General features: G+C 43.8%; 2 protein-coding genes across 2 annotated transcripts; both read right to left on the bottom strand.

The window, feature by feature from the left end:
- Positions 1-36,767: 36,767 nt before the first annotated feature.
- Positions 36,768-105,335, bottom strand: CDK5RAP2 (CDK5 regulatory subunit associated protein 2). Its single transcript, XM_065737608.1, is given in 41 exon segments — positions 36,768-37,261; positions 38,128-38,174; positions 40,185-40,323; positions 41,785-41,933; positions 43,999-44,244; positions 44,345-44,428; positions 45,317-45,565; positions 46,633-46,754; positions 46,970-47,159; positions 48,551-48,667; positions 52,881-53,006; positions 54,155-54,333; positions 55,011-55,059; positions 56,619-56,851; positions 58,695-59,292; positions 61,382-61,498; positions 62,893-63,160; positions 66,075-66,540; positions 68,528-68,718; positions 69,338-69,385; positions 69,766-69,861; positions 73,286-73,414; positions 74,920-75,035; positions 76,577-76,707; positions 78,918-79,015; positions 85,308-85,481; positions 86,355-86,525; positions 90,955-91,173; positions 91,246-91,338; positions 91,959-92,078; positions 92,475-92,528; positions 93,238-93,400; positions 95,344-95,495; positions 97,518-97,641; positions 98,639-98,715; positions 99,744-99,854; positions 103,975-104,042; positions 104,897-104,958; positions 105,058-105,117; positions 105,119-105,267; positions 105,270-105,335. Coding segments are annotated over 41 exon segments (6,096 nt in total). The 5' UTR covers positions 105,321-105,335; the 3' UTR covers positions 36,768-37,201.
- A 5,746-nt stretch (positions 105,336-111,081) lies between these two features.
- Positions 111,082-143,496, bottom strand: MEGF9 (multiple EGF like domains 9). The gene is made up of 6 exons (XM_065737607.1): positions 143,170-143,496; positions 126,838-127,030; positions 120,450-120,586; positions 117,060-117,194; positions 116,289-116,561; positions 111,082-112,646 (listed from the first exon to the last, which is right to left on the bottom strand). The coding sequence occupies exons 1-6, from the start codon at positions 143,438-143,440 to the stop codon at positions 112,192-112,194; spliced, it is 1,464 nt and encodes a 487-aa protein (XP_065593679.1). The 5' UTR covers positions 143,441-143,496; the 3' UTR covers positions 111,082-112,191.
- Between the last annotated feature and the right edge of the window lie 683 nt (positions 143,497-144,179).

Below are 144,179 nucleotides of genomic sequence, written 5' to 3'. Positions count from 1 at the left end.
ATGGGGCATCAACCACATCTCTGAGCAACCTGTGCCAGTGCCTCACCACCCTCACTGTAATAGACCTTTTCCTTATATCCGACCTAAATCTCCCCTCTTTATGATTGAAACCATTTCCCCTTGTTCTATCACCACATACCCTGCTAAAGAGTCTGTCCCCTTCTTTCCTGTAGCTCCTCTTCAGTTACTGACAGGATGCTCTCAGGTCTCCTTGCAGCCTTCTCTTCTCCAGGCTGCACAGCCCCAGCTCTCACCTTGTCCTCGTAGGAGAGGTGTTCCATCCCCTGGACCATCTCTGTTGCTCTCCAACACGTCCATGACTCTCCTGTACTGAGGAGTCCACGTCTGGATGCAGTACTCCAGGTGAGGCTGCACCAGTGCAGAGCAGAGGGGCAGATCCCCTCCATCCCTGCTGGCCATACTGTTTTTGATGCAGCCCAGGGTACAGCTGGCTTTCTGGGCTGTGAAGGCATACTGCTGGCTCATGCCCAGCTTCCCATCCACCAGTACCCCCAGATCTTTTGTGGCAGGGCTGTGCTCAATCCTTTCATCCCCCAGCTTGCATTGGTTAAGTGAGGTGCTGGATAGGTACTATATTTGGTTCTGTAATTGCAAAAAAAAAATGGGCTGAGCAGAGCAGACTGGGAGCAAAGGGGCTCACACTTGGAGCAGAAGAGTATTCCTGAAGGAACCAAGCAGGAAAATAAGTCAGGGGTGCAAGGGCACAAGGCAGTAGAACTTGTTGCTCCACTGATTGAACACTAGCTCCTTTTCCTAATAAGCTTTCTGATCAATATAGCTGAAAATAGAAATTGGTGAGCAGGAGCAAGGGACCTGCTCTCCATCTGCACAGCAGAGGCTTCAAATTCACCTTGCTGACCACTGCATGGCTCTGTGCATGGCCCTGCAGCGACTGTGGGCATCATTCAGCTAAACCTGGAGCAGAAACAGTAAGGTGTTGGACTGAAGACCTCCCTGATAACCTCAAGGGCAGATCAAGAACATGAAGTATCTTTACTGGACTTTATACCATGATGGTTATTGCTTGGTTCTGGTTGTACCGGTGGGACTTGATAGCCTTTGGCTAGGATCCTCTCAATCAGTCAAGTCCCAGGACCTGAGAAGAGAGAAGGGTAAAGGAAGGAAAGGGAGGAAAAGCACTGATTTGGGCAAATTCAATTTGAAGTGTCTATAAAAACTGTAGTGGTCCAGAGCTCCCGAGTCTGTATGGAATGTGCTGGGCTGCACCTACCTCTGCTGATCTGATGGGAAGACAGTGCTGTGCTCTGGAGCTATGAAAACACGTCACAGAATGTTCTCCTTTTGTATTCCAAGTAATTTTACTCTGCCAGAAAAAACACCCTAAGCTGTTGAAAAACAGCCGCCACAACAACAACAGAAAAAAAAAGAATAACACCCAAACGAGTTTAGATTCTCATATCCCTGCTAGGATGTTCCTAATATAACCACCAGACTCAGTTCTTAAGCCCATATTTATTACTATACAAATCTAGTTTAAAAACAGCTCTACAGGGGTTTGTGCTGAGCTGTAGCACTAGATCAGAGTAAAAAGGACATCTTATTCCAGGCAGAACTGCAATGCTGCACTGACCTCCAGTGGAATTTGAGGAGATTTCCCATTTGAGGCTTCTCTGCAGTCCTCTGGAGCCAGAACTTGCCTTGTTTTAGGGCTTCGTGAGGGCTTAAGATTCCCATGGGATCAGCGGACTCAGAGCAAATTGCTGTATGTTTTAGGGCAGTTATAGTGAAATACAATAATATTGTTTATTTGGAAAATATATTTCCAGCCTAAGCCAAATTTAAATATGCATGTATGAAATGAAGTTTCTCTACATCAATCAGCTTGAGGGGATTTTAATTGATTCAAGGCCACGCATGGAATTTTCCTCCATTTTTCTATTGCCAGTTAAAAAAAAAAGTAATTACAATTTAGCCATCAGAAAACCTTATGTTTCTGTTTGGCCACTTAACCACGGCGCTCCAGTGGCAGTCACTTCGTGCCATGTCCTACCAGTCGGAGATTTTCAAGATCAGACCAAGGTGACCAAATGGCAAAGTGGCACTTCCCAACCCACACATGAGTGATGGATTGCCCTGATCACATCATAGAGCAGCTCCACGTGACAGTGCCTCCTCCCATGTCCTTCTGAAAGAAGAAGAGCTCAACCTGCCCAGATATCCTCTGGAACTGAGCAGTCCCAAGGTCAGCTAAAGGTTGGTACTTAATGTATGGCCATCTTCAGGCCTGACTTCCATCGTGCTGGGAGCTGGGTCTATACCAAAGGAAACAGCTTTCACCAACACAAATATCTCCTGGTCTGAACATTAGAAAATCAGTTCAGCTTCCATTTTAAAGATAACCTTTACTGAAAATGATCCCTTTCCCTTGAAACAGCTAGAGGGCCCTTCCAGGTTGTTCAGGAGTTTTCTCTGAAGAGCAATTAGAGAACTATTGTTCAAAGTGTGCTCAACGAGGAGGCAATGAGGACTTCAGAGGAAGGAGGCAGAGACTGATAAAGGCACTCCAGAAGGAAGCAGGGGGGAGTCAGACGGACAAGGGGACCTGAAGGGAGAACGAGAGAAAGGAAGGCACTTTTATTCTAATTTTTTTTATTATTTTTCTTTAAAGCAAGATAAAAATATTCACGTTGATGTGAAACAAGATATTTTGGGTTTTGGTTATTTTTAACTTTTTTTCTCAGCCGTTCCTGCTAACCATCCTTTAATCATCGAACACACATTAAATCAAAATCACAGCTGGAGAAGCTGACGGGTTTGGTTCAGTGCGGCGGTGTTTGGTTACTTGGAAATGTAGTTCTGATGTTTTACATCAAAGCATTCAGACACAAACATGTCTCAGGAAGATTGACATCAAGGAAAACGCCAGCCTAAATGGTTAAGTTTTGGCAAAATGATCCTTAACTGACGGCAGTGTTTTAATAATGAGAGGTGTCAGGCAACTTTAATAACTGCAGATGCCACTCTTCTGCATCATGTGTTGGGAGAATGATTTAGAATATATGCTGAACCGTTTAACTACACAGTGACTGTGGATCTGCTAGAGATTGGTCCACCTGAGGTGGAACCTTCAGCAGATTTTTTTCCCATTAGTATTATGAGCTTGCTCCGAAAGTAATGCCTTCCATTTAATGTTGTTGGCCCGGCATCAGAGGCAGATGGTGGTGGTATGGCAGTAGAGATGCAACCTTCCCATCAATATTCCATTACATGTTGTTGCTGTGTGGCAACAGATGGCAGCAGAGGGAAGTGTGACAGAAGGGTGTCTGGCATGGAAGTGCAGATGGAGCACTTATGGAATTGAATTCTTCCATACAAAAACCATGGCACCCATTGACATTCATTGACACTTGCTGAATGTTTATGGAGATCAAACAATGCTTGTGCAGTGGAAATGCTAAGTCACAGCTTGAAGCAGTGATGGAGCACCTGGCAGGGTCAACCCAGGGAAGCTCATGTGCATGCAGTGTACCTGAGTGACTGGAAAAGGTGGAGCCAGGATCCACCCCTTCCCAGAACTCATTTAAGGGTTGGCAGTAGAGGCAAGGGTATCCCCCTGGAGGTCTCTGTGCCTTTCTGAAGGTAAACAGTTTCTTTCCTTTATCTCTGTGCTTGTTGAATTTGAGCAAATCCTCACTTGCTGCAGCTCAGGACCTTGGTGTTCTGCTGTCATTGGTGTGCTTTCTATTGCAATATGGGATGTGAGCACGGAGAGGCAGTAGGTGGTATGTTCCAGCAGTGGTGACAGTGGGTGTGTGGTCTCTTGGTTGCTGCTAGTGAAAATGTGCAGTTAATGCTGGTGACTATGATGAAAAAACATGCAGCTGAGAATTCGCTCAATCAAATAGTTTGCTCTCTGTAGCTGTTGTGATTTCCATACAAGTGAATGGGAGGCATTACTACCAGAGCAAGCCACGTACAAAAGCAATATGGAACTTTGTATCTGACTTCTTGATGCTAATACCATCATGGAGCAAGAGAGTAATGCCTAGAGAGTGGAGAGACTCTGTGTGTGTAATATGCTTTGTGCTAACTCTTTTTGATCAATGGGCATTGGGCAGTTTTTGTTTCTGCAGTGGGGTCAGCCCACTGTGGCTTCTCACAGAGATTACATATGACTGAAGCAGAGCCCTCAGAGTGGGAAACGTTCTGTTCCCGATCTGCTGCCACTCTTCTAGCTGCTGCTTGCAGGCTCATTGTAATGCACTGAGCGTAGCAGGTTTATGTAATCTATCATATCTTAATTAAAAGGTCTGCAGCTTTCATTTGGACTTTGCTCATTTTGTTTTTGTATTACCAAACTAAAGCGATTGGACATTATTGAAAAAACATGTCTTGATGGCATTGAACCAAGACTCCTGACAAAAATGTTGGCAGAGAACTTCACAAGTATGACTGTTCATCATGCTTCGCAGAAGTTAGTTATTTCAAAATGTCAGAATTTTCCACAGACCAGAAATTCCTGTTCCTTTCTGTCTCTATTAAAAAGTGCCTTGGCCCACACCCCCCACATCCAAATGCTCCGGCACAGAGTCTACAGGAATGCATGCATCAGCAAGATGTGCCAAAAGCTACTGGAAGGATAAACAAAGTTACTCAAATTATTCTTACATAGCATAAAAATATGGATGTAATCTTGTAAAATCATTTGCTGACTGTTGAACAACGAGACAAGCCCTCCAGCCCAAGTATATAGCATCCCAGTTATGCAAACCCCAGATTGTTATCCCCACTTTGATGTCATCCTGCATACGGGTGTGTTGCTGCTATTCTTCCTACCCCATGCATCATGTGGCACTGCTCTTCATTTCACTACGGAAATCTGCCTTTTTAGGGTAGAAATCAAACAAATAAATAAATGGGACACAGAAGTTAGTATTTATCACTCTTGAGAAACATGAATTTTTGATGTTAATAGGTTTCAATTTGCTTTAATACATTATAATCCAAACTGTATTTCCTTCCAGTGAGTCAGTTATCACTGGGCTGGAAAATATTCTGTGTTGTCCATAGAATCACAGAACCATTGAAGTTGGAAGGGACATTTGGCCATGTGGTCTCACACCCCTCAGTGCAAAGGGACACCCACAGCTCCATCAGTGCCTGGGGCCTGGTCCAGCTCTGATCTTGGGGCTCTCATTGATGTCCCATCCATTCACCACCTTCACATCCAAGAGTGGACAACTCTAGGAAGTCTCTGGCCCTCAGACAGCCTTCTGCAGCCCCATGAGCACTTCTGGCAACAGCAGAAGCACCCGTGGCTGTGGTGACCTACAGGCAAAGGCTGTTTGTAGAAACTAAACTTCAGGTGCAGTCACATCAGGAGTCAGATCAAAAGGATTAGATCACCCCATCATCAAAGAGCTAAAACAATATCCTGCCTCATACACCCAATCAGGAGCAATCAGAAGAGCTCTAAATTTTGTGACTGCTTATAGCAAACTGCCCATAAACAAGCTGCAGACCTAGGCAGGAACTTCAGATAACAAATGAATTTGAGCAAATCTCAGCAGCAGCTCCTGGACAACCTGCAAACGGGGAGGAAACTAAATTAATCAGATAAATGATTTGCTCAGCTCTGGTGGAAAATGTCAAACACTTCAAAACTAACCTTTTGGCAGCGGGATTGCTCTTCCCGGATCTGTTTAAGATTTCTGCCTTTTGCATTTGTCAACAGAGCGAGGAAGCAAGTGTGTTTCAGTAAGGGCGATGTGTCACTCGCAGCACATGGCAGCTGGCCCTGTACTGACCAAATCCCTTCCTTGCTGTGAGCATGTGTTATGCCCGTCACCAAAGCGAGTGCTTTGCTGAATGGGAGCATGGGTTCCTTGCTTGGCACACAGCTCCTTGCTGCTGTCTATGCAGAGATGGTTTCACCACGAGCACAGGTGGGAGACCCTGGCACCTTGTTACACAGCATGCCAGGCTTGCTGTGCCATGTATTGATCAGGAAGGGGTGCATTTGGTGCAGGGATGTCTTTTTGCTGCTTGAAGTACAGGGTGTTCGATGTTTATTGTGTTCTCAACAAAGTCTGTTATCAGCAGGTTTGAAGTTTGCTGCTATCTCCCAGCGTCTTAGACTAATCACTGTAATGAAGGCATTGAACAGAGCCCTTCTCAGGTGGCATTTACCATTGTTTGCTGCAGATAACATAAAGCTTTCTGATTACAGTCGGCTTTTATCACTTCAGAGCAAATCTACTCTACTGAAATGTGCTAATAAAACCCACGGAAGCAACAAACTGGAAAGAAGTGTTACAGCAATAAAGGAACATGAGGGAAAATGTACGGCTTCTGCCGCTGTTATCATTTTCAATTTATTAAGATCTAACCATTTTTGTAATACGGAGCTATTGCTGGGGGTTAATTTAATCTTCTCTAATACCAGGTTCGGGTCAGTTTTCAGTGTTAATTTAGATGCAATGCATATTTTTGTGTTAGAATCAGAGAAACACCCTCCACGGCCCTATGACCATATGCTTTCAACAATCCAAGTGTAAATGCCCAGCACTTCACACGTCTGTTTTATGAGATTAGCTCCAGCCTTTAAACACACAAGTCCCATCAAAAGCATCTGACGTCACGGCTCCAAGGACGAGCAGCTCCTCGTTGCGATGCAGTGGCACTGAGTTATGAGCTGGAGCCATCCATTGCTGCCCTCAGCCAACCACCACGTATTTATCTGCTGCCTTTTTCTCTAAATGGTCCCAGAAGCAGATTAGAAAACTGCTGGGCTAAATCTTGAGTTCTTCATTCTGCCTGTGCAGAAGACAGAGGTTGTTTTGTGTGTAGAAGGGCAATGTAAAATCCAGTAAGGGTTTTATTCTGCCACTAGGGAGGCTAAGGACAGCAGCCCTGCAACGTACATATAGCACAGAGGGGAAAACTGGATCCAGGTATTTGGGCTGAAAGAGAAGCGGGGTAATCAGCGTCCTCCGTGTCTGCATATAAGAGATGGGATATGAATTGCTGAGAACTCTTTGCCATAATCCCACTGTGCAAATAACAGCAAACCATGTGCTGCATGAGGATGCTGAAGGGTTAGGATTTCAGCATGCCTTTCTGTTCAGGTCAGCTACTGCAAATTAAGGACATCAAACACTTCTGCATCCCACCTCCCTGGTGGGTACCTGGTTCGGTCCAGCTGCCCCATAATTTCTTTTGTGGGAGTGTTTCCTGCTTTTTCCTTTTTGATGTGTTTCTGTGCTGCTAAAGCAATAACCTCACCGCCAGGAGCATGTCAGCAGAGCATTCTTCCCTTCCTTGAGAACTCATGTTCTTCTGCTGCTCTCTCTGGACTCTGATGAGGGCCTGAAACGTGGTGCCAAGGACATCAGAGCTATGAAATGGAAAGACAATGTATCATCAGCATTTTTGTTAAAACCAACGCACAGAGATCATAGGAGGTTCTGGGATTGCAGAGAGGCCATGCAACATCAAGAGGGAATTAATGAAACTTTCAGGTCACTGGCTAATTAGGTGTCATAGCTCTATAGAGGACTTAGGATGAGCGAGGTTGGGTGCAGAACTGCAGCAGGGCAGAGGGGGCTTAAGGTGTGCGGCCACCTCCCTCCCCACCAGAGCTTGTGTACTTGGCACAGGCATCCATGGCCCTGTTCTATTTAATCCCAGGAAATTCTGCAGGATGTCATTCGTGTGGTTGGTGTGATAAGGGATAATGTACTGTGCAGGGCTGAACCAAGTTACATTGGATTGCATTACACTGAAGTACAGTCAGGAAAATACCAATCATCTGTGAATCACAGTGATTGAGGCTGGGAGAGACTCTGAAACAGCAGAATGCCTTTGAATGCTCTGCCTGTGAGGTTTGGTGTCTTGTTTAGAGCATGCTGAAAGGTATTGCTTGCTGCTGAATCAAGATTTCCTCTTAAACTCACTCCAGCAGCTTCACTGTGTTTGCCTCGAGCCACCACTCGATAGCAGGGATTGTTCCCAGTGTAACACCGTGCTGCAAGAGCTCCAGCACTGCAGCTGCACGTGGTTGGGATGGGCAGCAGCTGAGGAGCCCTGGGTACAGACAGAGAATGAGCAACGGGGCAGGGATGGCCAGGGTTCCCTCATCCTCAGCCCTGTGCTGCAGCAAGGCACGTGGGGAGGGATGGGGCAGGGCAGTGGGACAGGTGTGTCCCCTCTCTTCCCAGCATGGACTCACACTGTGAGCAACTGAGACCAATGCAGATGGGAGTAGCAAGTTATACAATATATATTTGCCCTTCACCCAATGACGGACACCTTCTGCTACAGTTTATTCTTCTAGCAATCATCAGTTGCACTAATAATAATTAAATCTCAGAAGCTGTAATGAATAATACATAGCAGCATTCTGTTAGCAAAACAAAAACACTTTAAAAGATTTTCTCCTAAGCTCACATCAGTGCTTTTTTTTTTTTTTTTTGCAATTATCTTTTTTTTTTTTCTTTAATATATTAAGCACCTTTAAAGTTTGCTGTATTGAAACATAGTACTGAGTCAGTGATGCACAAAAATCTTGGAAGTGATTTAAAGGAACAGGGCACTGCTATGGCGGTTGATTTTATTTGCATGCAGCCAGCAGAGGAGCAGCAGTCACAGCTCAAGCTCCCCCAATGGACAGGAGAGAAGGGATGGGGGAGGGACCCAGGAATTTCTGCCTGACCTTGGGCACACAGATCAGGGATGAAGTTCACCTCTTCCCAAAGTTAGGCATCCAGGTGAGGACAGTGAGTCAAAGCCAAAGAGAGGGCAGCAGTGCAGAGAGCAGCTCCTGCCAGCATGCGTAGAAACCCAGGACTGCTTCAGTGGCCTAAGGGTAGAAGTGATTTAAGCTTTGATTCTCCTGGGCTAGAGTTAGATAAAGGCATCTTCCAAGCACAGATATCTGCTGCATGGCACAAACCCTGCTTCTGTCTCACAAGAAAATAAAAGTTCTTCTGGTTTAAAGGCGTTCCCTGCTCCTGGAACTGCAGATGACATGCTCTTCCCTTTTCCTGCTGTGTTTGCAGAGCTGGAGAGGGGAAAATAACCATGTCAAATGCCCCTACTCACACCAGTTGTAATGATTTGGTCACTCTCAGGAACACGACTTAAAAGAGAATGTGTAATGCCATCATTACTCAAAGGCTAGAGGGGCTGAAGATGTTGGATATGGTAGATCTGGCACTGAAAGCAGATGAGCACCCATTCCCTCAGCTGCGCTGAACAATCAGGCAATACAAAGTTATGTGATGGTGTGCATGTTACAGCTGAACTCACTCGGGTTAAAATATTGTATTGTCTCCACTATGCAATACAAGTAGTCATTATGCAGTCTAAGATAGCTAACTGTATTTTCTTCTCGGGCACTAAAGGGGTCAGTGCATCACATACCTCTGTTGCACGAGGATGTCCTACCATTTTATGAGTTGAAATTCTCCCTCTTCTCAGCAGTCCCTGGAGTCAGATGCTACAAGGGTGACAAGCCTTGTTCTATGTGCGATGTCAGTCACCCAAAGGTCAAGCAGCAAATTCCAGGAGCAACAGGTTTGCCTGCTGGGCTCTGCCTGCAAACTGCAGAAGACAGGAATGCCACTCAGCAGGGATGGTTTGGGAGCAAAGGGAACCGAGGGAAGGATATGAAGCTGCATCAGGGGGGAATCAGGTGTGGGATGGGGAAAGGCTCTGCTCCAGAGGGCAGTGGGCATGGCACAGGCTCGAGGTGCTGTGCTCAATGAGCCCTGTAGGTCCCTTCCAACTCAAGATAATCTGAGATTCTATGGAGCTGGCAAAAAATGAATTTCAGAGCTAGATGACCTTACAGAGCATGCTAGGAAAGTTCTAGCAGTGGAAAGGTTCAGCTTCCTGGAGACCCTAAATCTGAGCTGCATGCTGGAGCTGTGCTAGCAGTGTTTCACAGAAAGCCAGCCAAAAGAAAAGCATACTGTGAAACTGATCTAAAGTGCAGAGACACTTTTTCTCTCTGATACTGGATCAGACAATGGAATCACCTACCAAAAGGAGCAACTTGTTTAATCAGTATAATCAGATATCACAGGGATAAGCACAAGATAAATAGCTCGATACCTCAGCTACGAGTGCTGCATAAATAACACAATACCTTAGCAATGAGCTCAACATAAATAACCCAATACTACAGCAGTGTGCTCAGTATAAATAATCCAATACCACGGTGATTAGCTTAGCATGAACGCTGCGATACCACAGCAATTAGCCTGGCATAAATAACCCAAAATCCCAGCAATCTGCATGGCATGAATAATCAAATCCCATACCAACAAGCATGGCATTGCTAACAGAGAGAGGAGACAGGTGGAAAAGCACTGGGATGTGGTTATTAATGAAGATGGAGGTTTGTGTGGGAATAGCAGCTTTGGAGCACTCCCAGTTCTTCCCTATGCCTCCAGATGGGTTAAGCCCTGCAGCTACCCAGAAACCAGATCTGTGGGCTGAGCAGAGTAGGTCTGGATGGGAGGAAAACTGGTGGGAGAAATGTGTTGACTTCTGGGTCTCCATTCTTGCTTCCCAGGGTCCTCACTGTGATGCCACCATGAACCTGGCCCCATGGCTCTCTCACACCCTCCCACACCGAGGATCTTGGCAGCGTTACCAGGAGTCCATTTAGTGCCTGAGTGCTGAATTTATATGTGAGTCACAAATACATCTTTTATGCACTCTTAAAAAGCAGAAGCATAATTACTAAGGTCAATATATAATGTTTATTTCCTTTATAATAGACATTATAATTTCACTTTAGGGAAAAGGAACTGTATGCATAAAAATAATGACAAATATTAAAGTCACCAAAATAATGGAACCAGATCACTCTACTAATCCTAAATTTAAATGCATTAACGATCCCTGTAACATTAAAGGTCTGATAAGCCAAATTAGGTTTCTTGTAAGCATAATTAATCTTCTTTTTTCAATGAAGATATTACAAGGGAGTTAATTTGAATCCCAAAGGCATTTCTAAAATTGAATTATATAGATAAAGCAAATATTTGACCTTTTACTGATAATTACTACAAAAAAATCAACATGCAAATGAGGCTTATGAAAACCACTGCTGCAAATGATATTGGGACACTGAAATCCATATAATCAAAAAATAATAACTTGAGGATTTGAAGCACAGGTAGCCCCTGCACATCTACAACCTGGGACTAAAATACAATAGTGAGGCCTGTGTTTATGAACAAATAATTGAATGGAATATAGTCTAGCTGATAACATCAAATGCACAGATTATCTGGTTTCATTTGTAGGTCAATAATTTTAAATGTTTTGGTCCACCTTCTCTTCTGAAAGGTTCTGTAATGTCGTCTGGTGATGGCAATATTTATTGATTTCAGTTACTCTCTGGCTGGGAAATGCTATTTTGTAGTACTGGTCAGGGTATTTTCTAGAAAATCTTCATTCAGTTCAATAGAAACAGCACGAAATCCTCTCAGACTCCTTGTTGGATGAGTTGAGGCTGTACTGAGGTGCCAAAGGATCGCTGGTGGTGAGTATGGTTCCCAGGCTGGGGAGGGAATGCAGGATCAAACAATAAGATGCCAAACAAGTGACAAGATCACCTAAGGAAAGCCTTCTTTGGACAGGGTTTTGCACTAAAACAGAAGTTGCTCATGACAAGGGCAACACTTCCATGCGTTCCACAGCACCTTGTTAGGGCCACCAGTTTCAAGATAGGGCAGTTTGATACTCAGGTGTAGCTCTCTGAAATGTGACACTGAGATGAAGACACTCTTTGTCATTTAGATGCATTCTTGTCCCACTTTGCCAATTTTTGAGCCTAGCTGCTGTGTGCCAGGAGGAAAGCTTTTGTGCAATGGCCAAATTCTCATCACATGACACACCTTAACGCTTTGGCTTGACCGCTGTCACACAGATGCCTGGCTTTGTCCTTTTGTCTTTGTGACTGTTGGAGCAAGACGGCTTCTGCTAAGGCTCCCAAGTCTTGGTGGTTGGTGAGCAAGCTGCTGTGAGCAAGGCTGGGCTGAGAGGAGTAATATGTGGGCTTTGTTGTGCAGAGATAAAGCACTGAGCTGATCACAGCTGGGTCATTATCATCAACCAGGGTTTTTATTATTTGAAAAAAGGGAGTAAAATAATAGATGTCTGTAGCTGAAGGCTCAGCTGATAACAATTGGGTTGAAATCAAACCTCAGTATCACCAGCAAAAACAGCAAGCTTCCTATTAGCCAACCTTCTGGCACTTGGATAGGCCCAGAAAGAAAGTGAAAAATTTCCCCATGCTTTGCATTGCTCCGTTCAGCACAAATTTGAGGACAACAGAAGTCTAGAATGGAACTAAATCTTGTCTTATAACTATTCTGCCCCTGTTTTGCTTCTAAATAAAGGATTTCAACCTCCAGACCTGTCAATCCAGATCCTCTCACAAGCACACACAAAAAAAAAAAGCAAAAAAAAAAACCCAACTTTAAAATGTATAAAGAAAAAGAAATGCTCTGCTCTGCTGACTCTGGCTGCACACCAGCTCAAGACAATGCATATAGTTATTTGCAGTTGATGCCAAGGTGCATTGTGATGAGGCCGCTCTGAAGCGATGCAGGACCATTTGGGCTGAATGTGCTATAACTAAATGAGCTGCTGCTTCTGAGGCCAGCAAAAGGAATTTCACAGCTCTAACAATAACTGGTGTCACATCAAGGGAAGAGTGGTTGTACAGCCAAGACTCCTGGAGTTTATTTCCAGCAGTGCCGACAATTTATCAGCTGCCTCTGAGCCACTTGTATGCTGAGTTTCTCAAACACGTTCTTGTAGTTTGGTCCCTCCTTGATTTTTATTGTTGTTGAGTCAAGCACAAGTGGCTGGTGAGGCACTCCACGAGCTCTCAGCGTAGATGCTGCTCTGCTGACATGGCATTTGGGAGGAATTTCTTTGTGCTTCCCAGAGCAGCTAGACCGTGAGGATTGCTTTTGCAAAATCCTGCCTCCAGATAAGCATTCTCCTTACGCTTGTGTGGCCCTGATCCCTGCTCAGACACTCCAGGCACTGCTGTAGTAACAACAGTAACATTTTCAAGATGCTCAGCATGCTTTGAACATCCAGCTTCAAAGTTTTCAAACCGCTCAGTGTTAGGACTGAGTAATCATGAAAAAGAAAGGAGCAAGCTGAAGATCATGTAGATTGAGCTAAACTCAGCTCAAGCTGGCTCAGATGGCTGCAGTAGTCCGTCATCATGAACTGATCTCCTTGCCAACGATAAAACCCCCATGACCTTGTAGCGCTATTGTGTTGCCTCTGTCAGTACCAAGCAGGCCAGCCAAGTGCATGCCCAGAGGTGATGTAGGCACTATGGGGCTGCAGGTTGGCCAGCAAGGTTCCTCTGTCCCTTAGGCTCTTTTGAAACACACCCTTAGAAATATATAATAACTTCTTTTTATTCAGATCTGGCTTTAACTTAAACAGTGCTGACGGACAGTGCTTCCCACTACCAGTTTTAATCTGTTCAAGGTCATTGGAAGCCTGCAGAGGAGCACAGCTCCTTTATTGAAAGACTTTTCCAAGACAACATTAGCCAGTCTATTCTATCCCAGGCCTCTAGCCTTTAGATATAATTGCTTTATTAAATGTCACAAATGCTCATTTGACTTAGATGGTCTCTCTCTCTCTCTCTATCTCAAAAAGAATGTTAATTTAGACACAGAAAATGGCCCATTTGCTGTTGAATTCAGAGCAAATACCCTTCTCTGACTCTAAACACAGCCTCTTCTTCTGGAGTGTTTGCAGTAAGGGACATTTAAATGGCCTGAAACAAAGTCATTTTCTTTGTCATTATTACACTGGAGTTTTCTATCTCTCTGATTAGATTAGAATTGAATCTGGTTGAAAGAAATTGAATTTGTACATTTCCCTAATCATACAATCTTCAAACACTGAACTTTCTAGTACCAATTAGACTGTCCTGATCGGAACGAACCTTCCAAGATGTCCCTATTGATGGGAACTAGGAATGAAAAGCTGTTGATGAAAGTGATGATCGATTGATAAACTGCCACCTGCATAAAAGCCCTCATGCTCTTTTAAGATGATTGAGTTTATGGCATCTTCAGAGCCTCTCTGAAGCTGGTGAGTGATGAAAAAATTGCACTGTTCCATTCTGCATTTGTAGAAATTTGCATCCTTGATCATCTTGTGATCAGGGTGGGCACACTGTGTCTGGATATCCCTTACTTGCTCTTGGCTGAGTTTTGGTGTTCTCAGTTGACCAGTCTGGGCAGTCGGAAGCTTGTTTAGCCTGCTGGCTCTTGTAAATGCCCTCTGCAAGCAGCTGATTGTCCCTGTGCTTCATGTACCTCCAGAAACTCCATCCAGGATTGTCTTGGACAAAACAATGCACAACTGTAACCCACATTCATTTTTTTTCTGGACATAGAAATCCATTTCCATCTGTCCCCACTTCCAATCTGAAAAAACTTTTTGGTACCCTCGTATGCCAATTTCCTGTCCCTGTGCAATAGGAACCACCTCTTAAAAAACAAAACAAAACAGCTAAAGATGACAAATGATAATACAGTGACAAATCCTCCAGCAAGAAGCAGTGGTCATGTGTGCAGCGATCATGTGTGCACACACATGGGCACGTCAGCAGCAGATAATCCCAATTATTTTGGAAGATCAGTGCCCGTTCTCAGTCTTCAGAGACTGTAGTTACAGTGCTACCACTGTGGGCATCACACGTAATAACGGAAAGGACTGGGGATGGCTGCTGAAAGGAGCAGGGTGAAAAAGCAAAGGTTGTTATAGATGAAGGAATTATTGATAGGAATATAAGAGCAAGTATTCAAGGCAAAGGAGATGACTTCTGACAGACAACAAGAGATCTATGACTGCTGAAGTGACATTAAATTAAGCTGGTTTTGGCACAGATGTATTTACCTCTGTGTGAGCAGAGAACCACCTTGCTGGGATCGGGGACCGGAGACATGAAGACAGGTTTAGTGACTGCTCAAACAGAATGTGTTTTTACATTGAGAAAGGTTGTCTCAAGGAAACATCTATCAAAAGGAAAGAAAGATTCTGGCAAGCAGAGACAGCGTTAGATCAGAACCCAAGAGATGAAGCATGGGATCATCGTTAGTGGAAGAGGGGAAAACAAAATAGAAGTCCAACTTCGAAACATTCAGCTTTGTTCCTCTTCAATTCCCAAACAGTCAGGATTGCCTCAGGTCATCTTTGCCAGGTTTTTTTGAGCACTATTCCACAGGGACACTCTCTGCATCTGCTCAGATTGTGCTTCCTTGTAAACCACTCTGCAGCCGTGGCAGCCAGACCTCAGCTCTGTGTATCACCTGCATCATGTAGACAGAACGCTGCTGGGACAAACTGTGAGAAAATCTGCTCTGGGATCTCCTTTCCCCAGAAATGAGACACAGCCCTGGCAGGCCTGGATCCCTGCCTGTGTGCAGTGCAACAAGAGGATTAAAAACTTAATATTAAAAAATTGTAGCTATCCCACATAAAATGTGGACTTAGAATCCATCTATCGTTAATGGAATGAATGAGAAAGGCACTTCAAAGAGGAACTCGTCATGATTTTTGATTAAGAGCTCTCAGTGTCCCCATCTCCACAGATAATAGAGGAGCACAGATCAGAGCCATAGTGGTAGATGGCAAAAATCAGATTAAACAGATCCATGCAAGTGGATCCTTTCTAGGTGGCTGAGGGACTGTCCACAGAAGTTCACAAAACTGTAGTTTCCGCAGGAAACCAATGAGATTTGTGAACACCCCTGAGCATTATGATCACGAATGAATGGGGACACCTCTAGCAAAGCAAGAGCAGGGCCTCCAGCACAAGAGGCAGTGACCACTGGCTGCTCAAGGAAGCTCTTATTTCCCAGATGTTGGCAGTATTTATTTTGTCTGAGGTTGTGAGCTCACGTGCCTGGGTCTGACAGCAATGGCTGCAGTGGAAAATTGCAAAGTTTCAGGAAAAACAAATGATTCCTTTAAATGAAAAAATAAAACACATTTTGTTCCAGCTCCCACAAACCCTCTGATTGACTGTTGTCAGCTTTGTAAACCCAGGAATTCACCAACACAAGTGAGCATCCTCTCGAATAATGATAATTCATCTGTGTTCACTTTGCTAAACTATCATATTTTATGGAAGAAGTTAATTAAATGGTGATTTGCACTTCCGCCGAACATTAAGCATTTAATGCAGATGCTCCAGTCATTGCCTGAGCTCTAAAGTGGGAAATGGCTTCCAAACTCCATATTTCCTTAAGAGGTTTAATGATGCTAGATCAGGCTATTTGCATACATACATACACTGGCATATTTTATACTAGCATTTATTGCAAACAAACTCAGCTTTCTTCTTACCTCATTCTCAAGAATATAAGGTGGGGCATGCAGATTGCAACTGAAGTGTTCTCTCTGGATGATTTGCCCCAGCCGCCATTAAATTAATGGGCTCATTAACGAGAGATTTTCTAGGAAGGCATTAGAAAGGAACTGTTATCTACAGCAGGTCGCCTCTCCTATAATTTAGAAGAAATTAATTGGTAATAAATTAAGAATTCTAATAATTAATTCCCGTACAGCAGGAGTGGGGTTTATGCACGTTGCCTTCCGCTGAAGTGTCACAGTAAATCCTCTGCAAAGTAAATAATTGTTGAGATGAGGGAGGAAGAAGAAATTAATATTAATGTGCATTGGAGGGGATGCCACGGAGGTGAAATGTAAGGCAGCCTTTGGATGGTGCACGATGGATGTTCCTCCTCTCTGAAATATGAATCCTTGCAGGAGGTGGTAACATCAAACACGAGATGCTGCTGGGTGTCTCCCATCCTTCATGCTCTGGGTGGCCCTGATACATTACATCACTCTCATCCGAGCAGTCCTGGCTGTGTAATGGGTCACACTGAGGGACAGGCTTTCATTTCCCAAGCACGTGGATGGCAGTGAGACCTTATCTGTGTCTGCTTCTGCACAGGGCAGTGCTCGTTTCTGCGCAGAAGCAGTGTAGAAGCTGGCTCTTAGTTTTAAATAATTCAGCCCTTCTTTTTCCCCATTACTCCTACAAAAACATTGGTTTTCCTTCAATTTTGCAATGCGGTGAGTAAAAGTGGAATAGCTTTGTTTGTTTGTTTTTAATGAAATGTCACGCTTCCGTGTAAGGGAGAGATGGGGATAGAGCAGAGGTTTCGATGCATCTTCAAAAGCAAAGAAATCTCCCTCTCTCCACTCGCAGTAATCACTTAAAGGAAGAAAAAGCCATACTTTTTCTTCAGGTTTTTCTATTAACTCAGCTGCATCTTCTAAATACCAAATTGCTTGGGTCTTTCCCTCCTCCTAAATTCGCACATCAGTCTGAAATATAGGGAGCTCCGATCTCCCTTGTTCTACCCCAGGATTTTCAGAGCAAGATTTCTTTTTTGCTATTACACAATAATCTCTTTCTTAAAAATAATAATAATAATAATAGAAAAAGGAGGGGTGGGGGAGCTTAAAGTAGTTATTGTTGCATATAACAAACGCACTTAGAGTGCTGGATATGCTTTAATGTACATTAATTTTAGATCTGCTGGCCCTTTTCCAGCTAAGCCTCTGTCTAGAATTTTTCAGAATATGAAAAATTATTCACAGATATGCCATGCATTACGTTAGTAAATGAATATAGGTTTGAATTCAATTTGTTTTAGCAAACTACTGATATAAAGAGTCTAGTGTAGCGTGAATTATTATCCAGATTTATGCTCAGCATCCGACAAAACGTTAAGCTACTATTTCAAGTATCCATTAATTCTAAATAAAGGCAGAATTGTGCCATTCCTGCATGGTAGATCCCAACACCAGCTTCACACTCCATCACCTTGTTAGCTTGATGCTGTTCCTATCATTGATATCTTTCATTTCCAAGCGCTTCAGCACAGGCAGGATTTACTCTGTGCAGACTGGAGAAGGCTCTGGGAGAGCTGAGAGCGACCTGTCAGCACCCAAAGGGGCTGTAAGGAAGAATGGGACAGACTCTTTAGCAGGGTCTGCTGTGAGAGCACAAGGGGAAGTGCTTCATACCAAAGGAGGAGCGTGTAGACTGAATATAAGAAAGGAGGTTTTGATGATAAGGGTAATGAAGCGGTTTGCCCTGAGATGAGGTGGGTGCCCCATCCCTGCAGACAGCCAAGGTCAGGCTGCTGGGGCTCTGAGCACTGATGGAGCTGCACGTGTCCCTGCTCAGTTCTGGGGGTGGGACCAGATGATCTTCAAAGGCTCCTTCCAATGCAAACCATTCTATGATTCTATTCAGAGCTAGCTAATTTGGACAACAGTATGAGATTTCTCAGTATCATACTCAAAACCATGTTCTTTACCCTTCCTCCCCTGTCCTACGCCCATTTCAGCACAAAGATCCTGATCCTGGCTGATTCTGAGCAGGTAACAGAACGAAAATATGGAAGGTGGATGCTTTGGGCTCAGTTATTAAAGCCCAGGTTGTTATTAACGCAAACCCAGGGGGTATAAGTGAGCTTTGCTTGCAATGTAGATTTTTTATCCCAACATATGGTGTGTCTGCAGAATAAACTTCAGCCTGGATGTGAGCCTTAGGCTCTGCAAAGTTGGAATGGGATGTGTCAGATGCAGAGCTAGAAGAGGGAACAGAGTCACTCTCCAACTTTGGGAGGGGTGACACAGCTCTGACACAGCACTGTCCTCACCATGGGTCTGGAGGTTTGATCAGACATTGCCAGGCTGAGCTCCAGCCTCACCCTGGAAAGAAGCCACCAGCACATCACACCCGCACAGCAAGATTTACAAGGAGCAGATGAAGTCAAGTTCTACAATAGTTCATTATAATTAACAAAGCTGGAATTGCACTGGGCTTCAAGCTGTATATCAATGCTAAATATCTCATTACCAACGTAAAATATTTATGTCTCACGGTCTTTATCACAAATGCAGGCTCACCTTTAGTGAGTCCTGGTCCAGAAGATGAATTCCAAGGGGAAAATGAACTGCTTGGCTTCAGAGGCTGGCAGCCCCACAGGACAAAACTCCTTACTGCACATGATGGAGTGAGAAAAGGCAGTAATGAATGCACAACCAGGGGCTGCAGATTTATGGTCCTGGCAGGAGAACACTCTCCACTTTTTCCTTTTGCTGCTGCCTTAAAGCCAGAGCTATCCCTGGCCTGCTGCAACTGACAGACACTTCTGGGTGCAGATTCATGGCAAACCCACAGGGATTTGTGTGCTGGGTGGGAGGGGGCACATGCTGAGAACGGGTACACAGATCGCTCTGACCACACCAGAAATGAGCTGCAATACCTTTCTCCTCAGCACCACTTGACTTTCCAAACGCTGCCACAGCCACTGCCAACGTACTCCAAAGAATGGGGCCATCCTGAACATTCCAATCAGATGGTGAACAGGCTTTGGCAGAGGGAGGCTGGGAGCACAGAGGCATGTTTGGTATATTTGCAACGTTTATTTGAGAGATTAGCACCTTCTAGTAAATAGGTATTAACTAAAATCTGTCTGAATTATGTTCCTAATTACTATTTCATTTGCGCTGGTGTTGTATTTATTACAATAAGCTTCTTGTGTATTTATTACATTACATATTGGTGTGAGACTCTAGATGCTGAATCTGTGTGTTAAATACAAAGGCTAATGAGCATTAAAGTCAGAGAAAGTGCAAAACCCTCGATAGGAATCAAGCCACTGTATTCAAGCCTTGGAACTCTTCTCTCAAATTAAATACAAGAAATATTCCACGTGCCTTCCTCCATTCCCATCTCCTCATATGTTGCTTGGTTTTTCCTTATTGCTTCTCATATTTTTATTTTATTTTGTTTTTTGCATTTTGCCCTAATTCCAGTCCTACCTATTTCCTCTCTCTGTTGGGGTTACGCTTAGTAGGTGGATTGCCCCATGCTTCTGCTGCAAGCTTTGCTTTGTGATGGTTCACAGCAGTTGCTGCTCTGTTTTGAAGCTGACATTCCCCACTATCTTCTAGAAGCTGTCTCTGGGTTTGGCTGCTGCTTTTTTACTGCGATGAGCTCCTCCAAGAGACCTAAGGCACAGCTGTGGATGGAGACCTACATCTAAGGAGCCCATCCCAGACTTCATGCCACAGCACTCTGAGCCTTTATGCAAACTTCACAGAGTCAGGACGGCTATAAATCGTGGTTAGATGGCAGTGCATTTAATGTTTCCCATAAACTTATAAAGTTTGTCTTCAGAAAGCTGTAATGAAGAAAAGCAGATTGAAGCCAGAAGTGTCTCGTTAGCATGTGATGGAAATGTTAATCAGGGCCTCTTTAAGGAGGATGTGATTAATTCAATCCCTACTCACTGCTGTAGGAGGGTCTGAGGACAAATCAGGAAGCAAAGGGCAAATGAGTTGGAGGGAGCAGTGGGAAGGAGCTGCTTTGTGGGCTCTATGGAGGTGCTCTGGGTTCTTCTTCGTGTTATGCGTGCTGCTGTTGGACTGGAGCAAAGGCCTACCTGGCTTCATGGGAACGAGTAAGTGATGGCGTTGTTCTCATCTTCTTCATCTGAAAGTTGAAGGTGGGCTTGTGTTTGATTAACCAAATTCTGCACTGAGTAAAATATCTGAGAGCTTTGAAGTTAGCTCCTCCTGAGCTCCTGCTCCTTCCTCTTCAATTGCTTCCTAAGCACTTCTCTGCTGCTCTGTTCTGAACTTTTTTGTTGTTTCCTCATTGCAAAGGTTTTTCAGTTGTCTGAGCAGAACTGAAATTTGAGTTCATTTTCCTTGGACTTTTGTTAGTTACCAAGTCTGGTCTGGATCCAAATTTCATCCTAGTTATTGCACGTTTCACACTCTGCCTGAAGCCTCTGTGTTATAAGGGAATGAAAATCCCCAGTCCCTGGGGGCCTCAATTAAATATGACTCTTGTAGCATCTGGGACTCTTCCACCCCAACGGATTTGCAAGTACAGAAGGCTTTATTTTACTGACTAATGCAGCAGAAAGGAATAAAACTTAGGAAACAGTGAGACTGTAAACCAAACCCATTAAACTTGATTATTGCCAATTTGTACCCAGTACCTGTAGCTTGTAGGAAGTTCTTGCCTGTGGTTAACTGGCAGTTGTCGTTGTTTATGTGTTTATTAGCTTGTACCCAACATATGCTTAATGGTTCTTTTGCTTTTTTTTTTTTTGTTGTGGTTTTAATTATTGTATTTTATTTTATTTTTGCCATGTGTGGTGGCCACTGCAGTCACAATCTGTCCCTTCCCTGCAAGGTTTACCAATTTTCTTGTGAGAGGATCTTTTGTGATGGGCTTTGAACTCTTGTCCTCCTCTCTGGCGCTGCTTTTGTCTGATGATGCAAGGAACAAGGTGGCAGGGAGGACAATGGCTGTGACAAGTCCTGGCTGAGGGGTGGAGGCCAGACCCTTTTGAGAGGGCTGCTACATCCCAGCATCATCTTGGCAATTGGAAAATATTCCAGCTACTTCAGAGTCGGCAGAGTTGCTGCTTTTGCCAATAGAAGGGAAATTTGTGTTAGTTCTCAACCTGGATCTTCTAACGCTTGAAATGGGTTGTTGGATGGTTCCAGAAGTGGGACCCCGTATAGGAAGATATACCCTTCACCTGTGTGTAGAGCAGCTGGAATTCTTTGTCTGAGGCCTTGGTGTTTGCAGAGATCTTCTTCTGTAGAGTATTATCTCTGTGCTTATACCCTATTGTATCCAGAAATTAATCCAGTATTTAAGTCTCAATGAAATATGGTCTTTTCATGGTGTGCCTGAGGAGACTGAGGAAACTGCTATTCCCACAAATGCTGCCTCTGTAGCCAGAGGGAAATGATGGGGCTCTCCAGGGAGAATGGGTGTCCTGAAGCAAGGAAGGAGCCCAGAGCTCACTGTGCAGATGGAGCAGTGACCTGGGGATGTGCAGACCTGTGCTGGGCTGGCAGCGGAGCACCTGCTCTGTGTGTGTCACCTCTGCAAAGGGCAAGCTAGGTCTGGAAATCCAAACTGCTTCTTCTGTGTGCTTTCTGACTTCCTCTCCTGGTTACCCAGGAGAAAAGGTGCCAAACCCACCCCACTGTATTGTGGCAATACAGTCCCAAAGGTGCTGAGCCACTTCTCACCCAGTGTAGTGAGAAGAGCTGGGCAGCTTTCAGCAAGGTGTTAACGTCAAACACTTGGGTGCATGCATGCTGTGTTCCCTGCTCCTTGCCCTCTGTATCACATTCATTCATCAGAGACCTCTCCTGTCCTGCCTGGCTGCTGATGGGCGCTGATGAGCACCAACCTCTTACAACCACGCATAGAGAGGCTCACCACAGCTCTGGCCCTCAGGTCTACCCAGTTCCTGACAGCTATCAAAAATCCCACAACCCCAGCCCTGCTCTGAGCAGCTTGAGGAAGAGCTGTCCTCCCTGCCTGCCCCACTTGAGTCCCTCACTTCGTGTGCAGCACGTCCTTCAGCTGCAGCAGCAATTCTCATCCATGAAACCAGTGTTTCTGCTCACGTTCTAAACTTGACTCTGTAAGGAATGCAAACTATTACTTCAGTGCCTGTATTTCTCTTATGGGTCTGGAGGAATGATACCTTTGCTTAGTTGGTAGAATAGATATATTCCATAACTCTTTGGGGAATTAATATTCATGCTATTAACTTTAACGTATTGCTCTCAGTTCCACATCTTTTTGGTTTAACAAGCAGTTGCAGGCTAGAAATGATGAGCTTGGTTGAAAACGCTGAACCTCTCTTTGGGGTCTGGGGACTGAGTTTTACCAATTAAAGTCGAAATATGTTTGAACTGCACCGTGGAAAATCAACATCCAAATTAGTAGCGTGTGGGACTAAAATTACTACTGTAGGAGGACCTTGCTGGAGGTCGGTGCAGCCCTTACCTGGAGGAGGCTGCTTGAGGTCAGAGTCCCTTTAAAGCAGTTAGTTTGGCTCCCTTTGCATAAGGTTTGTCCTTGGGGATGCTCGTGGCTGTAAGCTGGAGCACCCCTGGGTGCTGCTGCTGTCAGGCAGCACTGCAGCTCTGAGAGCTCTCCCCTGGGCTCAGAGCAAGGAGGACAGAGAAGGCAAAACCCAAACATCTCTTGGCAGTATCTGCAGTCACTCCTGGTTCTGGTGCTCACTTCAGGTGTGCGTGTGGGGAGGTGCTACTCTGTTTTCTTTCTGGTAAGAATGTCATGATAGAAAGTACCTGCACTACACCTGCAGGACCAGCGGCACTGGGAGGAAGATAGGGCTCCTCGTTTTACTGCAGAGCAGTTGCTGAAGTTTTCTGCCGGAGGTATTTTGCTAAAAACACTTGTGAAACTTCTTTCCAGTTCAGTAGGTGGCTTCGTGCCTCCTCTCTGCTGCTGGAGCACAGGGTGCGATGTGCTGGGAGCAGAAAACCTCTCTGTACTTGTTCTGGGAGAGACCCAAGCCCAGGGCTCCTTCCCTGCCAATTGGATCCTACTGAGAAGTTCTTCCCTTCTCTGAAATTGTGGCCTCATTCTTCACCCCTTTGTCCCTGAGCAGAGTTCAGTTTGCATATGGATACAGCACAGAATTGTGATCTGAATGGGAAGCTGATGACATCAAACTCGAACACTGATGGTGGTAATAATCATTAACAGATCATTTAGAAGAAGTGTAAAGCCTCTTAATGGGCGATTTATCAGGAACCTCCTTCTGGAACATATTCACTGGGGTTTTCTACCTCAATCCCAAGTAGCAGCAGCTTTCAGCAATGTCTCAAAGTACTTGGAGTTATTTAAACATGCTATGAACACCTAAGAGTTATATATTTATTAGTATATAACTGAAATAAAGGATGGCCTAACCTTGAAGCCTGCTCGCCTCGGTGGTGGAAGTGAGCTTGCTTTGCCCATGGGTTATTCTATGCTACCGAGTTTCATGGCTACAGTACAGATTGCGTTTGTAAAATGATGCTCACGGATAGAGGAGCAAGTTGTCTCTCTTCCAGTTGCTGTGAGCTCTTCTGTCCTGCTCTTGCTCACCTTGAATGACTCTCACTTCTGCAGCCATTGTACTCCTCTTCCTTCTTGCCACCCGTACATATGCAGTTGCATAAATAAAGAAATAACAAGCTCTCACACCATTAAATTCAAGGAACTGATGCATTTCAAGCGCGGAAAACAGAAGCAATGGAGTGCCTTGCTAATTTTTACACTAATTTACACCAGAGGGAATAAGGAGTATCTTAAATCAGATGCTAATTTTGTTTATTTAACTTCCTAGTCAGCACAATGACCTTTCATCCACCAGTAAGAATAAATTAGTGCAGAAGTTCTTTGTGGGAGGCTGGAGAACTTGTCTCAACCCAATACTGAGTAATACCCAATTAAATCTACTTCCTAACAAGCCTGCCTTCCCTCCTAGAAGGAAGTTTCAGATAAAAGAACAAAACGATGTGCCTTTTATTTGCCACTCTACAAAATCTCTTCACGGAATGCAAACAACCCTAACCCTAGTGTGTCTGATACGGGATTTGCCACGCTCTTGATTATTGGTAAGAGGATAAGGAGCTTATAAATGTTTATCAGGAGGAGGATAGAAGGTCCCCCTGCTCCCCGTGCTAGGAGAAGAATGGATTTCCATGTTTATCAACAATCAAGGTGGGAGGGAAGCATTTGGGTAACAAAGCTGTAAGTGCAAGAGGAGCAGGTGGAGAAATAGGAGCACTTTGTATTTGCTAACAGGATAAGAGATACTGGGCAGGCTCTTTTGTGAGATAAGAAGCTTATGCTAAAATAAAAATGTATTTTTGGTATCAAGGGGACCCAGAGACCTCCTGATGATGGAGAAGGAACTCAACAGCCCCTTGGGGATTTGCAGAAGGAGCAGAGGTGCTCTTGAGATGCAGCATGAGCTCTGTGAGCATGGGTGGGAGAGCACTTGGAGAGCTCAGAGAGCTGAAGGAAAGAACAGCAGGTGGCAGCCCACAGTTATGCCTTTGGGGTAAGCGGATGTGGAGTGCTGGCTGTGGGCAACACCTCTGATCTGCAGGCATGCAGGGTTTGGGAGAGGTTTGAGTTGGAGATAGCACTTTCTCCTACCACCTTACTCTGTCCAGATCATAAGACCTCTTCTCAAAAGCCAAGACACCTCAAAGATGCTTTGTGAGTGTACCAGGCGCAGGGATTCTGTGGCTGCAGGGCTGGGTGTTAAAACAGGCTTGGTTCTTGGTGTAGTTTAGATGGCTTTCTGCTGCAGCTGGACTGGTGGAAGGGTGATCTATATGGTCTGTGCTGTGTTGGAGTGCAGTGAGCACATCTGGTGCTGGCTGTCCTTCATCAGCCTGTTTTCCTGCTGGCTTTGAACGAGCCATGGGGACTGGGGGGGAATTCAGCAGTAAGTGTGTGCCAGTGAGGTGTGAACAGTGTGACCCTGAACTAAGCATGCTGTACTGTAGAGGTCATACTGCATAGCTGCTGTTTGGTCTCAGTGGAGTCCCACAGCCGTGTGAGATGTCCTCTTTGAAAGATGATTTCCCCAACAGGAACTGGGTACTGTGACATAAAAAAAGCCTTAGTGAATTTCCAGCTCTGCTCTCCTGTGCCTGGGTAAAGCCATCTGTTCATGCACTGCACGGGTCACTGCATCCTAGGACATCTCACCAGCAGAAAAGCCTGTTTCATCCTCCCTATTGCAGAAGGGGTTAGCACAGCCCAGCAGCACTGCATGCACCCACTCCTGCACCTCAGTCTGAAGGGTTTGAGCCGCAGAGTTAAACCCATCCATGCTCACAGCTCTCCTTCCCTCTCCACTGTGGATGTGGACTTGCATCCAGCTCCAGCACACAGGTCAGCTCAGCTAAGGGCTGAGGTTTGGGCTTCTCTCCAGTTGGGTACAGGGAATGAATTCCAGCCTTGCTTATCCTCCTCTTGATGAAGCCTCCAGCTTGGAGGATAAGCTCCAATCCCAACCCGTTATCAGGGGGATCCAGATGCCAGCCAGCAGAGCATGGTTTCTGGCAGGGCCTGTCCGTGCTTTAGCCTCTCAATAGGACCACGGAGCAGCAGTGCTGGAGCTGCTCCTGGGGCTGGCAGCAGACCAGGCCGCCAGCGCATTTATTTATCAGCGTCCGAAATTCGTGTGCTAAGTCCATGGAGGTGCCAGAGTTATTTTCTTAATGGATATTGCTCTGTGAATTGTGCACGGTTGTTTATTTTCAGATGTGCCCGTTGGTTTTAGGTGGGAGCAGGGAGATGCTGCGGACTCGTCCCCTCTGAGCTCGGTTACCTGTTGGCGCGTGGCAGAGCCGCACCATAAATCCCCCCCAGATCTGTAGGAGGATCTGTAGGATGCATCTGCCTGCCTGTCACAAACAGAAGAAGTCAATATAAAAACATCCCTGGGACTCTCCCCAGCAAACTGCTGCCCTGAGCGTGCCCTGTGTCGGGGGCTCTCCCTGCCCTCCCACCCATGGGGAATTCACATTTCCCACTTCCAGATGAATCTCCCCCTCTGGAGCCTGACTCCAGCAAAGGAATGATTTGCACTTACAGCGCTGCTAATGAATTTTTGAAATAAGGAATTAATTACCGTCTGTCTAAATTAGAGTTGTCCTATCCTTTGAGATCCATCTTTTTGATTCTAATTAATTTTAAAAATTACTTTTTAGAGTCTTCAGTAGAGATTCTAATTTATTTTACTCGAATATTATTTCTCTGATAAGCAATTTAATTTTTAGATCGGAATCCGCCTAATCTCGAATTTGTCACACAAACTCTGCTCTCTGAGATACTGTTTACAGCGTTTGGGAGATGACAGACGATGCACAAATCCTTCTTTTTTCCTTTTAAACACCTGAACGTGTGTTCAAAGGAGATTAATTGAAACCCTTCTGTGTTTAGGAAAGATCCTTAATATTTTAGAACCAAAACCAAATATTAGTTATAAGGCTTCTCTAATTGTGCTATTTCATGGAGAAAAATGCATGTCTAATTTGATTCTCTTTTTCTAAAAGAGCATTTGCTTTATGGGTATTTGCCAGTGTCTGACAGTTACTTAACTGGCTGTTTTTATTAACTCATGTTCTCAGCTCTGAACGTGCTGGCAGCTGGAGAAAATTCTAATCTCAATTTTACTTTCTTATCGAAGCCACCAACCCATGGGCTGTGATGATCTGCATGGAGAACCTCACTCTGACTCCTGAGTCTGTCCTGTTTGAGTTCCAGACTTCAGAGCATTATTTTTGCCCGTGGTGGTGATTGCCACACCTCAGCTCCCATGCACTTTGTCTCTGGGGTCTTCAATCCAAGCACAAAAGCCCATGAAGAGCAAACGCTCATCCCACTGGCCTGTCTCTACCTCTGCTTAGTGGCAGTCCTTGGCAAGGACAAGGGTGGGTGGATTTGTGATGTTTGGAGGTGATATAGGGCAGCTGGATCTACAGGCTGGGTCTCCATCATGAATATCATACAATATCCCAAGTTGGAAGGGACGCACCATCATCTTCATGATGGGTACCATGGAATATCCCAGGTTGGAAGGGACCCATAACCATCATTGAGTCCAACTCCTGAGCAGTTTATAAGCATACAGCCCTCTTGTGGGCACATATTTTTTTCCAGCCAAATATGAATGGAAGGTTTAAAAACATATTAGCAAGAGATGTAGCCAGAGATCTTACAGTGCTTGCCAAAACTCACAGAAGCAAAATCCTACAGAGTCCTGAAAGTCTTCGTGGCAATTGAGTGGAGATTGGGTTTTCCATATATATATCTCGTGGAGAAGACCACAGCTGCCGTGTCCCCTCCTCTGCAGCCCTCCCATGCTCCACATTGTGGTATAGGACACATCAGTTTTGACACAGTGCTGAGGAGCACTGGTGCAATGGAGCTGATGCAGCTGCTTGCTGTGTAGGGAAGACCTCATCCTGTAAAACCTGGCTTTCTACATTGGTATGCAAGGGAGGCAAGGAAGTCCTTTGTCGTTTTTGGACTATTTTACATTATAGTTTGTTTGGGTTCTTGAGCTTCTTCTATTTGTATTTTTGAATTCCCACCTGTGTGTGGCGTGGATCTTGGATTCTAAGAATCCCAGATGCTTAGCAGATGGTTAGCTTGAGAAAATAATCAAAGAGGCAGCAAAATTCTGTGTTCATGAGCTCCTATTTATTTCAATCTGGTGTTTTGCCTCACAACAAGACTAATAAGCAATTACTCTAGCATCTCAAATGCTTATGCAGTGTAAATGCATCTGTCAACCAGATTCAACATCATCAATAAAGCTGCCAAAGCTGTTCATAATTCAATGATATATGCTTTGAGCATCTTTTTTGAAAATAATTTAAAGATTGCAGTCCTATGATTCCGACATCATTCTGGATGTGTTTAGAATACCTCCAGCTGGAAAGATCCATGCCTTGCGTCACATAATCACCTCTGCTGTGTGGGCTGCAGTCAGCAGTGCCATTTGGCTCTCGTGCCCATCGTGCTTCTGACTGTTCCTGCAGGGCTCCTGCTGGAGATGCAGGCACAGCTCTGTGGGATTCGCAGCATCTCCTTCCTCCTTCCTCTCCTGGTGGATGTTTTCCCCTGTGCAGAATTTCATCGCAGTGCAAGGAGAGCTCCTTGACATGGAAGGTGTGTTTCACAATACCTTGGCTAGTGCTTTTATTTTATTTTTTTTAGTGTTCTCTGAAGACATCTGGCTGCAAGGGGCTGGCTGCTGTGATCGGTCTCTATGTGTACGTGCACACGTCTTAATTGTTTTTCTGAATTTCAATCCAACCTGACAGAAATGTCCAAAAGATGATGATTTCATTATTATGCACGAATGAATTACGGCGCGTTTCTGCAGACTGGCACCTAGCCATAGCTTTGAAATGACTTAACAGGCAGTGAGAATCCCCCTCCGTGCTGCTCTCCCCTCACCTCGTTATCTCCCTCTCCTTACCCCGTTCCTTCGCTTCCTGTGCACCTGAAAACTTTTTATATCATTGTGAAATCACATAATCACTTTGAGTTGGAAGGGCTGCTCTGTCCCACTCCCTGCAGTGAACAGGGACACCCTCAGCTTTATCAGTGCTCAGGGCCCCATCCAGCCTGACCTTGGCTGTCTGCAGGGGATGGGGCAGCACCACCAGGGAGGCAGCCTGTGCCACTGCTTCAAGTGCCCTTATATCCAAACTTCTCCTCATATCCCAGTAACCCTTAAGGATGCAGAGACATCCCAAACTGCCCACGCAGGGAAGGCCTTCATGGATGTCCCAGCTGCTGGAAGCAATTTGATCAGACCTAGCAGGTTGCCCTGGGACAGCAGGCTCTGGGAGACAGCTCTTCCTCTGTGTTGGCACTGTTGAGGAGAGGCTTTCAACCTGTGCCATCACACTGAGGAAAATACAGAGTATTTTCTATGTCAAGTGTTGGTTGTTCTGGTTGGTACCCACCAGTTGTTGGTGCAGTGTGGAGGCAGAAAGACACACCTGTGGTCCCAGCCTCAATACTCACCATTGTGTTGGTTGTGCCCAGAGACCTGATGAATGCTGAGGATCCAGGTTAAAATGAGCATCATTCTGCTCCATGCTTCTGTCAACATTAAAGCAGGGCAGAGGCTGTAGGCACGGCAGACAGCAGCGTGCAGCCAAATCACTGACAGCTGTCCTGCTTTGCCACCTGCCCACTTATCATTACCTGGTTGCACTTAACCAGGTAGGGTCTTGGCATCCGAAATGGATGTTCAGCTGCAATTCAGCTGCCCCATCTCAGCTTTCTGGAGCTGCTGCTACAGATGGACCCTACTCAGCTCTCCCCCTGAAGGACAAAACCCAGCTTTCTGTCACTGTTTAATGGGATTACGGTCATTTTCTTGTTTACCAGCTTTCCTTTAACTGTCTCTATGTGGCTGTTTGCTATCAGGGCACTCTCAGCTTGCATTTTTCCAAGTGCAGTGCGCATTCCCCAGCTTGAAGCAGAGCAGCTCATCAATCACAGGAAGCAATACTCGCTGGGGTTTGGTTCCTTCTTATCTCTGCTACCAAATTCACACAGACCCTGTTGGGCCACGTGCTTCTGTTGCACTCAGAATTGGCTGTTCCTCCCATCAGGATCACCTTGTGAGAGCCAAAATCCTCTGCTCACGTTGCACGCTGACTGGGCTTATCTACTCTGCCTCTGTTTTCTTGCTGCCTCCCATGGGTCTCTCATTCTTTGGTTTGTGTTGTGCCTTATGTCAGAGTTAATGGAATAGAGATTTCTGAGAAAAGAGATCACAAGGTTTCTTTATTATATATATTTTTAAGTTTCTATGTGAATAAGATCCTGAGCTTGCCAAGGCAGGAGGCAATGCATGGCTTCATTGCTCTGCTCTCTGTGGCAGCTCCTGGAGGGGGAAAGAGCTGGTTAAAGCAGTGTGCTAGGAGCAGCAGCCCAGAGCTAGCAAAAGGAATTGTTACAAATGGGCTATTTGGAAAAGCTCAGTTTTGGGAAGAGGTCGGTGTTTGTGTCTTAGCATTGGGCTCTACTTCATTTTCTTCGTCAGCTTCCCCTTTTGCCAATAGCTGCCATTTCTGTTGGGATGGGCTCCCCTCTCTTTAGACACGTGAGTTCAGATTGGTTCTCTGGGGTCTTCCATGCAAATAAACTAAAAACCCAGAGCCACCTGGAGCATCCCCTACAGCTGCTGAAACCAGTGATGTCAGACACACACCGAGACACCAGCCACGAACAGCGAATCTGGAATGTACCATTGGGCTGAGGAGGAACTGGAGGATCATTTCAGACTGAGTGTTTTTATACAGGTGATCACAGTGTGTAATTTTATTCCATTGTGTGCTTTTGCAGCTAAGAATCGTTTTAAGGTGCAGTAGTGACAGAATTTTCCCTCACTTGGCCGACCCTGTCGCACTGAATTCTCCAGTCTGCTTTGACAGGCGAGGAACGTAAGGAAAAAGGAGACAGAAAAATTTAAAACACGTTATGGAGTTGTAAGGGAACTATTGAATCATGGCCTGAACCACTGATTGATCACCTGAGGTGAGCACTGAGTCAGCCATGGGAGCACAGGTGAAGGCAATGCACCTGTGTGACCACGAGGGGTGGAGTCTGGCTCCACCTCTCCTAAACCCCACTTAAGGGCTGACCACGATCAGGGAAGGATCTCTTTTTGGAGATCTCTCCTTTGGAGTTTCCTATTGTGAGCCTAGGACATGGGTGAGCTTTTTTCCCCTTTATTTCAATTGTATCTTTTCCACCACAATAATCTGTCTGACTATACCATCTATAAAATACCTTGGCTGTAATCCCATTTGGTATTATTTGTTCTATTAACCTCACACCTTACAGGAGTATTTTAGAGAAGGGTGATGTGGCATTTATAGAGTGGTTAATAGCACAGTGCAGGTAAGTGGCACTTGTATGTGGAGCAGTTGCCACGTGAGCTCACACTAATACATGAGCTCACACTAATATACCCTTAATTGGTGCTGTGTTATGGGGTTTCCTGAACCAAAACCACTCAGGGAAGTGCTGCCCTGGGTCCAGTGGGGGCTGCAGGTTATGGCTGCTGCAGAAGCTCCCCCAGCAGCAGAGCTTGGGGGAAATCATCTCAGTGCCACAGACCTGGAGGGAGGGGAGCAGTTTGCACACGCAGAATTGCTCGGACTGCATGAAACTTTCATGATGTTTCTGAGTTTCCCTGTGTTGAGGCTCGGTGTAGATGCTGTGCTGCTTGTGGAGGTCAGTAGGGCAGCTCGCTGCGTATCCATCTTTTGGTGTTATCATTGGGTGTAACTAAAAACAATCAAGGAGTGTGTGCATGCAAGCCTGCATTCAAGCAGACAAATGCAAATTGTCTTCCTGTTCTGCAGGGTGAATTCCATCAAGTAAATTGGTTTTGGAGTGGAAGCCAGCCCCGTTTCTGCTTACAGTTACGTTGTTTTTTTTGTTGTTGTTATTGTTGTTGTTTTTTTCCAGCAGAAGAGGTAGAAATGTCAGGTTTTGGGACCATATACATCTCTGCTTTTATACCAACAAAAAATAATCAGGCTCCCATCAAACGTGTCCCCTCTTATCTTGACAGCTGCTGACAGTGATGGATGCCAACAGGTTTAGGAGATCAAACACAAGGCAACCTGTACTGCATTTCAAACCACCCGAAGCTCTTAAGTGCCATTGAGACATCTGGAGGTCTCAATAACACGAATGATGCTCTGAAACGCCTCTACCCCCATCAACCCTTGTTTAAAATCATAGAATCTTCTGAGTAAGAAGAGGCCCTTAAAGAGATGAGGTCCCATTCCCCCTGCAATGAGCAAGGGCACCCAAAGCTCCATCAGTGCTCAGAGCCCCATCCCCTGACCTTGGGTGTCTGCAGGTTTGGGACATCCACCACCCTTGTGGGTAAACAGTGCCACTGTCTCACTGCCATGAGTGTAAAGAATACCGCTGTTATAAATTAATACTTCTCAGCTTTAAATGTATTATCCCACGCGTGTGCTCAGTGTTTCTCTCTTAGGGATCAGCTGTCTTGAGGGCAGGAGGATACAGGATGGGTGATAGGACATCTGGGTCAAATACCAAGCTGTAAGAGGGTGCTTTTTGCCTGATAGCACATTGGGAACTGCGGAACCCACACTGTGTTCCCATAGCAGGCCTGGCCTCTGCCTGCTGCTGTGAGAGGGGCAGCCCCGGCCTGGTGCAGTGCCCACGTGTTAATGACGCTGTGACGTGGTTACATTTTCCACTTTTCTGAGCATTAATACTGTGATTACTTTGTCTAAATAACGTCCAGGCTCAAGCCGCTGTATTAGCTGTCTGAGGTGTGATTTACTGCCGTGATAAATGAGCCCTTAAGCCATAGAACTGAAAATAATTGGCCCTATATCTTAGTCCTTGCTTTATCTGCTGCTCCTTTTCCCTCTCCACGTGCCCTCTCTTTTATTCATCCTCTAACACTTTTCTCTCTCTGTTGCCTCTCAGTGGCTCTGCATAGGGCAGCAGGGGGGGGGTCCATGGGGATGTCAGCCCCGCAGCTGCATTTTAAGTGGACTTTTAAAGTGAGGCAGAAGTTGTCTTCTCCAAAAGAGCGGTCACACAGTGGCACAGGCAGTCTGGGGAGGTGGTGGAGTCAGCACCCCCTGGAGCTGTCCAAGAACCATGTAGACAGGGTGCTGAAGGACATGGTGTAGTGGGTGTTGGTGGTGGCAGGTGGGCAATTGGTCCAGATGAGCTTAGGTCTTTTTCAACTGTAATGATTCTGTGATCCTTGCTCTAACGTAATATCAGGTGACGTCCGGGCATGAAATACAGCTTGGTAAGGGTTGTTTGCACGACCTCAGAATCGTCTGTGCCTTTTATGTGAGGTTCTGTTTCGTGAGCTTAGCCCGAGGGCATTGGGCATAATGCTGGCAGCTTGTATCCTCCAGTCCTGAACGGGATGGAGACAGCACCTCTCCTCCAAGGGCAGAGTGAGTGCCTCCTGAGCTGGGTGTCTGCCCTCATGATTTACATGGCACAACACAACGTGTCTGCTTTTGCTGTTAGTTGCTCTGAGCAATCCCAATCAGAACAGCTCGAAAGAATGGAGGCTTTCATTTTATTTATTTACCTTCTTTCCTTTAAATAAACAGGCGTTTTGTTTCTTTCTTCCTTTATTTTTTTTTTCCTTTTTGAGCTGCTAATGTTCACTTTGCGTGCGGGCGCGCGGTTCCAATCCTGTTTGAGAATGCACACGGTGGAGTGCAAAAATAAAGATTGCATCTCATGCATAATGCATGCCCCAGCAATCCGCTCTAACAAATTACCCGAGTAGATTCCTCTGATGGGGCGAAGGGGAAAGGGGGGGGAGGAATAGTAACAAGTATCTTTCTGAAGAAAGGAGAGGTAAACCCCCACAGGAGGTAGGCAGTGGGGTTTTTCTCGAGAGGAATTGATTCAGAAGGCAAGCAGGATGGGTGCTGGGCTGGGAGAGGATGCAGCATCGCTGAGTGCTTCTTCTCCAGATCATTGTGGTCCACGGAGGGTGCATCTTCAGCCTCTTTAAGTCCGGCAAACAGGAAGGGGCACCCATCTGTGTGTGAGGTTACCCACGTGCATGGGGGCACCTGTGTTATTGACACCCAGTGCAGAAACGAGCCTGGGAGCAGCGTGCTGCACTCTGCAGAGCGCAGTGCCACTGGGTAAGGGTTCATGTTGGAGTCAGCAGCCTGCAAAACCTTTTGGCTTTGAGTGTCAACAGAACGTCAAAAAGCGCCGCAGCTATTTCTGCTTTCAGTGGCGGTTGTTTTGTTGTTGTCGCTGTTTTTTCTTCTCTTTCCCATATTGCAGCCTGCGTTGAATTTGAAGCGATGATGGGTGTTGGTCAGGAGTGTTAAGAATGAACTCGGCGTGTTTGGCTCAGCCAGCTCTGCAGGATGACAGTCAGAGGGCAGTGAGCTCTGCCCAGCCGCCATGGAGAGCAGCTTTGGTCTAAATGCGAGCACCGCACCGCTCCGCCGTGCTTTTGTTTCTGAACGCTTGACTGCATTAGCATTGATTCATTTTTAATCCATCCAGGTTTGGGGTGTTGCTTCTGTTTGTTCTCAGCCTGCAGGACTGGGCCCTGGTGGCAGGGGATGGTGTGTGACACCGAGCTGTGCCTTCACTCATTGCCCAAAGGGGCTTCAGGAGAAGGGGAGAGCATCCTCTTGCTTTTCTCTGCTGCGTCCAATCACCTTACACATGCAGTGAAAGCTCCCTAAGAAAATGAGCCCCACTTTTAATTCCATTTGCTTCCACTGCTGGTTTTTCTCCTCCGTAACTATCTTGCAGGAAGATTTAATTGTGTTTAACAGGGATGAAGCTGAACACTCCATAAGCTCTGTCTGCTGCAGCCTTCCACCTGCTATGCTTTTTTAGCTGAACTGTTTTTAAACTGGCCTGGTGAGTTTAAGAGGTGCTCCCCATCAACGTGCAGCGCTTTGGTCTCATAGAACAGTCTCTTTTTTTTAAAGACCTGAAGATCCACTGCTACTTTCTGTCCTCCCAATGGTGAACTGTGTCCTCTCCTCCTGGGTGGGTCTGCGTTCTGCATGCAGTGATCAGAGCTGATGGAGGAAAAGGGGCTGAGGAGCAGAGCTCAGAGTGGGCACAGCAGAAATGGCACATCAGCTCAGGGAAAAGGAGGCATTTAATTTTTATTTAAGTACAGATGGTGTAAGAGGGAGGGGGAAAAAAAAGTAAAAGCTGCACGAAGACCAAGAGAGGGGCATGCACTATATATAGATTCCAGCTGTTTCCTTCAGGTGTTATAACTCAAACGTGGGATGATTAATTTCGAAAGTTGAAATGTATAGCTGATTCTGATTACATCTGAGTGTCTATAATTTAGCTACTTAGTAAAATTAACTTGACGATTTTAGTGAGCTGCGAGGACAATAATGTGTGAAGAGACTGAAGAGCAAGTGTGACTGCGTGCTCTCTCCTTACCTTCCCCCCCCCCTTGCTTTTCAATTTGAAAAGTTAAAAATAAACTTTTTTCCCCCTTTTTCCTGCATCTTTCATCTAATCCATGCAAATGAGTTTGCTTCCCCCTGCTGTCAGCTCAAGTCAGTGTTTTGCTCCTGAGCATCGCAGAAGTGGGAGCACTGAGCAGCCTGGGGGGAGCAGCCTGGCTTGGGAGCACATTTTCACTGAAGAGTGAAAAAAACCCAATGCTGTGAATGTCTGTGGCTTTGTTGTTTTTGTTTGTTTGTCTTTTTACTAAAAAATCACCACTGTAAACAACTGCTGGGGGGAGCAGTGCCAGCATTCGGTGAGCACAAATTCATTTTTCTGTCAGTGTCTCTTTGGCTTGTCTGTTCTCTCTGCAGTGTGAAGGACCCAGTACAGCCCCTGCTCTGTGCTGAGATGTCCCAAACCTCGTGCCAACCTCCATGGATGATGAGGGTAAGTTTTTCTTTCATACTGATGATACTGCACGAGATAAAAATCACAATTTGAAATTCATTTTGCTTGACAGAGTCACAGCTGCACCCTGTTTTTGTGATCAACGAGCACTTTCAGTTATGGGCAGCAGGAAGAAAGGAGTACAACCATACCTGCTGGGTGCTGCCTGGCTGAAATATCACCATCAGAACACTTCTAAACAAAAAAAATATTTTAAAATTAGGAAACGTGAGTGTTTGCAGCAGAGAAATGGATTTCAGAACTGTCAATTGTTCCTTCTGTGGCCTCCTGATCTCTTGGTATGGATTTGAGGGGTACAGAGGGGAATTCAATGCTTCTGCCAACAGCAAAATGCCTTTTGCTCATGACTGAGCCTGGGCTCTTCTCAGTGGTGTGTAGCAGGACAACAAGTAATTGCCTAAAACTTCAATACAGGAACTTCTGTACTAAATGTGGAAGAATTTCTTTGCAGTAAGGCTGACTGAGCACTGGACCAGGCTGCCCAGAGAGGCTGTGGAGTCTTCTCCTGCGGAGCTATTCAAGGCTGGTCTAGACACCAACCTGTGCAACTTGAGGCTCCTTTCAACCCCTACAAATCCTGTGCTTCTGTGACTGTGTGAAGTAAGTTCCCAAGGCAATGATTTGTGCCCTTGACTTTTTGCTCAAGAGCAGCTCCACGTTCTGACGTTTCAAATAAAACAACACACACAGATTTGTGATTATTTTAAAATTTAATTAAATTGTCTGATCCTGAGTAGTATTTTCAGACCTAGAATCAATCTAACTTGCTAACAGGGCAGTGAGAAAGCACAGAAGGAGGTGGCTTCCAGAAGGATCTTCCAGATGAGATTGAAATGCTTTAAAACATGTAATTTTTTACATTACTATAAAACAATGGCAGTTGACAGAACTATTCCTCTTTGAGCTCCATTCTGCAATTTCAGGAGTAGAGAAAGGGGCTGGAAGATGCATCGTACTCTTGATTCTTTCAGGACCTGTGTGACTACAACAGCCAACTGCAGCATAAGATGAAATATAAAGTTCAAATGAGCCAACTTTAAAAAAGATCTGTTTTTGCAGTACCTCCAGTACCGTGTTTCTATAATAAATAGTAAAAACCAACATCTTTTACATAACAGAAAATGTTAAATAAGTTATTTACCAAAATATTATTTTTTTTTCTCTTTTCCCCCTCCCCAAGGCTCATTCCATTAAAAGAACTGAGTGGATGTTTTTACATCAATAAATAGTAAGGCATAAAGAAGCAGCCACCAAGCAGAGGAATGGTGTTTAGTAGTGGACCTTTCTCCTTCAGAGAATCCTTTTTTTGCTGGCATGGGAAGCTGGTTTTTGATTGTCAGCTGCTGGAACCTGATGAGAAAAACAGTAATTAATATTATTCTACAGTGCTACACACTTGTAGTCTCTATCCCTGAGCTCTCATCCCACACAAGAATCTGCAAATATGAGCTCAGCAGATCTTCCCATTAAAGTGATAAGATTTCTGTAAGCAGAAAGACTTTCTCACATCCTCAATCTCTAACTCAGAGATTCTAACTCCTGCCTGTGCAGGAGCTGCATAAGGAGGTGCTCAGGAAGGTGCTGATGAGGGTAATGGAGATGAGAATTTAAGGGCGGGCTGGGAAACGTACAGCCATTGGGAAAGGAATGGTGTGAGAAGGATGCAATTTAGGAGTCCAGAAGTATATTACAGCCTTCTGGGAGTGAAGTCAGAGCCTTCTGGGAGAAATCAAATCTGAACAGTGGATACTTAAACGCTCAAAGTAATTTAATGCACTGCATTAGCAAATAGCTGTTTGCAAAAGCTTTACCTATCGGGTCTGCATTTAAAAAAACAGAAGCACTCATTATTAACCCACGCTCAAGGTTTAAATAAAGATGCCTTTTGTGAACTTGTTCAGTAGACAGCTGATTGGATGATCTGATGAAAATAAACCATTGGAGAAGAAAAAAAGACAGATGAATATTAAACTGGGGAAAGTGTCAGAAAAGAGAGGGTTGAGCTGTCTGCATGGCCAGTCATAAAACTCTAATTTAAACATCAAATATTGCAGAATATTTATCGTGGTAAACTGCTGTCACCCAGACGATCTTAATGTTGTTCCAGTTGCAAACCCAAAACTAATTAGACTTATTCTGCAAAATGCTACTGACATAGCAATGCCTATATAATGAGCATTTATCAAGGAATAAAGTGCAGTGGGTACTTTACTTACTTCCAGGTTGCCTCTAGCCTTCTTCAGGACATCGTGAGTTAAAACCACTGGAAACAAAGAGGTGATGATTACATGACACTGAACTAGAAGCCTTAGAATCAAATATTAAATAAGGTACACATGCCCACAAGAAGGGGAACAGCCAGACAACCATACAGAGCCTTGCCACAACCACTTCAGCTTCCTTACTTAGCAAAATCCAGAGCTGTTCCTCTGTCCAAAACCCCATTTGGGCTCAATCCAAGGCATCAAAGGAATGTTTTCTGTTAATTTTAAGGGAGATGGTGCTTGATCTAACAGAGATTAGGGGGAGAAGGAAGAAAATGGTGCAGTGGAGAGGTTCTGTGGGATGATGGGCTGGGAAGGCAGCAGATGGCCAAGAAGTCAGCCAGCTCCTCCTGCAGTTCAAGGACAAAGCAACCTATATATGCTTGGGGGAAATCATGTCAGTGGCTCGCCCTGAAGGAGCCCAAGCTAGTTTGCATCTGCAGGGAGGGAGCAAGACCTGTGAATGGAGGAGGGGATGCTTCTAAACAAAACTGGTATTTAGAAATGTCAGGTTAAATATGTGATTCTCTAATCTGTGTCAGCTCCATAACTGCTGAAAAATACCATTCACACGTGCCAATTTAATATTCCAGTCTCAAAAATAAACAATTTAGCCATAATAAAGATTTTTCATTACAATAATAAGAACCCAACAACTCCAAGGGTATAGCTGTCATGAGATAATTATACCCTTGGCAGATTACTGCAATTTGGCACTGCATTGTTGCATGTTCAGAGGTTCAGATGAGGTTTATAAGCATTACATTCTTTTGCCCAGAGAAAGCAGACAGAAGACTCTGAGCCATAAGAATGTTCCAGTCTCTGACTCTAATGTATTTAGGAATGATAAACTAAATAACAGTGGGAAACTGAAAATCCTCAGCAGTGACCAGCTAGGAGGATACTTAAGAGAATGAAGGAAGGCAAGGTCACCTGCTGGAATGCCTGTGGCTGCTTACCAGCAAAACAAAATAAAAACAAGTATAAGCATCACCATAATCTCCAGGCCATGATTCACTAGTTTTGTTGCATGCTTTGTCAGGAATCTGTACACAGATGCAATTCAGAAACGTTTCTAAAATTGCTCTTTAAGGCAAAGGTAACTTGACATCCATAATTCCCGTAATCAATGAAACTTAAAGAATATCATATCTAGATCTTTCTGTGTAGCAGAGTGCTCTCTGCTCATAAAGAACTCTGCTAGTAAATTCACTTCACCCAGCAAACTAGATTTTTCTAAATCAAAAATATTAAATTCAATGCATGAAGAGAATTTAGAGTATGTGATGCTAACAGTGAAGCTGCTGCGGGGCAGGCAGTACTGCACATTATGACTTCAGAAAAGAGGTTTCATTTTATTAGGACCTAATTCTGGATGTGCTGAAACGGAGTGAACAAAATCAGAGGGAGATGCACTGGTTTCTTTCTGAAAGCATGGATGGATAGAGAGGCTGAGTCCATAAGGTTAAATCTCTGCAGATTTAAACTCTGCACAGCCCTGCTGAAATCACACAGTGTGTCTGTGTGACATGTCACTGGAATTAGGAACTGACCAAACCAAATCAGTACATCTGTCCCAAGGGATATTAGTGGTATAGATGTAATAACAGCTTCGATTTTCTTACGTGACAGCTCCAAACTGAGTTATTTAAAACCTAAACAAGATCTAATTTTAGATTTTGTGTAAGTAACTGGTATGCCATTTGATACAGCACTTCTGGAAGAGATGATCAGGAACCAGCTCATAAATGCTAAAACAAGAAATAAGTCTGCACGCAGAAGATATATATAATAATTATAGGCTATGGAGCAAAACACAATGAGCTAAATAAGGGCAAAATAAATGACTGGAGTAACAGTGTCAGGATACACGATAACTTTGCATGATGTATACATGTGAGATTAATTACTGATAACACGAATGCCATTCAGCGTAGCTTAACGAGTCTTCATCTTATTTCTCTAAATTCACTGGAAGCCATGAATGACAAAAAGAAAGAACCACTCACACTGATCAATGATGACTTTCTCCATGTTTTCCTTCAGCTGGTTTGTGGAGTGCAAGCGTTTCACCATGCTGTGCAGCTTCTTCTCTTGCTCAGTCAGTTTCTTTCTTAACCTAAGTATTTCTCCTTTCATTCCTTCTTCCTATACCCAGAGATGACAATACCACATTAAAGCATTACAGAAATGATTTAATACCCTGTTAACATTTCAGTACCTCTTCTTAAGGTTCAGTTTTTACCACCATTTCTCAGCAAGTCATGGTGGGCACCTAGTAACAGGACTCCAAGTAGCCCTGATACAGTTTGCTCAGAACCCACTGATCTGGATTCCTCATGCAGAGTTAAGCTTCTACATTTGTCTTGTTGTTGTGCTGTGAAATAATAGTACCTTCTGGAATTCTCCCCTACTACTGTGCTCTTCAGAAGAACTGATTACTCCTGTGGGGCTGAACAGAAGGCAGTGAATGCTCAGTATCTTTTGGGAGGCATTCTTTTGTACACTGCATTTAGGACATCAGAAGCACTCTAATGATCGTAAGGTCTCAGTATGTTGGATAAGAAGGTCTAAAAAGGATTCTAACAGACTCTAATTAAGAACTGTAGTAGAAACTCAGATCTCCTACACACGAGGTCAGATTTTCTGACTGATCCAGATCAAGGTTTACACTGGAAAGACAGAAAAAGCATTTGTCTGTGTGTACAAATGACATGCTCAGATCACACAAGCCAGGCCAACATACAGCTATGTCTATATACAGTGTGCACATGAGGATAAAAATGGAAGTGTTCAACCTTTTCAAGATACCCCAAACACAGAACTGAAACATGAGAGAATTATACTGCTTTTTTGATTTAACACATTTAAGAGTGCTAGGAAATAACAAAAACGTTATTAAAATGATATATCAGGTGTTAGCTTTCCCAGGAAAGTTTTATTTTCTTCAGCAATCTCCTGCTTCTTTTAAGAAACACACACAAAAAGCTCAGGGAAAAAAAAAATTCAGATGGATTTTACAGCCAGAGTTTGAAGCAGTTTATTGTTGAGCGGTGATATCATGACAGTACAGATAATTCATTCCTCATTCAGTTTACTTTCATTCATTTGCATAGTGCAATCCTTTTTAGTTAAAATGTTATAAAACTTGTCTCAGGGTTTTGTCACACTTTTAAGAAAGCATCCTATTTTACAGCTCAGGCATCAAAAACATAAAACGAAAACGTAGCTCAGATTACATCAAAGTTGCTGAAGTTTCTGTTGTTACTGGAATATATTTAATCAAATTGAATTTAATTCTGTAACAGGGAGTCCGAATCTTTTCTCACTGAAAGGGAATGTTTACCATCTTTCTAGGTTTCCTGAATCATCATGCAGCAAGGTTGCAGAGTACAACCTTCATATAAGGTATCAGCCAGTTGTACAGTATGATCAGGGCAGAAAGTCAGTACATATTCAGCCATGGCCTACTTAAAAACTGGCTTTCCCGCGTTCAGGATTTACAAGAGACTTTCCCAAGTGACACGTCCTTAACTGGCACGTCCTCCTTGACACACTGAAACAGTTCAAGAAAACAGAACTCACAAAGAAAACGAAACAGAACAATACCTGAGTGCTGAGAGTAGTACTGTGCACTGCTTTCATTGGAAGGGAAACTCTCCAAAGAAGTTTCAATAAACGTGCAGCCTCTTCTAAGATCTGCTGTACTGTGTTAGTGCTTGCAGAAAAGCTCTGCAAAGATGCCTGGTCTGGTACCTGTATTGTAAGGATGAGACACGCAGTATATTTTACCTTCAAAAAACTATGAAAATGATCTTAATTAATGCTATAAATCCCACCGATATGATTTCATATTTAAGATGATGCACACAGCTATTGTGTGCCTAAAAAGCTCATTTCTTAGTTTAGACAGGCTGTTGAATTGCACATTTTCTCAGAATTTGAGGGAGGAAGGAGATATCTCCTCATCAATAACCATGATTAATAATAGATTACATTTCCTGGATTTGCTGTGCCACTCGGTAACAGTTGGCAACTCTTGCCTTTCTCCATTTGCATTTTGTGTCATGGTATTTGAAAGTCAAATGATTACAGACATCAATTTAAGCAATATAGATGTTTCTTCCTTAGCAGCCCCTTTAAACTGTTCCATTTAATGCTAAAATAACTATCAGGACACACATAAAATGTTTTCCTCTGCTGACAGATGAGAAAACCAAATTGAAGAAATAGCACGAATGTGAAATAAAGGAGGGAAAGAATGCAAGGGGAGCAAATGGATTACCAAAGCAGTGGTGATACAGAAGGGGGGAGGGCAGTGAAGTAAAAGCATGCATGGTTTGTGCCCCATCTGAACAGTGACTTGGAATTGCAATCCTCCTGTCATGTAAAGCATCCCATTTGCTAAGTAGTCTGAAACTTCAGCGATGTAAAGCCCGATAGGAAGCTTACTGCTTTTATCTTTACACCAATGGAAGTTAAAAACTGAGAGAGATTACTTCTCCAGTCTTTATTAGTACCTTAACTAGGTCATCTGAAAACACACAGTACTTCAGAGACTCTTAAGTGTCATTCAGACATCTTTCTACTGTGAGTGTGCAGGTGATACTACAAAAAGAATTTCAGAGCTGTTGCAGGCTGCATTCTCAACAGCTTTACTAATTATAACTAGGAAATACAAGTGTTCCTAGAAATATCTCTGCTAATAGTGATTCAGCAGTGTCAGTGAGCAGCCTCCAGTCCAGTGTTCCACTGATTCTGCCACCAGCATCTTGCTTTAACCTTTCGTTCCAAATCTTCCCTATTGCAGGTTAAATTTCTCGGTCCATTATTAATTGCCATGGACATATACAGATTGTTCTTTCCCTTTTGCTGAAACTTGAAGATTTGATTATCCCATCCATCCCAAATATCCAGACATCAACACTAAGTAAGAAAAAATTAAGAGTAAGTGAACACTTGTTCTCCTGATTCTAGGGGAAAACCATGAAATATCTGACTTTTCTTTTCCCTTTGGAATATTTTTAATTAGAAAGCAAACATTTGATTGTTTTAAGAACTATACTTCAGAGTATAGCAAGAGCACCACCATGACTTGATATATTTATGTCAAGTATGATGCAGAAAGAATGACAGACTAAGTGTAAGAAGTCAGACTTTACCATTACTGAGAAATTCAGGTTGCTAGACTAGCTACTGATATTACTGAAGTATTCACCTGCTGCCAGAAAGTGGAAAAAATATATAAAAGCTTCCTCAATGTAAAACCACCTCATCAGTCAGTGATGTAATGTGAGCACTTGGTGTTTCTAGAGGGCAGAGCACAGGTAAGTGGAGAACCCAGCCAGCTGTCTGTCATCAGTTCTGTATTAAATTACTTTTAACTAACTCTCAATTCCTGGGCCTGTCCCAAGCCCCCATTACAAGAAAACCTCCTGAATTGTTTTCATCCTTAGGTTACTGATACATACCCCGTAGCTTAAGCCCTGTCTAAAGCATTTTAGAGTTGAATCTGTTTTGCTGATGTTTTCTAATGATTGTCTGTGTAATAACTACCAGTTTCCATAGTAAAAGCAAGCAGTTTCACCCCACTTCAAATAAACTGAAACAGACTATTAAAGGAATTAACAGAAACCAGAATTAACTCATTAATCCAGAATCACAAAAAGGAGTCTGCATCTAGATGTGATTTGGACTGCCAAAGTTGAGGTGTCCCAACAGAGTTATGAAGTCAGCAGTGCCTGCTGCACCATTAACCTGGCTCTTCGTTTTTATCACCAATACGTTTTGCATCTCCAGGTAAAAGCCAGCACCTTCTAACAGCTTTCACATTTACCTGCAGCTTCGTCCCAGTGACCTCTCTTAAAGAAATCTCCATTTCTCCCAAAACCTGCTGTCCTTCTGAAATCTGTTTCCGGAGAGCATTGTAATCCTCAATCAAGCCAAGGACGTGGCGCCCATTTTTGTCTGCCCACATACGATGCCCAGGAACGAGACGAGGGGTACATGATGTACCCGAAGATGAGGTACTGCAGCAGTCTAAATCATCTTTAGAGGCAGAGTGCGTACCTGGGACAGAAAAGCAGTATTTTTTTTTATCCTTACACGCTGAACTAATTGACATGAGACTTCTTTCAAACATGTCCATGTAAGATACCTTTGGATGCACCTGTTTTTGGTAGCGAAATGCAGTGTCCGTACTTCTGCAGCTCACAAATGTTCCTACTGGCAGCAGGGCATTTGCAAAGTTTTTCTATACATCAAAAGGGAAAAGCATATCAATAGAAGTTAACATGCATTAAAAAAAATCATCCTAGGTCGATGTCTCTTGCTCTTTTCTGCTGATGCTACAACTTGGACTCAAGAAGTAGGGAAACACAGCGAGTTTGCTAGTACTCAGGCCGTGCATCTTCCATCTTTCACTCACACACTTCATTTTCATTCAGAAAATCTACAGTATAGCCAGATGAAGATATTTTAATCAACTCCACAACAAGGATGCCACTCTCCAAAGCTGTACCATACATAAGGTCTGATTTTGTATACCTATACAAGCAGTGGGGAGACTTTATGCTGTACGCGTGGAAAGATGCAGGGCACTTCAGCAGCAAGAAAGAGCACTGTGCTCTGTTCATCCACACTGGGACCATGGCTCAACCTTTAGCATTAAGACTACATTTTCTCTGATTTACTGTAACAGTATCACTTAACAGTGATTGAAATAAAGGTAAAATATTTCTCAAGAGCATAAAGGGGACAACTGATTTATACAAAGATACCATTTAGTGAACTTACTGATCCTTCCTGAGTCACCCATACCAAGTGCTATAGAACTCTGCATTAAAATAAGAACCCTACAGTAAGCAAGATTTCTGGCATATAACAGAAATCCTTCCATCCCAGACATTTTCTGCAGATGCTTTTCTTGAATGAAAAAGAAGTGACAGCTGGAGGCTGTAAGACAGCACAGTGTGCATTTCATCACCCCATGCACTAATAGCTCTAACAGGAAAGGGATTTGAAAGGCTGATGGGCAGTTCCCAAACTGTAGAATCAATGTTGAATAAAGTTTTAAGAGCATCTTTAAAAAAAACCAAGGGACAGGTTCTACAGTACAAGCAAAGCACGTGTGGCACAGTACCGTTCCTTCCTGCATAATGCTGAGATTCCTGTTTGAAAAGACAATTGATATTCACAGCTGACACTGATCCCATTTCCTCCTCCTTTTCCTTTGAAAGCTGCTCCTCTAATTTGTCGTGCAAAGTCTTGTTTGTCTCGATGCTTCTTTCAAGCTGTACTCTCAAGCTCTGTATTTCAGTCAATAGTTCATGTAAGTCAACTGGATTACTCTGATCTTTTCGAAATTCTTCCGATGCATCACATCTGGGATCTGAAACGATTTGAAAGAAGCACTTAACATCTTTCACAATCGCAATAATATTAGCCATTATCAGAATGCTGAGCAAGTAAATTATAGCCAGTTTTATCCTCAGTATTAAGAATTAACTACAAACGGCACTGAGATAATGGTTCGACAAATTAGTGTCTTAATTGCTTTTACTCTCAAAAGATCTAAAGAGCTGAAAATTATTTTTTACTTTGTCCATAAAAGCTAATAAGTCTCATACCAAAAGCAAAAACATAATAGTAAGAAAATGAAGATTTACAAAATCTGAAGTGCAATAATGCACAGTATGGGGGAAAAAAAGTAATGGGTAATCTTGGAGTACAGAGGAGGGGTAGAGGACAGCTGGGAGCTTAGTTTTACACACTGCAGAGTAAAAGAAAACAGTGATCACCTGGCAACCAGCAACAAATCTGAACCTCAAAAAAGCAAGGGCTGCATTCATCTTTCACAGCAGGGGGTTCAGAACACAAACAAATCCAGGTATTCTCTCATGCTGAAATCAAACTGGTCTCCAGATAGTGGAAAGCATTCAAGTGCATGAGGTGGGTGCTGCTACTCTACATTACATTACTGGTTCTGCAAGGAAATTTACTTCTATCCCTGAGCCAACGCTGGCTTAAAGCCTTACACCAAGAGGGCTGTTCTGCAGGTAGGCATGAAATACAGCGACAGCAGGGCATATTACTTAATGTAGGAAGAAGAAAAAAGCTGATTTTTACAAGAACTTCTAAGAGGAAATTTGCTGGATGCTGTATGCAGTACTGACCAGCATTCTGCTTTTTACCTAACCACGTGTGGTGCCATCACTTCCTTAACAGGTGGAAGGCAACCTGGACATGCTTGGTCAGAGCATAAGCACACTTCTCAGCTACACTGCCAAATTATAAGCAGCATTTTATCATCAGGTTGTTGCTTCTGCTTTTGCACAGCAAACCCGAGCATAAACAAAGCAGCAGTGCCCCAGCCCTGCTGCCCTTTGACATACAGATCATATCCACAGAGAGAAGGGTTGCAAGAACCAAGGGTACTGAATAACTGTGCATTTATACCTGTTCTCTTCCTTCTTGCTTCCTCTAGCTTTTCATAAACTTTGATCTCAGTTCGGAGCGACTGCAGTAACTTCTCATTCTCAGAGAGCTGATGTTGTTTTACATTCATTTCTGTTTGCAACCTGTTAAGATCCAATACATCTCTAAGTTAATAGTTGAATTCTTATCCTTTATTTCAAAGTCTAGAATCCAGTTCTCCTTCCTCAACAATTCCTTCATTGCCTTTTGAATACATCTATGAATCTCATTAATGTTAATGGCTATGGCTAAACACATCCACATCACGCTGACAGTTTTCCTCTCTAAATGCATGTCTAAATGTGGACAGAATCAATACCTGTTTAATTCATTACGACTGCTGTAAATTTCACATGTCAGATATATGGTTTCATCCTCCTTTTTGCCAATTTGTTTTTGCAACCTTTCATTTTCTTTCTTGATGCATTCATAATCCTCATGAAGATGTTCAATGATTGCATTCTTTTTAGAAAGAGATTCTCTTAGCTTTTCATTTTCCTTTTGTTTATCTGAAACAAGAAACATGAGGTGTTTGCAATGCCTATAACACATTAAAGTTATGCTTTTCAACAAAATCAGCCTTTTTAGAGACTGTCAGAAAACAGCAGCTGCTCTCATGAGTTTTAGGATTTCACGATTTCAGTTTTCAGATGATTTTTTTCTAGATGCATCTTCTGTGACAATGCAACATTTGACCCCCAAGACTTACAAAAGGTTCCTTAAGAGGGCTCAGTAAAAACCTGTGTACAGCTTCCACTGCCAGATGCCCCCCATCACCTCTTGGAACTGGTTGGAAGGAAAGCGTTCAAAAACTAGTGGCAGCAGTTTCCCAAAGAAGGCATGTTAACTTTGCTAATCCTCCAAAAATCATTTTTACTTCCTGTTAGGAAGAAGAAAACTCAGTAGGGTTGCTTCAGGGAGTTGCATCCATTCCACTTTGTCCCACAGAAAGCACTTCATCCTATCGTTCCCTGCCTTATCCATCCACCAACTTCATCACAGCTGTCCTCCCTTCCTTGGTACAACAATTCCCTAGGACAAAGAGCTGTTGGTAGAGGCAGATGACTGCTGCGACCAGAGAAGGGACACTAAGTCACCCTAAGTGACTTAACATAGAAAAAGAAGAGGCAAGTTTGGCAAGGAAACAAGGCAGAGTCATTCCAATGCCCAACAGTTAAAAAGTCATTCCTTTACCTTCAGTAGCCTTGCTGAAAGCACATGCAAATGGTAAAACCCATGTGCTGCTGAAAACAAGCACCCTCAGCCTCCCACTACTAATGGGATAAGCTAAGATTGGACCCAAGATCAAAACAAGCAGGAGGAACCTAGGCAGCTTTCCTCCAGGAGCAGAAGGATAAGAAGCTCACAACTCTGGAGATATTATTTTAAAACTCAAGGGCAACCATGTGTTATTCATCACGGTTCTGATATAAAAAAAGTAACACTGGTATTATCAGAAAATATTGTCAGATGTAGAAACAAACGAAAGCAGTAATATTTTAACAAACAGTAGATTTTAAACACAATGATGAGCTGTAAGAGGCACAAAACAGAGGGCTTCAGAACACAGACATGGGGAAAAAAAGGAATACAAAAATGGTAATAAAAGGCACAGAAGAAAGAGGGGAAAGAAAGGACACATAAAAAGAATAGTATATAAAAAGAAGAATGGAAAAATGAAAGCACGTATCAAATGGAAAATGCTGGGAATAAAGAGAAAGGAGCATTGCTGCTACGCTTTTATCAACGTTAACCCCAGAGTGAGTGCTCATGGCTGAGCACAGAATTTCAGGTGTGGGAAGAACGGTGAAGGGAATTTAATGGACTGTAAATACTTCCTTGTTGTCTGATTTGGAATGAGTTGCAGTCTACTTCTGTAAAGCACAGTTTTACATTTTACCTCTGGATCCCTTTGCCAGCATCGCGTTCAGAACTTGATTTTGCTTTCTCAGGAAATGTACTTCAGAAGTGAGAGAATTATGCTGCTCTGAGCCACGGATAAAATTGTTTGCAGAACCTATAAATATGTACATAAAAGATGATTTATGAGTCATCTCTAGGTCATTAAAGATTAAACTTTCCAGACAAGAACAATTTTTAAAATTGCAGAAAAACACGTTATGAAAGGTATTTATCCCCTATGTATTTTGAAGGTTATCCTTACAGACTGAAAGGCAGTCCAGGTTAATGCCCAGTAACCTAAAGCTCTGCATCACAAATACCTCTCATTGCTGGGCAACCATTACCCAAATTGCAAAATTATCCCTGCTAGTCTTCAACTGCCAGCCAAGAATGCACCAGGACAAAATGCATTTTGTGACATTGCTATTTTAAATTACTTCAAACTGTACCAAGGTTTACCTGTATTTCTGTATTGCCCAGTTCATACAAAGCACTGCAGAGGCTAGCTTTAACAAATTAATTAACAATGGCTAATAGGGGAAGCAACGTGGCTGTTAATACACATGATGCCGTACCAGTTCAGAGTGTAAAGCTGGAGTCACCATCTTTGTCTCTAATTACAAACTGAGATCCCATTAATGATGGCAGGGACAAAGACTCATACCTCTTTATTTCAGATATTTAAGGTTTACATAACTGAGCCTGCGTTGATCACCCTGGGCTTCCATCAGCAGTCATGGGGAAGAACAGGAACCCCCAGAGAGAGACTCACCTGGCACATCCTCTGCACACCCCACTGAAGAAGAAAAGCACTGTCCTCCAAAGGGAGGAACTTCTTGCCATTGCCTCCAAGAGGAGCTGTGTGTGACTGGACTTAATGTCTGACTGTTAGAAACTCAAGGCTGGTGAATCCTACCCTGAAGATCTCGCATGAATATGAGTGTTAAACTGTGTATCCGTGTCAGTTAAACTCCAGCCCAGGTAATCCTGCATTTACAGTACTCATCCCACACTGATGTGTACAGTACACCCTAAAAACTGCCATACTCCATTCTCAAGGCAGCTGCCTCACAAACACAAGTCAAGTAACTGTTATGGCCCTTTACAACCTATTTGTAGTCAGTAAAACACTTCAGAACCCACTGGAATTAACATTACCATTAAAAGTATTTTTCAGTTGATTGGTTATCCCAGCATCTACTAGGCTTTAGTGCTCAAGAGAACTGCATGAGTGTCAACTGTTTAGTTAATAGAGAAATAACCAGCTGGCAAAAAAATTAGTGGAATGTATGAGGAGGATGCCTTTCAGCTCTGGCAGTTCAATTCAATTGGATGTGCTGCACTTCCTCTGAATAATCTCATTTTATTGTAATCCCAATTGAAGCTTTTACCAACTACCTAACTGGGACGTAGTGTGCCACGATATGCACCTCTTGTTGTTACTAAAAGACTCGCAGGCTCCAGAAGCTTGGCACTAATGGCATTTTACTATCTATATGTTAAAGAGTTGAGGTAGCTACGTGAACTCAAAAGGCTTTTTCCTTTCAGATTTTAACAAAGCAATTCAACTCCAAGTGGCAAAGCTTGATGGTCTCATCTTGATTCTAATTTAATTTATTGCCCATCACCCAGCTTTATCCTATTTGAAAAGTTATGCTATCACAATCCTACTGAAAGGCTTTAGAATATAACTATTAGTTATCAAACATAATAAGGGATAATGCAGAGCCAGCAGTAATAAGGCCACAATCCTGCAATTTGACCCACTACTGAGACTACTACTCCTGTGCAGAGCCCTGCTGACATCAATTACGCTCTCCATAGATGCAAAGGTCCAGCCAGCCAGCGTACAGTGAAGCATCAGGGCCTGCAATTGGGATACACTTGAGTTTTCATTATGTTATGTGCTGGAGCACTACGTGTGAGCACTAAGAAAGCCTACCTTGAAGGTTTCAAAGGAACACTGACTGAAAGACAGGCACTACAGAAAATCACAGCAAAGAGGAGGGGAAGAAACACTCGTTCCCAATCAAAGCAAAAGAAAGGCAAAAGCAAGCTGAAGTCTGAGGACAGGCATTAGTTACTTACGGGTTAAAAAAGGCAAACAAAAACCCCTTTTAATGCTAACTGCTGTTATTAACATTTGAAACATAGGAAACTCAAAATTAAAGCTTTGATTTTATTTTGATGCCTAACATTTGAAATGATCGAAGCAATTATTTCAGTTCTACTTGCACTGCAAATCTCAGCTCTGTAGTAATGATGTAGTCATTACCAGTGCCTTGTATCATTTATAGAATGGTAGAAGCCCAGAGGCACTCAAATACTTTGAAAATCTATTTATTAAAAATAGCATGGCAAAAAAAAAACCAAGCAGGCAGGTGTGTGTACATACATAGATCTAACATCTATCAAATAGACAAGAAAAAAATCTATGTATTAAATTGCTTTGAACAAACAACTCAGTATCAAAATGAATTTAAGAGGCTCTCATCAGCAATTAAGTACACTACAACTTGGTTTTGATTTTTAAAAGAAAACAGACCAAGGATATTAACTTAAAACTAAAAAATTGTTTTGAACAATTATGCCTCAAAGCTAAAATCTCCTTTAGCACCACTTAAGGAACTTCTTTTTCCATTGAAAGTTATAACATAAAATCAAAAAAAAAAACCCACAAACAAAACCCATCTATTATGAAAATAAGTAGCATCATTACTAGGAGAGGAGATATCTGATAGCATGAAAGAGATCTTCAGAACTGAGGGAAGCAGGAGGAGCTGAAAGAACACAGGAACAAAAAGGAACAGACGTAACACACAGTTGGTTTTTCCTTTCTCTTTGAAGATTTTCCACCAGGCACTGCTAGATGCACTAAGGCAGCAAGAAGACAGACAGAAAGCATAAGACAGTTTATAAAGAAAATATACTTTCACTGCATTAATGGATGCCCTTGCCAGAATCTTTATGAAGCTGTAACAGAGCTGGAAGTGTTTCAGTGTGGTTATTTCAAGAGAACAGTGTGCCTTTCCAGCAGTGTAAATACTTCATGTATGAAATGGATGCTTTTATATACGCCATTCCCGCAGTGTAAATTATTCCTGAAAGCACACTGCCATTTGTAGGTAGTACCCATTTAAACAACAACAGAATGGATCGTGGGGATGATGTAAAACATAATGAATCTGATGTCAATATTAGTGAAACTCAGTAAGAGGAAAGCACAGATGCATTCATTGCCTGCTTCCACTCTTGAGTAATATTGCATATTAATCAATTGTCCTATAGGGAAAAATGTGGGAAGGAGAGCAAGGGAAGAGCAAAACGTGGGAAGGTGTGTCTGGTGCTGTGTGCTTGAAAGGTGTCAGAAAACAGCTCCTGGTGAGAGCCTGGCCACCATCTCCAGAAAAGTTTTAAATGCACCCCTGAGCTCAGCTTTCAGAGGCACTGAACACTAGCAAGAGAGAGCAGTGACTCTGAATCTGCATGCTTATTTTTAGCATTTTTCATCCACTGCTTTATTTTAGAGTTTGGAATGAAAACCAGCTCTATGTTAAAATTTCCATCGGTTTGACAGGTACATCTCATTAAAAACTCACAGTGTCATTTTGTGTAGAACACATTTATCACATTAATCAATTCAGATGACAGGCTGAACAACAAGGCCTAGGCTCTGTGCTCTCCTGCAGCTATTTGTCCTTGTATGTACTCAAAACCTGGCTCTAGAGCAGGCAGAGAACTGCACAGAAGGCATTTCCAGCAATGCCATCCATGATGCACTGACCACCCCAAGCACACAGGGAGTGGAATTAGCTTTCATACCTCTACTACATTCCTCCTTTGTATCAATAGCAGCAATGTAATTTAGAGCAAATAGGCTCCTCTTTTTCAAACTGGGCTTGGGCCCAACTGAAATTATGTTGTTAAAATTGGCTTCCTCACCTGCAACTGCCCCTGGTTGGACATGGCAGAGAATTAAGAGGGTGACATCCTAACATCCAAGACCATTATAACAATAATGATGTCCTAAAGGCAAAAGGAAGCAGGCTGTTCACTGATAACAGAACTAGAAGGTCATTCAATTTTCTGGGCAAAATTCAACCACAGTAACATCAAATGGCATAAAACAACCTGGTAGCACTCCAGTCCTGCTCTCCTAGCAACATGTGAGGCTGTGGGCTCTGTGGTGTACCCACATCCCACAGAAGCCTTGTGCATCAGTACTGGATCCGCTTCAAGCAATGGAATTAAGGTTAGGATTAGACATTTACTCCCTCAGGCTTCAGGCAGAGGAGGTGGATTTAAGTTATCAGCAGATAAATTCTTACCTTGATCTAGCTCCTTGTCCATTACTTGTCTCTCAAGCTGCTTCCTCAGTCTCTCGTTGTTTTTTATGGAGTATTCTAAATGCTGTCTCAGGATTCGAATTTCATTCAGATGCTCCATTAATAACTCTGAATAAACCAAGAGACCACTTCTTATTTAGAAGAAATTCTTACTTAGACCATTTCTTATTTAGAGTAAATGACTGCTTTCCTCTCTGCTGAGCACCCCATCAAACCTAACATGTTAACATCAGAGAACGACACAGAACTATTCAAAATGTTAGACACTAAATTATTGACTCCACAACAGCTGTTTTTCCATTTGGGCCCAAACCACACATTTACTACTCTAAATTTTAACAGTGGTCCAGCTTTAAGGCTTCTTAAACATCACCTTCCTACAAAACTGCAGCAGATGGAAATAACATCTAGTTACAACATCCCCCAGATTGGGGCACGAATCCAAAGTTCTGCAATACAGCTGCACATCCAGACTCAACACGCCAAGAGTACACATTCTTCCTTATAACAATAGGAAGCTTACTGAAGTAACTCAGATATAAATTTGACTCTGGCTCACACAATGCATACCTTAATAAATAAATCTGCTCTATCAAGTTTCATTACCATACCTGTTCCTTCTCGCTTTGCCGTACTACAATTTTTCTTCCACTGGCTGTAAGTTTCAGCTTTACCCAGGAACTTATCTGTTTTAACTGTCACTATCTTACTTCCCAGTTTATCCATGTCATACACTCCTGGTTTACTCTGCAGTATTTTTCTTCTGAACAGTACGTGCTATCTCAGCTATTAAATTTTCATCGCTGCCTATAACAAACTACTGCAAGCATCGTTTGTGCTTAGTGAAACTATCCAGGTCAAACATGACACCACTTATTAATTATGCAGCACTTACAATTCTCAAGGAAACACAACACTGGCTTTTATAAAATTAGAAAATCTTTCTTTTTCAGTGCCAAAATCTCTTGACAATTGCCTATTTTCCCTCATAACTTGTCTATTTAAAGACCGTCTGGAGTACCGTAAAAGATGATAGTCTAAAACAACAAAGACAAAATATCATAGTTAATTTTGTTTCAAACAGGAGGTTGTTCAAATTGTTGTCATCTCTGTATGCCTTATTACTGAAATTGCAATGATTATGCAAGATACTGGAAAGCTGAAGCAGACAAACATTCTTCATTATTTCTTAATTAGTTCCCTTGTGTCTTATTTATCACATTTTCCCCAATATCTTCATTGGGGAAAAAAATTACCTGGGGGAAATCTGCTTGGCAGAAGTGCCAGTGTGCCATGCTGTCCTTCTCCTAGGTGCTCTGGTGATCCAAGAGATGACTTCTCCGACACATCAAAGTCAGACAGGCTATGAAGAGCAGATGGTACAGGTGATTCATCCTTAAGCTCCTCGTACATTGTGGCATTCTTCTCATTTTCCCTTTTAAACAGACAAAACGTTTCAAAATGTAAGAATTATTGTATTATTTTGGAAACAGGAAAAGACAGCATGGTGTCATGTTTACAGGATAAATGTAAAGCAAGTGATTTTAGGTGACTAAATGTGACAAAGCACTATGTGTTAGCTGCATGCTCTGATGCTCCAGCACCAAGATCACACAACCAGAAAAGCTACTCTTGCTAGTAGCTGCAATTAGGATAATACCTAAATATACTCAGTGGTGTCTTGTAGCACAACAGTGAACATTTTGTTTCTTCATAGAAGTCCTGGTAGCACGGTGCTTTGCCTCAGTATTTAAGCCATGGATGAGGATGATGCTCCTCCCTGGAGACATTAAAGGTGAGGCTGCACCAGGCTCTGAGCACCCTGATCCCTCTGCAGAAGCCTCTGTCAGATGTCTCTGCTCAACACAGGAAGGTGGATCTCTAATGATCCCTTCCAAATGATACTATGATTTGCTGAGAAGTAGAGAAAAAAGCCTAAGCTTGTTTTCTGTAAATATTTTACTAACAGAGAGTGCATTGCTGAAACAGGCAGCGTAAAAAAAGTCCTCTCCAAAAAGTAAAGACAATTAGGTTGGGCTACAAAATGCAGAGCATCCTTACCAACTTGTCAAACAACAATATATTTAAATAAGACTGAGCTGCACCTCTTACCTTTGAGCTAATTCATAAAGCATAGTGACTTCTGCACCTACTGCCTCTCCTGCAAAGCAAAAGTATCTGATTAAAGAGAGATACTGAGAGTAATTTTTGCTTCCCCTCCATCTCAAGCTATTCCAATACAGGATGGTAAATAAATGAGAATTTAGAGAAGCCAGCAGGTTCTCAACACACTGGGTATTTATGCCCAATACTGTACATGAGAAAACCTATTTATAACACAGCAACAAAACTTTCTACAGAGTTCAAAATAAATGACCAAGGAAGGACTGAGCAACATATGTGCCAGATTTTACAGTCTTAGTGTTTTAGTTAGCAGACAGAGATCAAATATCCTGCTGTATGACAAAAGGATTAGGGGTACATGTCACTGCTACTTTGATAAAAATGACACAAGAACAACTCTAGCTCACTTGGATTTTGGCCATCTGGAGCCAGGCTAACAAGATGTCCTTAATAAAGGAGCACACTCAAGGCTTTGCTTGCAGTACTCTCAGTGGCACAGTGTGCAAGCACACGCACAGCTCAGTGCTGGAGACCTGGGCTCACACACTAATTTGAATGAGGAAATAAGAATAGTGCAGCGTCACCTTGGCTCAGCACAGTGTAAAATTTTTGTGCAATTAAGCAAAAGTGGCAGGTATGAGTTGCACAGCTGAAATTTCAGGAGGATGAACTGAAGGTCAGGATGGAAATGCAGAGACAGACTGTTGTTTATGCATCTTCTTTACAGTCAGTTCCTAGTAAGTTGGATGTTCTTTATCACCCTACAAACATCACTTCATTTTACAGTGTGATTCAGTGCAATAGCATTGTGTTAGATACACTGAATTGTCTTAGTTGTCAGTCACTTTTCATAGTATATGGGATACCATCTGTTGGCTCGGTGGGTTTTGTTTTGTTTTGCTTTTTTAAAGGCATTTAATGTTTATTCACCACATACTCTCCCTGTTTTTAATGCAAGGAATCTCTGCAGCCACAGAAATCACTGAAGACACTCAATCTTTTATTACACTGCTATGACACACTGTCCGTTAACACCTTTTTCTCATATACAGCTCCCTTCTATGAGCCATCAAAAACAGCAACATGCTGCAACTATCTTTAAAGAAAGGCAGAATACAGATCATTACATGGCTGGGAGCTGAATGTTCCCAAACAAAGGGATCTTCCAGAAGCAATTTCAGGAAGATCTAGGGGGTCCAGGTCCTTTTTTTTTTTTGGCCAAGCACTTGAATTGCCCTAAGATGTCAGTTTTGCAGCTGGCATCTGCAGAAGTCCCACCAGCTCTCCGCATGAGAAACAGCAACATATGCAATGATAGGACTGAAATTAAAATTTGATCAAACTATAACCACCAGGTTTTGAGCAGTTTAAATGCACGTGCGCTAAGACGACTCAAAACGGAAGATGCCAGCAAGGTGGGCAACTGCAAAAGTAAAACCCAACCTTTTTGGGGGACTAAAATTTGCATCTTCCAAGCCAGTCCATCACATAACACATTCAGAAGCAGCCACGAGCAAGTTTCATTTCCACACACACAAAACTCCACGCAGTTTGAGAACACAACCCAAACAACAAGCACAAAACGCTGCTGCTTACCATACAGGAGTTTCCTTTCCAGCTTCTCAAACAACAGTACACTCTGGTTCAGCTGCTCATGGAAGCCTTCAGCAACATAATAATCTACATCACTGGCTTGAAGCAGTTCCTCAAAAGCTTTAATAAGGTTCGTCAGATGCTGATGGTAAGTGACACAGCCACGGCGGAGCTCTTTAATTTGGTGGTGTTGAAAGGAAAGCTCTCGAGCTTGGGAATGAACTAATGAATCATATCTGAGAAAATGAAATTATCTTTGAAAGTAATTTTCTGACCATAAATAACATTTAAATATAAATAAAAAGCGAATTAAATTTATATTTCCAAGCTATAATTTTATGGGACTCAATTTTCTTTTAAAATGCTTTTACAGCCACAGTGACAAATGTATTGTCTATAAGTGCTGAGTTGTGTATCTGTGGGCATAACTTGTGGTTACTGTCCTTCACTTAACTGCTTCATTTTTAAGATGTGCAGAAACTGAAATGAACTTGTCTGCCTGAAAGTAACGTGGATTGCAGCGAAGGTGCCAAAATAAATGAGAACACTTGAAGAGAATGTTTAAGAATACACTTATTTTTTCCTGTTGTTATTATTTTTCACTCAGTATGGAAACTTTCTACACTGGCCACCAGGAGCACATTTGACTTTCATCCCATTTGATGAATTCTACACATCTCTGCATGCTTATTACCAAAGGCATGACCATGGCAACCACTGTAGTGCTCAAACTCTTCTCCACAAGCTCAGGTCTACAAACCAGCTCAGATCAGTTGAATTTATTCTGCACTTGTGAATATAGACATCCCCTTTATATTGCAACTGTCTGTAGCACAGATGCACTCCCCTTTACAGAATCAAATATTAGCAAAGGGAGTGGACCTGAAAAAATGCAGGGAGTCAAAGAACAGAGCACATAAACAAAATCTATGACAGCATGGGTTGTTATGGCATTTTTACTGTCATTTCTATAGAGATACATAATTCATTTTTGGGTCTGTCATTTGTGACTGGTGCAGCTGTTCTACACAGTTGCCATAAAAATCTCAGAGATCCATACCATCCCATTCCTTAATTCATACAGTTTGCTCTCCCTTTGTATTGTGAATAAGGTGCACTTTCAAGGTATGTAAATTTATACATACTATGAAGTAAGACTATACTTTATGATAGTAATACTAGAAGATATACAACTGTCTGTGCTGCTGGTTGCACAGTGTCTCCTATTTCTACCCAAGTATTCCAAAGAAAGCAACAGGACAAATACCTTTCTTTGAAATACTTCCTATATTCTATCTGCTTTCAGGAAAATAATGACACTACAGTCAGGAAAAAAACAAAAAGGTTTTGTCTTATGAGCTCAAATTTTATGTCTCTGATTTGTATATGTGCTATCAGAAATGCTGCCCCTAGACCTTCCATATGAAAAATAGGATGGATACTTCCCAGCCTCCCAAGAATGATTTTCTAGCTTACACGTTTCTGCCATAAAATTTAATTCATTCATTTCAATATATATATATACTTTTACACCCTTCAAAGAAGGCACTACAGCACACAACTGCAAAATAAATTATAACCAGAGTCCCAAATTCTTATTTTACACAGAAAGTGTGGTCACACAGACAGAAGGGCTAGCATAAACATGTCAGCCAGTTTCCCAGGGAAATGTTTGTAGTTCAGTGGGACGTTCTATTTTCTTATCCACGTCTCCTGACAAAAACAACCTCTGAGTGATATAAGGTCATCCCACCTTATAGAGTAACCAAGGATATCTGACTTTGCTCAGGAGAGGACATTTTGCAGCAGAGTTGTGGGCCTGATGTGTACAAAGAGATCCATAGCATCAGGACTACGGATAGTACGAGCCTCTCAGAAGTTCTGCACTATGAGATATAGTATTTTGTACTCCAAGACATCCCTTAACTTAATGCTTTAGTTGTTTTACGTTACCGTTAGTGAAATTTGTCATTTAGTGCAATACAGCTGTGAATAAAATTCATCTCCATATTGCCTTCCTATATCATTTGGTACTGCTGTTTAGAAAAAGGAACCTGAAGCAGTAACAACTTTACTCACTTGGATGGTGATGCAGCTCTCAGTTTGTTCTGAAGACAATACACTTCATCAAGACGGTCATCTGCAACCTGCTCTTTTTTGAGGTCTGTCTCATTAGCTGAGCATAGTTCAGCTAGGTTTTGTAGGTTTTGTGCTGGGCACAAGGTTTGTGCTTTTGGAGACTGTGAATTCCTATTTTCTGTGTGGACCTCGTAGTCCATCAGCTGATGTAAACTGGAAGATGGCTTGAATTCTTGCATAGCTGTATCTTGTACAAAACGTCCTTCCCCAGGCAAAGCTGTGTCACTCACATTGGAAACACCACTCAACAGAAGTTGGTCAGAGGTCCGCAAATGAAATATGAACATTTTGTCCTTTTCAAGCTCAGACTTCGTATTCTTAATTCTTTGTTTCAGTTCTTCTGTATCATCTACGACTTCACAGTCATCAAGTGCATCTGTGCTTGTTACACTCAATTTGAGAGAACGCAGACACTTGGAACCTGAATGTGCCGTGGCTGAGTCAGTGTCCTCATGTTCCACTGAATAAAGCTCCTCATTTATTTCTTTTAATGAATGCTGGATATTCACATCACTAATGTCATGACGATTTTCCATTTCTGAAAAACAGGAGGCTTGCATGTGAATATTAATATTTATTTATCTAACATTCTGTTCTTAACAGCACTAGAACGAATTCATTTACTTTTATAATGATTGAATAAAAATGCAGAATAATTATGAACTGCACCATACTTGTTTTGGCCCTTTCACCTCTTTCTGTGATTTGCCCATTAATTCAACTTGAACATCAAACACTGCACTCTCCCCATCAGTTGTCAAATAACCAATACTCAAAATAAATCCGCTTTCTTTTCCCAAAAGGTTCAAAATTACTTTTGGAATATACTCTTCTGAATCAGAGAAACTGACGAAGCTCAGTCCTTTCCAGCCAAAAGGATGATAACTTCAGACACAAGGCACTGAGGATTAAAAGCTGACTGTTATGACCTTACATGTGTCTTCCTAAAACTTCTAATTATATATTCTTTCTTCTCACTTCAAAATCCATACAAAACCGATTGGAGCAAAAAGTCAGTAGAATTTGAAAAAGATTATCAACAAAATAAATTTGAAAAGGAGTCTTTAATAACTTCTTTTTTAAAATGTGTTCTAAACAAAATCCATTAAAAGGTTCACTGTTAAAGGTTGTACCAGCACTTGTTTTGCATGCACAGCACATCTCTTGGTTGACTTTGCCACTCTCAGTAATGAAATCAACGCAGCCTCTGAGCAATAAAAGCTATATATATTGCTACATATGCTCTATGTTAATAGTGCTGTGTGTGTTGAGGGCTGTAAGTATCAAAGAAAATGGTATTTTCTGGTTACCAATAAATTAAAGCCTCCCCTTCTATTAGTTCTGCAAAAGATCTTAGTTACTTAGAAACTCCCTTCTGAGAGTCATTCATTGATCTCGACTAAGTCTGAGGAGTTTCAAATCCCCTTTCATTCCATGGAGAGTGAATGTGAATGCCCAAAACCTGACTCAGAGCAGTTGTTTCAGGGGACAGTATGTGAAGTCTCAAGTCAAGCACAAGGACAAGATAGTAAGAATAAAATAACCTAAAAGCAGGCAAAAAAGAAAAGCAAAAAAAGGAAGATGCATTACTGGAGTATCAGCATATTTGGAATTAAGACTGAATGATATTCTCTGCAACATGCAGATTGCTGCACACCATTTACATCATTCCAAAGGCAACAGAATCATAGGACAGAAACACTTCTAAGAAAGCGTTTGTGTATGAATTCAAGAAGACACAGTGAATAAGAGATGCAGCATTTAGTTCATTAGCTTCTTTCTCCTCCTCTACCTGAAAGGCACAATCTTTTGGCTCTGTAATTGATTTTTGCTGAAAGAGATGCAGAAAGGTTGTGGACTAAGATGGAAAAAGACTCAGGTACCCAAAGAACTCAAACCCTGTAACTCCGATTTGGGGAATAAATGTTTCTGATTAGAATACAGGCAATAGCTTTTAATGAAACGCTGTCCATTAAGAACTAAAATGCTCTATGTGTGTATGGGTGTCCAGGCACACAGAGCATGACCCTGCAGACTGACAGGCTTCAAGGACTTGACTCGTATGAATAAAATTAGTAATGTGATCAAAATTGGCCATATCCTCTGTTTCTTGTGAACAGGTTAACTGCATTATCCAAGCCCCTCCCCCCCCCAAAATGACTGATACACAGTAATAAGCCTATTTACATTTTCATTAAATGATTCCATTAGGTTTCAACCTCGTTGAATGCCCTCAAATAATTCAGATAAGCAAAATTCTATCATGTAAGTGCTTCATTCCAATAGTTCTTAACTAGATGCAGAAGCATAAATATGTAAAAATATATATATTTAATACAGAACAGTGTTCAGAAGCAAGGACATCAGCAGCAGAGATCAGGGTTAGGCACACAACTCATTGTTTTTACTGGTATCCAGATTATAAATTCCTGTAACCCTTCTGAAAACATAACCCTTAAAAGACTAACTTGGATTCTTACAGCAATTCATCCATGCTAGCAAAGTAAGCAAGATTTAGGACTCACAAATAACGACAAAGGAGACTGTTACCTGCAGCAAATTACAATATTGCAAAACCTAGCAGAAACTAGAATTTCAGTTTTTTTAATCCCATATAAATGCTCTACCTTGACAGTTCTGCTGATTTCTGTACATCACATATTCATTCTTACCCTCTCTATCACATTCAGCATCTTGAGATTCAACCTGAGCCCCACTACTGTCTGCTTTGCTGAACGAGTCACCTGGAGAACAGCAGAGTGGGAAACAGAAGGCAGTGTGAATGGAAAAAAACAAACAAGTGAGAATAGTTAAAAAAAAATTAAAGAAAAAAAAACAGTAACAAAACCAAACACCCACAAATCCCAACCTGATTATCTCATAGTTTAGAACTAGAAAATCACATAAGGAACAATTACTGAAAAGCTAATATAAATATGACTGGTGGCATGCAACAGCATCCTCATATTTTTTAAAGTACTTGACCAAACTCCAAGAATAGCTACTTAAGAATGTCCAAAGCATCCTAACCATGAATAAAGACAAAGATTTACAAGTCTTGTTTGTAATATAACTGCTGATCCATTTTTAGTGCATTTTCAAATGTTTCATGTTAAACCCAGAGAAAAGGTTTAAAGACTGTGTCCGCTACTATAATTAGTCATAAATGAATCCTCAGTAATCTTCCATTGCATCCAGTCTCAGAAGTACTGTCTGTAGAACAACCATCATCTACCATAGGATAAAGAAACTGGAATGGAAAGGAAATCTCAGGACTGCAGCATTCATTTCAGGACCAGTCCAAAAGCACTTTACCTCTCAGAATTCTCCACCTATCAAAAATAGCACCTAATTTGCACCTATCAAAATTAAATGCTACCGTCTTATCAACATTGGCATTAACAGTTAAGTCATGCTGTATCTGTCCCATCCCACAGCCAAGCCTCTACAACTTCTGCTTTTCACAGTGGCACACTTGGAATTTGATTTAATCCCATTTCTCGCATTTCTGTCTTCTGTCCCCCACCCGTCCTTTACATCTCTACTCAGTTTTTAATCTTTCAGCTAAACACATTTTTCTTGTACCACTCCTAGTCTTTATATAGTACCCATTGTTCTCTGCCTTCCAAATTTGTCATACTTTGCTGATGCAGACACTTTGTCAACAAGTGAGTTTAAATTAACCCAGTCACGCTGGAAACTGACACGGCTGACTTGACTGATCAGTGGAATATTGGAAAAACATATTTACACAGCATAAACAAATACAGTATTTTTATACTCTCCTGTTTCTGTTACAGTTTCCATTAGGCTTGGAAGCCTATACAGGAAATTTTTCATTTACCTGAGCACTGACATATGTGTGCACATGCGGGCACCCTGCAAAACTGACAGTTATTACACGGTGTGTAATATGTACTTTCTATTCCATACAAAGCTGTATTACATTCTAGCAGCAAAGATTCAACTAAGAGAAAAAAAAAGTGTCTCTCAAGACCTACATACCCATAAGTCGACACTTAAGTTTAAGCAGCATTTGATGTGTTAAAGTGACCTGTTTCCACTTTCTACAATGACAGAATCCACTATTTCAAGCAGCACTGCAATGTCTGCTCTTTAAACACAATTGCTTATTTACCTCTCACTGAAGTGCTCTCCTGTGCAGGTTCCCCTTGCAGGTCTTCAGTTCCAGATTCATGCAACACTAGCCCTCCATTTCCTCGTGGCTGAAGTTGATTGATTTGAACCTCGAATGGCTTCAGTCCTTTGTAAGGTGCCCCAGCACGACACTGGAGTTGTGAATCTGACTTGTGCACAGAGGAGTTCACGGGCCAGTTTCCTAAAGGTCTGGATGATCGTAGGAGAATGGGCAGCCGAGACTTCCTGGGCAGGTGAGCAACATCAGTCTGAAAAAGGCATTGAAAAAAATGGCAGCTTTCAGCTGATGGATAACAGTCAAGTAAAGGAAGTATAAACAAGCATTCCAGGAAAAATAAAGATTTTCCAGAGTATCAGTCAGCTGTCACATAAAATTGTTTTGAAAATAAGACTGCAATACCCTTGAGACATGGAAAACAAATATTCAGAGAACAAAAAACCCTTCCCACTGGTTCAGTTTTCTGAGTGAGTGCTGCTAATGCACTCCATGAATGGCTTCCAGTCTGTGAAGCTAGACAACAAATTCTCCACCAACCAAAGGAATTCGGTCAGTTGGCCATGAACCTTGAATCTGTGTTTGCCTTAGGAAAATAGTTTATTACTCAAGCTGACTTCTCTGACTGTTACTACCCACTCTCATGAGTTGTATCACACGTGACTGCAAAGTTACCACTGCTCCTGCAGATTCCCATCACCTACCAGTAACTGACATTCCACCACTGGAGCTGGGAGGAGAAACTCAATTTCTTAGTGGAGACCACAGCATGTCAGCTGCTCACCTTTTGAGACTCCACGTAACACGAAGCATCCTTGGTTAAGCCACAGAGCCTAAGATAACGCCACCTCCAGAAGGATGAAAACTTGCTATATGTTGATGGAAGTTATAGAATTGTTTGCAGTAATAATAATAAGAATCAATAATGGCACATTCAAAAAGATTTAGTTTATTTTTTTGCTGTTCATTTGCTCCACCAGTGCCATCAGGTCCTGTAATTTCTTTTACCACCCAATGTATTCTGAAATACCTTTCTGCATTCATTTCTTAGCAATTATAGTCTTTACACAATTTAAAATAATAAAAAGCAAGTTCCATTTTCCTAATGACATCCTCAATTCCTTTCGTACATACGTGAATACAAATATCATTTGGAAGCTGAAAAATAAAGCCTGTTGAGATGAACTTTTCTAGTTTTACTGAAATGCTCTTAATAGTGTCAAATTATTTCCACCTGTCTCAGGGCTGTTGTATATACATACACATTGCGCAGATTACTCCAAGTTCAGTACAGCAGGCTATATGAAATAAAAGCCATTCATAAACACCAATGTACTGAATGAGACCAACCAAGAAGAATTTTAACCAGTATTGAGGTTGCAACTCATCAGGCAAATGATGAATCAAAATAGTACACTAAAATTTAATGAAGACAAGAACAGTGATCAGAATTGCAGAAAACTCTTGGCATTCCTCAGGGAAGGCAGGCAGGCCTCTGTTTGCCTCCAGAAAGACTGTCCTTCATTCCTGAGGAGTGACACCAGCAAACCAAAGACACCATGTGTGCTTTTATGCACGCATGACTCCAAAGGACCTGGTCAGAGCAGCCAGGACACCCAGAATATGGAGGCACAACAGTGTCAGCCTGCCAAACATGACTGATCAAATGCCCAGCAGCCTAAAAATACTAACAGTCATCGAATTATGGAATAGCTTGGGTTGGAAGGGACCTTAAAGATCATTCAGTTCCAACCCCTCACGTTGCTGCATCCTCCCCCCAGCTCAGGCTGCCCATGGCCCCTTCCAGCCTGGCCTTGGGCACCTCCAAGGATGGGGCACCCTCTGCTCTAAGCAGCAGTGCCAGGGTCTGACTGCCCTCTGAGTAAAGAAATCCCCCCTGACATCTAACCTAAACCTTTCCTACAACAGCATAAGAACATTTCCATCATCACTCTTTTCTACCCAAATACTTTTGAAAAGATTTAAAAAATTGCCACCAGTAAGGAAAGCTTAGAAGTCTGGGAATGCAACTGAACCTCTCCCAGCAAGCAAAGATAAAGTCTGATTATGTGTAAATTGACTGGTGAAACAAGATGTTGTTTTTGTGAGTTACATTCATGGCTTTTGATTTCTATGAATTCTCTAAAGGGTTTCCCAGGGACCAACCATGCATGACAAAATTTTTTCCTTAAAGTCCCAAACCATACTGAGGTGCTTATACCAGTACAGACAACACCACTTGGTTTATAACCCCTTCTTCTAATGAAACGAAGACAAGGAGAACAAGCCAGAACAAAGATCACCAGCTGTCAGCAATCTCTTGATCACTGAAGTCATAGAAACCATTCTTTGCAGCAGGTGCTACAACATTCTCTATTAGAAACACAGAAAATCAACTAGATTCTTCTTTGTCTCCCTTGCAAGATCTTCAAAGAGTTTTCACCCTAGCCTCTACACCTACTACTGAAACAATACACAGGAACCCTTCAGCAGACACTACTTTGTCCCCTTTTGTTTGAGATCACAGAGTACCTGCCTTCAAAAGGCCTGAAAACTTTACTGGCACAAGCAAATTAAGCTTGTGCACAAAGCAGATTCTGCGCATTTAATTCCCAAAATAAATGTGAACAACTGGTCTCCCAGTTTACAAAACTGTCAGACATCCCTAAGAATGAGACATGATGGTAAGATGTAAACACGTCCACAGAAGTAAGACTCGAGTTTGTCAAAATCTACCGTTCACCCATGTGCTCTGAGACAATACACAAGTCTTCAGTTTTCTAGATCTCGTTTGCTACCTAAACTTAATAAACTAGAGGTTCAGAACTCTGGTTCTGCACTTCATGAGCATCTATACCAGGATATAAGGCAGCACAGAATCAGACTGTCATGCTATAATCTCTCTATCCAATAGCAACAATATTTACTGGTACCTCATCCCAGTGAGGACTGAAATTCAGTTAATTAACGTTCTAAGGCATGCTGAAGTGCATGATGAAAAGCTCCAAACATTAAGAACAATTATCTTACATTTGTTTAATGTACATCCCTTTTGCTAATTTTAAAAATTACACAAAAGCAAAATTCAATATTAGAAATGAAACATGCTTTTCTCTTTTGTACATCTATTCCCTAGGTATTAAAAAGAGAATCTTAAATAAACTTACTTCATTTGTTCTCCTTGAAGAAAAACCTCCTTCATGCTGCTCGCTCTTCTTACACATGTTTTCCTGATGAAGTTCACTTTCTGCATTTGATCTGGAATGTTTTGTTTTTTCTTCTGAGGTGCCTTTATTGCCTTCATGTTTGAATCTCATGACACTGCCCTCTGAAGTCACTGTTTGTGTTGCTGCATCTTTCAATTCCACTTTTAACAACTCAATATCTGTATTAATCTGTGGCGTTGCATCTGGATGAAGTTTCTCTTTCCCATCTAAAGCTGATTTCAATTCTGCTTGCTGCTTTAAGAATTTATTGACCTGCTTGAAATGTTTGAGTTCAGCTCTTAGTTGAACAATCGTTTGCCTAAGATCTTTTTCATTCCTTTTCTCGATGTCTTCACTTGAACATTCTTGCTCAGTTGTGTTCAGATGATCTAACAGTTCATTTACAGTTTTCATTTGTTCTTGTCTGCTATACTCAGGAAGAAGGAAAGAAAAGGCATCAATTTTTATTTTTATTTAAGCAAACATGAACACCTCCTAAGAAACACTTGTGCAGTGCCTTGATGTACTTGAAATTCCCAGGAGACTTTATTTTCTTCACTAATGAATTACTCACTAATGAATAGAGGTTTTGAAACATTTTCACAGTGTGAATTGTAACACAAATTATCTCATCAACGCTTTTCTTCTATTCATGACCACGTATGCTCCATGACCCCTCTCCTCATGCATGAACAGTTAGTAAACCTCTAGTAACTAAATCAATTGTTTACATAACTCCAATAGAAGAAATAGGAATGTATTTTCAAAACAAAACTCCCACCAAAACACAGGAAACTCTGAACGTTGAGTTTTTTTCTGAAATGGGTCCCTTTGTGTATTTCTGATGTAACGTGGAAGCTGGAAATGGAGAAAGCAGCCAAAAGCCTGCAGAAACTGCTCACTGCAGACCACCACACTGCCTCACAGACAGCCAGCGTCCATTGACAACAGTTTTGAAAACATTTTAAATGAAAATGAAGCCAAATAAGAGGCACTTAAGGCATATGCAAGTCTTCAAATCCTACAGATGATATCACACGTCCAATAAAGAACAGTCTGTGCCAATAAACACATAAACTAGCATTTTAAACAACTGTATTTATATAGTTAGCATTTGAAGTGCTACAGACTAACTAGGCTCTTTATGTCCCTGTCTGGTATCTAATGTCATTAGTGAGAATTGTTACCCGAAGTACAGGCTCATCACCAGCCAGTCTGGTCATTTATATCTGAATTCAGAAAAAAAATTACACACTGGAGACCTAAAGATGACGGTGGCAGAATCACTCATTAGCAGACTTTTAAGTAAAGTTAAGAAATAAAACAATGTTATCTGTTCACCCACTATGAGTAATAACGCCCTCATTTATCACTGAGTGGTGCTTTGACAGCTAAGATCATTGGAGCTCTTGGAGAGTTTTGAACAGCAGTGTGAAAACACAGAACTGCTTGGGTAAAGTCAGCCACAGTGCCTGCTGAACACAGAACAGGGTTTGACTTGTGTAACTCCACAGGACATTCTGCTACCAGCACTGCTGAGTTCTCAGCATATGGAAGGTCATTCCCATTACTCTCAGGAAAGCACAACACTGATGGGCACGAGAATAAAAGTCATTTAATACTGTATAGAGTCATAACAACGTGGAAAGAACAAAGAAAGAAAAATGAGAGTGATCTCTAGCAAAGCTGTAATTGAGTTTCCAACCAGAAGATTAAGCAGTTTAAGCATAAAATGGGAGGAAAGAAACCCAATGAGGGTGTGTTTTTTCTATAAACCTTGTTTGGCATAGTCCAGTTCCTAAAGAAATGAGCTGGGAATTGATTGCACTGCAATGCAACATGCACACACACACAGATAGGAAAACAGATGACACGAAGGGTACCAGTAATGTCCAATCAAAATTAACACTCCAGTCACTGCATCTCCACTTCCACTATCCAAAATGTCTCACTCATATCCCTACTACAGCAATATGGATTCACCATCTTCAACACGCCACCATTTACTGTCCTGTGTTTTCAGCTATTTTAGTATTATTAAAAACAGAAAACAAAAACAAATAGAAAGCAGTACCATGCATCCTCATCTGAGCCCTTTAGAACTGCTACTCTCCACTCTGAAAACATTCCTCTCTACAGTAAAGCTCTATATATCAGTAAGTTCAGGGGTTTTTTTTTCTTTTTTTTTTTTTTTTTTTTTTTTACTTGTAATGGTTTTTTCATAAGGATTTCTACTGATAGTATGTTTCCTAATTACTTAATTGCATGATAGACTAAAATGGCTCTGAAGGCGCCTTGCCAATCTCTCAGGTAAATCAGACAGTGCCATTATCTAAATTCACTTTAGCAAAATTACTTTATTCTCTTCTCAAATAGAAATACTGTCAAAAGCAGTGCATCTCCCTCATACTTACGTAGATTCAAGTACAGATGTTCTATTTTCTCTTAAAAGAGATGGGAGCAAGTTCATCTCTTCTGTTTCATGTTCACTCATCCCTATTCTGCCAAAGCGTTTGCCAGTTGTATCATGTTCAAACTGAGGCATATCTGGATTCCTATAATGTCTGCCTTTGCAGAAACTCTCTGAATAGCCTGATGGAGTTATCTGTTAAAAAAATTGCAAATATTTTCTTATTAGATAGGTATGCAATGTTCTATTAAATTAAGGGCTGTAATCTTTTTATAATCAGGTTTTCTAATTCCTGATGCCCTTTATCTGCATTAAGAAGCATCCACAGACATTTCACTTACCATTTATTAATTGAAAAACAAATGAACATCTATTTCACATGATTAATTCATACATATCAGTTGTTTAGTAGTAAGTAGACCTCCCTAGTGGTATTTATCTTTGAACAGGTATGAAACTTCTGCAAAGCTGCCCGCAGATTGCAGCTAGCTTTTTATTAGTTCACCTCTGAATCACCTGTCTTTACAGTGCCACATTCTGTCCTGGGATCTCCCAACCCAAGCTTTGATGGCAAGGACAGGATGTAACTTAAATGTTTTACAAACAGCCAACTTCTTGCATTAACACTGGAGGTTTTGTTTCTGCATAGGTCCTCTCCAGTAATTCAACCACCCTTTAAATCACTGGGAGTCTTTTGTATCCATTACATGACTGTATACACTGGGTCCATTTCAAACAGTTTCATGGATGAGCATCACCAGTGAGACACTAGAATGTTTATGAGGCAGGGGAATATTTACAATACAATATTTACCTGCTTATCCACCTCAGAAGGACAATCCACGGGTTCATGAAGGCACACCTAGTCAACAGAGAAATACAGAACAAACTTAAACAACAGAACTCAGCCACTCAAAACGTGTCACTCTGTGTTGTATTTTAGTATGTTACCATTTTCAAACAACTAGAAATGTCCAGCTAATTACACTCTATGATCTTTTGAGGTTCCTTTTAACTTGAATTATTTTATGATACCATGATGCTTCGGAATGATTGGAGGACAGCAGATTCCAGAAGCTTGTGTTAAGTACAAAAAAGTCTCTAGCAAGTTACCATGACATCAAGTATTCCAACCCAGAAGGATCTCAAATACTTCTCAACAATGGCAGCAGACAAATCTCACATCATTTGAACTACAGAGTTTTTAAAGAGAAACACAGTGTATCCAGAGCAGGGTCCTACCTGACTGTCCCTCTCATAAAACTGACTGTTCTGCACCTTCCTGTCATTGTCACCAGTTCCAGTCTGCTTCACCGTCTCTTCTGTTCTTTCAAGAAACTATACAAAGTATGGAATGATGTGAAAATGTAGCACAAAAAAATACTGTGATATGAAACATGCATAAATAAGTCAGTGACATGTCTTAAAAGAAAACAAAAAAAGCCTGCAATACAAAGTAACAAACACCAAATTAGATTTCTTCAACAAGATCAAAGAAAATTAATATAAAGAGCAGGAATTATTCATATTACAGTGAAACCTTATTTTATACATTACTTCATTTTTATTTAACCCTCTCCCCTCAGATGTTACAATAACAAACTAACATCACTTCCCCTCTCCTGAGGAAAGACCTCTATTCTCAATCACCTTCTCACTGTGTCTATTTCATTTTCCCACTGCCAGATTTCGCTTTTACTTGATGCTCAAGGAGGGCTTTTCTCCAGCACCCAAGACATTGAGACACTCTTCAAAGAAAGCATCCAGCTTTCTACAGTTACTGTAACAACAGTTACATCTGCTACGTCTAGCCTGGCTTTGCCAGTATGTAGTAAATGGAGTTAAATTCACCTATGATGGGACCCTGGGAGCTGCACTGGGTCAGCAAACTTCAGTCTTCTTGTTTTGCTGATATATGACTATTTAGTGAGGTAGAAAAATGGAAATAAATCTATTTACATCCCTGGCTGCATTCCAGTAGGTCACAGAGTAAAACTGGTGCTTTCTGGGGGAGTTCTTGAATGCATTGTGGTATGAATTTGGAAAAATATAGTATTTTAGGAACACATTGGAACAAAGGTTCCCAGATCTTGGCAGAAATGAGCCAGAAAGCATCTCCAACCCTATCCAGCTGGGAAGAATGAGCAGCAGAACACCAGAGGAGAAGGCTTGAGGCTGGATAAAGGGGTATGGAAGCATAGTACAGAGCCTGTGTATCACTGCAGATGGCATCCAAACAACTCCATTTAAAGAACACAGAACTGGAATTTCAACCAGAATGGACATTTATATCATTTGTTTATAGCAACTTTTTTCAATCCAATGGAAAAAGATGGTTATTTAAGATCCCTGCTGCTAGAACCTCATCAAAAATAAGGAACATGAGAGATGGCAAATACCAGTGATGCTGTGCCTAGGATGCCTAATCCATAGGCAGGATATAGCATTGGCACAGCAGATTCAGACTTGCATTAAATACCATGTTTTTTAACCCTTTAAGCACTATGCCAACAACACAGCACTGCTGTGTATTACAGTCACAGGGAGCTAGAGAAAAGACAAGAGGGAGCAGAATCCTGAGCACAGTTACGGAGAAAGCAGTAAATTGAGATTACAGGTACAGAGGCTCAGATGACACACAGAAAGGAAAGAAACTGGTGCCTAGCAGTTGTGGATGTGATATTTATAGTTTTGATGGATACAAAGTGCAGGGCTGAAACTCACGACACGAAAAGAAAAACCTGCTTCCTCAATATCACATGCTGTAAAGTCTTGGCTCTCAGCACGTCAGTCCAACTGCAGACAAACAGGGTTCTGCAGGGAGCATTATTTTCACTTCCTATGAACACTGGGAATTGAACACGTGTGGGTTTGTTGGTTCCTTTTTTTTTTATTTCTTTTAAATGAGCACAAAAGGTGCACTTAAATGTATATGTGAAATAAATGAGAAAAGCTTTTCTTATCTTCTGATCTCTAGCAGTATAATCAACTCTAATGGTTTTATGTAACTGGATGGTGCAGTCTATTAATAAATTTGCCTTTTACTATTAGAAATCTATATCCAAAATTAATTTCTACATCAGGTTTCAATTACCTTGGTATTTCCACTTAAAACTTAGTTTTCCAGGACAACATAACGTAAAGACAATCTGAAAACTCAAGTAAGAACTGTGGCAGACAGCAAGAAAATGCATTTTAAAATGTATCTTTTCTATGCAATCATAGGAAACCAGAAGCCTGACCATATTTGCTATCATAAAACAATGCTGAATTTTAATATCCCACATGCAGATCCAGGTCCACCCTGTATTTGTGTATTAAAATTAAACTTAACACATACAACTTATCTATCTAATGCAACTACCTCTACTGACTCAATATCTTCCTGAGTTTCCCTGGCCAGTACAGGGCTAAATAAGTGATGCTTCTCAGAATGGAAGTCCTATGTCAGACCAACAGGTTACAGCACACTGCAACAAGGAATTTCTGCAGTTTAAGCCTGGTCCTACATCTGAGATACTGAAAGGGAACTTTCTGTGCTCCAAGGAACACAATTTAACGTTCAACAAAATATTAGAAGAAAATAAGTGGCTTAAGGCCAGAAAAAAAGAGCCTACTAAAAATAAGCAGTCTGTTTAAAGTATTTCCTTGGGGACTGAAAACGTTGAGAATGTTTTTCCTAAACGAACCACTGATATGCTTGGTTTGTAAAGATCCCTGGAGCCCTGAAGGCTGAAATCAGTGAGGCTGCTTCTCACAGAGAAAGCAGATGTTCAGAGGAAGGTACAAAAACAACCTTTTTCCGTTCTCCTCACTCCCCTCCAAACACGAGTCAAGAAATGGAGCACCAGGGGCTGCCAGGCCTGTGGGAGATGTCCTGCAGAGATCCCAACATGCATGCTTATCCAATCTGTGCTGTGGCTTTTGGAAGGAAAAGAAAGATGGGTTCCTTTTAAGAACCCACGTGCCCGTGCCTGACTCAGTCGCTCTTACAGCACGTGTCATCTCAGCACAACCTGCCAACAAATCCTAGGCCAAAATACACACAAGAAATAGAACACAACAATGGCAATTAATATGCAAAATATAGTTGTCACAATCCCTAGGCCAAGAACCAGAGAGCCACTTAATGCCAAGGCTAATGAAATAGTACCTTTTAAACTAAAAGCATTTAATCACTGCTTCTCTAACTTCTGAGCTCTACAGCACTGTTATCACACGGATACACTGTAAAATTTTACCAAATTTTACATTTCTATGTCTGCAGCAACAATTTTGAGGCGTTATACTTTAAAAGCTTCGCTCTTTGTCATTCTGCATCTCATTTCACGTAGCCAGCTTCCTAAGTAGCCTCGTATGTTCTGCTCATGCTGAGAAAAACGGATGACTACAACATCCTGTCACGACAACACACAAATTCCTTCGGTATGAGCCATGGCATCAGTGGGGGTGCAGCACCCTCTGCAGGATGGCAAGGCAAATTACTGGGGACACTCATCTACAGAGAGAACAAGCACTCTGAAACAGATCGCCCATAAGCTTTGCAGCGCAGAACCATTACAACAACCTTAACATTCATTATTATAATTCATGACTCTCCTTGAAGGTTGCTCTGTAATTTAAACTTATTTTGAATTAAAACAGGAATTAAAGAGCTAAACTCCCAGGTTTTACGGTCGTTCTGCACTTATGTAAACAATTAATTCCACAAGGTACATGAGATGTGAGAGTCAGATTCACCGTTTTAACACTGAAAACCTACCTCACTCTGGTTTAATATCTTCACTGCTTCCTTCCCTTGAGAATCTGTTGTGAAGAATCCAAGCTGTTTCTTCTTAAGTTCTTGATTAACTAACTGCAGGTCCTTAACCATCAAGAGAAGATCAGTAACCTGAACAACCAAAGGAAGAACAAGCAAAACTGATAGCACCCGTGCTAGTATGAAAACTAATTATGAGATACACATGTAAATCTAAACTGTAAAGTTGGAACACCTGGGCTTCTGGATCTGCTCATAAGGCAATCTCCCAATGTAAGTAAAACATGTTGATGTATTTTTAAGTTGGTGTTCAAGAAATCTTAACTTGGAAGACTCTAGTTTTCAGCCAAGTTATTAAGATCCTTGATTAAGTTTGATTAAGCATCAAACCTCATTATTCAGTAACAGAAAGAAACCCAAGGGCACTTCACAGCAACAGGATGATTTGTGAAGAAACTTTTTTGATGCTAGGGAAGCCAGCATTACGTGGAAATACCAATATTCAGAAGCAATCTGTTCTTGTGCCACAAACACCCTTTAAGACTCTATCACTCTGAGAAATTTTCCAGATATAAAATTGGTATCAGAGCGAACAGTCACATTTAAGACTCCTGAATAGATGTGACACAGACTTCTGCAGTTATATCAAGAAAGCAGCACTTGCAGAAATGTTTTTATTAGAGCAATTAGTATATTTGTGAAAAGCAGACCAGTATTCAGCCTTAAAACCTGTTTTTCAGGTAAAAAATGGTTTATCATCATCTTTTCTGATGCTGTCCCTAAATCTGCCAAAGAGAATATGTTCAGAGATAAAAATAGTGATCCTCAGAATGGGACTGAAAGACAATCTGGGGCTTTTTTACTTACACCTGCTCAGTGTAAGGCAAGCTTCTTTCCTTCCTATTACCCACCTCCACACTTTGAACACTCGCCTACAATTCAGTTGCCCATGAAAAATGGAAAACTTCACTTATGTTCAATCTCAAACAACTGCATTCAACACAGCTCCTTATCATAAATTGGTGCACTGCTCAGAGATCAATGCACAGGATGATGAGTTGGAACAGTTTTCTGAACTCCAATACTAATCTATTGCTTGACAACTGTCTGCAAATTTAATTTCTTTGAATTTCAGTTCTACTTATGTAGAATGAAGATAATATTAACCTACCTCAGGGTTCCTTTTTAACATTCCTTATTTGTCAAAAACTTTGTAAAGCCTAGAATGGAGTGTGCTATACAGAATAAATTACAGACACCACTACCATATTCATGATTAATAAAGGCAGGTGAGATAGGCATTGTAGGATACTTAATACAAAAACTTTCTTTCGAGTTGGCATACTTAATGATCACTAAAATAGGGCACTGAGTTTGAAACTTGAATCCAGCTGTCTACTTGAAAAGCTTTGCAGCAGCCTACCTACCTTGCAGTTGACTCTGAAGCTCACATTGTGTAACAAGGATAAACTGCTCATAAAAGGTGGATCACAAACCACACAGATAAGAACGTCAAATCCTACCAAATCTACCAAGTCACATCTAAATAAAATGCTTCTTCCCATGAGAGATGCACAAATGACAAATGAATCAGAATTAAGTCATTAAAAGCAGTAAATATTAAAACAGATCAATACCTTTTTCTTAAGTTCCTCGAGAGACAGATGGTCTATCTGCATGTTTAAATTATCACGCTCTCCTAAGCAAATACTCATATAAGATGTTTGATCTCCACAGAAAGACAGTGTTTCATCTGTCAAAATACCCAACAACAGGAATTATTTCAGAAACTCTTATTTGTTTGCAGGAAAAGAAAGCATAAAATGCAAAGACAAGACTTTTCGAATAAGAGCCTACCAGGAAGTCTGGGGGAGGCCTGTTCAAATTGTTTCATTCCCCAAAATAAGCTTTATGTTCAATTGAACCAATTTTGTCCTTAGATTTCTTTGTGCTTCTGACAACTAGACATGCTGTATTTTCTGTGGTTATCAGCATGAGTTGTGAATGCAATTGCGTATTATAATTTGCATATTTAGCATTACATTTAGAAACATTTTTTAGGAAGGATAAGTAAGGCATGAGTAGTTATTTTAACTATATTCATAAGAATTTGAAGTCTTGAGGCAAAGAGCCAAGTTGGACAAGGTTACAGAATTTGTCTTGCTTTGAGGTCAAAAGAACTGAAAATTAATGGAATTGAAAATACTTATTCATTTCCTTTCTAACCGCATGACTGCTTTGTTATGTTTCAATAAACACCTGTTCATTTACAGCACAGATGACAATTAATTCTTTAATATTATCTCATTAGATAGCGAGAAAGCATATCTAAATTATGACAAAGAGAAGACATCCAAACTCCATTCCTAATCCTGACACCAATCCTATGGAAGCTGCAAGAACTTCAGCGATTCTCAAATGATTACAGAATTTCACAGTCTTCACCTACAGCCCAACTGCTTTTGACAACTGGACCGGACAGCACCCACAGTTCCTTTAGGCTTTTCCTTCACCTCTTTACTCTGGAGGCTCTGAAAAGGCAGAAGCTCACTTTTTGGTCACTTATCAAAGGGCCAAAGAGAATGAGTCCACAATGGAAGCTCTAAGTTGAAACGCTAAGTGAACAGGCTTTGTTACTTTTTTAATACACCTCCTAAGAACAAAACAGATCAATCTGCACGTGCAGTGAACTTTAATGACAGCCATCATTCTTTTCCATATTTAAGTATGTACTAAAACCATCTTAAAGAAATAAAACCAAGCTACATTTAAAAGCTTTAATATTTCTGAATAAACCACAAAACAATAAAACTACTGGCTACCTTCTTCTTCTCTGGAAGTGCTTCTTGCCTTAGGAGGAGTCTACCAATTTCCTGAGACACAAGCTGTTTATCAAAATATCATCAAGTAGTGAAGTTCCAGGGACAGAAAGTGATCCCATGGCCACAGATTTATTCAAAGCCAGGAATCTGATTACTGCAGAAAACAGTAAATTCTATGGGTACAAAATTGTAGGCAGCTTGAAATGATCACTGCAGTAGAATTGCCATAGAATTACTAACATTTGCTGCGGGGAAAGGGAAAATCTGTCCCTTTATATAATGCTCTGATTGCTCTAAGATATTCTGTTACAAATGCCCCAAATAATTTTCAGTGCAGAAGGCTGAAGTCTTTTTACACCTTTATCTAATTTCAAACAGTTCTTCTCCATCACAGCAAACTGAGTGTAATAAAAGCAGTTTTCTTTTGTGCGAGAAGATCAAGAAAAAGGATGGGCTGCACATGTGTACAGACCTTGCCTGTTTTTAGCATTCTTAATCTGATCTTCTAAGACCTTCTGTAGGTTCCGAGTGGCTAGAATGTCATCTTCTAGTTGTCTCCGTAACATGAAGATCTTGTTTAGTTCCGTCTGCAAGCTATTTAAACTAAGGAAAAAAAAGGAGAAAACCAGAAATGAAACAAAAACCTTTCAGATTTCGATTCGAAGCACTCAGATAGGCACGGCAGCATGATGCCAGCACAATCCAACTATTTTATTTCTTCCACCAGCCAGCAGTCTGCAAAAAGACCTTTCAAGTTTAAATTGTGCCAATTATCTCAACTGGGTATAAATTCCAAAACTTAAAAATGACAATTTGTCAACATGAATTAATTCCTTAAGCAGCTTTTTTCCCCAGCGTAGTCACTGAAGTGCTTACTTTAGCATCAGTCACTGCCCCCTACTTCTCTCCATGTCAGCACATCCAGCTGTCCCTTGCTAGATCATCCCCATTACCCTTCAACAGCACAGACAGGACAGTTACAATCAGTTCATAAAAGAACTTAAGTACACTAAAAACAGAGATCGTAGCAGTTTGAAATAAATTGGATTTAATAAAAAATAAGGTGCTACCAAACTCACTGTATTATTTATTTTGACATTAAACTCACTCCAAACCTCAGTATTTTAAGATAAATTATGCTGCTGTCGAATTTCCAACCCACAATATTGAAATGCCTAAGAATTCAGGAATCTTTCAAAGCAAAATTCAAATCTGCCTTACAGGAGGCTACACAGGAGCAAACAGTGCATCATACTTGCATGAGGATAACAGCATCTTGCAGAAACACATTAATTAAAAGGCAGCATATATGAAAAGACTCTCAGTCTGTCTTCTGACAAGTGTGCTGTTGTCAGTGTTTCTTGCACGTGAACCTACTCCTTTAACTAACGCTCCCTGGCTTGGGAATAACTTTGAAGAGAAAGCTCTCTTAAATGCTCAGCAAAAAATTAAGCAGAAAAACAAACCAAGACATTACTAGAAGCTAAGTAAGCACATTCTCTCTTCCTCATGAGCTGAAGGTTTTATCAGAATAAGCATTGATTCTCTGCTTGGAGAGACAAGGAACATCACGGCACTGACATCAGGTATCTTATTTTGAAAAATACCCATTCAAGTTGCACAGTCAGCTATAGTTATAATTTTCCCCATTTGAAAGATATTCTAAGAAAAGACAGCAGTAGATCTGTTCCTTAGTTGCTGTCATTGCTATACACTGTTGACACAAACACCTTACCCACAGACTGTTTCAACAGTAGTGCACTTTGTGTGAAATACTGAACCAAACTTCTTCCTTTATTCGGTTATTGCCACAAAAGCCATTGCTCTTTTCCTGGAGATAAGAAATAATCCCCATAGTCTGCACTCTATCACTATTTCTAATGAGAAAGATTCTATTCTCTAAAACAGCTTCTGAGCTGTGGCCAAGCACAGGATGGCATTACTATTAATGTGCCTAATTCAAATTCTAGATCTCATCTCCGTTAGTGCTACTCACTTGCTGGTTTCCAAACTATAGTTGCTGACTCCAAAATACAAACGCGCATTCCCATAACGTTGGCAGGTATGACCCACTGCATTCAGGCAGGAAGAGTGAGGAGCCATCTCCTAAACATTCCCAATCTCTAATTATGATATTTGCAATTTTAACAGCAAAAGTATATTTTAATAAAACAATATTTCTTTTACCCAAAGGATAAGAATATTCCTCATTTTATCATAACATCTCTTCCTCAACCGCCAAGCAACAGCAGAATACGAAGTAGGTTAGAGATTTCTTTCTAAAACGCTGTGCTCTTTGATATTAAAAGGTTGAAAAGCACTACCTCCTGCTGTTTAGAATGCTTTTGAATGCTTTATGTTGAAAGAACGTTACGAAAATTTCACTTACTCTATTTTGTTTAAACGTCTCCAAAACCTTACCTGTTTAATTCTCATCAAAATTTTCACTGTGCCACTTTTGAAGTGTTTGAGAGGGAGCAGACTACGGTAAATCAACCAGCACAGCACAGCTGACTGTGATTTGATTTTTCCCCTATACTCCAACACAGGACAAGAACCTCCTCTGAAAATCCACCTGCTTACTTTGTACACAAACAGAACTCTAATCCAAAGGGAAATATTTTCACAAATATTTAGCTCACTGAAATAACATAACCCTCTTTACAAAGAAACTTGGGACAGCAAGTTTATCCTCTGTTAACAATTAGCCTGTACAAACCACCACCTGCACAGTTAAACAGCACCTTTACTCATAACTTCTAACTTCGGTGATTTGAGTTGAGATTGTCTATCAAAATAGAAAAAGTACTTACCTATCTGATTCTTTAAAGGTCTGCACTAGTGTAGAATAAATATTTTGTTCCTTTTTTAAAGCAAGGATCAGCTTTTCATACTCAGATTCTTTTTTCTCCTAAATTAAAAAAAGAACACAGTTATCTTAGATTGTAGTTTTTTGTCAGCATGTCTACAACATTGTGCAGGCATGAAAAGGAGAAAAAGTGAAAAGAGCAACTCAGAAGTCACTGAGGAGTTTTTCATTGAGGAGTGCCCACCTCAAAAGCGTAATGTGAATCTGGAAATTATTTATGACACTTAAATCTGCTGTTATTACAGGAGGGGAATAGCAGTTTGCTATTTACCTATCATAAATGAGTTATATATCTAAATAACAGTTCAACCCAGGAACAGCCCAGCAAGTTGTTTCCCTAGGGGAGGAAAGGGAAAGGCAAGTAGAAGTCCAAAGACCAAGTGCACATTTTAGAACATGATGCCAACTCCTCTCCATTTTCTGGATAAAAGTGGCTTTCTCTGGGGCCAGGTTTTCTGCAAATTCTGTTCCATTTCTGAACAAAAAGGTCTGCACTGAGCCAACAAATACAGGATGAACATGCCAGCCACATACTCATCGAGTCTGAACACTCAAGCTGGGTCACTCCAAGCTGCTTTCTTCACTTGTACAAAGAAAATTGTTTGCCTGCAGCCTTGCTCACAGAAGGTATGTTATTACTAGAATAAATCCAGGCTCCTATGCCACTTTCTCAGTAAGCATCCACTGTAAGTTCTGAAGACTTTTTTCAATCCAACAACCACTCAGCCACTTTTTCAGCAGGAAGCAAAAAATGCAGCTATTTAAAGGAGTATTTGCTTGCACTTATTACATAAAAATACCTAAGATGTCAGCCAGCTCGGAAGAGAAAATAACTGGGATATCTATAGGAAACGTAGATGCTTTATGTCAGGCACAGTATCTTCTGTCTCTGTTTGAGAAGAAAAGGCCATGTTGCTTCTCTCGCTTTTCCTTCTGACTTAAAATTGAAAGCACAAACAAAAAAAAAGTGCCACAGCTAGGGGGGAATGTGCATGGCTCCAGCATGACAAGACAACTCTAGAGGACAGAAATGAAAGGTAATTCTATTTTCTCCACATTACAATCTCAAGATTGGAAACTAAACTCTCAAGAGATACTAAATCATTAGTGAACAGATCATTAACAGGGAAGAGATCTACACCCAGGAGTTTCAAGCAGCTGTTATTACATCAATTGCAGTTCCTAAGCCAGGGATTGCAACAAAAATTCAGCTACAGTAGAATCTCGTTAATTCATGCTAACGATGCAGAGACTTAATTTGAAAAATTCATATTCTGCAAAGTAAACAGCACAAAAGCAAGGACAACTGTTGTTTACTTTTAATTATTTATGCTCGTACATCACAGTGTGCTAGCAAACATGTTAAATAATATTTTGCAAATGTAATCAAGTTTTGATCAAATTATTTCCATTGAGTAATCTGCATAACAGATCTCACTGCTGAAGGAGCAGCTCGTGCCACTTAACCCTGCAGGCTCTTTGAAGAAGTGACCTTGTCTTCGTGTTCATCACGCTCTGCTAGCACCATTCCTACAGGTACCCCAACATGTTTCAATGCTGTTCGTACATTAAATACTATTTTATAGGTGAAGGGCAATATGCTGAGCTTAATGTCAAGCTTACTGTCAAGGTGAGCAGAGAAGCAGCACACAGCAATGACATCTGCTGGCTGAGCGCTGAGAAACACACAGGCAAATGGACTGAGATGGGCAATCCAGAGTCTATTAATAAATATACCTTTACAAAGGGTCCAAAAATGAATCTTACAGGCTGAGCAAAGGACTCTTAGCAACATGCAGGAATCCCAGCCTCATACAAATAGGTATTAAGCAGAAAGTACACTGACTGCAATTCTGTTTGGGAAAGGTTTGATCACTGACAACAAAACTGATCAATGACACAAAAGGAACAGGAAGAGATAAATCTTTTCACTTAATTTAGTTGGTTAACAGTCTGTTAAAAGTTCCAGTGAACTCTTCCATATGTCTGATACAAGCCTTGCAATTATTACTGAAAATACTACAGAACTGTATCCTAATTAAAAGCTCCTTCTGAGTAATGTCACTCTGAAGAGTTTAGGACACACACATTAGATAACGGCTGTTACCAATTGTTCAGGGGCTGTGGCTGCTGCTTAGCAAAGCAGTGCTACACAGAACTGTGCCTCTTCTCTTACATTTCTTTCCAACTTCATGTGCTAATTCAGTTCGACATTTGCACCAAATACTGAGTAACCTCCTGAAAACCTCCCAACATTTTTTTCCTCCATTACGAGGGTTGCTTCTTAATTCCAAATGTCACAGATTATAGGCAAATTATTGCAAACTCTATATTCAATTAGCTAGGTAAAGGTTAGCAAAATCATGAAGAAGCATTCTTGATTATTCAGATTCTTCCATGAATAATAAGGATGAGAAGATATGGCATGAACATTTTTTTGAGGGTACATTATTACTGTCGCTTCTAAATAAAGCATAGGAGTGAATTATTCCAATCAACTCCCCAAAGGTACACAAAACATACGGCAGCTCTGTAACTTACATAGACCATAATGCTGTGGGAGTTAATGAAACATTAAACCTCTTGACACATGGTGTGAGGGAAAATGTGTTAGAAGAGATAGCTGCAAGACATCCAGGACCATATTGCAGTAGAAGATTTATATTCCTATGAAAGCAGGCAATCTAATACATTAAAGTCTATATTTAAATCTGAAATAGTATTGCTAAGCAGCAGCAGTGGCAAACATCACTTATTTTCATTAAAAGGTTTCTCCGATTGTATGCAATGAAAGTAAAAGGTTTGCACCTCTGCAGTAAGTAACCTACTGGCAACATCACAGGAATATTTGCTGGCCTCGTTGGGATCACTTCAAAACCTGTGAAGGTCGAGGGATGAACAACAGAGATGAGGCCATAACCTCCAGCCCAGAGCCGACCCCGCTGGGGCCTGCCTGCCATCAGCACCAGGATTCAGTCGTTTCTTATCACCTTGCAGAGAACTGGACACACAATCTACTATAAATGAAACAATCACTAATAAGATCAAAATTGTTACAGGCCAGCGAGTCACAGACCTGAAGATGGAAATTACTGCAGCTAAAGACCGCTGGTGACTTTTAGAAGGTGTCATCTCAACCACAGAAAATGTCAAAAAGCCGACGGCTCTGAGGAACTCATGGCCCCTCTCGATGATATATATGGCAAGATTACTGGACTATAAACAAGATCTGCAAATATCACTTCATCGGGCTAACTCTGCTGAGATGAAACTTCTGCTAATATGGAAACGGTGAATCCCACCTGCTCCCACCAGCACGTACCCTCAGGGTGACAGGTGAAAAGCATCGTGGCTGCAGCGTGTCAACACAAGGATACCGACAGAAAGCAATGGCTGACTTCAGCTGTAAGCTAATCCCATCAGACCCGAAGCTGAACTGCATCCCAGTTTATGCATTCACAACATCAATTTAGAGAGACTGAAAGCAACAAGCTACAAAGCACTGATAACTGTTCAATAGACGCTTGTATAAGAAATAAAAAGGCAGCTACATCACTTTCCATCTCCCTGATGACGCGGTAACAACACTGCATCAGTTTCACCAGTCAAGACACATCCATAGAATTGCACCACTTGCACCAATTCTGGCTCTCAGGGCACCCAACAACTGCAACACCAGCTACATCAAAGTCTCCATGCCTTGACTACCATTTCTCCAACTGCAGTAAATCAGGCATCACAACTGCACGTATTCCTCAGTTCCCTGGCTGCACAGCATTAACTCCCAAAATACTGCAGTAATTACAACTGAACTCAAATAATGTGCTGATCATACAGGAATTTAAAAGCACTGTGTTGTTTGCAGAAACATCAGGTTTCAGCTGCTCTCATTTCCTACTCCACCCTGGAGTGGCACATAGGCTCCCTCTCAGAAACAGACATTATGGAGAGAGATCACAGCAAATCCAAGGATTCTTTTGGACACTCAGAGAAACCACTTCAGAATTAAAACTCACATCACTGTGGCCCCCTATGGCTGTATGAAACAGAACCCAGAAACACACATAAAGGATTGAGCAAGAGGCACTGTTCTCAACTTTCCTGCTTTTCTCAGCATTGAAATGAACTGCAAAGGTCTAAAAATCTCTTGGAAATGTACTTGCCTAACAAATTGTCCAACAAAAACAGCTTTGAAAGTAAAGGTGGCGAGAGAGCAGCATTAAGCACAAAATCAGCCACAGTTTTCAAAATTATACGAGTCCATTGCACTTCTACATTCCAAGACTCCACAGATACCAGAGTCAGCAGTTGCATGACTAACCTAATCAGCAGTGCTCTTGCATACTCACTCCCTCCCCCCTCTCTCTAGCCCATGACTGTGGCTCAAGAATCCTAACTTTAATTGGAAACTGTCATTTATCTTCCCTGGCCTGGCCAAGGCACCCAGCAGAGCTTTGGATGTTGGTTGCTTTAAAATTTATCATTACATTAAAATAAAGTAAAAAGGTAATGATGAAAGAGAGAAAGTTCTGCATCTCTCAATTCCGTTTCTTCAACTTTAGAGATCAGTGAGGCCAGAAGAGCTCGGTTTCTGTTCTCTCTGGTAGGGAGGATCCCACTGTGCATTTGCTGAGAGTTGGTGCAGCACTGCAAAGTCATCAAAGAGACTAAAGCAGCCAATGAGAGCAGAGCTCTGGATAATCTGTGTCCAAAAACTTATGATTAATATGCCAAAGGGGTTCTTAGAGGTGATATCTTACAAAGAGGTTGAGCAGAGAGGACAAAGGGTTGTGATTACGTATTGTTCACAATCACTAAGTGAACCAGCAATACAGAATAGGCTGTGATTAGCAGGTGGGTACTGGGCCATTACCATGCATGGCTTCACTCACCACTGTTCTCTTTCCTGGTTACACACCTGTATCAGAAGTGGGGTGTCCAGAGGAAAATTACCATCAGATTTCTATACGATTTTCCATCACTACTAGGTCCCTTCACAACAGAGGGTACACACACACACTGCAGTTTGTTTTACAGAGGTAAAACTTCCACATGGCCTTTCACAGACATTATTTTCTCTGTATGTATACTCATTTATACTTTGTTATACTCTTTGCTGGTACCCCAGCCAACAGTGCTGCAGCTCCTTAAATCTGAGCTTCCCAAATAACCCATGTCTCAGACTATACTTGCACCTACCTTATTTAATAATCAGGTCCCTAATATATTAAACATTCCATCACTAGTGCATTCAGTATGTGACAGTACATACAGTACTCACTGCCATCAGCTCTTATTATTTTAAATATTCTTGAGAAAAATGTCATTAATGACCAACATATTATTCAAGAAATGAAATAGCTTTCTCCACCATTAGGAAGTACCAGTCCAATTCTTGCTGCTTTGCATAATTCTTTTGGAGATCTTAAAAGAGTATACTGCAAGCAATACAAAAGACAAGAAATGGAATGTATTTCTAAAAGAAACCTCTTTGTCCACTAATCTGGACACAATAATAAACAATGCACTGATGAAGTAAGCAACTGATTAAAAAACTTCTCATCAGTCCTTGATCTTTCCTTTAGGCTAGAATCAAAATAAAGGGGAAAAAATGCAACTATATCTATATTTTGAGACTTTGAATTTTGACCTCATGTTTCAGGTACCAACAATACTTCTCAATTTATGGCATGAAATAATATAAAGGGAATACATTATATATTTAACAAATGGTAGATATTTTTATAAAATCTTTTTTCTCTTGCTTTAAAGTATTTTTCTTTTTGTTCTGGACACATCTTTGCTCCTACACCCTTTTTGTTTCTTATCCTCAATGTCCTTTTCTCTCTTCAGTTCGCTAGCTGTTTCATCTTTCCCCTTACCTATTAGAAGGGCACAAACTCTCCTTTGTACTGCTCTTCAGAAGCAGAAATACTCTTCCACTCATGGAAGTATCCATACCCTAATGACCACAAAACTCTACATCTGTATGGTAGGCAGATAAATTACTTTATGCACTTTTCAAGAGTCAAGTTTACAAGCTCATCAGTGCACGATTCTATGTATACTTTTAATGCCAAATCAAGAGCATCACAGTCGTAGGCTTGTAAAATATTTCAAGTGACCTAAAAACAATAATTCAATTACTAATAAACTCAACATTATCACTTTGTTACAGATCAAAATGGTACTGGTCTGAAAGAAAAGCTGCTCCTTGCTACACGGATGAATTACAACATATACAAATCCACAAGCATGAAGCCCAAGGGAAAACCATAATTAATTTCAAGTCAAAGTATTTATCTTCAAATGATCCCAGCTATGTGAAACTCACCTGTAACTCTCTGACTATCCCGATGACTGCCTGTTCAGACTGTGCAGCATATTTTTCCTTGATCAAGACCTCGTTTTTCAGCTCCAGTTCTTGATTGTCTCTTAGAAGGTTCTTGTACTTATTCAGCAGCTCTTGCAATTCTGCTTCCTTTTCTTTAATTGCTTCATCAGATTTCTAACAAAAGAAAACAGTGATAAGTTTTGGCAAAACTCAGTATGGTTTTATACTGCAGAATATATGCAGAAACAAAATTCAGGAAATAACCGAGGATGATCCATCATGTTCTTTATAAACGTTACACAAGAGAAGCTCAACACAGCAAAATAAATGAAGGAAAACAAAAAAAAAGAAAAAACAAAGGACAAAACAGAAGCTTTGACCAAACACTCAATCCTTTAAATACTAAAAAAAAAAAGAAAAACTGCTGATTAAATCTGAAAACTTGACAGTATTTATGCATGCACTTTGGTCTCCAGGTGCAGAGCAACCTCAATTACTCATCTTTGCAGTGCTGGTTGAACCCCATCAGTACTGTTGAGGATCACACCTCCAGCTATAAAAGCTTTGAGCAAGGCTTCTTTAAACATTCAGGCAGCTACTTTCTCACATACCTTGTTTAGAGTAGGCTCTTTGTCCAAAAAACAAAACAAAACAAAACAAAAACAGAGAGAAAGAGAGAGAGAGAAAATATTTCACTGTCTATACCTACTCCTCTACTTCCAGTTTCTCAAGTCTCTGCATGAATTGTAACTCGTAGGCATCGCAGAGCTTTTAAGTATCTTATCACATCAGTGAAAATTCTGCATAAATATTAGAGAAGCTTTTTCCCCTTCTGTCTAAGTATTCAATAAACCCTAGTAAGAAATCTATTTAATGGCACAGATCCCTATAATTGTATGTCCATTCTACAAATACAGTATTATAAGAAGTGAAGGATTATCATCAAAATCAACAGCAATTCTAGATACAAACAGGACTCTGTAATCATTTCTCATTCAAAATCAAATGATAACTCCACATTTTTCATTTCAACTCGGGTCTACCTACCTGAAGCAATAGATCTTTTTGATTGACATTGTCTGTTAGTTGCTTGATAACTAGTTCTTGGCTCTGCAACTTCTGATTGCTTTCGCTCAAAAGAATATTGTAATGATGTTCAACAGCTTTTTCTTTCTCAGCCATTTCACCGTGTAATTTCTCTAGCTGATTTCTAAGGTCCTACAAAAAACAAAACTGAATATTCAGCAAATCAATTTTAATAAAAGTTCAAGACTGACAAACCACGTTAATAGCTTAACTTTCTATTACTTTAGATTACACCTATCTCTGTGTGTTCTGGGGAATGCACTGAAGTCAGTATCCTTCTCTTAATATCTGCAAATATAGTTCAAGAAAACTTCTGTGTAAGGTGCCAGCATTTCTAAAAATCTAGATTGTTCTAAATGCTTTTCAAACTGGACTCCAAGGCTGTTAGGAACACCATACACATGTATGTTGCCACTGTCACAACAAATTCTTCTGAGTCAGCTTATTCTTTTGATAGAAATAGAAAAGAAAATGGTTATGGGTGATTCAGATTATCATTTGTTCTTCTCCTTTCCCTGTGGCTCTGAAGTTAGTTGTGTCACTTCCATGCTGCCTTTATGCGACCTAAACTTCTCCTCAGACACAGAGAATGGGATACCAGAGCCTACATCTAAAAATTAATTTGTTTTCTTTTTATTCCCAAAGGCAGCCCATTTGCAGAGTATCATAAGCCCTTTAAACAGATTGCACATATGGTAGTCACCTATAAACTTCACTTTTACCTTCACTGGGATTTAAAATTCAATAGTTTTCCTATCCCAGGTACAGGGAAATTGTACTGGTGACACTTTAATTGCATTGTCTTTAAAAACTGCTTTATGCCCCTTTTTTTAAGTTAATTACCTTGCTTCGTGCAGGTTCACATCACATCACTGGCATCACTTTACTACTTCCCTGCTTTGTCTGTTTTGCACATTAAATACAAATCGTCATTTGCAACTCCTTTTGGTTTACTTGCTTAATTTTAGCTTCATTATCAGGAATCAGCTAAGATGTTCCTAATAGCTCCCCAAAACCCTCATCAAATGTTCAGTTTCAAAGAATGGGTAAACTTATGCACTTAGTTCTGCAAACTAGTAATTTTTTCATGACCAAAAAGGTTACTTGTTTGAGTAAGAAAACTGAGAATTACAGCATCAACTCCAAATTTTTTAAATATCTACTAACTCAATTGCGTTTCCACTCCATCTTTACTAACTATAAACTGTAATGAAGAGTGGAAGTGGTATAAGGTCTGACAACTGCAGAGCCCTCCAGCTTTAAGCTATGGAACTCTTCACGTGTGTCACATCACCTACACCATTCGTGTTGGAAGCAGAGGGCTAACTATAACGTTATGATCTTTGTGATGCACTGCACAGTTGACTCCTTTCTATTTTTGTCATTTTTGAGCTATTATATTGGTACTCAGTAAGCAAACATCAAAGAAGCACTTGTGATTTGGCCTGGAACTTCAAGCAATTATTACTCTGTGGTTTCTCTTTATGAAGACCATAAATAGATTCATAGAAAACAGATGTGTATAGATGGAAAACATGCTGTTGGCAATAATAGTGCTACACTTCCTATAACCTAGCCTCAGACTTTTCAGTGTACAACACTCATCAGGCACAGAAGTTATGTTTCTGCCTTTAAAGCAACACACAGGTTTAGGGAAAGAGCTGGACTGGCAATACACATTACTGCAGAAAATGGAAAGACCTGTGACAGTTTGCCTCAAGTATTTCTGTCTCCAATATTCCCTTAAATCCTTCTCCAAACAAGTTAAGAGTTGAGATTGAAAGTTATTTTCTTTGCATGAGATGGAATTCTGTAACACATAAAACTATTCATCACTATAGCAGGTTGCTTGAACTCATTGACCACTCAAATTGTCTGGAAGAAAATCTATTGGTTTCTATACATTGAGTTGCAAGGATAATATAGTACCTATGTTCTCAGAGCACAAACTTTGCTATTCCTTCTGCCAATCTTTTTCCCAAGAGACTTTCCTATGATTAATGATAGTTGAACTAAGAAAAATGAATGTGAAACACAATAACGTCAAAGACTGGAACAGATGCCTCCCCCTCATCAGATGGGAAGCAGGCTGGTGGATAATTAAGTCATGAAGCTACAAAACCTCCCTCTCAGCCTGAGCTACACATAGGAAGTCTCCACAATAAATTCTACTTAATGAGTTATGCACCTCCCAGCAAGTGAACAAATACTAGCAACTAGTAAGTATAATCTAATTGTCTATATATAGGCCTGGAGAGACAAGGGTTAAAGTGCTTGAATGATGTGAGGTTGAATAAAGGCTTTGATCAAGAAAAACTAGCTGTTATATATGTCGTAACATGGTGGATGCGGGTAGGATACGATGATGTTTGTTCCTCATCCACTGTGTGTAAGAATAAATGCAGAAAATGAAACAGGAATACTGATTAATAGCAGCTTCTGGAAAGTTCTGAACAGCTGACAGAAGGAAAAGCTGGAGCACCCAGCCCATGGTGCCAGGGCCAATGGTCAAGAACGCACTGCTACAGAAGACTCATGCTATGGGCCATCCAGTGTGCAAGATCAGCTCACGTGCAGCAGTCCTAACTCAGCTTAAGCATCTTCCATCACAGGACAGTAATGCCCAAATCACCTCCAGCAGAACTGGCTTACAACAGAGGACAACTTCCTCCAGAGGTTTGCTTCCCCCTCCCCGCCACCCTCTTTTTTGTTTTAAATAGATATACGATAAAAAGTTGCTATTACCTCAACAACTGTATACAAAAAGTCACTCACACCTTCCCTGTGTGTGAGGAAGAGGTAGGACAGCTTAGAATTAAGCCAGCAAGAATGTTCCTAACAGAGTAGAAGCACTGATAAATAGGTAACATGGGGCATAAACAGAATAGGATTTTTAGGGTCATCTCACAAGAGGTTTGCATCATTTGTACTGAAGTGGTTTCCTATTTGTCAAATGGCAAAATATCACAAATATCACAGCATATTTTTTCACTCCCACATATCTACTACTTAATGGGCAACATTTCACAGGCAGTCTTGCTCTATCCAAACGTACTAGCAACTCTGAAACTGAAGCAGCTGTTCTGCAAGGAGTAGGAAATAGGTTAGGGATATAATTTTTATAAGACTGCTCATCTTTTGACAGGAATGCTTTTCCCCAAGGAACTAGTCATTTACATTAAAAACTTGGGACATAATGGAGTCAAATAGATTTCTGTAATACCAGGAACTTTGAATCCCCCAGCAAATCCCCACTCAGTCCTATTTTTTGTGCCTTTCCCATACAGATTTATATTTGAGCTCTCCTTAAAGATGAAAAAAGATTCTGAATAGAGGAGACAGTTAAAGACAAAATACTTAAATCAATAAAATATGTTCTTTGTGGCTGTTTTACTGATGGGAGCTATCTGTTCTTTCTCCCCTTAACCTCAACACCCAGAAGAAATTTCAAAGCACAGAAAAGATAAAGACTGTGTGACAGAAGCCTAACCACAGCTGACAATCAACCACAACTGTAAGTTAAATAAATACAGCAGGCTGGAGGGGGGGGGGGGGGGGGAGGAAGAGATCTTATTTCTCTGTAGGTAAAGAGATCCCTCTACTGGTTTCAAGTGATATTGCAGGGGCAGCAATTCCCACACTATCCCAATGCTATACTTAATATATTATTAAATATATATAATAAGCAATTCCTGTGCTATAAAGTCCTTATTTAATAATTAGGACAAAACATAAACTAAAATAGTACAAGCTCATCTGATCCACTGCTATTTAATGTAGAAAGAGGCTAATCCTTAACTGGAAACTACCAGCCTTTGAAACCAGGCAAGAGTCCACCCATCATGCAGGTGCTGCCCCAAGGAAAGAAAAATCTGCATGGCAGGAGAGGCACCTAAACACTCACTTTGTTGCATGACCTGTGCATGCTGGAAGAAGTGTAGATGTCTAGACAAGTTCTTAAGTTTTTTAAAAAAAAAAAAAAGCCCTGAAGAGAATATGTAGCAAGATAAAAGAACAGATACACCTTTTTTTCCCTTGTATATAGCAAACTGTGGTTTTGGGATTTTTACAAGCAAAAATTGCCTTTAGTTATACAGTGGCCAGCTTGCTTTTTGCTTCATAGCTTGAAGTTTGGCTTCAGGCTGCAACAACTGGCTTTTTTCTCTTGCACTGCATTAGAACTTAAAAGGTAACTGAAGACAATGTAGACACATAACATGGTAAATACAGCAGAAATAACACATACATTGTATGTTGGGCATGTTCAGACTGCCATCAGAAAATTGAAGCAAACAGCTACCATTCACTGCTTATAAAGGCCAAGCATTTTAGCTATGGCTTAAGCAAGGCTATCAAAATAAGATTTAAAAGATATTTTTTGGCACAGACTAAGTGCCAGAATTTTCCTTGGTCTTACTGGCCAGCCTTGAACACTGAGCAAATGCATTTTCCAAAAAAACACTTCAGTTACAAATTTAAATTTGTTAGAAAAGGACATGCTAGTAACAAACAAGCATAGTATTTCTAAACTTATTGCAATGAAGAAAAAAATGATAATAACATTAATGGTTTTGTCACTTCTGCTCTTCTGCAGTTGTGCTTCATCCAGCTCCTTCTCCATTTTCTCTCTTTCTAAATTCAGATCATTTAGCTCTTGATCAGTCCTTTTAATCCTCCTTTGCAGTTTACGATTCTCAGCATCCTTTGTGAGGTTTTCTGAACGCAGCTCTGCTAAGAGGGTCTCTTTTTCCATCAGGAGAGCTTGATAATCCTCAGCACCCTGAAACATAAAGCAGCAAAGTTTATACAGGTACTTTGTAAAACCTGAAAGCTGCATTAACTGCTTGCTTACCTTGAATTTCTGGATGTGTGCTTTATGAGTTGCCTCTCTTGCCTTAGCCAACGAAGCACTGAGATCTTCAATTTCAGAGGTGAGTTCTTCATTCTTTAAGTAAAGTAAAATGAACACTACATACAAAGTTATTTCCAAGGGATGGCGACTTAGTAATAGCTATCCCACCACCTCATTATCCATCAGCCAACTACACAGAAAGAAGATTTTTAAGAACAAAAACATCAAATACGTCATAATAAATCTCACATAAAGAAGCTCTCACCTCACACCATACTCACTAGACTCCCTATTGCTCAAGTTAAACACTTCCCTCTCTTCCATAAAATTCGAATTTCATCTGACATTGACCTACTATTTCACCTTCCTTTATGACAGCTCTACTTACTCAACAACAACAAAAAAATACTTCTCATACCTTTTAAGTGGTGCTCAGAGCTGATAAACAGCAGTGTGTAAATGAAAACATTTTTCCTCTAAGTTCTTAAGGGAGAAAGCATCAGTTAAGTATCTTTTTTCTCCCCCCTTCAGCTGAAGGCCCAAAGCTCTAGATAACAAACAGAACTGCTTACATGCATGACAGGAGCAATTTAGAATCTACTAGAAGCTTACTGAACAGTCACAGGGAGATGAAACAATCCCTGACACATGCACATCATGCACACACACCCAGCAATGGATCTACAAAACCAGCAAGATCATAGCCATCATACCTCTTTCTCCTTTGCTTTTAGTGCAACAGTTAGCCCTTGAATGGTTTTATCCCTTTTCAAGCCATTCTTCTTTTCAACAGCAAGCTCATTTTCTCTCTCTTGCAACTCTTCCTCCAGAGACTAAATTAGATTATGAACAAGTTGCATTAGCTTCTTACTAAGAGATACTGTAGCTGCTGATTAGTAAGTAGTCTCCAAGTTCTTATATCTTATTATTCAAATTACTAATATTAAATACATCCCAAATGCAAGCCATCATCTTAAAGATAAATCTGGAATACAGTAAAAGAAACCTAATCATGTGCTGGCCATAAGTACCAGCTTCACTGAAAATTCCTTCAAAAACAAGGGAATCCCTCCTCCCATCTAATAAAACAAAAGAATTAACTAAAGGAGTTGCTTTACTACTTTTCTAGCCCAGACTTCCCTATGTTTATGAATGTATAACAGAAGATTTCCCAACATGTATGGATGTATGCATGTAGCCAAAAACACAGAGAGACAACTCAGACTTACCTGGATTTTTTTTCCAAAGGAATTTCTCTCATTTTTAAGCTCCATTCTAATAGCCTATAAGAACAAAATGGGTAAATTGATTCTAAACAAAGAAGCAACACAAAAGAAAAGGTATGAATCTTTCTCAGAAGCACAACAGCCTCCATAATTTCGTTTTTCTTTCAGTTTTCCTAGCGTGAATAACAAATGGAAAAGCAAACAGCCAAGAAGAGCAAGCCTTCAGACTTATTCCTGCCTTTAAGCTGTCAAGGTATAAACAGATACCTCTTAAAGAGACAATAGAAATATAGTGATGACTCTTGGAACTTTTTGTAAGCTAACAGCAATGCTTTCACTCCATTTCATGAGAATTTTTTAACACTTATCTCCTTTATTAAAGCTTTTTCTCCAGGTAAGAGTAGAGAAACTTCCTAAAATAAACTCTCAGGTCATACTCTTAAGTACTGTAAAAGTTATGTCATCTAATAAAGGGGATGCAGTAACATTCAGCTTTTCTTTAAATACATACTTCTGAAATGCAATTACATGGTATCTATGAAAAAACAAGTATATAGTAGTGAGAAATTATCTTTCTTTGAAGGAATGATAAGCATGGCTGGTAATGATGAATACTGGCTGCCAAAACACAGCATAAACAATGTTAGGGAATGGAAAAGGGGGAAAGTAGAGAAGGATTTTTTTTAAGTCACTCACATACCACCATGCACAAAACCTTGAGAATCCCAGACCACATGAGATTTACAACGTATAACAGTTTCCTCACCTCTATCTCACTGTCTTTTTCACGCCTCAAAGCAATGGTAAGTTCTTCAATTTTTTCTGCTGATAAGTTCCCACCGCCAGGTCGGCTCTGAGAGTTTTCCTCTTCAAGATGTTGAATTACAGCCTCTTTACTTTTCAAAGACAGATTCAGTTGCTCTATAAGTCTAGAATTATAAGATTTTTCATATTAATCTTGCATGATCTACCAGAGACTCCAAAGTCATTGCAGTAAATCTTGCAGACAGCTTTCCTGGCTGAAGACCCCAGACAACACTTGAAAATTTGAGGCAGCCTTTTCTTCTAGCCTCCAGAGAAGCTAAAAAAGCTGCCATCCACTTAAACCAAGTGACAAACAGGTTTGAGCTATCTGCAAAGCACTCATTTTTATTTTCTTCCAGAACCATTTTAAACATAAATGCTTCAAGCTTCAACATTTTGTTTACATTACCCTATGTACAAAAGCTTATTGCTGCATTCCACTTCCTAGCACATATCCTTGGGTACCATCACTTGTATACGTGACTAAAGTTGATTCTAATTTCACACAACTCTCCCAAAATCAGGTCATGGCTACCTTCAATGGTCAGGAACACATCTCAGCACCTCCAGCCTTTCAACCAACTAAAATAAACACTCTTCCTTTTTGACAGGCATAAGGGTTATACCTGAAAACCTTCTGGCATACAAAGTCAGCTGTGATTTTCTTGCAACCCAGATGGGTGAAAGGATCTTTTTAATACAGCATGAATTCCCCATGTGCTCCTCTCAGACAAGTTTAAAGTGCCACATCAGTACTTTGTTCACTTCACGGAGTCAAATACCTTCCTCCATTAGCACTGTTTTCCTGGTCCTGCAAATACTTTGACAGATCTGTCTGCATAGAGTTACAGGAGGACCCTGCCAATACAGGATCACCAGAATTGTTTCTTACTCCACACAGCCTTCATTTCAGTGATTCAGTACTGACAATTTCTTCCCACACTTGAGCCACTGTTTTCACACAAGCTCTAGAGCTGGCAACTGAAGTACGTAAGAAATAGACTGCTTTTGTAACACAGTCCTTTCCAGCTCAAATCACTCAGGAGAGTAACTGTGTTCACAGAGAGGTCTAAGAGATTGAAAGAGGACAGTTAAGATAAAGAGGAAGGGAACGAGATGGCCTAATTGCCAGGTTATAATCACTGCAGCATCACTTAACATACAGTAAGAATGACTTCATCAAATTATGATACTGCAGGAGTTTAGATCTGCAGTTTTTGAACTCTGCGTTTGTATAAATGCAGTCTGAAAACACTACAAACTTGCTTTGGTCCTACTGTATTATAAAACTGATAAATGAAAGCATCAGGCCAACTTAACTTTCCATTTCTGATTATGCAGTGACTCAGAGCAGTTAACTTTGGGGTTTAGTCAAAAAAGAGCAGGAAACAATACTCCAAAACATTACAAATTACAACAATCTTCTCATTTCCACCCCAGGTTTACACACCCAAGCTACCAAAGCTTTACCAGACATATTTTACCCTATACATATTTAAAAAAACAAATAAAATCAGTCCTCCAGTCCTTGAGATCTGACTGCACACATCTCACTGCTTGAAAAACAGCTCAGGCACCTTTCCAGCTACCTGCCAACAAAGCAGGACCAATGCTATGCAAAGCATTATCAAAGCCATGAAGCTTAAACACATTTCTCTTTTTCCATTAGATTTACCAGCCTCAACAGATACACCACCAGGACTAAAGAGCATGTAAACACCATAAAAGCAGCAAGTGAACACAGAAGTGATTCTCTACTCAAGCAATGGCTCAAAAGCAGGAAGTAGAAGGTAAGATAGAGTTACAAAAAAGCTCTAAAGCATGACACGTTCACGTCACATGCACACTGATTCTTTTACAGTTTCAGTCATCTTTTGATTGTGTTATCATGCAACACAGAGTGGTTGCTGCATTCATTTCCTAGCTGATTAGATACCTAGTAATACTCTATCACGTATTTCAGGGAAGGATCAAACCATTGTAGCCCATAACCGTGCTGACTCTTCACACTTCAACTAAGAAAAAGAATTTCCAACTGGTTACAAACACCACCAGCAAGAGTTCTGACCTGTCCTTCTCAGCTCCTGCAATCATATCCAGATCCTTTCCAGGAGCTACAAATGCTGAAGAAAGTTCCTGCTCAGCAGCAATTCTCAAGGCTTTCTCCTTCTCTGTCATTGCATTGGCTTTCTCCACCTCTTCTTGGGCAGCCTTAAGATTCTGTGGTTAAAATAATAATTAAAAAAAAAAATACCACCTTGATGTCTACAAGAACAAAATGCTCACAGACAGTTTTTGTATACTGAAGAGTCTTTACCAAACACACGCTAATTATTTCAAGCACTTTGCAAACTCTTCTTGAAAGTACAGACATGAAAAGTTCAGATTAATCAATCTTCTGTGGTGCAAAAAGATGGGAAGCTCATTTCCAAGTAGGAAATCAAAGTCCCTATTCAACAGGGGAAATAGAAGTGCCCTTGTGCTACAACTTTAGATTTAGCTACGATAATCTCCTTTAAAATAACTTGACTCTACCCCACTATCTTCCCACCATTGTAAGAAACAGAAATTAAAGAGGGGTTTATTCAATCGGGGATATAAAAAAAATATGAATATTCATAGTCTCATTGTAGCTAACTGGAACTCCAAGATCACTAATTAAACATGATTCCCTTGAACAGCAACAGAAATAGAAGGAACACCCAGATGTTCCACCCAACTTTTAGTGACCCAGCTCACTGAGCTGGAGAACAAAAAGCCACCAGCAAAATAAACAAAAACACACAACAGCAACCTGTCATGCACTACATAACATTTGTTTCAGACCTTCCACTTCCTGTGGTAAGCTTCCCTGCTGTGCTCACTGAGCTTTGCTTTCTATGATCTGCCAGTCTCCCTGTAGCCTAACAAGTAATCCCCTCCACTCCAAAGATGACCTCTTGGGAAATGGGCTGTGAAGAAAAAGCCCTTCTCCACTAGAATTCACTACTCTTCTCTCCTCCCCATCAGCGTTCATCTTTCAATCAAGAAATCCAAAGGAAATTTGTACCTGGATCTGTGTAACTATGCAGCACTACATGAATAAGTGACTAATATTGCTCTGCAGTATTTACATTCATCAACATAATAAAACTCATGTCAGAGGCCAACACTACCTTCAGGCTACAGAAAATACTCTAACACCATAAGAAACAATATCTGCTATTCTCCATGTCAGATTTAGGAAATGTCAGTCTGATTGTTTTGTTTTACAGTAAGTCATTTGGGATCTTTTCCACCTTGGCAATAGCACAAGGAATGCTCTGAGAAACCCCAGCTCTACTAAAGAAAAGGTCATGGTGAATCTCCATACCTCAGATCTGAAGGAGCTCACTGCTTTAGGAATACTGCTAAATCAGCCTCATTGGAAGTAGCATTATGAGACTTCTATGACTAATTCATTCTTTTAGAGACAGAAAAGCAAACTCTGGAGCTTAAGCTTGTCCTATTTATTTACTTACAAAAGAGCACCAGATCTCCATTCTCTCGCAAAATATAGTTATATAATCCCTTACCTAAGTATATGCATTCAGTGATGCAAAAAAATTAAGAGTTTATTTATAGGACTTAAACATTTCCAGCACAGGCCATTCAATATCTAATTTGTTCCTTCCTTTCCAAGGAAGAGAATTCTCCTTCCTTCTGAGGAAGCATATTATTCATACAGAGAATTATTTTCCTCATTGTGCCTGTACACTCTAAAATGAGAAAAACACAAAGCAATTCCCTCATTAAGGTATCAGCAATGGCTCAAAAATAAATATGGGAATAAACTGTGTCAGCCACATGGCAGGAGCTCTGACATAATGGCTTCAGCTATTTATGAAACTGAGACCTTATCAGAACAAGTGTCCAAAATGCAACCCCTCTTCCTCTAAACAGAGATTGCAGCTCTAGAAACAAAGCTGCCACGGTGAAACTCAAGACTTAAAGGTGTGTACTGAACATACACAAACAGCACCCAGAGGTAGGAATTTCCTGTAAAATTGCTATCCATCCTATTCAGTGCTTTAAGAGTAGCTAACAGTATTTTCACTGTTTATTTTAGCTTTCCCCTCTCTTTTCTTCTCCTGGATTTGCACTAGCTATTTCACCATGAAAACTGATGCAATTTTGAAAATACAGGCCCCATCACAGTATCAAACCTCAGACAATAGTACAAAGTACAGATTTCTAACTATTCATTCAGTTTTAGGTACTCGCCTCCTCCAGAAGGTTTATTCTGCCAGTCAAGATTCCTTTCATTTCTTGGAATTTCTTTTGTGCCTCCTCTTTCAAGCGTTGTATTTCAGCATCACCACCCTGGGCCAGGCTTTCAACTGCCTTTCTGAAAGACCATAATATATAATCAAAATCCCATTGCATATCAAAGTAGAAAACATTTTAAGTTCAAGCAGCTGATAGATTACACAGAAGTTTCTTCTACTTTATCTGTATCTGCTTGTCACTGTAAGACGAAATACAAACATCTACACAGAACATAACCATTTTGGTGGTATAGTCTCTGTTTGATGTACAGCAATGAGAGCTCCACACAATCCTTGTCACAATGAATAAACGTGCAATGAAAAATAGTGACTATTTATTTCCTATTTTTCAAGCTTCCAAGAACAGTATCAAACCTTCAGTAGAGCTGTATTACCTACAAGCAGCAGCACTGGAATAAACTAAAGATATGTTGTCACGAGAACCTCTCCCAGTCACTTTTTTAGTGATGACTAATTCCTTACCAGCTCCTTCTTCACTTTTTCACTAAGCAAAGGATGACCTCTTGCTTACAATTTCCTCCTGAATTCCGCATCCTATTATGAACTCATGCAAGGTCCCATTCAAAACCCACGGAAACCTTCTGACAGCTACAAATGAAAACTAATCTGGTCTACAGGATCTACTTGGAACTCTGAACTAACAAAAAAAGTAATCAGTAACAACTCAGTGCCACATGAGGTCAGCCACAGAGAAAATTCCTTTGCAGCTGAGGCCTGTGCAGCAGCCATAAGCAGCCATGGTCAGCTTGGATTCATTTTGAAACTAGATATCTAGAAGGAAATAGCTCTACAGGGAATTATCAGCCTTAGCATAACTTGTATGATAGGAATGCTAACCCATTGTCAACTAAGGAGCCACATTTATTTAAGTTACTCTGTGACCACATCATTGTGTATAGGAGCTAAAATGCCACTCCAGCATAGCTAGGGGCAATTTCCAGAAAAACACCACTAAAATGCTACTTTGGGCTCTTCACATCCTGAAAACAGCATGCAAACAGAAGTAAGACCCTGGTTGTCTTAAATAACATACAGTTCTTATACACTGGTACTTACGATGCCCTGATGAGTAGTTTCTCTCTCTCCTGCAGATCACGCTTCAGACTTTCTATCTCAACTTTCAGCTCGATGTTCTAGAACAGAAGAATGAAAACATCAGCAGAGAACTCAGAGGTCACCATATGTATAAGTTAACATCACCACACAGGCTAGTTTTGCATGGAACAGCAAATAAACTGGGATAAGATCAGCATAGCCACTTCAGCTCATAAAAGCATGTTTTACAAGGGTCAAGCATTTAGGTTCCCTGTACTCAAGCAAGTCTCTGCACGCTTGTGTATGCTTAACAACAGGAAGTGGTGCAAATCAGCTTGGGAGTTACTAGAACTGGGAAGCTATAAGATCACTTCTAGTGATTTTCCTTGTAAAGCCTGATTATAGCAGTTATTGAGGCTTTTAATTGTTTTAAGAGCAACTTGGCACACAAGCTGACATAATTTTCCATATGCTATCCATTACAAGATAGGCCAGAAAAGGTGAAAAGACCAGTACAGATCAATTAGCAATATTCAGTTGAAACAGTGACCTATCTAGGCAGCTATGCACTTAACTGCTGTGACAAGCATCAAGATTAACTAAAGCTTCCTATTGCAGAGAAGACCTAATGCCATTCATTGCATTACAAAATGAATGTCTTGCAGAATGCAAAAAATAAACACTTGTCTCCTGTACACCTGAAATAATAAGGATGCATAGTCTCAAATGCTTCTTCAAACTGAAAAAAGAAAACCAAACCAACACCTTCTCTTCCACAAACCCATATAGGAAACAAACAGATGAATTCCTGATTTAGAGGAACACAGACCAATAAAACAAGAAGCCATACACAACCCAAACAACTTCATCTACATGCTTGAGAGGAAACAGCTCCACATAGACTGGAAAGTTTGCCACTTTGATTAGCAGGCTGCAACGGAGCTGGTGAAATACCATTAAAGAACTGCTAGAAAGGAAGGAGATTCCTCCAGTGACCAGTCAGAGGGTAGAATAAAATACTCATGGTAAGATTTGCAAGAGAGAAAGATTCAGAAGTAAAACAGTCAGCTTTCCCATTAAACACTTCAAAGATACGTAATTTCCTTATGGTATTCTAAGCACGTACGATTTTGTACATCTCTTCAGTGGGACCATCAAACTTCTGCTGCATTCGCATCTCCAGGAAGTATATACGAAGCTTCAGGTTGAAGTTCTCTTTTTTCAGATCAGAGATTTGCTGTGAAAGAAAGAAAATCATTTGAAACTCACGACGTAGTTGGCTCAAGGAAAACAATCAGTGACTACTTCCACTTGTTTTTGCCCTCCATGGTGAAAGACAATTACTGAGATAGAATCCAATCAACATGGTGAGACACACATGTGCATCTGTTTATTTTTAGCCCTAAAAACTCCAATGCACTGGAACTGAAATCATAATTACAGAAGAGTATTGTTTAATAAGCACAGCATGCTGTCACAGTGTTCTTTACAATATTCCTTCTCTAAGTACTAAAACAGTCTGACTTTACACAAAGAGAAACAAAAATATTATTTTTAGATTGAGAAAAGGATTTTTTTTCTCCCTCTATACAGCAGAGTTTGAGCAAAATATAAGATATGTTGGAACAGAAGTATTTCCACATCAAAAGCATGGGATTGGAAGCATCATTCACAGGAGGAAGAGCCACATGCACATAAGGCAGCAGAGCCAAATCAACTACCAATAAAATCTTTATCCTATCCTATAGATTTCATAGCACAATTCCTTGGAAAAAATGGCTTTTCATACATGTCCTTCAGGACTTATGATTTTTGAACTAGTAGAAGCAGTTGATAGTTGATGGTTTCATTAAAGAAGAGTCTCCCTCTGAAATGTTTTAAGAGGCCAAGCATAAAACATTCATTCAAATAAGCCTTGTGACCCCTGTCAGATGCTCTCAGTAAAAGGAAATCTAATATGCTACAGAGCTCCTAATAAAACATTTATGTAGGCTTCCTGAACAGTATAGTAGCACTTGTAAAAATTATGACCAATGCAATTTTTATAATACTCTGCTTGTGTAAGCCTAGGAAGACTTTCCTGTAACTCCCCTCACCACTTGCATTCACAATCTATTCCTCAGTTTAACAATCTCTGCCTAGCAAGGTGACTTTTTACTATTCACAAGCAAGTATCACCCAAGCAACTAGAAATACAGAGGGCTAGAACAACTGAGTGGCCCATCTGCACACCCTGCAGAAGCAGCCTTCAGCAGCAATGCACGTAATTAACTCCTTCCCTCCTTTTTGTATCCCTAAAGCATGACACCTTCTGAGAATCACAAGGTATCCTGGGAAGCTGGAAGGAGTATTCAGGAGCATTCAGACGGATGCAACCATTAAGACAGTGCAACTCTGTGCTCTGATTCACTGTCACAGCACAATGCCCTCAGTGCTGCTCAAAATTAAGGTCCTTATCTGAAATAAACAAAAATTAATGGTCTCTGAACGGAAGTGCAGAGTTGACTTTCACATCTTACTCAGCTTTGCTCGCAAAAATTGAGCACTACTTGCAGCAAGTGAGAGGACACAGCTCTGTTTGTTTTTAAAGCCACCGGAAGATTATTCCTATCTATCCTACCTATTATTCCTATCCTATTATTCAGAAAAAGCCCAAGCATCAAGGCCTGAAGTTGTAAGAGCTGACCTTCTGCTACGTTTCATGCTCTCAGTACATATCTGAGCTAAAAAGAAAATCAATTTCAGATCTCAGCATTCCTTAACTCTATTCTCATGTATTCCTGCGGCAACAGAATTAAACAAAAGAGCTTAAGCATACTTTTTCCAGGAGGCAAGCAAACGTACCATACCATCAGAAATTAAGAAGCAAAATAAATGTTCTCCCTGACATTTGGTTCCTCAGAGCAAAGTTAATTTGAGCAGACAATTAAAAGTTATAGCTTAATAAAAAGCAACGTGTAAAATATGAACAAGTTCACATCGTAAAGGAATTTCCATGGCAATCCTCTTGCCTTCCTTCTGCATATACAGGCCCACTCTTAATGCCTTTATACATTTTCATCTCTGTACTTAAGAACAAAAGGGGAGAAACCGCAAAGACTTCACAAAAACAGAGGGAAATGCAATCCACTGCACGGAAAACTACACACCACAGACACCATGGCAGCAAATACCACTTCCCCAGCTCAGCTCAGCTCCTCTCCAAGTCTGCACAGAGCCACTTTTATGCAAAGCAGCATCTGTCAGCAGGGGCTGTGGTTTCACAGCACAGCACAGTTTTTGCCAGCAGAGGCCATTTTATAAGACAGCACAATTCTGAATGTGTTTAGGAAGACAATAATAATAATAAATGAAAATAAAACCACACGCAAAAAAAAACAAATAAAGAACCACATACAGACAATTACTAATTACCCTAACTTGCTACCAGTAATTCATTCTACTCATGAGCATCTAATATATCATAACAAGGTCCTCAATTAATGAATTCTTTCATTCTGCCTATGTAATTGCATTCAAAGTCACTGGTGTTCTCCCCTTCTCCAGGAGGCACCGTAAACACCAAGAAACCGACACCTCCAGGATTCTCTGCCCTCGTATGTTTCCCAGCTCTAAACATAAAAAGGACCTTTCCCACATTGGCCCACTCACTGCTCCTTCAAGGGTCACCACAACCCCCCTGGTCTCTCCAGAACACAAGGCAAGTTCTTCCTCTCTTCCCTTCCATGTTCTTTCCCACTCTTCTTTCATTTCCTTCTCATGTCCTGAGCGACCAGCATAGCTCAAAGATCAGCAAATGCACATATGTGTATGTACATGAACACACTCTCATCTCCAGGCAGGAGCCATCAGGAATTGTATCTCCCTTTAACATGTTAATTCAGATTTGTTTTAAGGCAGGATAAGAGCAGGCTTATGATGTCAGTCCAAGAACATCTAACAGCTTCTAGATGCTAAGTAAACAGTAAAAGGACAAAAAAGTGAATGCTCCTTTGCTCACATTTCGCCTCCCAGCTACCAGCAATCTCAGAAACAGGAGCAGTAGAAACCCCAGTGTGCTTAATCACCTTTTATTTGATTCTCCTGCCATTACTGTAAGAGATTTTTGAGCTTCCTGGTACTGTTAGCAACCACAAAGACCTCCAAGAAATCCCACAGCTTAGCTTAACAGAAGGGGTCTGTACACACCAGGAAGTTCCATTCTCTTTCACGTGAGGCCCAGGCTAACATAGTTCATCACTAATATACCTCAGCAATACAGACCATGGGCCAGAGATAAAAGGCACGATATAAATTCTTCTGCCTGCTCCTAAAGGAAAACAGAACTCCTCCATCACACATAACCAACAACAGATTTTTCCTTCTAAACATTTTCTCCTGTGAAAATGGACACTGCTGAGAGTAAACCATTTGCAAAACGTATACTCTAGACTGAGGTCACATGCACACTGTAGTAAAAGACTTTAAGCATACACCAATGCCAAAGCAGAGTCCTTCTACCCCCAGACAATATTCCAAAATAAAAGAAAGTGAAATAGAAACAGTAAGAAGCATTATTTACTGAGACTTTACAAAAAAGCCTTAAGCTCTAACCAAAGAGCTCTTTCCTCAGGGGAAAATAAGAAAAACTGAAAGAGTTCAGAAGAAAAGCTCACTTCAGTCTCAGCAATGCTACACAAGCTAACAGTGGCAGAATGCAGCACACTGAAAACCACCAACACTTGTCACATCCTGGAGATAGCAAGCCACGAGTTGTAAAGCAGGCATAAAAACGCCAGCTAAGTAATGTAAAAAAAATTCTACGGAAGTGTTGTCCTGCTATACCCAAACAGACCTCCCTCAGCAGCCATAAACAATCAGCTCATAACTTAAACAGTTTATTCAATGCAGTTGACACTTTAAAAGCATCTGATGATTTCCTCCGTATTCTAGTAAGCAGTTTTACCTACACAACTGTCACAGCGATGCAAGGCCTTTTACAACAGAGACACTACAGAGCAGTCAGTGAACTAAAACAACAACCTACACAGGTACAAATGAAGTTTGTTGCTCACTTCAAATACAAGGTATCAACTGCTGACTTGTGAACTACACTCTTATGCTTCCTGTGATTACATCCACTTCTGAGCAGACCTTGACAATTTCTGTTCTGCAACTTAAAAGCAATGGCTGGCTAGTCTGCCCTACAGCAATATCTTGCCTCTGGTTCAGAAAGCAGAGAGATGGAGGCTGACAGCACAAATAGCCACAGATCACACCTGTGACACAAACAAAGAGCCCAATCCATCACAGCCAGCTTATCAGAATTACCTCAAGCACAGTTCTGTCACTAAATCTCACATTAACAGCCTGCTTACGTTTTCATAGTCCTTCATGGTCCGAGCTCTGGTTGGTGAGACTGTGTCTTCTGCGACATCTGGTAACCCTGGACATTGAGGAAACAGAATGGGTTCAGACAGAAGAATCCAAGCTAGGTTTCACTCTGGAAACAGCAAGTTCTCGTTACAATCTGGATTTCTTTCTGCTTCACAACCTCTGAAGTTCAAACTTTTAAATCAAGAGGTACATTGAAGTTACACCATACAAGAGACACTTTTAGACACAAGCATTCAGAGCATCTGCAAGGGATTTCAGTATCAGAATAAAGTTCTATTGAGCCATTAGAAGCTGGAAACGACACCAGCATCGGTATTCCTGAAGCATAATGCCTTCTGAACATGTGCATTTAACAGGGCTGTGCAACCCACCCAATTCAAAGCTCCTGTCAGAGTAAACTTAACTAGAAAAGCAAGAGGGTATACAGCTCATAGCACTCACATTAGCCTAAGTATGACCGTGGCCTTAGGCTAACTCCCACACTAATTCAAACATTTCATTAAAGCCCTTTCAAAGCCATTGCATAACCACATGCATCAGTCCTCAGAGCATCCCGGGGATGTTTAAAGTGTTTTTAACTCTTGACGTTCTAATGAATCATTACAATACTCGAGCCCAGGCCGAGTCCGGTCACACTGTTGAGCACTACCGCCTGCTTTCTGGCAGCACTGACGCCCGCTAAGCCCGTCCCCCGTTAGCATTACCTACCGCTCCACAACGCGGCGGGCCCGGTGATGCTGCGTGAACAAAGACAACTCAAAAACACAAGGAGGAGAACAAAGCGCACCCAGCGCGACGAGCAGCGCTTTTCAACATCGCACCGCTCAGCCATTTTACCCCAAAACGAGCCCTTCGCCTTACCGCCTCAGTCCACCCCCGGCACCCCCCTCCCGTGGGCCTCACCTCGGCTGCAGGCCGGCTTGAGCTGCGGGCCCTCGCGGGACACGTCCGGCAGAGCGGAGACACTGCGAAGAGAGTGCGGGGATGCGCGGGGGAACGGCGTGCAGGGCCGGCGCCTCAGCCCGGCCCGATTACCGCGCTCCCACGGCGGCCCGCCCGCCTACCTGCCCTCGAAGCACACCGGCAGCGTCACGTCTTCCCCCGGGAGGGAATCCATAGCGCCCGCGGTCCCGGCGCCTTTGTGCGCAGCTTTGGCGGCTCCGCTGGAATTCAAACAGCCGCAACCGCTTCCGCCATCTTTGCGTCGACGGAGCTGAAGCCGCTGAAGGAGGCGCGGAGGAGGGCAAGGGGAGGGAACAATGGGAACGAAAGGGAAGACGCCATCTTTGTTGGGGGTACTGGCAGGAGGTGAGCGGGCGAACGCCATGTTGGTTGAGGGTAGAGCGGGCGGTGTCTGACTGCTGGGCACAGGCTAGGAGAGCAGTGGACTCCATCTTGAATAAGGGAAGGAGCAGCGACGATGGCGGCGATGCTCAGCCGCCATCCTTACTGAGTGCACAGCGTCAGGCTCGGAGAGAAAGATAACTTGAGTTTTAGAAGAAAGCTCCAGCTGCAGGCACAGTGCGGCCATGCGCAGCGTCAGCTGCGGAGTTTGGTTTCCTCGTCTGTTCCAAGCGTGTAACGTTTCCCTCAGTCACCAGCCAGGCTGTCTCAAGGGGATTCTCACCTGGCTGTGAAATAGGGCACCCATGGGGCTGGCACTGCGGGCTGTGCTGATTAGCTCTGTAGGACACAAACTGTGGTGTACCTCCCTGCAGCTCTGCTCTGTGCTGGGAACAGATGGACGCTGTCAGCCCAGGTGTGTGTGGTCACAATGGGCCGCCCCTCCCTGCTCCTATCGCTCTTCCCTGGATACCCATGAGTGCATGAGGAGCAGCCATCGGTGCCTTGAACAGCAAGGAAATGTACTGCTTAGTACAACTAAGCTCTTAATCTCATCTCCTTCCCAGTCAGCCATGCCTGATGCTTCACAGTCGGGGTCTGAGGGTCCTAAGATATGCTCAGTCCCCCCAGCTCCCCCGCTGCCTTCCGGATACACTTGTCCCCTGATGTGACCAGCTCCCCTTTTGCAGTGGCCTCACCTTCTGTCCTGCTGAAGCTCAGTGTGCAAAACCAGGTCTTCCATATGGCACCAGGATCCACTCATCCCGTCTGCAGCGTGCCTTACAAAGCAGAAATGAGCATTCCCTTCATAAGATGAGTGAACACTTATATAGGATGCCAGAGTGCTGTTGGTTAAGGTTACAGTAGGATATTATATATTTAATGCATGCCATTAAATCACCACCCAACAGCCACAAGTGCTGAGTCTGCAGAGTCCCAGCACGTTCCTTTCTGAAATGAAATCAGAAGGGCCATCTTTGTGAACACTTTGTGAAATGGAAGTGTGATGGATAACGGCATTCAGATAGAGATGTACGTGCATACATCCACAGATGTGATGGAAAACTTCTCTGGGTTACTGCACTGCCCTGAAGTTTTAAAATCTGCAGCTGCAAGAGGCAAGGAAGGTAAATGCATTGTCTAAAAGCTATTAACAACTTCTGATAATCTTCTTAATGTTATTTGACCTTGTCTTAATTAGCAGTACTTTTGGGGAGATTATGGAAAATCCTTGTACTAGCAAGCCATGCTGGAATGGTGTTCATGTACTTCAGAAGTCAGTCTGAGATTCTTACTGCTCCTGAAATGAAACACTGAAGGGAATCTAGGAAATATGTACTTATGGATGGTGCAATGACTCGTGGAACAAGTTACCCAAAGAAGTTGAATGCCCCATCCAGCCTGGTCCTCCTCCAGGGGATGGGGCCCTGAGCAGCCTGATCTGGTGGGGGGCAACTAGCCCACAGCAGAGGGTTGGAACTGGATGTCTTTAAGGTCTATTCCAGTCTGAGCTATTCTATGATTCTATGTTGACCACAAAGTCTGAGGGAGCAGGGTGGTAGCACAAGGACAGATGTCACCATCAGCCGTCCTCAAGTCCCTCCGCTGGGGACCTGAAAAAGCATTCAGCTTTGCTCAATCCTGAGCAAAATTCCCCCTCAGCTAAGTCATGCAGAATCAAACTGTTCTGCTAATGCAAATCAGGTCTCAATAAGCTCTCTGGAATTTCACTAGCATGGTCCTTGCTGTTATAGCACTGTCTCAGTTAAGCATTTGAATGAACACACAGTTCTTAAGTGTTTGCTTAATTGATGCTAACTTCCTTCTCTTCAGGTTCTTTGCTTAATAGGGGTCAAAGAGTTAGATGTAGGCAAGTGCAAGTTTCTCATAATTCCTTTTGCAGACATGGCCAAAAACAAGTCAAGAACTACTGACACCATAGATGAGGATTTCAGAGTATCTGATAAACATAAATTTCCTTTGGAAGACCCATTGTGGTCATGAAGAAAAAAAGAACAGTAACAATATCCTCTTCCAATTTCTTTGCAGGTTTCATTTTTAATGACTGCGTAGATCTGTGACAAAATGTGTCTGTGTGAATATTACATAAAATAATGGGGAAATATGTGTTGACTGTCCAGCTACCAAACACATGAATGAAAGCTGAAAGCTGGAATGGTTAATAAACAGACCCACAAGATCACAGGGCTCATTTTTCAGATGGATTATCTGACACAGTGTCAGCTGGACTAATGAATATCTGATGTTAAAAAACATTTTTAGGCCACAGTTCTCATCTCACATACAGCAGTATAATGAAGAAATAATTCTCTTGGAACAAATGTCATTACTGGGATGAGATCAGATTCATTCCTTTAGGTTTCAAGCCAGCTCTGATTGCTATCTGAAGAAAGACTGAACTCTAATGGTCAAAAAACAAATGCAAAAATCCAAGTGGCATAGATACAAATTATATACATTTATTTTTATTCATTTTAAATAACATTCTTCTGTATAAATTCTGACATATATTCAAATCATACACTTTTTTTCTTCTTCTAGAAATGCATTTGTAAGCATAAGCATATGCTTAGGAGATGCCTTATTTGGACGTGTAGTAAGATTGATGGGTTTCACTTGGGAGCACGTACAAGGCCCACATTTTTCTGATTTTAATCCATTCCTCTGACACACAAAGAGCAGAATCCTGTGGGAGCTCATTTCAAAACTTCATTTTAAAGAGAAATGTATTTTTAGCATTCAATCTTCAATCCATTATTTAAAGGAGACTGTGCAAACTTTCTGCCACATTTACATTGCATTTAACATTTAGGATAAAGACACTGTATAGCAGCAGTTAACTGGCCCAGGATACCTGAAGGATGCTGAACACATCACCTCCTCTTTCAAAAAAGGCTTCCAATGTGCTAAGTTTGCTCAGCTGGGTCCAAGGGAATTATCATTCCAATGGATGACATCTCCTGACAGCTCCCTAGGGCTACTGCTCCATGCATTTATTTCTAGCTACAGCGGTTCCTAAGATTTAAGATCATCTACTCACATTAACCCAATCATACTTTTGCATGTCTGTTGCACTTTGCTTACCAAATGCTCTCCTAAGCTGTGAGTCAGCCAGGCTGCCCCATGCCTTTGACACATCATTGCTTTTTGCCCTTTATCTGCTCCATTACATCCTCTTGCCTTCAGTTATTTGTGGAACTGAATTCACCCCATCCAGACCAGCTGGATCCACAGAGCCTCACAACCCTGAGGATCATGCCTGCAGAGCTGGCTTCCCACCCTTACTCACCTCACATCTCTTTTCAGTGCTCTCCAGCTACCATACCATCCCACCACTGCCTTTCCCCACAACAGTCACACCACTGCATCTGGACAGTGGTATGCCCCATTAGAAATGACAGCTCTGGGTATCTGTATTGCTTCATCAGCCCTACAGGTCATCTAGATGCTTTTCTTGATAGCCACTGAGTCGGGTCCCAGTACTGCCTTGTAAGTCCATTCTGGCTAATCTAAACATACCCAACGTGGCGTTTGCAAACCTCAGCATCTGGGAAGCTTCATGACAAGTTATAACACAGGGCAGGCCAGTGGTCCTCGTGGCCTTTAGTACCCAGGCACAGGTGTTTTACCTCTACACTTCATCCAAACTGTTGACAGATGCCAACCCAAGCTGACTGGAGATGTAACTCACTCAGCTTCTCCTTCACCTTCCACAATGCCTGGGGGATGACTGTACGACTGATGGAGGCAGCAAGGAGAACCTAATCTCAGATCAAAGTCAAACATGAAGCTGTTTATTCTTTCTTTGCTGGGGTATCGTTGCTTCACACCAAAGTTCTGGCAGGAGGTGACTGGTTCGCCCTGCTGAGTCAGCTTGCAATCTGACAAGCACTGTCCCACTGCCACAACCTTTCTGTGCTTTCCTCTTCTGCCTAAACCCAGGCAGCCAGGCCCCCAGCCCAGCCATTCTACCCATCACAACTGCAGGGGCCATCTACATCCCTTCATCCAGATGTCCAACCCCCACAGACCACGGCTGTACCACTCTCTCCTGCATAAGGCATCCTGACCTCCTTCTCTTTTCAAACCCGGGGCTAAAACACAAAGCTCTTACAGTTCTGGAGGCCAGCAGCAGCCCAGATGCAAACACGTCCCTCTGCAGGGTATGGGATGGGAGGGCTTAGCACCTGACCTCATGCTCTGGTTCACAGATGGTCGATGTTGCTACAGCGTGAGAAAAATCAAAGCCCATTCCAGTTACAAGGTAGCCTTACCAAATGTGGGGAAGAGGTGTTTCATGGCAAAGAGGATAACACCTACTAAAATATTTTGGAAACATTAGAGTGAACAACCCGTCCTTCACTTCGCCTGCTAGCATTAGTCCCAGAAGCTAACAGTTCCTAAATTATCTTTCCCCTCCCTACGAAGTGACCAAGTGCAGCGTATCACAAAACAAGCACTGCCAAATAATTATGATTTTTAAGAATTTCTCTATTTTGTCACCAATCTGCTCTGTAAAATCTGGAAGAGTAACTCAAGAATAGCAATGCCCAGATTTCCTCCGTTCCATAACTGAATGTAGCACTGCTCAAACTTCAGCCCAATTTGAGGAACTATGGGACCATAGCAGACAGCAGGAGCTTTTCCACATGCCTCTACACAATCCCACACTCTCCTCTCACCATCCTCTTGGCTATTTTCCCTCCTTGCTGTGCCTCACCTTTAAATCAAGCAGCAAGCTTTTGAGGCAGAAGTGGCATCTTTGTGCTTATGTTTAAAGCACCTATTCCCTAACCCTCCCCAAAAGTCTCTGAAGATAAGAAAAGCCTCCATGCAACACCAGAAAGCAAATAAATCATCACCACATTCCTCCTACCATTTCTCACGCTGAGAAATATTTACGTTTGCCTGGCTCTGAGGATGCATCAGGCAGCTCCTGCTGACCCTCAGCAGGTACTTCATTCCTCCTCAGCACCAGTCACTTGCAGAGCACCAATGTGCACTGAGATCAGCTTTGTTTTGGAGGTTGGCTGTGAGTTGGGTGTAATATTTGTGCATATTCAGCATAATGCTATTGATTTACATGGGGCTGGCCCAGCACTACCAACAAGGTGCCCACAGCATGATTTCCCCATACCATGCTGCCCATTTGCTGTTCTCTCTGTGCCAGCAGCCTGCCAGGGGAACCTGTAAAACCTAGATCCACTGTAGATCTTTTGACAGCTGATTCTACATCACCACCTTGTGCTACATGAATTTCCTGAAAGCACCCATGCACTTTCTAGCTTTTAAGGCCAGAAGTGCAGATTGGTTTCTGCAAGTGTTGTGGCTGAAAGCCATTTCCACCCAAATCTAGGCAACTTTTGCCTTCGTCCTTCAAGAGAAACCAGCAGGTTGCACCCAGCCATCACCATCACTGTGCCCACGTGGGAGGGACGGCACCAGGATCCCACAGCATGAGGAGCATCCACTTCAGGAAGCATCCACTCTCATTCATCGAGAGCAGGCTCTCAATGCATCCATGCCAGTGTACTTGCATCTTGTACAGAGACTTAAAAACAAATAACGGAAAGATACACCTGTCTGTTGGACACCCCCCAGGCCCTACTCGTGGCAACACTGGAGATTTACTCTGTATTAAAAAGAATAGGGAAATCTGACAGATGCAAGTAGGGAGCACTCACGTTTTCTCTAAAAAAAAACCGAGTTATTCCATGACACACAAGTTGAAAAGCTTTAAGCAGTGGGTGTTTGCCAGAGTCCCAGCTCTGACAATATTGCCTTCTAATTTACAGTATTTTAAACAACCTCATTTTTTTTTCTTTTTAAACAATGCCACTAACCACTGTACAATTAAAATCTAGATGATAAAATATGACTGGGGAATAGAGGAGGTTGGGGAGGGGTCCACGCCTTTGCTGTTTTGTTTTTTTGGTTGTTTGTTTGTCTTTTTTTTTTCTTTTTTTACAAATAATTACAAATACAGTTCCAAGAATATATATTACATTTTATATACAGAACACACCATTGCTATCAGGGTAGGGTATTAAGCCTAGCTTTTATTTGTACACAGCAACCCTGAGATGTCTTGTCGTCTTCCCTTGCACAGAAACTATACAAGTTCATTAACCTCTTCTAGAAAAAAAAAAAAAAAAAGTGGATTGCTATGTTTTAATAGCATCATCACCCTGTATAAATACTCAGAAAGGGAAAAGCTTACTCTCCTCCCTAACTCCAATATTTTTGTGATATTTTTTCATGTTTCCCAGCTTTGTGGAAACTGTTGATGGTGACTTTTGTTCAAGTGTGCAACTCACTCCTCTACTTGCCTCTTGGTAGTACAGCAAACAATCATTTCCCATTTTTTTGTCCTCCTTTTCCATCAAATTCACATCAGGAACTAATATGAAGCCTTCACAAAGGTCTGTTTCCTGAAAATCCACTGTTAATTCATAAGCTACTTTTCAAGCTGAAGATGCAGGCATAAGCGTTAGGTTGGCTGGAAACAGAGTAGCTTCTGATTAATGGGGCATTGCTTTCGCTGCCCCATCTCTGCTTCATAAAAAGGATATTTTAAGATCAGCATAACTGAGTCTTTACCAACAGTGAATTATATGGGTCCTTCAGAGAACAATACACCGAATGCATTTTACCACATTACCTGAAATTCGGACGTGCTACACCTGTTCACCTGCGAGCTACAGCATGCCCAGCTAAGAGTATCTGAAGAGCAAATTCCTCTGCACGGAGCCTTGGCACGGATCCTGATACCCCTTCAACAAGCCCTGTAACTTCTTTAAGCCAACTTTGGAACAGCTGGATTGCTTCCTCTTCTAAGCTTTAAAGTTGTGCATGGGAGTCGTCAGCGTCAGCTGTCCATTCGGTGCGACTTCATTCCCATCATCTTCCAGCAGCCCCGAAACATCAGCGTTGGGGATGCTGTCGTGGTAGCTGCTGAAGCTGATGTTGTCCTCTTTGAGTTCAATGGTCCAAAAAGGAGCATTAAGTTTTCTGTTTTGATACTCACGGTACATGTAGACAGCACCCACAAAGCCCATTAGTAGGACCACGACAATGATGATGACTGTCAAAATAATTATATTAAACTGAGTCCAAGAAACATCTGCAAAAGCAGAGGTACTATTGTCAGAAGAACTTAAAGGAAATATAGTCTGTATAGTTGTTGGTGACAGTGTACTGTTTATCACTGCAGTTGGAAGTGACGTTGCCTTGCTAGCATTCAGAGCAGGACTTGTAAACTCTATAATTTCTGGGCCAAAAGTGGCTTCTACAAAACAAAAAAAATACAGATGCGGTCAATAAAGAAGCATGATGAACTGCAATCACACACACTCTTATGTAACAGTCATTATGCCAATCAAATCTACACTGCTAAAGCTAGATGCTTTTCAAAATAGCTCACAAAAAAAGGTTAGCCAGGGATTTTTAAAATAAATCTGTGTGCTAAGTGCTCCCTGACGGCAGAGATCCTGAGCAAATCCGGTGATGGACAGATAAGTTTACTATCCAAACACGGATAACAAGTGCACTTGCCAAGATTCAATGCTAGATACATGACCTCGTGATGAAAGCAACCCACCTGGTCCAGTTCATACTTAGCACATGAAAATGGGACTCCACCAGGCACAGCAAGAATTCGTGCTTCAGCCCAACAAAGGCAGAGCCTCACTGGAGCAATGGGGCTGGCAGAGCACCATGCACCTTACACAGAACACCACAGGTAGGATTTATGTTTGTCTTACCTGTGAAAGGTCAGAATAAAACAATGACCCCATCAGCATTCTGCTGTCACATTGCTGAGTTACACTGTGGTATGTAAAAGGGCAGAACAATCCCAGTTCTGCTTTCAAATGAAGTCATACAGAAACTTCAAGGAACTTCCCCCACTTGGGACAACCAGAGGCAGAAGATAGCTGAACTACAACCAAAGAATGCTCTGTGTGCTCTCCTTGCCCAGATCCTGTTTCACTCTCAGCTGTGGGCACATGTCCACACACAAAGGACAACCACATGGGGACAAGCAAAGGGCCCTACCAACACAACCCTCCTCAGCAGCCTCAGGCACAGGCAGCCAAGGAGCTGCCCTCCCTGCAGGGCAAACTCCCTGCCCAGAGCTAGGAGACAGCCAGAAGGGAACACTGGAGATCTCCCAAGTGAGAAACACAGTGATTAAGCCTTCTTCAAACCCAGTGAGCGTGAGGCCTCACAAAGCACCATAAGAACTGGACTATCTTTCAAAATGTGACTATAATGAAGGATTTTCTTCACACGTGAATCTATTTTAGATTCTCAAGCCAAGGCAGTAAGAATCTTCCAGAAGCTGAAACCTCAATCAATCAAAACGTACCCAACACCCAGGACTCTGCAACCTCTTTCCGTCTCTCTTCCACTTCTGTTTCTGCTATCAGAAACACAACTTCATCTGAAACCCACTTACAGCTGCAGCAATTACAGCTGATGGAGCTGCACGGTATTGATTCAGCTCTCCTGGATAGCCTGCTAATGATGACTGAGGAGAGGAGTCACTTCTGAAAGAGTCATTTTGCACCAAGTTGCATCTCCAGTGGCAACAGGAGTTGCTAATATTGAGCACGCCTCCAGCCACAGGCCCTCAGGGAAATGCCCAGGAGCTAACTTCAGGCTGATGGATTCCCAGCTCAGGTGATGGAGAAAGAAATTCCTCTGAAAGAGGCAGCGTGCACCTAACTCAAGCTTCTGCTTCGAGTCCTCCCTGCAGCAGCTTCTCTTTTCACTGAAGGTGCTGCATTAGGTTGACGAGGATGATCAGCGTGCTGGGTGACAGAAGGCACTTCTCTATGGGTTAATGGGCAGAATCTAGTAGTAGGAAGGAAGGTGATGGAAGCAAGAGATTCCTGGATACAGCTTTGGAAGAAGGGCATGAGGAATTCAGTCATTCTTTCCAAATTCCTTCGTCAACACTTAGTTCTTGGCAAATCCGGCCAGTAGCTATAATTAGCAAAAACAGAACTGAGACAATGGCTGATTCACCAGTGAGGAAACAGGACTTTTCAGGGCCTTGTTTGTGAGTCAGCACCAGCTAAGTGCTGGCAAGGGTGTCCTGGGTGGAAACATATCCTGGAACCGATGACAACATCACAGGAAACAGTGCCACGCTCTGACAGCGGGCTGCAGCTTCTGGGCCTCAACAAGGGTGCCTGTTTCTGCTGGCGAGGCTGTGCCAGCCCTCCAGATGTCCTAGGGCTGCTCCTTGAGAGCTGCAGCTGTTCACTCAGTGGGCAGCTTTGTTAGCTTTGTCATGAGCATCACATCCAGCTGCTCTGCTCACCCGCAGCCTCTGCAAAGCTGCCACTGACTCATGAGCTGTGGGGAGCCGGCAGCACTCGAGGCAGGCAGCGATGCTCTGCAGGATGGCATCCCCAGTTTAGGTTTCCTCTGTGTCCTGCTGCACCTCATCACTGCAGCAGGATCAGCAGCCATCCAAACCCTCCACTTCGGTCATCCCATGTGATTCTTGAGTGTTCTCCCAGTCGGCTGCAAAAGCATCACACCTGGTAAGGTTTGTGAACGGTCCCTGTGGAAGGCTGAGGTTGGTTTCAGCCTTGCCCAGGCAGTGCAAAGTGTGATGTCTTATCAGCTTTGATGGCTTACCAGAGCCTCAGAACCTGACAATTTCATCTGTGGATCTGGTGGCGATTTCACTCCAGAAAACACTTTGAACTAGGTCACTTAAACACACCGGTGGTTTGTGAAGATCTCATGCTAACCTGGTTAATGCACAGCACCTCAGCAAATCAATTTTTAGACAAGTGAAAGAAACTGTCAGAAAGAGAAAAAACAGGTGTCAAGGAAATAGGAAAGCTAGATGAACATGTGTCCCCGTCCTTTTGAACAGAGACAGTCTTCCCCCACATCAGGAATTGGCTTTAAAATAAATTGAGTTGCAGTGAAAACTGCAAGTATACAAGCAAAACCATACATATGGATTTTAATGGAGCAAGGTCACGTCGTTCTTTGTATGATGGCAGAGCTGTGCAGAGGGAGATAATGGATGACCCAATGCAAAACTGTCATTTCCAACCCTGCATCTGCAAAGTTAGAGCTAATGAGCATTCAACTTTCTTTGTATTGATCATCTCCCTGCACAGAGGGCTCGGTGATTGCGCCTCCAGAGAGCAGCATGGGAGTAAAAACCACATTAGTTCCTAATGGAAGATCTGGATTGAATCTCTGTTGATGACATGGATGAATTTGGGCCCAGGTACGTTTCCCGAACTCCATGTTCTCTCACCTAACACATAAAAGCACTGGAATTGTATCTATGCATGCAGCTGGACATCCACCATGAGGAACCACTTCCTGATAACCACCAAACTGGTTTCTATTGGTTTCTATGATAAGAGACCCCAGAGCAAGTACCACTATGTTCTGGCATTCATTTGCTGCCTGGTGGTCTTACAGGTCCCTTCCAAGCTCAGCCATCTTGTGAATCTGTGATCTGGGCAGTTCGTTGGGCACTAGAAGCTCAAATGCACCAAGCATTGGAAATCTGAAAACCTACATTTCAATGCACTGCAAGTAGATTTCTCCCCAGCACACTGCCTTGACCTGTGTAGGAAACTCAGGATATCTGCAGAATGCTGAGGGCAAGCAGCACATCAGGTGCATTGCTGCTGCTTGTTTCAATATTGGCTGTGTTCAATTCTGGTAACGGAGGACAAAGCTCCCCAAGAAAGTCTTCCTGCATCCCACTGTGAGCCAGCCCTTTTGGAGGCATGGGGTTCTCTGTTTCCCCTAGAAGACTTCAAAGCTGCTCCCTCCTCGGTCCAAACCAACCACGTGAGCAATTACCAGCACCCCTTCCCCAGCCTCCAAGCAGCTCATGCCCATCTGACGCAGGCAGCAGGCTCCACCCCCAAGCACGTTTTACCTTTCCTGGTGCAGTTGGTGCCCTCGGGGTCCCTGACATAGCCGTTCTCACACTCATGGCAGTGGAAGCCAGCAGTGTGGTACAGGCACCCGATGCACTCGCCACTCTCTGGCTTGCAGATGCTGGGGGACAGCGTGGGGTCCACATTCCCATTGCACTGGCACCTGACACAGATGCTGTCGGAGTCATAGTAGCCGTTGGCACACTGGTTGCAGTTGGGGCCGGTGTAGCCAACTCTGCACTTGTCACACGTTGGGGCAGCTTGACCGGGCTCTGCAGAATACAGAAAGCAGAAGAGGTGTGTGCCACAGCCCCTCACTGTGGGGTTTGTTCTGTGGGACTGACTGTGAACCACTAAGACAAACATCAGCGACCACTGAGGGTTAATCAATCTCAAATTTGAAGCTAAAAACAGAATTCTTTCATTGCATCATTATCTGTTTCTAGGGGGGTGGGGGGGAAAGCGTTGTGGGTTTCTGATGTCTCATACCAGCATCACAGAGCATGCTCGACACGTTGCTAAGCAAACGTGCCTGCTCCTGAACGTGTCCATCTCAAGCAGCTGATTTCAGGAAACAGCTGGATCGAGGCCGTCAGCAACCTGCAGCAACTTGCTGGCACTGCTTCCAGCAAGGTGCCCTGGTCCCAGCACAGGGAGACCCACCAGCTATAAGCCATCCCCACGGCTGTCGCACACTGAGCAGCAATTTAATTGAAACACATTGAGAAGAGCTCAGACCAAGAGGAATCAGGCCAAAAGGAGAGCCTTACGGATTCGGCAGGTGCCCGTCGATGCCACGGTGGAGCAGGGGCAGCGGTGGCAGGTGTGGGCACTCCTGTAGAAGCCATTCCTGCAGAGCTCACAGTGCTTCCCCTCCGTGTTGCCCTGGCAGTGCAGGCAGGTGCCTGGGGACAGAGGACAGCAGCCAGTTGGAGGCAGAACTGGAGCAGAACATTTGGAGCATGAACCCACATGGTGTGCTCAAAATTAGCAGAGCTCACAGGTGATTCAGGATGCCCTCCAGCCAAAACACAGTCCTAGGACCTGCCTTGGACTCTTATGACCTTCTGACAGTGTTCCACACACACAGATAATGTAAAACAGTGGGTAGCCCCAACAAAGGTGCCCACAGCTCAAGGTCAGTGCAGATAAACACAGACTATCAATATTAAATATTCCCCAACAGAAGGGGTTTGGGTCAGCACCTGCGACAGCGAGCCAGAAAGGGGATGCTTCAACTCCCCCACTTTTGCAAGGGGAGTTCCCCCCAGCTTATGCATTTGCCCCTTTTGTGTTCCCACACCTCAGAGCTGTTAAACAAATGCCACTGCACTGCTGTGGGGGCCAACAGCTGCGTCCCACCCGTGTGGACTGAGCTCCCCCCTTCCTGGCCCAGGAGGAACATTTGTCATGGGCACAAGCCAGCAGCAATCAGTGACCTTCCTGCGGGGACAGAGGAGACCTTCCAGGGGAAGCCCCTGAATCAGAAAACTGACAGGCTGTGTCTCATGGAGGCTGTGTCCCAATGGCCCTCTAAATTGCATTTTGATATTATTGTGAACAGAGAAAGAAAAATCAACCACAAGACCATCCATCAACAGGAACACCCTGTAATTCAGCAGGCTCCTTTTGGAGGTGGTGCTGACCTGAGGGATGCTTATTTGATTAAATCCCCTGCACAAGACTCTAAAAATGCAACAACCTCCTTGCAGCAACCCAGGCTAGCACTACACGTATATCCACTGTGTCTCTGAGTACCAAGGGAGGTTCCTAGAGCTATGCCAGCAGCGCTGCTCCTATCAACCCTAACCACATCTAACATCCTGAACTGGGTTAATGGTGATTGTTAACATAACCACAGCAGATTTTCTCATTAATTTTAAAGCAGTTTGGTTCCCATGCAAACCCACTGCACGGCTCCTGCTCCTCTCCTCGCACAGCGATGACTTTGCAGCTCAGCATCCCAAGCCCAGCACCATGGAGACGAAGCAAACCTTGGTTAGCTACTGAATTGGGGAAGTGGCTGATTCATGCACGGCAGCACCGGCAGCAGCCGGGTGACTCAGGATGCTTGCTTGGCATCAGCTCCCACACGCTGTTTGCTCTGCTCCCAGCAGCCTGCCAGACACGAGCTGGTGGCTTCTGTGGGAGAGGTGCAGAGTTAGAGGGGAAACCACCTCCTGCTCTCAGTTCCCACAGCTGCAGCCCTCGATCAGATGCTCCATCCACCAGGATGCCCAGTACAGAGCAGCCCCTGGAAAGCCAGTATGCTCTGTCAGCACTGAGGATGCCTTGAACTGTGCTCTGCAGGCTTCAGTGGGGCATAAACCTGGGCTCACACCTGTGTGTTCTGTTCAGCTGTGGTCATTTCAAGCCCAATGTCTTTCTTGCCTGTGGAAATTACCAACGTTCATCTGCACAACCCTGTGAAATGGCTGCACTTCCAATGAGTCAGCAGGTTGCTCAGCCGTGCACAGCAATTGAGTATCAGTGTGGAAAGCTTTAATAATTAATGGCACTTCCCACCCCGATAACACCCTGGGGATGGCTCAGGGTTGGCTGTACCCCAGCTGGATACAACCAAAGCTGCACAGCCCCAACGCCAGGCACGAGGGTCACAGCGGAGGAAGCAGGGCCACACGGGGACTTCTGGCTGCCCAATTTCCAGCCCAATAATTCTAAATATTCCTCCTGGGCAGAGCTGAGCTGAGCCAGGCGGTGAGGAGCCGCCAGAGGGAGCCCAAAGGACGGTATTAATGCAGAAAAAAACCTTGAAAATTTGACAAAGACTGCACACAGTTGATGTGAAGCTGGGGAGGTCACACAAAGTGCAGTCTCTAGAGCAGGCTGAGAGCACTGTGTTACTTGTTAGGCATCAGAGCTCGTTTTAATCGACTGTTCTCTGGTTTTGTTGGGTTCCCCCATCTCCGGCAGCAAATAAAGCAGATGGAGGAAAAGGGGGGGAAAAAAGGGATTTTTGTCAGATCAACAATAGCTCATTAATTGAAACGAGAGCTTTTCTTTGCAGAGCTGCAGAGGCCAGGGCTGTGCTGGGGTTTGAATCAAGAGTAGGGGATCATCGTGGGAGAAGAAGGAAGAGCAGATTATCTCACTCCTTCACAAAACCCACACAGCCAGCTCCAAATCAGCACCACAGCTGATGTGTGCACGGCTTTAGCTACAAGCTCATATCCTGCATTATCAGGAGGACATATAATCATGCCTGAAGTTCAGAGTAGGAATGAATGAATTCAACTCTGAGGAGTGCAAACCTGGTACATGCCCACAGAAGCACTTGCTCTGCCAAGCAGGAGTAGGGCATCCTGCAGGAGAGGGAAGACACACTGGTGCCAAAGCTGCCCCAGATCACCACACTGATAAGCTCCACCTCTCTGTCAGCTATCAAAGAAAGGGCAGCATCTCTGAAATGACTGCTCCTGGATAAATATTACAGTCTCATTGCAATCTGGAAGTTCAGATGAGAATGTGAACGTTACAGGGTGAGTGTTGTTGCTACGTGGGGACTGTACCGGTTGCACAGTGATGTTCCTCCAGGAGCAATCCTTGCAGTGGGGAGTGGAAACAGCTCGCCCACCCCTTGCCCTCCCACACACCATCCAAGCACAGGTGCCTCGACACTTGCACCCCATCAGCACCCATATGAACAAGAGATGGCCAAAGGGATCATCAAGGAAAACAAACGAGGCAAATTCACAAGAAGTGGGCAATAGTAATTAGACGCTGCCAGTTTTTTCCAGCACTAATTATGTTATCTGTGGCAATAACAGTCACCTTACATCACTGCCAGCATGGTATATGTTTCCAGGTAAACAGCAGTGAAACAAAAGCTCCTTAAGAGCCCGTGTTGTGTGTTTGTGCAGGAGAACAATGGAGCACTGATTTCCAATAGAGACTGCAGGATAAAGGCTCTGCACTGCAGCCTGGAGCAAATAACACAGCCTTTATCAGCTTCACTGGGAACAAGACTCCCTCCAGCCCTGCCCTACATCTTAATTTCAGCCTCACGGTGATGATCCTGAGCACTTAAGAGCACAAAGTCGCAGATCAGTGGGGTGAGAGCGTAGATCTGAGTGAAAACGGGAAAAGAGACAGAGTCCAAGCTCGCAGGTGTGGTGCTGAGGGGAAGGCAGTGTCCTTACCTGTCCGGCGGTCACAGGTGTTGGAGTGGTTGTTGCACTGGCACGGCTCGCAGGTGCCGTTGGCCTCGTAGTACCCATCACTGCACCGGTCACACTTCAGGTCCGTCATGCCGACTTTGCACCGGCACCTCCCATCACTGCACAGAGAGGAACAAGCAGTGAAACCATAAAATCATGACAAGCAACCTTTAAAGGCCGTCAGGTCTGACTCCACGTGATGAGAGGGGCTGCTCGGGTCGGTCCCCTGCAGGAGGAGGGGTCAGCAGCTCAGTGTGGTCCCCACAACCCACGGAGCACCCATGGGCTCCCCCTTCCTTCCCCCAGCATTCAGCAATGCCCGCCCATCTGCATCCCATTGTTCTCCCTCACTCCTCCTGGGGAAGTGCAGCACCACACAATTTGTTCCTGAAAGCCCCCGGAAAAATCTGTCGATTCAAACTAACAGAAGCTGAGGCTCCAAACAGCTCCAAGCGCTGCTGATGTGTTGTTTTTAATTGAAACGCACTAGATTGGGATGTTATGGGAAGGAATTAACATAATTCTGTATTTCTGTTGTTCTCTCCCTTGCTAAAGGAAGAGGAAGCACTCCAAGGCACACCAAAAAGCAGCAGTCAGCCCGGGAGGCTGCACAGTTAAACACTTGCTGAATACAAAATTTCAGGCACCTTTAATGGACCGATTACAAGAAGGCAAAAGCAACGCGACGTTTCCTGGCTCTTCAGACCATTATCCGGAATGGGAGCGGGCAGATGCGGAATTCAAAGGGATGATGCCATGAAGCAGCTCTGAATGTCTGACTTTTAAAAAGCTTTTAAAGAGACCCAATGTTAATCCAAACGTTGTCACGGCGTTTACAACGAGAGCAAACAGAAAGCAGTTTGTTTTGATTCGCTTCTGGCCACCACTGGGCAGATATCCCTGTAAGAGGGCAGGGGATGGGCAGAGCCAAGAAGGGAAAAACAACAGAACGGGGGTTCCCAGAGCCCCAGAGCCCCGTGTTATTGCCCCTCACCCCATGATCACGCCTGTACTTTCATGACACCCTCCTGCACCTTTCCTCAGACTCCCACGTCATTTTTTAAAGGTTTATTTCCCCACTGACTCCACTCAGCGGAGCATTTTGGGGCAGCATCCCCTTGTTAGCTTAAAAATAACAGGAAAGAAAGCTATTTTCACACACACACACACAAAAAGAAAAAGGTTTTGGAAAGTTTAGTTTTAATAGCTCTCAAGCAGACCTTTTCTCAACATGTTACATATGGCACAGAGCCAGGTTCTGCATGTGCAAGAATTAAATCACTCAGCAAATATAAAGCTTTGCCTGTGGTCATTGCTTCCACAGAATAAAGCCCCCTTACAACACTCCTTTTCATAGCCCCAGCCCAGTAAGGGCTGTCAGACACTTCTTAAAGCAAAGGTCAATGATATAAATGCGTCGAAACCACAAAAAAAGTCCTGTTAACAGACCGGCTGTGCCCATAAAAATCCAGAGACTTGAAAGAAAAGAGCCACAGTTTAATACCCGCACAGTGAGAATGGAGCTGCGTTTTGAGCCGACGCCAGGAATTTCATTTTTGGGGGAGGTGGGGGGAAGGGAGGAGGAAACATTTTGATGCAGCGACATCAATTGCTCAACTCCATTTCAGCGATTAACTCCACCGAAGCCAGCCAGCTTTTAGCTCTCAACAAAGAAGGGATACAGGGATGGGATGGGACAGAACCAGACCCCTCATCCTAGCATCTCAGTCAGCTTTAACCCTGCCTGGGAACGCCCTGGGAACAGGGCACAAAGGGGTCCCACCTCTGTAGCATCCTCCCTTGTGCTCGGCCTGAAGCTGCAGAGCATCCCAGGTAACTCCCAGCCAGGGCTGATGGCTGGGGATGGACACACGGACACAAAGGGCGATGCCCACACCCCTCACTGCTCAGCACAGGAACTTGAGGCCTCCTTGCAAGGAAAATAAGGAAAGCATGAAAAAATCTGTGGCCTGGGAGAAGTCGCAGCATGCAGTTGAGATGGGAGCCAGTGCTCCTGAACACAGACCCCTAAAGAGAGGGGACAGACAGACACGAGACAGATGGGCAGATGAACAGCACAGCCTTAGGGCTGTTTGGAGGCACGCAGGTTTCACGGTGTAACAGAAAACCCTTCGCAAGCTCCAATGGTTTATTTTCTTCTTCTTTCTTTTCTTTTCTTTCCCAAGGAGAAGAGAAGGAAGAAATTCATGCTGAATGTTTTCCCAGCTGCCAGTAAAACTGGACACTCAGGACTGCCATCGGGAGCCCAGGGGCCGACCAATGTGTCCCAGCACCAACCTTTTGAGCTTTTATTTCTCAATTTTCTCTTTATATATAAAGCTGGCAAGACTTTGGAGCAGGGTAAGGAGGGCACACCCATGGGTGTCAAGGCAGGGCACGACACGTGGATTTCCCATCTCCCTGCTCCATTCAGAAGCACAGAGCATGCACATCTGGAACAGGAAAAACCCCGTCAGGTTTCACCTCCCCTCTCCCTCTGGAAGCCCAAATGCTTTCGTGGAAGCAGTGCCCAGCTCTGAGCTGCCTTTGTGGTGGGCAGAAGAAGTGGGGCTTTATGGCACAGAACATTGGGCCTTTGTGCACTGCATTCCATGCGCTGTGCTGGGGGAGGACGCCTGGTTAGAGGGCAGCCCTCCATGAGAGGGATCCTGAAAGGCTGCTCTGTGAGTGTCAAAGGGCCACCTTGTGCAGCCCCAACACCACATCCCCCTGCTGGGGACACCCTGCATCCCACCATGGGAAAGCTGGGGATCTCTGTCCCAGCACTCAGAGAGAGCTCAGTGGCAATGGGGAGAGCACGATGCCACCGGAGACCAACGCTGCCCTATGGAGTGCAGAACTCAGATGGACTCAGAACAGGATCCAGCCATGGGGAAAGGGCTGCTGCTCATGGTTCTGCACAGCACAGCCCTTCTGTGCCCCAAATCCTTCCATGCAAGGAGAAGGAGAGCACAGGGCTGCCTGAAATGAGGGTAAGCATCTCCTCAAAACCAGGATGCATAACAGCTCCAACAGCTGCACTGGTGTCTTTGTGAGGGCAGGCAGCTTTCCTAAGAGCAGCAAGCAACAGCAAAGCTCACTGGAAAATCAACCAAATAACAGGATTTCTGAGCAGCCCCAATTACTGTAGGGGAGATTATGACAATCTGCCACTCACCGTTGTGTCCATTCACTCAGTCCTTTCCCTCTCCCTTCTGCATCCCAATTCAGATGGGTGCAGGGACAACATCCACCTGCTTGCAGAGGACAGCCAATCAGATGTAAAGCACAGCAGCCAGTAAGAGAAGAGATATTTGGATAATTAAAGCAAGTGGAGGAAAAAAAAAGTCAGTTCTGTCAGGGTATTCTTCTGCATTTATGATGTCCACGTGTAATAATTTCTGCTATGAAAAAAATCTCTTCTTGGCAGAGGGATGCTGACGAGGCATTGCCTGGAGATAATGAGCCACCACTTATGCTCGGCCGATCCACAAAGGGAAAGCAGCATTTCAGACACAAAATAGGAGAAAATGGCTTTTGTGGGGCTGTTTTTTTTGGAAGTCATAGAAGAATTGGGCTCCCAGCATGGCTCACTGGGCTGCTGGGATACAATGGGAATTTTCTATATGCAGAATGAGAACTTCACCACCTTCCCTCCCAATAAGCTGGGATGGGTGGAGGCCCAGGGAACAAGGCTGGGGAAGCTCCACAAATGTATTTCCACGGATTTGCATTTTCTAACAAACCCCATAATTCCACCCCACGTGACCTCACACCACACGATGCCCAGCCTGGGTCCAGCCCCTGCCCTGCTGCCTCCCAGCAGAACCAATGCTCCACGTTCACATTTCCCCATGGCCCCACTGCATCCTTCCCCTCCCAAACACCTCTGGCAAGCCCAGCTCCCCCAGGACCCCCAGCACTTACTCAAAGACCTTCAACAAAGGGCACTCTCTGGTGCTGCTGCTCCTAATGTCATCGCAGCACTCCTGACAACCCATCCAGATCAGGATCTCACGTAGCCCCTCCATCCCAGCACACTGAGGGCACACGGAGGGAGGGGAGGCTGCTCCCCTTCCAGCCTCACCACATCCCTGCTCCAGGGCACAGCCATGTACAAATGCTCTCAGGGATGCTCTGCTTTAATTCTTTTTAATGCAAACACAAAGCATCAGATCCCCTCGAGGGGGCAAAACATCTCTGAATTAACACTTTGGCATTTATATGCATGCATTATCTTTTTTTTTTCTTTTTTTTCTTAGAATGGAAGCAAGTGACAGCAGATCTTTGCTACATGACTTACAGCAGCACGAGGCACAAAGCAGGGCTGCACCAGGACTGCACCGCAGAGCTGCCAAGCTGGAGGTGAGCAGAGCAGAGGGCAGGATGCAGCCCAGGGCACAAAGCAAACTGCAAAGGCAGCACACAGAGCTCCAGCTCCCCGTTGCCTTTCCACTTGTGGGGAAACCGAGGCACAGGCAGTGGGAGCAGCTTATCAAAGATTGCAAAGTCCCACTTAAACATATGCCTGTTTTCCTTAGGGACGCACAACCACATTGCACTGTTGCCCCCAAGGTCCCACCGGGTGCTTCTTTCCATCAGCAATTTCCCTGAACACATTGATAAGAGACAACCACATAGAAAGGAGAAACAGGGAACTGAGCCCATCCGCAGGGCAGCGCTGCCTCACGTCATCTCTCCATGTCACATCCCAACGCATGGGGTGTGACAGCAGCTGCACGGAGACGCCTGCTCATGTGCCACCAGGAAGAGAAACCAGCAGTGTGCCACGCTGGGAACTCCCAGCAAGAGGCAAACGAGGGCAATGACACCACCACGCTGTGCACATGGACGTGCTGGGCTGCCCAGCGTTGGCCTCGGAAAGACGCAAAGTCCTTCAGCACCTCCTCCTCGTGGGCTGCCTCCTGCAGCCTGGAAGCCCGTGTTACTGAGTCAGGCAGAGGACAGGTTTCCACAGGAAGGCGGTTTCGCCATCCCCTGAGTACCCTTTGTGGCAGGAGGAGGCTCCGACCGCTCCCATCCTGCGCTTTGGGCATGGCACCCAGCAGGAGCATCACGCCCAGAGCACGCGGGACGAGCAGGCAGGCACAGCTCTGCACTGCAGGTGCCCACCCAGCGGTGCCAGGGGATGTCAGCACAGCCCTGCTGACTCACAGCCTCCAGAGGGGACTCCCAGACAGAGAACTAAAACAGAAAGCGATCTTTGATTAGAGGCTGCGGAGCCCAGGCATGGCGACAGCACGTCAGGTCAATGTTCACTCCCCAGATCAATGACTTGCCTGAGGAAGGGAATTTTTTTTTTTCTTTATTTCCTATTTTTATCTGCAGTCTAGTTAATAAACAGCATTTTGGCCAGCCAGATGATGGCACACAGAGCACACCCGGAAATAATACCAATAACAATCATATGGCACTGCTTTACAAGGCACTTTGGCAAAAGGCTGAGCAAGATGACAGCAATGCATCCAAGCTCCTGGCCCCAGGCTGGCAGAAATGAGCAGCTGCAGGAGCTACTGGAGGCCACAGCCATGCTGCTGCTCTGCTCACAACAGAGGGAGCTTTTTTCTTAAGCCAGGGTGCAGGAATTAACCTGTGCAAGTTAATGCTTGGCTGGTGCTTTAATCAGTAAAAATAGTAATAATAGCAATAATGATAATAGTCATAAACAGCTGGCTGTATTTTTAATGTCAACTAAGCAGGAGCTGGCTGCTGGTGTGCCTGGACTGGAGCATGTTGGAAAACTCCATGCCCTCAAGAGCCACCTTTTCAGTAAGGTCACTCCATCACATGCAGAACTGAGTTTGGGTTCTGATTTTTTATCATGTATGCCACCAGAAAACAGCCAACAACGCAAAGGTTGGAAAAGAAATAAGGCATAGAAATCTTACAGACAGCAAGTCCCTGCAGGACGCTGCGGTTCTGACTCAGCACCAGCCTTGGCAGCACAGTGCAGGTGTTGAGCACGCAGGGTGCCCGGACCAAACCCCAAAAGACAACAAGAGCAATGCCAGCACAGCACAGCTCCCGGCAGAGGAACACATTCGTTATGCTGCAGTTCTGGAGCATCTGCAGCAGCTCTCTCAGGTTAAACGAGGCTGGGTTAAAGCACAGGCAGGGAAAGAACCATGGGGCAGATGAGGGCAGACCCCAACACAGCACCCGTCCCTGCTACCACCAGCCAACATGACCCACCTGCAGCCCATTTGCAGGCATCGGGCTGGAGCTAACGATCTCCGAGGTCCCCTTCCAACCCAAGCCATTCCACAACTCTATGATTCTTACCTGCTCCGCATCTCAAACCCCCCGAGCCCACCTCAGCACCCACACCCAAGGCTGTTCAGGTACTCACTCATCGCAGCTGGGTCCGAGGGCACCGGTGGGGCTGCAGGAGCAGGGCAGGCAGCGCTGCCGGCCGTGGTCGGGGTGGAAACCGTGCGCACAGTGCTCGCAGTGCAGCCCTGCATAGCCCGGCAGGCAGGTGCAGTGTCCTGGAGCATCGTGGCACCCGCTGCTCCCCACAGCACTGCAGTTGCATGGCTCTCCTGCAAGAGGGAAAGAGAGGCTGAGAGGGGCGTGTGGAGGGCACAGGGTTCGGGTCATAGCTGTATTATGGGTCTCAGTGCTTGAATACATTATATATACACATACACACAGACGTGTGATCATGTCTGTTGTTGTCTGGTTACATGGTTGGTCAGGAGCTGAGCCACACTAGGTGATATTGGGATAAAATAACGATGCTGGTGGTCCTGGGCAAGCTGCTCCAGGTGGCCCAGTTGAAGCAGAGCACCTCCAGGGATCCCTCCCTGCCTTGGCCAGTCTCTGAAAGCCATCAGCAGGTGGTGAACCCATTAATTGTAAGAACCACCACTCTGGTTTACCAGTGGGATTGTCCTTACAACAAGAACATCTTCAACACACCCATATGGTGCACCAGATAGGACCACTGCTCATGGAGAGAGGGTACAAAATCCCCCAACAGCTGACCAGATTTGAGCTCTGTGCATTTAGAGCTAAGCACTGTCCATTTTCCATTGCAGACCCCAGCTGCAGCAGCCCACACCCCCTAGAAATCCATGCTGGGAGCACAGAAACAGCTTTAACCAGCGGGTGATGGAGCTGGGCAGTAGAGACCTGCTTGCCTTGCCCTTGACACAATGGTTACCACCAGCTTCCCATGAGCTCTGGGGACCCACACATGAGCTTTGGGGATGCTCATCCTTCACAAGTCCATGAGACCATGCACCAAGCAGTCAATACTTTAAGAGGAACAAACCTGAGCCAGCAGTGCCTTCCCAGTCCCCTAACGCATTATTTCTCGTAATATTTCCAAGTACCTAACTCAGCAAAGAGAACAACCTCCCCAGCAATTTGTTTCTGACACGAGGTTTATCTCCGCTTCTTCACTGCAAAATATTTGGTGCCTTAATAATTTACAATCTTCTACTGCCAAGTGTGAATTATAAACAAGGATTATTTTCAGAAAGAGCACATCAGGGCTTTACGCAAGCACTGCTATTTGTTATTCCCTGAGGAAAGCCACATTTGGGGCACTTTGCAGAGGGGAAAGGACACGCCTTCAACACATGAAAACCTGACTTCAAGCAAGCTCCAAGCACCCCAAGAAGACCCAGGGCTGCTGCTCAATGTCAGCACTAGGATCTAAGGTTATTTAACACTTACACTACATGCTTGTGCCCCAGTGAACCGCAGCTGCTTGCTAAATACCTCGCTGTGCTTTGACTGCTTGTCTGCTTTCTCTCAGCATATACACATCTCAAAAAGACGAGTTGTTTGGCTTTGCCACTCCACCACTGAAGTCATCCCCACAGAACCCACTCGGTCCCCACGCACCTGTGAAACCAGTGCCAGCAAAAAGGACAAACACCTCGAGACCCACAGCCACCCTTCCAGAACAACACAGACAGCACCAGCTCCACATTCCCCACAGGGCAAGTAATGCTGCAAGAATCCAAACTAACACAGCCAAAAGCTTTGTGTCAGCAGCCGGGGGGGACTGCTGAACCCAGGGAATAATTGCCCCCCTGGATGCAAGGCACAGCACTGTGGGGCCAGCACAGATCTCCCCAGGGGCAGCTGCCCCATGTGGCCTTCCTCCCTCGAGCACCCAGGAGGACTTTTGGGACCGGAAAAGCATCACGCTTTGTACCCTAAGGACAAAAGTCCACTCTGTTGCACCCAGCTGATGCAATCCATTCGTGCCCTAAATGCCCTTTGGTGGGAAGCAGAGGAGAAGCAGACAGCAGCGTCAAAACCCAGCGGCGAGCACAGCGTCAGGGTTTGACATGATGATGTACCAGACTATGAAAACCCCAGGCTTAATTCAGACAACACTTTGGTGTCCTGACGGCTGCCGGGTTGGAGAAGGCAAACACGATCTGCAGCAGAAAGGGAAAGCAGTAACAAAGCCACTGAGGTGTGGGAATACACCACAGAAAGTGGGGATGGGAGAAAAAGATCAGGGAGTGCTGCCCTGGGCCTTGGCCAGACCTGGGTACTCAGAGTCTTTATTCTGTTTTGTCAAGCAGACATTTTGCTTTTGAACCTTCAGCATCACCTTACCGAGAGCTTTGGCCCAATGAAAAGGGTCAGGGAAGGCTGGCTGCAGCCCAGGGCTGTGCGTGTTGGGCTGGAGGTACCAGGTTTGGCCACCCCAGGGCCACAGTCGTGCTCTGAGCTCCTCACCATGCTCTCCCCCTTCAGTTTCCCCACCCACAGCTCCATTTCCCCATTTCTACACCACTGTGGTTTCCTTCCCTTCCTTCCTTCTTTCTCAAAGCACTTGGCTCTCAATGATACCAACAACCACCTTCACTCATGAAGGTGTTGGCAGGCTCTAATTAACAAGCAGCCCAGTGACACTGCAAGATCCCTGAATAGAGGCAATATAAAAGCATGCATCCTTCCCACGTGCTGCTACTCCAGACAAAAAAAGGAAACATCATTCCCTCCGTGAGCTGATTTTCAACCTTCACCATTCACTGCCAGATCCAGGGAGGCAGGTGGAGGAATGGAGCACATCCCCAGCACGCTGCAGCAACAGACACAGTGCTCATGGTGCAGAAGACCCAGATTTAAAGTGCAATTACAGCCAGCAGCAACCCTGAACTGAATAATTACTACGCACAAGTCATAGGCTGGCAATAAACTGGAGAAGAGCCATGCCTGGATTTTCACCCTACTGGATGCACGCCGCTGCTGTCAGATTACCAAAAGTTCTGCTCAGCAGCACCAACACAATGAGGAACCTGCTGGGATCCGTGCATGCACTGATGGACCAGGAGCATCCCTGGCCATGCCCCGAGGCACAGAACGCAGTGCTGAGCCCCAGGGCTGCTTTTAGTGAGGATTTCTAATGTGTGCACTGCACAGCCCCTAGCCTCCCCAAGCTGAAGGGCTTGCTGCAGTGCAAAAAATGCTTTCTGAATCATATATATATTTTTTGCATCCTATTGGACATGCTGTGTGTTTGGTCATGCTTTAAGCATGACTCCTTCTTCCAACCAAGGCACTTAATGGGTAAATAATTTAAAAGCTGCTGAAATATTCACAAAACAGTGACAGAAGGAATGGCTGTGAAACACATCAAGATGCCTGTACAGAGCCCGTGTGTGCTGGGGACATCCTTAAAACTCCTGAAATCCTGAACAAAGTCCCCTACATGTTGGGAACCAGCACACAGCATTTCATGTAGAACGCCTCAACCTTCCTGACCTGATCATTCAGCACAGGTTTCCCCCAGCATTTCAAACCCTGCCTGCCCTCCCCTTCTCCCTTATTTCCCTCTCACTGAGTCCAACCCACAGCTCTGCACAGCACTTCCCAAACCCTATGGCTGAGAGCAGTGCCCCAGTGCTCCCTGAGCTCAGGGCTGTACCCGCTGCCCCCTGAGGCACAGCCTTTCCCAGCCCCATCCTGGCACTCCCCTGCTGCAGCTCCACGCCATGAATTCTTGCAGGCTGCCAGCACACAGAGCAGCACTGCTCATGTTAATGCTGTTAAGAGCTTTACAGGGATCACTCGTGTTGTTCCTTAAAAGGATTGCGTGGGTCAATAGGGGAGAAAAGACAAGGATTTCTCAATGCTTATACACCGCTTGTAATATCGTTAGAAGATTAAACGTGTTTGTTGAGGAAAATTAAATCAGATTAAAACCATCTCTTATCACTTGGAAAGAAACACAACGACGAGGTGCCAGCTCCAGGTCGCCAACAGCACTTCCATCAGCGTGGGACAGCAGTGGTGGTGCAGCCAAGACACTGTCACTGCTCGGCTGCTCCCGGCCTTCCAAGGGCTGCGTACGGCTCCCACTCATCCCCATCCTCTGTCCGAGCACAGTGATGAGCATCAGGTCTTAAACAAACTCAAAGTCATGGAGGATGAGTTATTTTTTTTCCTTTCCTGCACCTGCAGTCGAACATCAGGCATTTGGTTTCCTAGCAGTTGGTGAAAGCACTTCAGTGCAGCACGAGCACGAAGCCATTTGTTGTTCTCCCATCCTTTTTGATGCTGAACAAGCCAGCAACCCGCACAGCAAGCTTTGAACCAGCTCCTTCCTGAGCAATGCGTGTCAAAGCAGCCAGACACGTGTGCCACTGGAGCATCAAACCCTGCAGACAGGCACGAGACCAGCTAACAAACAGATCGCACGACCCAGAGCTGCCCCATCAGCCCTGCTGGGACACAGAGCCCCAGGCAGCCAGGACCCCACTGCCACGGGGAGCAATTCACACCTCACACTGGGTTTCCATACACAGAGAAATCCCCCAGATCTCTTGCACAGTATTTGAAAGTGGTTTTCATATAAAGAATGTGGCCCTAAAATGTTTATGATACAAGAAGCTGCAGTACCATCACACAGACCGAATGAATGTTCAGGGATTGCAATCCCAGCAGTTAACAAAAAGCAGTCTTGCTCCTTTTAATCAATTTAGAAATAGTTTGGCTGCCTCTTTCCTCCACTCGGTTCTATTCTCACCCTAATATTTTCACAAACGCCCGCAACCGTATAAATATTCTGCCTGGCTGTTTAAAAAAAATAATAATAATAATAATCCAGTGCAGTTCTACCACCCAGAGCGCGACACGGCCGAGCTGGGAGGTTGGAGGCAAACAAGACGAGACGTAACTTTGGCACACACCTGCCAAAACAGCCTGGGAAGCTCACCCCGCCAGCCACGCTCCCTTCGGCAGTGCCTCTGTCAGCAAACCCCTTCCGATGGAAGATGAAGGCACCTCACACAGGCCGGGGCTGGGGATTTATGAGCACGCTTCAATTTTGGTATCTATCAGCCACGTCCTAGCGGAGAGAGAGGGATTAAAAAAAGCTGCATGAATAATACAAACTCTAATCAGCTGCTGAAGTCTCTGCGCGCTCAGATCCCCGCGAAAAGTAATTAAATTCACAAACTTTGCTCAGCACTGTGGGGAATTGAGGCTAATGAACGGGTGCATTAATTTATAGCAGAGCTTTAATGGCACTAACCTTGGGCAGGAGCCATCCTTCCCAGCACCCACGCAGGGTACGAGCTCTGCTGTGTGCACCAGCAGCAAGAGCCCTGTGTTAGGAGCAGGAATGACACTGCTGCCTCCTTCCCCAGTCTTTGGGGTCCAGGGCTCGGTTCTTTCCCTGGTTTTCAAAGCCAGGCGTTTTTCAGATGTTACAGCAAGCATGCTAACCTTCCCAGAGCTGCCCACCTGCACCGTGCTGCTGTGCATCTTTTGAGGGATGCTCCAACACCACAAGTTCATCCCACTGCCAAAGGGAACCACGAGCTCCCATACTGGGACAACTGGTCGGCAACTGGTGCCACTGGGTGAAGAGCAGCGAGGGAGAAAGCACCCAAAGGGGCAAAGCCAACGGACGAGCATAAGTGCTGAGGACTGGGGCAGAAGTGGCAGTGAGGATGCAGAGCCCAGCTCCCAGGCACACGGGTGGGAAGGTTGAGCCCAGCACTTGGCACGCTGCCCCGACATCACGCCCAAATTCGCTGACTGCTGACACAGCGTGAAATGCCTGACGCTGCCCAAAGCTTTGTTATCTCAGAGCTTCGCCCTCGAGCCTTCTCCTGGAGTTAATTTGTTGTCAACGATTTGGATGCTGTCGATGCTGGTGCAAAGCACTCATGTTCTCAGCTGAGGCTCCCAAGGGCTCTCCCTTAATTAAAAGCATCTCATCAAGCTCCCATTCATCAGCTGCCCACTGGGGGTGGCGGATGCAGCTACCAGCACCACGTAAGCACTCAGGTCTCCTGAGCAGCCTGTATCCCCTGCAAAGGGCGGCAGTAATATCCATGACCACCGTGGCTGGTCTGCCACACATTGCCCTTGCTGAGTACAGCCCCGTGCACGGCAAGACTTGAAGGGTGCTAAGGCAATACCCCATAGTGGGAGAGTCGTGTGCCACTGTGCCACGAAATTAGGCAACACAAAGTATTTCTCCTGGCTTGAATTAACAAACAAGTCTCTCCTTGCAGTGGACTGCAAGATGCCGATCACGGCCACGAGACACCTTAAATCCACTGTAACTCAGGGTGGTATCACCAGAGACCTGCACACTCCATGTCTCCATCACAAGGACAGCAAGAAAGGAAGGTGGCATTTTTGTTCTTAGAATCATAGAATCGGTTGAGTCAGAAGGGGCCCTTAAAGGTCCAATGTCCTGCAGTGAACAGGGGCACCCACAGCTCCATCAGTGCTCACAGCCCCAGCAGCCTGACCTTGGCTGTCTGCAGGGATGGGGCACCACCACCTCCCTGGGCAGCGTGTGGCACTGCCTCACTGCCTTTATCATAAAGAACCTTTTCCTTATATCCAATCTGCATCTCCAGTCTCACCATAAGCCCTGTGTGCCAAGGACTCCTCACTAACGAGGTGCTAACGAGGCAGGACTTGCCTCTCTTCTCTCCAGAAGCCTTTCTGCACTCATGCAGCACCACTACAGTTCTGCACTGCGTGCTGCTGGGGCTCCAGTGCTCCCACCATTCAACCAAGGGCATAAAAGCACCAACAGGTGAAACACACAAGAAGTAAAAGAAGGCTTCCAAATACCCACAGGAGCTCTGTCCAGCTTGTGAGGGACCCCTGCGCCCACCTACAGGAGCTGCTTTCCTCCTCACCCCCCACTAGGCTCAGTATTGGGGTTCAGGAGCTCCATGGCACCTGAGAGCTGACCCAGCCCCTCACAGGACCCTCAGATGGGAAGAGATGGGCCAGGCCCAGCTGCTGTAAGACAGCATCTTGATCAGCACAGAAATCATCTCTACAGCTGGAACACATCTCCTCAAGCACCACCAGCACCCCTCTCTCATTTCGAGCAGTCACACTGGGAGAAAACACAGAGCAACAGCACAGACGTGCAATCAATACAGAATTCAATATGAAAATGCCTTTTTTTTTTAAAGAAAGAAAAAAGAAAAGGACAGACTTGCTTTGGAGGGCTGAAGGCTATTCTATGTTTAAGCCTGTGGAGAAAATCTGGAATGCAAACTTCCATCAGCATCTCCAGCAGGTGTCCGGGGCAGCTCCTTTCAAGCTTCAGCTCCTCTGCTGGAGCAGCAAAGGGACAGATCCTCTAACAAAGGCTTCTTTCATCCCTAATGTTAATAAACACTTGCTGAAAGTGTTAATGAAGAGGCGTTTTGCACAGCCTGAGGGAACACCCCCACCCCCCCCCCTCCCCAAACAAACCCCCTCCATCCCTCTCAGCTCGTTGCATTTTCAGCTCAGGGATCAGGTGAAGTTACAACACTACAGGATTCATTCGCTATATAATTTTCTCTTTTTTCCCCTCCCAACTCTCAGTAAATAAATGCAGGGTTCTACTCAACACAGCAAAATATCATATAGCCAATGAGTGGCTTAGGTCAGAGTGGACCTTAAAGATCACCTAGTTCCAACCACACTGCCTTGGCATCCTCCCTTCCTTTCATTTAATTTAACACTTGTGCAGAGGAGGAGAGAAGAAAACCCTCCCAGCAGCCCAAAGCCTGGGAGTTCTGCTTCTCAAGAGCTTGGTTCCAAGTTTAATGATGCTCAATGAGTGGAATTACCACAGCAGAAACTCTACTGGGAGAGAAGGATAGCACAAGGCATGAGTAATCACAACTGGTTTCAGGCAGGTTTTTGGTCTGGTTTCAAGGCTGTGACGACACAACGCTATAGGCAAATTTGGATTTACGATTCTTGCCAGGTGAGTAGTTGCAAGCTGTGCAGTGCTGCGAGCACGGGGAGCTCTGGAACAGCACAAGGAAAGTGCCCTCCCAGATGGGAAGAGAGGATGCTTCCTGCTAGCCAGGCTTTATGGCTTTATTCACGTGCTTTGTAACATGGGCCTCATGCTGGTCAATGCTTCGTGTGGGACCTGGTGCTGTCCTTACTTCTCACTCTCATCCCACTCTGCAGTTCCCTAAGCTTTTGCTTTCAGCCAGCACCAGCAGAACTGGATTGTGGACACTAACGAGACAAAACCTGCTGGCAAGCCCTAAGAGGAGCAGCCAAACTTTCAAAGAGAGAACCAAGCCGGGCCAGGGCACATCAGGGAAATAATGCACAGAGGGGGAGGTGGGGATCTGCAGCCAAATGTTAGGGCCAACGTTACCTTCTGGGTACCAGCATCCCAAGGCGCCCAGAGGAGGAGGGGATATCTGGGAACACCTGAGCTCTGCTCTATGATTTCTCCTCCAGCTGCAGTGCTGGCACAAGGCCAGAGCACAAACACAGCACACTCAGGGCAGAGCTCATCTGTAGGGCTCTGAGGGCATCCCCCCGCTCCCCCGAGCCCTGGAGCAGATTGAGGACTCCAAGCAGTGCTGCAGATTGGCTTTTCATTTCTCCCTTTAGTCACTGTGCTGTCAGTGATGCTGACGGACACGAGGTTCACCCAGCTCTGGCTCCTGCCTGTGTTTATTTAGTTCACCTTCAAAATGAAAGCGGTTCCATTAAACAAATAAGTTCAGCAACTGCAAACAAAGACCGTGTCAGAGCCTAAGCCAAGGCTCAAGCCTTCACAATAAACACCACAGCATCCACACAGTGCCATATGTGGAGTGAAGTGCCCACCTGAGCGCTGACAAGAAACCAGAGTGCAACACACAGGCGTCAAACAGAAGAGCCAAATCCTCTTCAAACAGACTCAAGAAGGAACAAACCCACAAGCAAAATGCCTGTGCAGTGCTGCAGAGCACCCGGCAGCACTGTGACATGACCCACACAGCAATCTCCCACAGCGTAAGGCATCAGATTCTGATTTGGATTAGCACAGGTGAGCCTGAGCCCAAGGCAAAGTGATGCTCAAACCACATGGCTTCCCCTGTGCCAGGGGTCAGCTATGAGAGACTTGGTCATATTTCCCTCCCAGCCGTTCTCCAGTTTTTGAGGGCTTTATGATGTTCCTGGCTTAAATTAAACAAAAAAAAAAAAAAAAAACTAATAGAGACTGTAGTCTGATGTGGCCAACGCTGCACACTCTATTACATGTGTTGCCAGAAATTGTGTAGATGCAGGTGAGAGAGAGCAGCTCCACAAGAAGGAACACGCTGCTCCCATACGTACCCGATGCTGGACGTGACCTTGGAGCACCAGTGTGATGCTTAGAAGGAACACATAAAGGGATGGATGGCGAGGAGAAGAGAAAAAATTATTGATTCCACCATTTGTAAGCTTCAGTTCACCATTTACACCTGTTCCAGACTGCTCTCAGCAGGTCCACAGCTCACAGTGTGACAACCACTGCTGCAGGTGCCCAACACCACAGCTGGGTACTGGGGGTCCCCACATGGTGGAACACTGCTCTGCATCCCACCCAGAGCCCACCTGGCTCTGCAACCAGCAGCCACACGCACCCCTTAAGAGACAACGCCATCTCTCAGCTATTTTCCATTTCCAATGGGTTGGACTCACAACAAGGCTTCCCCTGAAGAGAAACAACCAAGTCACACACGGAAGGGAAGACCCAAGCACGGGGCATCAGCAATAACTCAAAGCAGCAGGCGTGCTGCTGACAGCATACAGTAAGCTTCCAGGAGGGGGAAAAAAAAAAAGGAAAAACAACACAGAAAAAAAAAAAAAAAGCTCCAAGTAAAATAGTTAAGCCCAGACAAATGTTTGCCATTCATTATCTGCAGTCAAGCTTGGATTTCTCAACAACACAGCTGAGCCAAAGCAAGCGCGTTAATAATAAAAGATATTTTCCAGGGAGCTCCACGTTGGGCGTGCAGCCTGCCCTTGAAGGGAGAAATGCTGCAGGCAGGTGGAGGCTGTGTTTGCTTTTCTCCAAGAACAGGTATTTAGCTCCCTGCGTCACAACGCTTATCGCCAACCGAAGCCGTCAGTGCTGCTCCCTGGGCACGAGGCCACGGGGACATCACACAAGGTGCTGTGGGACTGAGTCCTGCCCTGAAACTGGGACGGAGCGCTGCTGGAGAGTGCTGACACACACACACGCCTTGGTTATAACTTTGTTATAAATAATAATAATTTAATAATATCTTAATGCAGCCACTTACAGGGAGATGAGGATGGCCGTGGTCACCATCAAGGCCTTCAGTGCTCAAACCCAAGGCAAATCCTTCCCCAAGCACCAAAGGGGGACTGGGGAAGATGCAGCCCTGAGAGGAAAGGCAGAGCAGGATGGGGCTGCTGCAAACTGCTGGGACAGCCACAGCCAAAAGACATCCGATGTGTTTGCACCAAGAGAGCAAACCCCCAGCTGGGGCAAGAGCTGGCATGCTCCAGCTTCACTTCCGCAGTGAATATCCCGAGCTGGAAGTGATGAACAACCTGGGGCAAGCCCTGCACCTGCTCAAGGTGAACACACACAGGGATCCCCACCCCATCACTTCCACACCCCAAGATCCAGTTTGTAGGAATCTTACCCTGAAATCCTGCCCACCAGCACTCACTGCAATGCATCCCTTCCCAAAACAGGCAGCTCCCTGCAGCAGTCAGGTTGGTGTGTCTCTGTTCTGGGGCAAGGGAGGAACACCAGAAAACTTAAAAAATAGAAATAGAAAAAAAAAATCTATAATACTTTCTTTGTTCCCAGTGACAAAAGGCATGAGTTACAGCAGACAGAAAAATGGATTTTCTATCCCACAGGAAGTCCTGGCCCTCATAAAAAGTATATATCTGCTTTGGAAGAGAGGGCAGAAGGAAAACAAATCACTGAAGGCTTTCATGAAGCTACGAAGAATTTAGGGGGGAACAAAATGTCAAGCTTAAACTGCTTTCAATGGAAAAAAATTCACTGAAGGAAAAGGGATCTTTTCCAGAAAGATAGATGTTTTGCTGATCTTGACAAAAAGCTCTGAGGAAAAAAATCCCTCTTCCTTTTGAAGGCTTTCAAGTCACTGCTTTGCATCTTGGTGCTTTTCAAGAACGCATCCTCAAAGTGTGTTACCAGCACAGGGTGTGCCCAGAGAAGGGCACTGGGGACAGCACCTGAACTTGGTGTGGAAGCAAGCAGGTAGCAGAGAAGGTTGGAAAAATAAATAGAAAGCAGCTTTCCCCTCTGCTTTACCCCGGTGGAAGGGAAGTGCCGCTCCTTCACTCGCAGATGGCCCTCCTGCAGCCACCTCCTGGCTCCCAGCCCACGGGATGGATGTGGGCAGGGTAAGCTCAGCCATGGGACGCAGTGCCGGATGCAGTGGCATTCCCGGGGTGATCCCATCCCCGAGGAGACCACATCTCTCCCTGCAGGGGAGGAAGCTGCGGGTCAAGCAGCAATTAAAGTCATTTTCTTAATATCGAGCGGCCTCCACCAACCTGTGACGGGATATCGAAAACATTCATTGCACCCGCCCCGCTCCAGCCAGTTTCACCCATTTAGGTGCCTCTGGGCCTGAGTCACAGCACCAGGAAGGACAAAGCATCACCTCCAAGGCCACAATCCTCCCTGAACATCCCCCAAACACAGCCACAAACCCACAGCAGTGCCACCAAGGAAGCGCTCAAATGAACGATGCTAAAACAGAAGCGCTCTGCATGCTAACAGCAGAGCAGTGCTCGGGGAGAGGAGTGTGAGAGCTGAAGAACCACTGAGGGGGATAAAAAAAGCAACAAAACAAACAGTCCATTTCAATATCCTTTTCACAAGCAGCCGAAACAAACCCAGGAACACATCAGAGAATAATCATTTAGCACAGATCAAACAGCAGAACTCGCGCATTAAAAATACATGCAGCATTAATCAGCTGCGCGAAGTTATGCACCATCATTTCCATAAATAATATGGGATCAAAGCAGCCCAAGCAGTGCTATCAGTTAATATAGGCAGCCAGTCAGTCAAAATACAGTAAAGCTGCCTGAAAAGTGCAGCAGGGTAATTTGCCAGGAATAAAGCAGATCCATCTGAGAAGTGGCACGACCAGTTAAACGGGTGAGGGCTACCTGCAGCCTTAATTACACAGCTGATGCCACGGAGCCAAAGCAAGGGAAGAAGGTGTGAATGGAGCCCCAGAATAAAATAAAATGATCAAATCTGGGGGGGGGATATCAACATGCATCCAGCCTGAAGGTGAACACCCACGCAGCACTGACACAACCAGGAGCACCCAGCGCTGTTTTGGGGCCAGGTGGTGACAGCCAGAGCGGGTATGCAAGGTCAGGATGTGGGGTTCACCCCACTGGGAGGGCAGAGCCCTCCACGCAGGGGGGCTCAGCATCAGCAGCCTCGAAACACCCGCATGCAGAATGCCTGTGTCGTTAAGTCTTTTGCTGGAAGGCAGCAGAGCCATTTAGCCGGCTGACTTTTAAAGCAGGCGTGCGGAGCAGCGCGAGCTATAAATAGCAGGGATGCCTGCCTTGTCATGTTTCTGCTGGCTTATTTATAAGGACGTGGGGCGAGTGAATTAAAAATGGTAAAAAGAGCAGCTCGGGCTTCTCCCTGGTTTCAAGGCTGGCCTGCATCAAGAGGAAACCTCGGGGGTTTCGCTTTTTTCCTTTTCCAGGCAAAGAGCAAACACCCGTCTTTCCCGCTGAGGCTCTGAACCGGTTACATTTACAAGACAAATTTTAATTCATACAGCAGGTGCTTGGCAAATCCTCCTTCAAGCAGCAGAAGTCCACACTGAGGCTTAGCAGGAGTCCATGCAGCTCATTGACAACTGCTTGGAAATAGACCCAAGTGGGCGAGGCAGGAGCAGGGACCCCAAATCCATCCTTTTTCCATGGGTAGGAGCTCCAAAGCACATTCTGATAGGGATGTTCTGCACAATCCCTGAAAACAAATGACCTGAGCATCCTTTGGGATCTGGAGCCCTCATGCAGAGCCAAGAACAAACAGCAGCAATGGCTCTGCTCTTGTTATAGGACCTGGACCACCATCACCAGCCACCAATCTGCAGGGGGATGGGTGTAGAGCTGTCCCCAACACGGTTGGCATCCCTGACAGCTTTCCTATTGCATAATGAAAAAAAGCTCTGCCCTAACAGAGGGATTTGATAATTCTTCATCCAGAATGCCTTGTACAAAATGCTTCCAGATCAATAGGTTTAACCAAACAGAAACCTTTCTAGACAAGCCCTGCTGACACTGGGTGTTTCCTACAGCAGCCTTCCCCCAGAGCCCATGCTGGGGATGGAGCACACAGATTTTGCCCACGGGGCAGCATCACAGTGCAGAGCCCTCGAGCTCCATGGGAACGCAGCCAGAAGCAACACAATAACCAGCATGCAGCCACATTATTTCAGCCTGGCCCAACTGAAAGTCAAATTAAATTTGTGAGGGGAAAAAAAAACAACACAAAAACCCAAGCAGATAATTTCCTGCGAAGCACAAACCCCGGATCTCAGACAGTTTAACAAGTCTGCAGGTGGAGGTTCTCCCGAGCTGGTGCAAAAGCACATGATTCCCCCCAGGGCAGGCAGATGGCAAAGCTGCAATCCTGCCCCTGGGCTGTACATCATGTTAACATCCCACCAACCACCCAGCAGCAGTTCCAGCCCTGGCCCCACTGCCCCTACACAAGGCAGCCCCACAGAGCCCAGCGAGAGCTCAGGCCCTTGCCTCAGCCTGCACAGCGCTTCAGCATCCCGACAGTTCGGGGGTTTATTTTAAGCACTTGTCAGAAGTGAAGCAGAAGGAGCTGTCCCAGCCAGATGGCTACGGGAGAAATCCCTGCTCCGCTGCCGGCGCGGGCACAGCTTCAGCCCCAGTGCCAGCAGAGCCTCGCTCAGCCCATCTCCGCTCTCAGGGCACTGCAGCAGCACTCCCCGCCAGCCTGCTGGCATCAGCTGCAAGTATTAGAAGCAGCACCATGACTTATCCCAGGGTATTTATAGAGCAAAACACTCTGAAATCTCTCTCCTGACTTCAGCAGACCGGCGTGCCTCCATTCCTCAAGGACAGCTCCTTCTGTGCTCCTCTGCCCACAGCTCTGGCTCCTTGGGATGTCCCCAGCTCCCCCTGGCAGAGTCTGCTGTCAGAGCTCACCGCAGCGCAGTCCCACTCTGGCTCTTCCATCTCTCTCCCATCCAGCAGCTCAGTGGTGCAGATATGCCCCAGTGATCATCCCAAAGGAAAAAAGCCAAACCCTATTGCTGCACAACGAGGCTAATAAGTGAGACTTCAGGTGCTCCACAGGTCTTCAGGAAATATCTGAATTTTTATAAGCATTGCTAATCCCAAAAATCTTGAGTCAGGACCATTGGCAGCATCTGATTCAAGAGTGACTCAGACACGGCAGCACGGAGGCAGGAGGAAGAGAAGTGAGCCACAGGCACCATCCTTGGATTGCAAGCTCAAAGTAAAACCCCACAGCATATTCCTCAAGTGAAGAAAGGCTCTGCCCTGGCTGCTCCTGTACTCAACCCAAGTAATGTGAGCATCCTCCACACCATCAGCCTTCAAATCTGTAATTCGATTTCCATGTCCTTAATAGAAATCAAAACATGCCATCCAGAAGCTGAACTGTCCCAGTCACTATGCTGAGCCACATCCAAACCTCGAAGCAGGGAGCTGCAGCCATGCAGGGGCTCCTGTCCTGCTGGGATCCGGGAGCTCGCGGCCTCCCACAGAGCACAGCCCTGGTGCAGCAGCTGCTGATAGCCTTGGAGCTCGAAGCAAAGCCCTTTCCCCTACAAAATCATTGCAAGGACTGCAGAAGCCCCCCGCATAGGACCTCCTCTTGCACATAAGGTGCAAAGACCCCATGTGTGCAGCTAGCCCTGAAGCAAAGCCCTAGAATTGCACAAAAAAAGAAGCATTCCTTGTGCTGGTGGCCATGACTGCCCTCTTGGCCAGGTCACCCCAGCACCCCGACTCACTGCACCCCACTGGGGTGTGAGACACCCTCACTTGCTCCAAGGACTGCTTTCCCAGAGAGACCCTCACACACAAAGCACCCTGAAAGAAGGGGAGGACAGAGAGGCTTCACTCTCTGTGCAGTGGCAGCACAAGTGGGGCCACACTGACTGCACCCACCCCAGCATCCCTGCAGCACAAGGCCACCCCGACCCTGAGCACACGGGGAGCGCCGGGTGCTGTGAGGATCAGGAAGGGGATGCTTCTAAGCCCGTCTCCACAAACAGGAGGATTAGCAATTTGCTTCTCTTAGTGAGAAAATCCTGGATTTTAACAGGATCGGAAAGAAAAATAAACACTGCAAAACTGGGAAAGGGAGAAGATGAACAAACCCAGCAGGCGGATGGGCAGGGGCTGAAGGGCTTCTGAAATCAGAACGAGAACAACGTGCTGAAGTCAGAATTTCAGCCTCAGTAGCATTGAGAGGACCTACGCACCGAATCCTTATCGGGAGTAACGCTATCGGCATTAGAGGAATTCCTTCTGATGTCTGCGAGAAGAGGCCCACTTGTTTCATACAATAAAGGGTACAAAGCATTAATTCCTACTCTGGGCTGAAGAAGCAGCACTGAAGATACTGAAGCCAAGAAGGACAGCACTTGACTCCATCTCATTGGCTTCACCGACCCTTCAGCCCCACGTGAGCTGGCAAACCCTTCACCAGGTGCCACTGGGTACAGCCAACCCTGCACCACCAGACCCCAAAACCACATCACAGCCCCCACTAAGGTCGACACCAGCCTGCTAACGGACCTCAACGAGCCCAACAGAGCGACACTTCAGGAGAGCATCACCTGCCCACATGCTCCCACCCTGCTAGCACCGAGAGCGAGCAGAGCTCAGCATCCACTGCCACCGACACGCGGGCACAGTGTGAGCATCCCAGTGCCACCACAACGCCCATCCCCACGGAGCGATGCTGCCGGACGGACCGGCCCAGGGACAGGCAGAGCAGCATCCTGGGCTCCATCCCCTCTCCCACCTCAGCACCGCGGGGTTTTGCTCTCACGGATCCCCAACCCCTCCTCCCGCTGTCAGCGGTTCCCGATCTCCTTCTGTTGCCTCTTCGGGTGAAAATAAAGACCCGAGCCGCGACGCAAATAAAGAAAGGCGCTGAGGGCTGCAGGCGGTTACACCCAGAGCGCGGGGTCGGCGGCGAACGCCGTTGTTCCGCTGCGGCCGCTCCGGGGAAGCGCAGAACGGGCGCTCCGTTCGCCATAGGCGGCACTCAGCGACCCCCGCACCACCCCGGCACGGCGCAGCAATTAACACCGTGCCACAAATAAAGCAAGCGGGGGAACGAAGCGGCGTGCCAGCCCCGCCGGGCACAAAGGGACCGCGGATACCTCGCGGCGCTCACCTGTAGGGCCCGCGGCCGTCGCCTCCTCCTCCTCCTCCTCCGCTTCCTCCCGGGGCGGCTCCGTGGACGGCGGCGGCGCGGGGCCGGGCCGGGCCGTGGGGCCGCGGGTCCTCGCGGTGGGAGCGGGGCTGCCGTCGGCGGGGCCGCCGCTGCCGCTGCCGGGCTCGGGGGGCGGCGCGGAGCCGGGGGGGGGCAGCCCGTTGGCGGCGGCCAGCAGGGCGGCGAGACAGAGCAGGGCGAGCCCGGGCGCGGTCCGAGCCCGGCGCCTCATGGTGCGGCGCGGCGCTCCGCCATTCACTCCTCCATCCCGTCGCTCCCCGAGCGGCGGCGGCGGTTCCCGCCCGCCTCAGCCGGCCATGCCGCGCCGCTGCCCAGCGCCCGCAGGCGGCACCCGGCGCGCCCCGGCCCCGCTGACAGCGCCGCGCCCGCCCCGCCCCTCCCCGCCGCAGCCAATCACCGCCGCGCCCGCCGCACGTGACGCCACCTTTGGGACACGCCCCTCGCCGCGCAGCCAATCCGAGGGCGGAGAGGCGGGGAGAGGGGCGGGGCCAACCGGCTGGGCCTCGGCGGTGCGGCATTGTGCGGAGCGCCCCGCCCCCCCCGCAGCGCCGCCCGCCCCGCGCGCCCGGGTGGGCTTCGTTATCCCGCGTTGCGCCGCTTCCGTGTGCGGGCGGTTCTGTATTCTTTTACATCTTTACTGTTTTATGCTTTATGCATGCGCAGCTCTCCTTTATACCTAGATATATATATCTAAATAGGATTGTATTTTCACATCTTTCATTCAAACGAACCCTCCTCCACCCCACCCCACCCCGCAGTGATGAAGGCCGTCCCCACGTCCTCCTCCCACTGCTCCATGCCCCCACCCCGCAGGGTCCCATTGCGCTGCTCCCCCCCTGCACCCCACCCGCATGAGGGAAGCCGTGGGGTGACAAAGCCGTGGGTCTGTGCACCGGGAGCGCCTTTGCCCCATCGTGGAAGCGTGGTGATATGGATATTAATTATTAACA

This window comes from Cyrtonyx montezumae, unplaced genomic scaffold, assembly GCF_038088225.1.
Source record: "Cyrtonyx montezumae isolate F1298 unplaced genomic scaffold, pur_monq_1.0 scaffold_20, whole genome shotgun sequence".
Classification (NCBI taxonomy): domain Eukaryota; kingdom Metazoa; phylum Chordata; class Aves; order Galliformes; family Odontophoridae; genus Cyrtonyx; species Cyrtonyx montezumae.
This window is presented reverse-complemented; position numbering and strand designations above follow the sequence as displayed.

What these genes read in the sequence shown, in the direction of transcription:
- MEGF9 (XM_065737607.1), bottom strand. Translation starts at nt 143,440, where the DNA reads ATGAGGCGCCGGGCTCGGACCGCGCCCGGGCTCGCCCTGCTCTGTCTC. An exon ending in CTCGGACCCAGCTGCGATGA is followed by an intron (nt 120,587 to 126,837) that starts GTGAGTACCTGA and finishes CTCTCTGTGCAG; the next exon opens with TGATGGGAGGTGCCGGTGCA. An exon ending in GACGGGCACCTGCCGAATCC is followed by an intron (nt 116,562 to 117,059) that starts GTAAGGCTCTCC and finishes TGTATTCTGCAG; the next exon opens with AGCCCGGTCAAGCTGCCCCA.